Source organism: Lynx rufus, unplaced genomic scaffold, assembly GCF_022079265.1.
Source record: "Lynx rufus isolate CCGP_SWC_20201006 ecotype Redwood Valley unplaced genomic scaffold, mLynRuf1.p SCAF_9, whole genome shotgun sequence".
In the NCBI taxonomy this organism is placed as follows: Eukaryota; Metazoa; Chordata; class Mammalia; order Carnivora; family Felidae; genus Lynx; species Lynx rufus.
In genome coordinates this window covers 106075273-106191819 of record NW_025814897.1, presented here as the reverse complement: position 1 = coordinate 106191819, position 116547 = coordinate 106075273, and the positions used below count along the sequence as shown (strand labels likewise).

The following is a 116547-nucleotide window of genomic DNA, read 5'->3' as shown; positions in this document are numbered from 1 at the left end:
GCTAATCCTTGTGCTCTTCCTAATCTAACTGTGTGGCTCATTCCCACTTCGGGTCGTCTGCTCAGAAAGGATGCCACCGACTACTCTACCTGGAGATAGCCTCCCAGTGCCACTGGTTCTCTGTCCCCTCATCTTATCGATTTTTCTCCATAGCAGTTCTCTTGTTATACTTGAATTGGATGTCTGCCTATTCCCACCTTAGAATGGAAGCTCCCACTGTGTTCTCATAGCAGGTGCTCAGGACGAACTTCCCGAAGCAATGGCTGCCACCTGCCCTCCCCCTACTCGCTCTGATGCAGCTGGGGTGGCTGTCTTTGTGCCTTGTGCACACCAAACTCATTCCCACCTCAGAGACTTTGCACACACACACACACACACACACACACACACACACACACACCGGTGCCCCCCCCCCCCACGCGCACACGTGCTGCCCATGTGTCCGCATCACCCACACTGTTGCAAGGACAGCCATCTACCCCAGGGGCCCTCAAAGCCCCGGCCCCGCCTGCCTGGGCCAACCGCTACTCACAGGAGGAGCTCCAGTCCTCTCAGGGAATCCCACGACATTTCTGGCCACTGGACCGATGGGACTCTTGGGGGTCCTGCAGCCAGTGACCCTGCCCACGCTTCAGGGCCAGCCCTGCCCATGTGTGTGTTAGGCGGTCACTTGACTGCCTAATCCAGGGCCTCCACAAAGGAGCCCTTGTTTTGGCCCCTCCTCATAATCTGCACATTAGCAGCCGGCACAGCCTGGCCAGGGCCCCTCTAATTCCTTCCTGGGGGCTGTGGGGGCTGAGACCAGGGCTAGAATTTGGGGCAACTCCCTTCCACCATGGGCCCAATCCCGCCATTTTCTCTGGCCCCTCAAATCCAGAGACTGAACGATCTGCTTCTGACGGCTGAGGTCTTGCAGGGAGAGCTGTGGGGAGTGGGGCCGGGGCCCTGGTCCTCATCTCCGGTGCCAAGAGCTACACGAGAGACGGAGCCCCGGCCCAGGCCCTTCGAGGTTTGGGCAGCACGGAGGGCAGTGGAAAGAACACTGGACCATGGTCAGAAGTCCTGGCTTCCAGTCCTGGCTCTGCCACCCGTGTGGCTGACCCCAGTGGGCCTCTGCGTCTCCCTAGGCCTCAGTGTCCCTATCCAAAAAGGATGGCCTCGCTTTAGGCCTCATCACCTTTTTAAGAGTGACATTGGTCTCCCTATGCTGGTGAGGAGCTCTGATTGGCTGATGGTGACATCATAAGTTTTTCGGGCTGTGATTGGCTGGCAGAACCCAGTTAGTGGGTTGGTTCATAGCTACGGAAGAAGGCGGGGGTAGGAGGCTGCTGTGTGGGGGCTGGGCCTGGTGAAGGATGACGCAGCAGCCTCGGTGTTTTTGTTGCTGGCTTTTAGCCAGGCCACGCAAAATGGGGGTATGTACCCAGGTCCCCAAGGGCAGCTGGTTAACGTCTCAGCACCTGCTTCCAAACAGTTTAATACATCAGTCTATACGCAAGGGCCCTAAGCCCCTGGAAGTCATGGCTGTCCAGGACAGGCTCCTCTTGTGAAAGCTGGAAGCCCCAGGGGCTTTTGGTCTTCAGCGAGTGGCCATAGGAAGGGTCTGGAATGTATACGAAACATGCAGCTTCTCGGGATCTTGCTCCAGGGTCTGATTCTGCGACCGGGTTGGGGGTCGTGGGGGAGGGGCGGGCTGCATTTCTAACGAGCGCTGCTGGCCCACGTCTGAAGATCGCACTTTCGGAAGCCCTGATTTACAAAATGACCTCGAGCCTTAAAATCAATCCACGCCTTCCCTCCCTCCCCCCTCTCCTCCCTCCATCCCTTTCTCCCTCGTCTCTCTTTCCCTCTCTCTGACATACTCCTAAGTGTTCACAATGCTGAGATTGCAGGTGACTTTTGTGCGCACCACTTTCGCCTTTGTAATTCCCCGCCTACGGGGAAAACTTACCGTTTCACAACCACCTTGCGTATTTTTCTAATCACAGCAAACAACAAGGCCATTGCAGTTAGGAGGGGGGGGGGGTCTCTTCGAGGACGATTTGCTACATGATGCCTGTGCAGTGGGAAACATCTTTCCCATCGCTGTCCTTCCCTTGAGCCTCAGCGTCCTCGTCTGGAAAATGGGACAATAGCGCTACCTCAGCAATGAGAACGATGGGTGATGATGATTCAGTCAAACCAGTGGTTCTCGTGCCCGGCTGCCGGCCCCTGGTGCGTCCGCCCCCACCCCTGCAGATTCGGTTGGGTGGACGGGCCCCAGACCCTCATGTTTTCTCAAGTTCCTCAGGCAAGGCCAATGGACAACGTGGGTTGAGAATCACTGCTGGAAGGGTTAATTCCCTACCTTGCATTCCGTCTTCCCCCACCCAGAAATATCTACACTCCAGGGAGAGCTCTCCACTTAGCAGATGCTCAATATATTTTTAGTTAGAACTGAAACATGTGCCCAGCACCCGTCTGGCGCGGGCATGCTCACTTAACGTTAGCTGAAGGAGTGAATGAAACACCTCCCTTTTTGCGCGCTCAGGTTCCTGCCTCCCCTATAATGACCACTGGAGGGCGCCCCTGACTTGCTGGCTCCGGCCACGGAAGCCCCGTTGGCTGATGAGCGGTCTGTAGGGACCCTGGAGCTGGCCCTGGAGGCTCCTTCTTTTCCTTCACCCCGACCAGCAGCTGTAGAGCCATGAAAGAGAGTCGGAAGACACCGTGGCAACCGGAGCTCTCTCTCTCCCCTGAACTTCAGATTCCTTGCCGATATCCCAAAAGTCCTACCAGGACCAGCTGACAGTGCTGTGCCCCCCTCCTTCCCCTCCCAGACGCGCCAGGATATCCACAGACACACCCGGTGAGAAGCTGCTCCTGGCCCCAGCCCAGTGCTAAGACAGGTAGACCCTAGACATAAGTCGGGGTCTTTTCCAGTGGCTCCCAGCCATGAAAATGTCCCCAGCCTGCATCTCAGGCACACAGAGAGGCTACAGCAAGCACTGATCGACCCACGCTGTGCTTCGACAAAGGGCCCCAGGATTGACCCCTGCAAGGATGGAGTCCACCCCAGTCAGGGTCATCCTTTTCTGCTTTCTGTTCCACAAAGTAGTCCTCCAACAAACCATTTCTGATGCCGGAATTAAGCCTCATCCGATGCCTCCTGCGTCCAAAAATTCATAGTCAAATAAAAACGAAGGAAACTCTTCAATAACTTTAACACAAAATGGCAAGTCCTAGTATCTGTGTCAGGGACACAGAGGTCAGGGAAACTGTTACACAGAAGGGATCATTTCAGCCGGGTCCTGAGGCATGGGTAGGAATTCGCCGGAGCTGAGAAGGACGGAGGGGTATTACATATAAGGGAAAGTCCATGCAAAGTCACGGAGGCATTTCTGAGGGACAGTTCGGTAGGGTATTATTATCTACATTTTACAGAGGAGGACCCTGAAGCTCAAGGCCTGTTGTGTCCAAGGCCACACAGCTATAAAAGGCTAGGCTGGGGCTGAAATCTGGGTCTTTTCATTTTGAATCCTGTGGCTTTTTCATGACCCGCCATCACCTCTCTAGTGGATGTCAGTTTTAGGGGGTGGGGTGGGGGCAGAGGCTTACTCTTAGGGTAGTGGTCTCTGTTGGGGTTAAAGGGAGGTCCAGGGGGATAGGAGACGCACAGAAGAGACGCTGACCGCAGCAGAGCCATAGCTCTCGAGGCCACCAGCGGAGAGCCATCTCCGGAGGCAGACAAAGCAGAGCTGGGAAGATGGGGGGAGGTTCCGGGGACAGAATGCTATGGTCTTTTCATCTAGAATCACCATGGCAACAGGAGCATCACAGAGGGCCTGCCACTGTGCCCTTCCAGGCCTGCCCCAGCTGGGCAGGAAGCAGAGGACCCAGCTTGGCTGGGGGGCAGTGGGCAGGAGGCCCTGGGGTGGCCCAACCAGCCCTGGATGCTGCCTCCCGGCTCTGTGTAGGGTACTTGCCGGCCCACACCCCTCCCTTGGGCCAATCACAGAAAGAACAGGGCAGAAGCCAAGAGAGAAAAAGGAGGGGGCTGGGCATATCTGGTCAGAGGAGGGGAGGGACCCTACCAGCCTGGGGCCTGTAAGTAATACAGATAACAACATCTCTACACTGGGGCCAGCAGCCCCGATCCCTGAAGGGCTGGGTAGACTCAACACCCCAAGAGACGAACACATGAGCTCCGGCTCCTGTAGAAAGACAACGGGGACGGGGAGAGGCTGGGACACGCTGGGACACGCCGGGCCCAGCTTCACCAAGCCCAGTCCTGCCAATGACAATGGAATAGCATCGAATGGTCTGGAGCCAGCCCAGCCGGATACGAAAGGCAAGAGGATTCACCACAGCCTCTCGGAGAAGGCTGGGATCTCCGAGCGGCCCTGTCCCCATGGACTCTGCCCCACTGAGGCCAGCCAGGTGAGGCGCAGACCCCATCCACAACCCCCTTCCCCACCAGCTTAGAGCTGGGGCTAATGGGCAGGTGAGGAGGTGGGGGAGAACCCCAGGCCAGGCTTCTCCTGAAGAACCCCGCGGGGTTTAAGAAGACCTGGGTGCCGTCACACCTTCACTACATGCGAGTCAGTAGCCTCAGGTTTCCTGATCTTTGGAATGGGCACATTAACGGCTGTGAGAGAACACAAATGGCTGTTCATCCACCCGCTTACTTGGTGGACAAAGACACCGAGGCGTAGAGAAAGGAAGGGACTTACCTCAAGTCACAAAGAATTAGAGGCAGAGCTGGGAGGGTGTGAGGAGGCCACCTGTCCAGGTCAGAGCAGTGCGTCCCTTCACTGTTCCGGGACGTTCCTGCTGTTCAGCTCCCACGGGTGCGTGCTGAATGTCGGCTGTGCTTAGCCCCGTGCTGGGCATTGTGGGAGGGGAAGAGAAGAAGCTATGATTTCCCCGATATCTTGAGCGTTTACTGGGTGCCAGGCAGTGCACGGAGCGCTATTTCGAAATGGTTTCATCTCATCGTCAGAACTGGGGAACAGGAAGTGTTATCCACCTGTTACAGGTAGGTGTCAAGGCCCAGAGAGAAGCGAAGTACCTCGTCCGAGCCTCCACTCACGCCCGAGTCTCAAGGCCGTTGCAGACTGCCTCCTGGCCCTCGGTTACGGACCCCGGGTTGGTCGGCGGGTCAGGCTGCCTGGCAGCGGTGTCCTGGAGGGGACTCCTCTGCTCTGTGGGCGGCTGGACCAGGCGGCCAGATCAGGTGGGAGTCTGTGTGCCAGTTTCCAGGGCAGTCTTCTCCAGGAGGGGGCCAGGTGGGTGAAACAGACCCAAGGGCAGTGGGGAGGATGGCAGACGGGCGGGCCAGCTGAGGAGTAAGCCGTGTTGGTGGCTATCTGTTAGGTCGACGGGACCACCCAGCAAGCCGCCTCGAGTGGCCTTGAAGTGTCTCAGCCCCGGGTTGCCCGGACAACCACAGCTTCAACCCTTCTTCTCCACCGCGGCCTGGGGTTTCAGAGTTAGCAAATAAAAACAGAGGGCAGTCAGTTACATCTGAATTTCGGATAAACCTCAGTGGGTCCTACACTGCATAGGCCCCGGGGGGGGGGTGGGGGGAGGGCATCCAGAAGCAAGAGTCTTCTCTGTGTGGGCATCTCCGCTGCGGTGCACCTGCTTCATCTGCTGCTTGGGCTGCTCCAGAGGAGGTCGGGGGAAGTTTGCTGGGAATGCAGACTCTCAGGCCCCACCCTAGCCCGCTCGATCAGAATCTGCACTTTAACAAGATCCCCCGGGAGGTGTGTGTGCACCTGACAGTTGGACAGCCTTGTTTCACACAGCAACAGGAGCGATTTAAGTTTATTCTGGCACCGCATGTTTATTGTAGGCAGCTAGGAAAATGCAGCGCGGTGAAGAAAACCAACATCGCCGAAGATTATCATCTTGATGTATTTCCTTCCTGTCTTTTAACATCGAGGTAAAGTGCACATAAAGTCACGATTTTAACCGTTTTCCATGTACAATTAATTCAGTGGCTTTTACTTCATCCAACCATCGGCACTAATTCTAGAACATTTTCGTCACCCGGATGGAAACTCGGTCGGTACCTATTACGCGGTCACTCCCCATTCACCCCTTTCTCCCATCCCTGGTAACCATCAATCTACTTCTGTCTCGATGGCTTTGCCTTTTCTTGACATTTCATATAAATGGAATCAAAGAACGTTTGTCCTTTTATGTCTGGCTTCTTTCCCTTGGCCTAATGTTTTCAAGGTTCAGCCACATTATAGCACATGTTGGTGCTTTATTCCTTTCTGGGTTGAATAATATTCCACCGTATGGATATACCCCAGTTTGTTTATTCCTTCCTTGGTTGATGGACATCTGGATTGTTTCCATTTTTTTTTTATCTACTATGTATATTTATAGACATGTTTTTCTTTAAACGTTCAGTTCTTTGGGGTATATACCTAGGAGTGAAATTGTTGGATCACATGGTAATTCTCTGGCTAACTTCTCAAGGAGCTGCCTGTTTTCCACAGTGGTTGTACTATTATTCTACATTCTTACCAGCACTGCCTGACGGATTCCTGTTTCTCCATCTTGTTATTTTCCTGAAAAACAAACAAAACAAAACAAAAAAAACAAAAACAAAAACAAAACCATGCTATCTTAGTGGTGTCTCCTTGTGGTTTTGACTCGCATTTCCCTCATGACAAATGATGTTGAACCTCTCATGTGCCTATTGGTTATTTGCACGTCTTCATTGGAGAAATATCTATCCAAGTCCTTTGCCCATCTTTTAATTGGACTGTATTCCTATTGTTTGAGTTATAAGAGTTCTTTGTATATTCTGGATGCTAGACTCTTACAAGATATATATGATTCACAACTATTTTTCCCCATTCTTTGGTTTGTTTTTTCACCTTCTTGAGAATGTTCTTTGATGCACAAAAGGTTTTTTTGTTTGTTTGTTTGTTTGTTTGTTTTTAGGGGTGCCTGTGTGGCTCAATTGGTTAAGCGTCCCACTTCAGCTCAGGTTATGATCTCACAGTTCATGAGTTTGAGCCCCATGTCGGGCTCTGTGCTGATAGCTCAGAGCCTGGAGCCTGCTTCAGATTCTGTGTCTCCCTCTCTCTCTGCCCTTTCTCCACTCACGTCTGTCTCTGTTTCTCAAAAATAAACATTAAAAAAATTTTTAAAGTTTTTTTTGTTTTTTTGTTTTTTTTTTTTTACAAAGTTCAGTTCATTTTTTCTTTTGTTCTTTGTTCTTTTGGTGTCATATCTAAGAAATCGTTACCAAATCCAAGGTCATAAAAATTTACTGTTAAGTTTTCTAATGGTTCTGTAGCTCCAGGTCTTACACGTAGGTCTTTGACATATTTTGAGTAAATTTTTGTATGTGGTGAGAGGTAGGGGTGCAACTTCATTCTTTTTCCTTGTCTTTTTCTTTTTCTTTTCTTTCTCTTTTTCTTTTTCTTTTCTTTTCTTTCTTTCTTTTTTTTTTTTTTTGAGAGAGGGAGAGAGAGAGTGCAAGCCAGGGAGGGGAAAAAAAGAGAGGTAGACAGTGGATCCGAAGCAGGCTCTGTGCTGACGGCAACAGCTTGATGTGGGGTTCAAACCCACAAACCATGAGATCATGACCTGAATTGAAGTCAGACGCTTAACCTACTGAGCCTCCCAGGTGCCCTGTCTTTTTTTTTCCTTTTTAAGGAATCTCTACACCCAACGTGGGGCTCGAACTCAGACCCTGAGATCAAGAGTCACATGCTCTACCAACTGAGCCATCCAGGTCCCCCCCCCCACCGACTCTTTTCTTTTGCATGCAGATATCCAGTTGTCCAAGCACTATTATTTGAAAAGATTATTCTTTCCCCACTGAATGGTCTTGCCACTCTTGTTGAAAATCACTTGTCAATAGATGTGTGGGTTTACTTCTGGACTCCTGATTTTATTCCATTCGTCTGTATATCTTTATGCCAGTACCACACTGTTTTGGTTGTGTAGCTTTGTAGAAGTTTTGAAATTGGGAAGTGTGAGTTCTCCAATTTTGTTTTTCCATTTCAAGATTGTTTGGGCCATGTTAGATCCCTTAAAATTCCATATGAATTTGAGGATCAACTTGCTCATTTCTGCAAAAAAGACAGTTGGAATTTTGATGGAGATTGCGTTGAGTCTGTAGATCACTTTGCTTTCTTTACAATATTGTTTCTTTACAGTCCATGAACATAGGATGTCTTTTCATTTACTTAGATCTGTTTAAATTTCTTTCAACAATGTTTTGTAGTTTTCAGTGTACAAGTCTTGTACTCCTTTGTTAATCTTATTCCTAAATATTTTATTATTTTTTATAATATTATAAATGAAGTTTTCTTTTTTTTAATGTTTATTTTTGGGAGAGAGAGAGAGAGAGAGTGTGTGCGTGTGTGTGTGTGTGTGTGTGTGTGTGTGTGTGAGTGGGGGAGGGGCAGAGAGAGAGGGAGATACAGAATCCTAAGCAGGCTCCAGGCTCTGAGCTGTCAGCACAGAGCCTGATGCAGGGGGCTCATACTCACAAACCGTGAGATCATGAACTGAGCTGAAGTCGGACGCCTAACCGATTGAGCCACCCAGGCACCCCAGTGAAGTTGTTTTTCTAAATTTCTTTTCCAGATTGTTCATTGCTAGTATATAGAAATACAACTGATTTTTGCATATTGATCTGATATTCTGCAACTTTGCTGAATTCATTTATTAGCTATGATAGTGTCTGTGTGGATTCTTTAGGATTTTCTACATATAAGATTACACCATCTACAAATAGAGACAGTTTTACTACTTCTCTTCCAATTTGGATGCCTTTTATTTACTTTCTTCCCATGGCTAAAACTTCCAGTAAAATGTTGAATAGAAGTGGCAAGACCAGACATCCTCGTAGTGTTTCTGATCTTAGGAGGAAAGCGTTCAGTCTTTCACCATTGAGTATGATATTAACTGTGGATTTTCACAGATCTCCGTTATTGAGCTAAGAAAGTACCCTCTGAGTCCTAGTTTTATGAGTATTTTTATCATGAAAGGTGTTAGGTGCGTTTTTCCCCCCAAACTTTGTTTATTGTGGTAAAATGTAACACAACATAACATTTAAAATTTTACCCGTTTCTTTTTTTTTTTTAATATATGTATTTATTTTGATAGGGAGAGAGAGAATGCCAAACAGACTCCACAGTGTCAGCACAGAGCCCAATATGGGGCTTGAATTCACCAACCATGAGATCATGACCTGAGCTAAAATCAAGAGTCAGACGCTTACCTGACTGAGCCACCCAGTGGTCATTCCAACAAATGCCCTCCTTAATGCCCATCACCCATTTGGATCATCCCCCTACCCAACACCCCTCCAGCAACCCTGTTTGTTCTCTGTATTTAAGAGTCTCTTATGGTTTGCCTCCCTCTCTGTTCTTATGTTCTTCTTCCTTCCCTTCCCCTGTGTTCATCTGTTGTGTTTCTTAAATTCCACATATGAGTGAAATGATATATTTGTATTTCTCAGACTAACTTATTTCGCTTAGCATGATACAATCTAGTTCCATCCAGGTTGTTGCAAATGGCAAGATTTCATTCTTTTTGATTGCCAAATAATAGTCCATTGTGTATATATATACCATATCTTTTTTTTTTAATTTTTTTTTCAACGTTTATTTATTTTTGGGACAGAGAGAGACAGAGCATGAACGGGGAGGGGCAGAGAGAGAGAGAGACACACAGAATCGGAAACAGGCTCCAGGCTCTGAGCAGTCAGCACAGAGCCCAACGTGGGGCTCGAACTCACGGACCGCGAGATCATGACCTGGCTGAAGTCGGACGCTTAACCGACTGCGCCACCCAGGCGCCCCTATACCATATCTTTATCCATTCATCAGTCAATGGACATTGGGCTCTTTCCATACTTTGGCTATTGTCAGTAGTGCTGCTATAAATATTTGTGTGTAGGTGCCCCCTTTGAATCAGCATTTTTGTATCCTTTGGATAAATACCTGGTAGTGCAATGTCTGGTCTTAGGTTAGCTCTATTTTTAATTTTTTGAGGAACCTCCACACTGTTCTCCAGGGTGGCTGCACCAGTTTGCATTCCCACCAACAGTGCAAAAGGGTTTCCTTTTCTCTGCATCCTCACCAACATTTGTTGTCTCCTGAGTTGTTAATTTTAGCCATTCTGAGAGGCGGGAGGTGGTATCTCGTGGTTTTGATTTGTATTTCCTGAGGATGAGTGGTGTTGAGCATCTTTTTTGCATGTCTGTTCGCCATCTGGATGTCTTCTTTGGAAAAATGTCTGTTCATATCTTTTGACCATTTCTTCACTGGATCACTTATTTTTTGGGTATTGAGTTTGATAAGTTCTTTATAGATTTTGGATAATAACCCTTTGCCCAATATGTCATTTGCAAATATCTTCTCCCATTCTGTCAGTTGCCTTTTAGTTTTGTTGATTGTGCAGAAGCTTTTTATCTTGATGAGGTCCCAATAGTTCATTTCTAAGTATCTCATATAAGTGGAATCATACAGTATTTATCTTTTTGTGACTGGCTTATTTCACTTACCATAATATTTTCAAGGTTCATCAGTAAGGGTATTGGGTTTTATCAAATTATTTTTCTACATCCGTTGACATGGTCATGTGACTCTTTTCCTCTATTCCAACTTTTTTTTTTTTTTATTATTTATTTTTGGGACAGAGAGAGACAGAGCATGAACGGGGGAGGGGCAGAGAGAGAGGGAGACACAGAATCGGAAACAGGCTCCAGGCTCCGAGCCATCAGCCCAGAGCCCGACGCGGGGCTCGAACTCACGGACCGCGAGATCGCGACCTGGCTGAAGTCGGACGCTTAACCGACTGCGCCACCCAGGCGCCCCTCTTTTCCTCTATTCCATTAATATTGTGTATTGCATTGATAAGTGTTCATGAGTTGAACCACCTTTGCATTCTTGGGATAAATCCCACTTGCCCATACAGTATGATCATTTTAATTGCTGGATTCAAATGTCTCAGTATTTTGTTGATAATTTTTGCATCTATATTCATAAGGAATATTGGTCTATAGATATCTTTCCTTATAATTTCTTTGTCTGGCCTTAGTATCAAAGTAACACTGGCATCATGGAATGAATTAGGAAGCAGAGTCTATTTTTTGGGAAAGTTTGAGAAAGATTGGTATTCATTTTTCTTTAAATGTTTGAGAGAGTTTACCAGTGAAACAATCTGGTCCTAGCATTTTCTTTACTGGAAATTTTTTGTTTACTTTCACAGTCTCTTCTTATGGGTCTATTCAGGTTTCTATTTGTTCTCGAGTCAGTTTTAGTAGTTTGTGTCTTCTAGGAAATTTTCTTTTCATCTAGATTATCTGATTTTTTGATATACAATTATTCATCATATTATCTTACAATCCTTTTTTATCTATAAAGTTGATAGCAATGTCTCTACTTTCATTCCTGATTTTAGTGATTTGAATCTTTTATCTCTATTTTTTGTCATTCTAACTAAAAATTCATCAATTTTGTTAACTCCTTTCAAAGAAGCAACTTTTGTTTTTATTGATTCTCTTTGTTGTTTTTCAATTCTGTATTTCCTTTATTTCCACTCCAATCTTTATTTCCTTCCTTCTGCTGACTTTGGGTTTAGTTTGGTTTTTTTCTAAGTTCCTTAAGTTGAGGTTTAGGGTGGGACTTGAGTGAGGTTGAGTTATGAGGTTGGAGACTCTGTAAATATCTTGCTACCAAAGGGAGCACCAGTCTGAGAATACAGTTAAACCAGGAAGAGGACAAGAGAGACATTGGATCTTGAGGACAGTGCTTGAGCCCCTGAAACAGTCCATGTCTAAAGCAAGTCCTACTTCTGGACATTCAGTTACATATTCAATACATTTTCTTTGGGCCCATTTAAAAGAAGTTGGAAGTTTAGTTATCGATTTGAGATCTTTCTTGTGTTTAATATAGGTATTTTCTGTTTAATATAGGTATTTACAGCTATAAACTTACCACTAAGAACTGCTTCTATTACTTTCCATAAGTTTTGATATGCTGTTTTTATTTTCATTCATCTCATCTAATTTCCCTTGTGATTTCTTTTTATGCCATTGGGCATGTAAAAGTATTATTGTATTTTCACATATCGCATTTATTAATTTCTGGTTTCATGTCATTGTGGTCAGAGAAAATACTTCAAATGCATTCAGTAGTTTTAAATGTATTGAGACTTGTTTTGTGGTGTAAACATGGTTTATCCTGAAGGATGTTCCATGCTTACTTGAGAAGAATGTATATTCTGCTGTTGTTGGGTGGAGTTAGGTCTAGTTGGTTTATAGTGTTGTTCAATGCTTCTATTTCTTTGTTTGTCTTTTGTGTAGTAGTTCTATCCATTACTGAAAATGGAATATTGGAGGGGCACCTGGATGGCTCAGTTGATTAAGTGTCCGACTTTGGCTCAGGTCATGATCTCATGATCGGTAAGTTCGAGCCCTGCATTGTGCTCTCTGCTGTCAGTGAGGAGCCTCCTTCAGATCCTCTGCCCCTTTCCTGCTTGTGCTCTCTCTCTCTCTCTCAAAAGTAAATAAACATTAAAAAAAAAAAAAAGGAAATGGAGTATTGGAGTCCTTATTATTATTGTAATGTTTATATCTCTCTTAAGTATATGTTTATTATTGTTATATCTTCTTGATGGATTGAGCTTGTTATCATTATATAATACCTCTCTTTTAATAATTTATAGTTATAGATTAAAAAATATAAATAATTTATAAAGTCTTTTTTAATAATTTTTGCCTTAAAGCCTATTTTTAAAATAGTAGTACAGCCATTTCATCTCTCTTTTTGTTAATTTTTGGCATGGATTATCTTTTCCATCCTTTCACTTTTAACCTATTTGAGTTTTTGAGCCAAAGAAAGACTCTTGTGACAGCATATAATTGCATTATGTGTTTTTTTAATCCATTCCATTAACCTCTGTCTTTTACTTAGAGAATTTAATCTATTTATATTTAATGCAATTACTAATAAGAACTTACTTCTGCCACTTTGTTTGCTATATGTCTTATATCTTGTTGTTTCTCAATTCCTCCTTCTTTTGTGCTAGACGTTTTCTTTTTTTTTTTTAATGTTTATTTATTTTTGACAGAAAGAGAGACAGAGCATGAGTGGGGGAGGGGCAGAGAGAGAGGGAGACACAGAATTGGAAGCAGGCTCCAGGCTCCGAGCTGTCAGCAGAGAGCCCAACGTGGGGCTTGAACTCACAGACCGCGAGATCATGACCTGAGCCCAAGTCGGACACTCAACTGACTGAGCCGCCCAGGTGCCCTGGTGTTAGATGTTTTCTAATGTAACATTTTGATTCCCTTGTTGTTTCTGTTACCAGATATATTTTATTTTCTTAGTTGTTGACCTGCAGATTACAATTAACATCTTAATTTATAACAATCTAGTTCAAATTAATACCAATTTAGTTTTGATAGTACAAAAAAATTTTGTTCTTCTATAGCTCCATTCCCTGTCCTTTATGTTGTTAGCATCACAAATTACATCTTTATACATTGGTATCCATCAGCATAGATTTATAATTATTACAGTTGTCCTTTAAATTATATAAGAAAAAAAGAAGAGTTACATTAAAAGAATTCATCATTGCTGACTTTTATATTTACTTATATCAGTGTTCATTTCTTCATATGGATTTGAGTTACTGTCTACTATCCTTTCATATCAGCCTGAAGGACTCTCTTTAACATTTCTTGTAAAGAAAATCTACTAGTGACAAATTCTCCTAATTTTTGTTATTCTGGAAATGTCTTGATTTATCTTTAATTCCTGAAGGATAGTTTTGCCAGATAAAAATTCCTTGCTGCCTTTTCCTTCCCTCTCAGAACTTCAAATATATTATCCTACTTCCTTATGGCCCCCAAAGTTTCTGATGAGAAATCAGCTGGAGAATCTGAGTTTCTCTTGTATGTGATTAGTCACTTTTCTCGCTCTAAAGATTCTCTTTTTGGTTTTGGCCTTCTACAGTTTGATTATGTCCTGGTGTGGATCTCTTTGAGTTTATCTTACTTGAAGTTAATTAAGCTTCCTGGATGTGTAGATTAAGTCTTGCTTCAAATTTAGAAGTTTTTAGCCATTATATCTTTCTTATTTTTCCCCTGCCCCTTCTTCTGGGATTTCCACTATGCATTTGTTAGTATGCATGATGTTGTCTCATACATCTCTTTGGTTCTGTTTCTTTCTTTTCATGTTTTTTTTTCCTTTCTGTTCCACAGCCTGGGTAATCTCAATTGATTTATCTTCAAGTAGACTGACTCTTTCTTCTGCTTGCTCAAATCTGTTGTTGAATAACTCTAGTCAATTTTTCATTTCAGCTAATTCTCTTTAAATCCAGAATTTGTTTCTGTATTATAGCTTTTGTTTCCTTATTGATATTTTCTGACTGGTGAGATAAATAATTATCATGTTTTCCTTTAGTTCTTTACACATGGTTTCCTTTATATCTTTGAGTATATTTTAAATAGTTGATTTAAAGTCCTTGTCTTCTATATCCAATATCTGTGCTTCCTCAAGGACATCCCCCCCCCCGCCATGTATAAGCCATGCTCCCTTTGCATGCATCATATTTTTTTTTCTAAACTGGATATTTTGAGTATTATAATGAAACAACTCTGGGAATAGGATTTCCTACGATGCTAAGACTTGTTGCTGCTTGTGATAGAAATTGTTGTTTATTAGTTTAGTGACTTTTCAGGAACTAACTTTGGAAAGTCTATTTTTTGTTGTCCATGGCCACCAAAGTCTCTGTGTCATTAGCTTAGTGGTCAGTTAGTCATTTGACAGAGATTTCCTTAAATGCCTAGAACAGCAACAACAAAACCTCCCAGTCTTTGCAGATGAGCACTGTATGTAGATTGGGAAATGCCTTCAACAATCTGTCATGCAATTTACAACTCTACTTTGGCCCTCATTTCCTGCTTGCAGAGAATCTGGTGATCAGCAAAAGGTAAGATCTTAGGGCCTTGTCAGGGCTTTTCTGAGCATGTACCTAGCCCTGAGCATGCATATGGACCTCTATTCCCAGGAATATGTAGGAGCTTTTTGTTTTTGTGTTTTTGTTTTGAGAGACAGAGAGAGAGAGAGCATGTACATGAGCAGGGGAAAGGAGCGGAGGAGCAGAGGGGGAGAGAGAGAGGGAGAGAGAGAGAGAGAGAGAGAGAGAGAGAGAGAGAGAGAGAGAGAGAATCTTAAGCAGGCTCCACGCTCAGTGTGGAGCCTGACATGGGGCTTCATCCCACAACTCTGGGAACATGACCTGAACTGAAATCAAGAGTCAGACACTCAACTGACTGAGCCACCCAGGTGCCGCTGTAGGAGCTTTTCAAAGTCCTATTCCCTAAATCATTTTATCCTCCAGCCTTTCTTCCTAAGCTTTTTTATTTGCTTGTTGTTTTCTCCAAATGCGATCGTTTGTCCCAGTTGGCAGCAGCCAGTCGCATGGCCTTTATATATTTTCAACAAATGCCCCCTCGGTTCTGGGAGAGTTCTGAATTAGGCAAAATAAAGGCAAGCCCTTTGAGCCAGACATGCAGAGAGCCACCAGACAGGTCAAAACAAACAGCCCCAATACTTTCTGTAGCAGGTCTGTTCTGCTTCCTCTAATACTAGGAACTCACACCAGGAATATTGTCTTCAAGGTTACTGTCTTCAAGAGGCTGCCACAGAGCTGGCGAGCGGGGGATGGCCAAAGTAAGTGAAATTATCATGAAGTTTTCTTGGTGAAATTCAGCTGTTTCTTTCTTGTTTTTTTTTTTTTAAATGTTTATTTATTTATTTTGAGGCAGAGGAAGCAGGGGGAGGAACAGAGAGAGAGAGGGAGAGAGAGAATCCCAAGCAAGCTCTGCACAGTCAGCAGAGCCTGACATGGGACTTGATGTCATGAACGGTGAGAGCATGACCCGAGCTGAAATCAAGAGTTGGATGCTTAATCAACTGAGCCACCCCGGCGCCCCTGTTGTTTGTTTCTTGATAAGTGTTCACCTGGTTGCTCTACACTTTGAGCTGTTTCCAGAGTTCTGGTAAAACTGATTTTGATAGTTTTGCCAGTTTGTTAGCTGCTTTTGTGAAGTGATGGACTCTAGGAGTTCCCTACATCCCCAGTTAGGTTTTTTTTTAGTGTAGAATTTTTATGTGAAAATAATTACCTTGTATATAAAAATCTGCATACTGATTTTTTCACTTGATGTTATACCATGAAATTTTCTATTTACTTGTATTATTCTTCATATAGATATCCACCTTAGTAGTTCATTCGGCAAATGTTTATTGGGTACCATTTACCTGGTGGTCACTCTTCCAGGGACTGAGTATACAGTGGTGAGTGAAACAAGGCCCTGTCCTCACACAGCTTACATTGGAGTGGGGAGTGAAGTAAGTGACATATAAATACTCATTCACTGTTGTTGCTCTTTAAAGTTCTATTATAAGAACAGAACTACGATAGGATGAAAACTGCCCCCCACCCCACCCTGCCGCCCCGCCAAAGACATCAGGTCCTAGTCCCGGAAACCTGTGGATGTTACCTTATTGAAAACAGGATCCTTGCAGCTGTGATTAAGTTAAGGATCTTGAAGTGTGTGGATATTATCCTGGATTATCAGGGTGGGCCCCAAGGTCAATCACATGCCTCTTTATAAGAGAGAGGAAGAGGAGATTTGACATGGACGGAAGAGGAAAAGCAAAGTGATCATTGGAAGCAGAAATTGGAGTGAAACTAAGGAATGCCAGCAGTTGCCCAGAGCTGGAAGAAGCAAGGAACAGAAGTCTCCCCTATACCCTTGAGAGGGGACACGGACCTACCAACATCTTGGTTTGGGCACAGTGATAGTCATTTTGGACTTTGGGCATCCAGAATGGTGTGCAATAAATTTCTGTTGCGAAAAGCCATCTAGTTTGTGTTAATTTGTTTCAGTTACCATAGCAAACTAATACAAATTTTGGAATCGAGTAGTATGCTGCTGTAGCAAACACCTAAAAATGTGAAGATAGATTTGGAATGGGTAATGGGTAGAAGCTGGAAGAATTTCGAGAAGCACTGTTAGAAGCACTTGTCCGTGATAAACTTGGATTTTAGCTGAGGTGATTCCCAAGCAAAATGTTAAAGATATGGCCTGGTTTTTTCTTGCTGATTATCATAAAATGAGAGAGGAAAAAGATATCTCAGGGAAAGAACTGTTACATCAAAAGGAACCAGCACATGATGATGGGGGAAATTTGCAACCTTTCCAAACTGTGAAATATACTAAAATTAGGCGATTTACTGTTAGAACAATGTGCTCTAGGGAGAAGACCATGGGTGTGGTTGAACAGCTTTTTGCTAGTCTTGAGGATATTAAGTGTATGACTCATAGATCCATTCAACCATCTCAGCAGAAGCCAGGAATAGAGATAGAATTATCCAGGAGAGATCTGTGGAGGGCTGTCTGTAATGATGTGAATCTCTGTGACATACACAGGAGACCCACAAGATTTCTGAGAGTTATACCAGCAGAAACGCTGCCATCTTAGATGGAAAGGGACAGAGACGGAATGGAATGAAGGAAGGCTATTGGACCCCCACGATTCTAGAGGCAGGAAATACGCTTATAAAATGACTCAGCTTCACACATGTGCCTACTGTTAGGAAAAAGGAAGAATGACAAAAGGGATTAACCTCAAGCCCAGAGGGCAGAGCCTTGGACCTGGAAGTCAGAACCACAGATGTGGAGGCAGGAACTGTGGGTGATAGAGGATTAGTCCTACACCTTGAAAACTAGAGGAATTTGTCCTGCTGGATTTTGAAATTACCTGGGACCAGTCCCTTTCTCTCTTCCATTTTCTCCCTTTTGGAGTAAAGATGTGTGTAACTGTTATACTATGCCCATTCCATCATATTAGGGGAACAGATTACTTGTTACTAGTTTCACAGTTTTAGAAATGGAGAAGAATTTTTTTCCCCCCAGGATGGACTCTATCCAATCTTACAAACCTAGTTTAGATGAATTTTGGGGGTTTCAGCTGATTATATTTAGATGAGATTTTGGGCTTGAGTTGATATTATAATGGGTTAAGACTTTTGGAGATGTTGGGATAGGGTGAATGTATTTTGTGTGTGTGACAGACTGATGGCAGACTGCAGAAAACTGGGGGGGGGGGAGGGAAGCCCTCCCCCCCCAACATATCAGAGTCTAACCCCTGAAACCAATATATTGTGCCTTACATAAAAACAGGATCTTTGCAAATGTGATTAAGTTAAGCATTTTGACATGTGGAGATTATCCTGGATCATCCAGGGGGCTCTAAATGCAACCACGAGTGTCCTTATGAGGGGGAGCCAGAGTGACATTTGTCACAAATGAAAGAGGAGAAGGCAATGTGAAGATAATGGAGAAGTGGTGTGGCTACAAGCCAAGGAATACTAGCTACCTCCAGACCCCGGAAGAGGCAAGGAACAAACTCTCCCCTAGAGCCTCCAGAGGGAGTAGAGACCAACTGACATCTTCACTGAGGCCCGGTGATCCTGGTTTTGGACTTCCGGCCTCCAGAATGGTGGAAAAATAAATTTCTGTTGTTTTAAGCCTCCTGGTTTGTGGTAACTGGATACAGTTGCTATAGGAACTGTAAACGAATAACACGATGCATTTATCTAGCCCCTGCTCATTGGACACTTGGATTGCTATTATGAACAGTCTTGCACACGTTTCCTGGTGCGAATGGGCTAGAATTGTTGTAGCACATATACCTGGGAGTGGAATTGCTTGGTCACGGCACACACAAATGTTCAGTTCTAGAAGATAATGTCAAATTGCTCACCGAAACAGTTATCAATTTACACTCATACCAATGCTATAGTTGTTGTGGATGGATGTGCGTTTTGTTCATCGCTTGGTATTATCCAATTTCTTAATTTTTGCCAATCCTAGTGAACGTAAGATGCTCTCTCCCTGTGGTTTTATTTTAATTTCTCTGATAACCAACGTGATTAGGTTTGAGTATCTTTTCAAACCCTTATTGGCCATTTGTAATGTTTCTTCTCTTAAATGCTCATTCATATCTTTTGCCCATTTTTCTAATTATTTTATATATATTTTTTAATTGACTTGAGAGTTCCTGTTCCTTTTATATTCTAGATACTACAACTTTGTTGGTTATGGCTCCTCTTTTTATTTTTTATTATCACTATTTTTAATGTTTTTATTTTTGAGAGAGAGAGTGCAAACAGGGGCGGAGCAGAGAGAGAGGGAGACACAGAATCTGAAGCTGGCTCCAGGCTCTGAGCTGTCAGCACGGAGCCCGACACAGGGCTCGAACTCACAAACTGTGAGATCCTGACCTGAGCTGAAGTTGGACACTCAACCGACGGAGCCTCCCAGGTGCCCCATGGCTCATCTTTTTATTTACTTTATGGTGTCAGTTGATGAAAAGAAGTTCTCAGTTTTAATGTAGTTGGATTTATCAGTCTTCCTTCATGGTTAGCGCTTTTTATGTTTTATGTTTTTTTTTTTAATTAAAAAATTTTTTTAATGTTTGTTTATTTTTGAGAGAGAAAGAGACAGAGCATGAGCAGGGAAGGGGCAGAGAGAGTGGGAGAGACAGAATCCGAAGCAGGCTCCAGGCTCTGAGCTATCAGCACAGAGCCTGATATGGGGCTTGAACCCATGAACTGCAAGATCATGACCTGAGCCGAAGTCGGACGTTCAACTGACTGAGCCACCCAAGCGCCCCTATTTTTTTTTAGAATCCTTCCTTTCGTGGGGCACCTGGCTGGCTCTATCAGTAGAGTATATGACTCTTGATTTTGGGGTTGTGGATTCGAACCTCACATGTTGGGTGTAGAAATTACTTAAAAATCTTTCCTTTCTCTGAAGTAAAAAAGATATTCTCCTACAATTTTTTCTAAGAGTTTTTCTTTCCATATGTAATCAAGCTGGAATTAATTTTTCCGCATAGTGTGAGATAGGGTTCCAATTATCTTATCCACATAGACTCGATCAGTTGTTCCTACATGATGTATTTGATGGTCCCTTCCTTTCCCCACTGATCAGCAAGGCTATATCTGAACCTCAGAGCTCCAGATATGTGTTGGTCTTTTTCTGGTTTCGATTTCATCAGTCTATATATGTTCATTCTTGAGCTAATATCATACTGTTTTTAGTACTAGAGTTTTATAAGTCCTGATAGCTGGGGAGTAAGGAAGTGCCTCATTCTTCAGGGATGTCTTAGATATTTTTACTCTTCTATATAAATTTTAAAATCAGCATGCCATATTTAAGAAAAACGCTGTTGGAACTTTTATTACAATTGCATCGAATACGTAGATCGAGTTCGAGAAAATTGGCATTTTGGCGAAATACCTAGTTTTAGGATTTGTATCATTTTTTTTTTTTAATTTTTTTTTTCAACGTTTATTTATTTTTGCGACAGAGAGAGACAGAGCATGAACGGGGGAGGGGCAGAGAGAGAGGGAGACACAGAATCGGAAACAGGCTCCAGGCTCTGAGCCATCCGCCCAGAGCCCGACGCGGGGCTCGAACTCACGGACCGCGAGATCGTGACCTGGCTGAAGTCGGACGCCTAACCGACTGCGCCACCCAGGCGCCCCAGGATTTGTATCATTTTGATATTTTTATTATTGGAATAATTTAGATTATATAATAATACTGTAATTATTATAATTTTATAATTTGTATCCAAAATTAAAATTTCCTCTATAATAAGTCTTGCAAGTGTTTTGTTAGATTTATGATAGGTTCTTATCGTTTATTGCTATAATAAATAATGTATTTTTAAAATTCTATTTTTCCAACTTCTACCAGTGTACAGAAATGTGAATAATTTTTATATTGATATTATAGCCAACCTTTTTGCCAAGCTCTCTTTTTATAATAATAGATACAGATAATAGATAATAATAGGACTCTACAGAGTCCCTTGGGTTTTGTTTTTTTTTTTTTTCCAAGATTTTATTTAAATTCAAGTTAGTTGGGGCACCTGGGTGGCTCAGTCGGTTAAGCGGCCGACTTCAGCTCAGGTCATGATCTCGCGGTCTGTGAGTTCAAGCCCCGCGTCGGGCTCTGTGCTGACAGCTCAGAGCCTGGAGCCTGTTTCAGATTCTGTGTCTCCCTCTCTCTGACCCTCCCCTGTTCATGCTCTGTCTCTCTCTGTCTCAAAAATAAATAAACGTTAAAAAATAAAAATAAAAAAAAGATTAATCGACTGTAAAAAAAAAATTCAAGTTAGTTAGCGGATAGTGTAGTATTGGTTTCAGGAGTAGAATTCAGTGATTCATCACTTATGTATAACACCCAGTGCTCATCACAAGTGCCCTCTTTATTTAAAAAAATTTTTTTTAACGTTTTATTTATTTTTGAGATAGAGACAGAATACGAGTTGGGGAGAGGCAGAGAGAGCAGGAGACAGAATCCACAAAGCAGGCTCTAGGCTCTGAGCTGTCAGCACAGATCCCAATGCAGGGCTTGAACTCACAAACTGTGAGATCATGACCTGAGCCAAAGTCGGATGCTTAACTGACTGAGCCACCCAGGCACCCCGCAAGTGCCCTCTTTAAAGCCTATCATCCATTTACCCCATCTCCCCCCAACCTCCCCTCCAGCTTGTTCTCTATAGTTAAACCTTTGAATTTGACATGTAGACAATCATTTAGGAAAAAGAAGAGTTCTGATTTTTCTTTTCCAATATTTGTGTCTTAAATTTCTTTTTCTAGTCTTATTGCATACAATCACCAATATAGTATAGAATAGAAGCAATGATAGCAGCCATGCCTGTCTCACTCCTGATTTTAAAAGATTGTTTCTAGAATTTCAGCATTAAGAATATTTGCCAAAAAAAAGAAAAAAAGAAAGAATGATATTGGCTGTGGGGTTTTGGTAGATACTCTTCATCAATTTAATAAAGTTCCCTCTCATTCCCAGGTTTCCAAATACTTTTTAAAATAAATTGTTTTGTCCACTGATATCTTCTCAGCACCCAACACAGATGCTCATTGCATGTTGCTTGAATGAATGCATGAATGAATGAATGAACATGTTTACTGGACTCCTATTTCTTTTCTTTTTTTTTTTCTTATTGATTTTTGTGAATTCTTTATATATTAAAGATGTCAACACTTTGCCACTTGCTGGGAATATTTTCCCTAGGCCTTTTGCCTTTTAATTTTGGTTATTTTTTGGTGAAAAGAGGAAGATGGAGAAGTTTTAAATTTTAATGTAAACAGATCTATTGATTTTTTCCTTTTGAGGTCTCTTCAAATGCATCTAAGTTTAGAAAGCCTTTACCTCTCAGGATATTTGATAAGTTCATTTCTATTTTCTATGCACACTGCTGTTAATTTAATCTTCCCATAGCAGGGCTCTGATCACGTCACTCCCCTGCTCAAAAATGTTTAACTGTCTCCTTGGAGCCTTTAGAGTAAAGTCCAAACTCTTTAACTTGGCCTCTAACACTTTTCGTGATTCATTCCGAGACTGCCTGTGCAGTCTTTTCTCTAGTGTCCCCCAAATCAGCTTGAGCTCCAGCCAAAGGGAAGAGTTGGCTTCTCTCTGTGTGCCCTGCTCTGTCCCACCTCCAAGGCTTTGTTCCTGGCGTTCCTTGGCATAGAATGCCATCCTCCATTTTGTATATTTAAATCCTGCTTGTTCTTCAAGCCCTCTTTTCTCAAAAAAAGCCTCACCTTACCCTTTGAGAGGATAAATGGTAGAGGGATGAGAACATGAGCTTTTGGAGTTAGACAATGTGGATTAAAATCCTAATTCCTTCACTTGTTCCTGTTGCCCAATCTTTTCGCCTAGTCTCCATTCCTCCATCATTAAAATGGGAACAGAAAGCAATGAAGGACCACATCGGGTGGTCTGAGGATGAACCCAATCGATCAAATGTAAAGATGCTGACACAAGGCGCCTGGCTGGCTCAGTCGGAGAAGCATGCAAATGTTGATCTCAAGGTCTTGAGTTTGAGCCCGCACGTTGAGTGCAGAGATTACTTAAACAAATAAATAAACTTAAAAAAAAAAAAAAAAAAAGAGTCCCTGCCTCATCCCACCATTTTGGAAGGGAGTGAGGTGGGGCCAACCCACCCCCTCTAGCCACATCTGCCTCTGAAAGTTTGGCTGGTTCTCAAATTCCATTAGGTGGCCGAGAACTTTCCTGCTCAGGTGCTGGGAGTGGCCAAACAGGTTCCACCTCCAGGAATCTAACCCAGGCCTCCAGGCACCTCGGTGGGACTCCCACACCCATCTGGGCTCAAAGGAATCCCCTCCCTCCTTTCTTCAAGTGAGCTCCAAAGGTTTTATTGCTGGGAAATATTTAAGTCTCCAAAGGGGTCCACTGGAACGTCCTGTTCCTTGTCATCAGCACCCACAATATGATGGCGAGGCAAGTAGAGCAAAGGTAACCTTTTCAATTTCAAAGTGAGCAAACTGAGGCTCAAACTATCTTCCATATAGTTGGGTCTAGGACTTGTGTGTCTTGTCAGCCTGCTTCAAGGGGCTCTGGGAGGCCTGAGCAGCTGTGTTGGGGAATCTGGGAGACCTCTGGCCCCAGGGTGGGAGAAGGTGCAGGAATTCTGGCTACCAGAGCCTCCAGCCTTTGTCTGCAGTGGGTTAATGCTCTCAGAGGCTGGCAGCAAGCCTAGCGTCTGTGTGTTCTCTTTGTGAACCTTCAGTACCCCACTTGCGTAGGTTATCCTGTCTTTTTTATTTTTAATGTTTATTTATTTTTGAGAAAGAGAGAGAGACAGAACGCTAGTGGGGGAGGGACAGAGAGAGGGTGACACAGAGTCCAAAGCAGGCTTCAGGCTCTGAGCCATCAGCACAGAGCCTGATGCGGGGCTTGAACTCATGAGCGGTGAGACCATGACCTGAGCCAAAGTCAGACGCTTAACCGACTAAGCCACCCAGATGCCCCTTGTTTGTGTCCTTTAAGGAAGAGGAAGGATGACGATTCAGTGGCGGGGGGGGGGGGGTGTCTCTGGGGCTGGAGATGAGGGTGGGAACATGAAAATAATGAGAAGACTGAGCTTAGGTTCTGGAGCCCTGGGTTCTAGCTCTACACGTAGCACGCTGCATCACCTGGGATGGTCTACTCTCTCTGGACCCCAATTGTTCTATCTGTAAAATGGGGATAGTAGCAGATGGACCCATCTCTGTGGTGGAATCTTCGCAATCTCAAAGTGCTGTCCTTCGCAATCTCAAAGTTCTCAAAGTGCTGTCCTGGGCCTTGGCCCCTCCCCGAGCCCAGACTGTCTCCAGGGCCTGACCTCACCAGGTTGGCCTCACCAAATCTCTGACACCATTTGGCTGCCTCCACCCTCTGCTCTGTCCTCCTCTCGGGGGCCTGAGGCTCATTCCATCTCCCCACCGCACTGGGGCTGGCCAGCCAGTGGTCTTGGTCGGGTCTGGGCAGGGCGTTGGGGGAGGGGGGGGGCGCTCCAGACTCATATTTGACCTCTTGAGCCTCTCTCTCTCTCTCCCTGGAGCCAGCATCCTCTCCCCGCCCCTCTTGAAATCTGAGCTCAGGGACCCAGGGAGGACTGTAGCTGCAAAACATTCCATCCAGTTGTCCAAACACTCAGCACAGCTGGCCGAGGGAGGGGCGGCCAGGGCCGTGCTCTCAGGGAGCCCTCGGGCTGTTGTTTTCCTGGGAATGGTGGAGTCCTCCCAAGGAGGGCCAGCCCTGGATGCCCCGAGGGGGTTCACGGGGCGAGGATAAACGTAGAGCTCCCAACACGCACACTCAAGGGCTTGCCCCAGGCCTCGCTTCCCAGTGCCCGGCTCCTGGTGGGGAAGATCCAGGTCCGCCTGGCCAGGTGCTGCGGGTGGCCTTGTGAGCATCCTCGTGATGGGGCCCAGGGCTCCTTGCGGGGGAAGGGCAGCGGGGATGATGAGATAGCAAGCCCGGGAAGTGACTTCGGGGAGCAGCTTTTACTGGCAAGCAGTCCCCGGCTGCCTCTTGGCTCTGACTCACCAGTGACCCTGGACGAGCCTCCAAGTCAGTTTCCTCATCTGCAACAGCGAGGCCTGGGCCTCTTCTGGCTCCGATTTTTTTCTAAGTCACAGCCAAGGACAAGGCCCTTAAAGCTCCCCATGAAGTCCCAGCTATGCCTAAATGTCCAGAAGGTAGCAGTTTTTTCTCTACAGCCCCCAAAGCGACTCTGACTCCGTTTCCTCCCTGAGGGGCTGGCTGGTGCTTAGCAGCGAGGGACTATCTCTTATACACTTTGTCACCAGCCGGACTGAGCTCCTTTCCCTCCTGCCATGTTGGGGTGATGGAGAGACCCTCCCCCCCCTCCCGCCTTTCCACACTTCCTGTTTTCCATTAATTGTTTCCAGGTGGGCCCAGAGGTTGCCCTGCAGAGGAAGGTGGGGGCACGAGAGAATTTAGCAGGGGATCCGTGAGGAGCAAAAACAGGAAGGGGGTGGGAGCAGGCCATGGAAAATTCACTGCCAGGAAAGGCAAGGCCAGCATCTGGTTTGCATTAGGCTGAGAGCATCCAAGCCCAAAGCCTGAGTAGGAGATATTGTTATCCGCGGGGCAGGGCTGGGGGGTGGGGGGTGTGACTGCTAGTCAGGAACTGGCCGCTTCTCCCCCACAGGGAACTCAGAGGCTGACAGGAAAGAAGAGGGAAGGTGAGGGAGAAAGGAGTAGAGAGAAATGAAACTCTCATTTCAAGGGGTGGCAGACCCTTCACAGATGTTACCTTCTGTGATGTTCACGACCTCACCGGGGACAATCGTGCCCGTTTCACAGATGAGGAAACTGAGTCCCAGAGAGGTGAGGTGATTTGCCCCAAGGCCACAGAGCCAAGGAACCGCAGAAGCAGGATTAGATTTCAAGCCAAATGAGACAGGGTGAAACACACAAACTATCTTGGGTAGACTGAGGCTGACCATGTCCCGGACAAGGGGGTCCTGAGGATTTGGTGGTGAGTGCGGGCCAGCCTCTGCCCCCGGGGTCACTCATTTCTCGTGGGGGTGTCCGACCGTTCCAATCGTCATGACACAAGGTGGACATCTGTCTGAGGGCTCCCCCCCTCCCATGCCACAGGGGAAGGCTTGCTGGCAGAGGGGGTATTCGCAAAAGAGATTTATCAGCAGGGGTAGGATGTGCTGTAGGGGACATTGTGTGAGGAAAGCGGAGGTGTAGGGCATGTCTGGGGCAGTAGCAGCTGGCCTGGTGTGCCTTAGAGGGTGAGATTCCATATTACAGTTGGGGAAACCGAGGCACAGAAAGTAACATGCCCAAAGGTTTATAGTCTAGAAGTGGGGTGTGAATCCGGCCTGACACCGGACCTGTGTTCCTCACTGCTACACTGAGGTGTCCATGCACGCCAGTGGTTGATATCGAGGGGATATCGAGGCCAGGGATGGGGGGTGGGGCAGGTGGAGGTTCTTGCCCAAAGCCACACAACCGACTGGTGATAGAGCCTGGGCTGGACGGGTTCTTTCCAACTCAGCAACCTGGCCAAGGAGGGGACAGACAGCTCCGTCTTCGGGCCGAGTGAAAGCCTGGGGCCTTGGGCATGTAAAGGAAAGTTCCCACGACCCCTTAGGGTGTCTTACCTTTCCTGGCCCAGAGCCCGGGAAGGAGGGCCCCAGAGCCGTCTGCTGCCCGCCGAGCCACGGGAGTTAATAATTACGGGGTTTCAGGAGATACAGGCCTGCTGGGAGGGGCCTCCCTCCTGGGCTGCTGCTTCTCAGAGATAGCAAAGGTTAGCGTGAGGCTCAGCCCAGGGGTGGGGGAGAAGGGCTTCTGCTGCTCGCCTGCTTGGCAGTCTCCGGAGGGACCTTCAGGCTGGCCCTGGCAATGGATGCCCCCAAGGAGCACACCAGGTGTCCTGCCCGAGGGACATGCCCCGTGTTCCTGGCAATGAGCTCGGGGGCTGTCCGCTACGCTCCATCGGTTCTGGGACCTGCCCTTGACGGGAACTTGGGAGAGGAGCCTTGGGACCCAGACAGGTGAGATAGTGACCTTGATCATAGAGGGGAGGAGAGGAGGATTCTTGCCACTCCGCAGGGGCACTGGGGAGGAGGGGGTGAGAGGCCAGGCTCCTGATGGGGGGGGAGGGGGGACTGGCGTGGAACCATGAGGGATTTCATGAGCCTCCTACAAGGTCAGTTGCCAAGGGGTGACCCTGATTCTCTAACTTGGTGGCTGTACAGACACAGAATCTGAGGCTCAGAGAGGGCAAGGCACATCTCCTGGGTCACACAGTGAGCTGAGGAGAGACCTAAGTTCAGAATCAGGGCCTGGGTCATCCAGGCCGGCAGTTTCCTGCTCATCTGTTTCCAGCCAAGGGTCTGTGGTCAGGGCTGTCAGGGGGGGATGGGGATGGCAGGGAGGAGGGTGGGGAAGGGCAGTGTCTTAAAGGTAGAGGACACACCTTTCACTTCTCCCTCCCCTCCAGCTGGCCAGGCCTCTCCTAGGCTCCCTGTTTGTTGTCTGACTGCACGTAGCTGCAGCCTCTAGTGAGTTCTCTGGCTTCTGGGCTGCCCTTCCAGAAAACTGGTGTAAGGGGTCTCAGCCCCATCACCCCTGGCTGTGTGATATCAAATAGGTTCCCGAACTTCTCTGAGCCTATCCTTTGCAGCTGAGGAGCAGAGCTCAATGGGTGGTGGGAGGAGCTAGTGAGACCCGGAATCCACTGGATGACCACTGGATGTATAGATGACGTGATGTTTTTTGGTAGTACTTGGGTGTCCGTGCTCCCAGAGTGGCGATCCCACATCTGTCCTTGGAGGCTTCGCTTAAGGGCCTCCACAGCCCACTAGCCATCCCCCCTCCTGCTAAGGACTCTTCCTCTGGGCTGACACCCTCTCCATGCCTTATCTCCCACCAGTCTGGGTTACCCTGGCTTGGACCAGGTCTTATCTCCTGCCCAGGCTTATGAAGTCTTGGAGGGTAAAGGCCCTGTCCTGAGCTCTATTTGTGTCTTTTCCTCCTTCCTCTAAATAACGAACAGAGCACGTGTCGGGAAGACCACTGTTGCTCAACGCTTATTTGGTATAGAATTCAAGTCAACAAACATGATGACATCTGCTTTGGGCCAGACTCTGGGATGGGCTGGGGTAGGTGGAGAAACACTGCACCGAGAAGGACCTGGTCCCTGCCCTTGAGAAACCACAGTCGGGGAAACAATTGCCCCACAGAGTGAAGGGCGTTGGAGGCCTGGGTAGAATGATTCTGGTAGGTCAGAAGGGATGTCACAGTGGCCTGCACAGGTTGTGCACTGCACAAGGTGCCAGCCAAGGGAGTGAGTGAGCAAGGCATGAAATCTAGCCTGCCCTCCACTCGCCAAGTCCTGTACCTTGGCATGGGCTGTGCCCACCTGGAAAAGCAGTACTGTTTTCTATTTTTGACAAGGACACCATGCACTTAGCAAGGTGTGCCCTGGGCAAGCCGTGACCCTGGAAGTGGAAGTCCTTGTGAGTATGTCTCCCACCCCCCTTCTCCCTCCCATATCGGAGCCCCAGGATAATAGAGCATGCGTCTGCAATTTTCCTTTGGATCCCTAGCCCTTGTATGGTCCACAGTTTGCGTTCCGAAGGGGTACATGAACGAATGAACAAATGGATGAATGAAAGAAATGTGTGTCCCCAAATGAAGACCTGACAAATTCAAGCCTGGGGTTTCAGCTCTGTGGGCTCGGAAGAGTAGTGCCCTGAGTTCTGGTAGCTTCTGGAAGGGAAGCACCTCCTTCCTCCTGGCCTCCCAGGCCTCCCTAGACATGGAGGGTGGAAGCTACCGTCCCTGGCGGGAGATTAGAGCTATATTCTCATTGGATCCAGCCCCGGGCTGAAGTCGAGGCCAGTGATCAGGACGGGTGACAGAGGGACGGAGGGACTCAGGAACAGGAAGACCAGTGGTCTGGGATGCAGAAAAAGGTTTTGCAGAGGACGTGAGACCAGACGGGTGTGCTTGGTGGGGGTGCATTCCCCTTAACTACAGACGCTGGGGAAAGGCAGGGAAGCGACGGGCAGTGAACCCGCTGTTCCGAACAAGACGGAAAGGCCCCTTTGCGGGGCTGGCGGGGGGTGCCCGGGGTTGAAGACTCGGGCCGAAGGTGGGTCCTCCCTTGGGAAAAGCGGATAGGCACTCAGAGTAAACCCGAGGAAACTTGTTTTGGGGGCCTGGCCCCTTTCCCACCACGCAGGAGCAGGCACAGAGCGGGGAGCCCAAGGAAGGAGAGCCCCGGGGGAGGGGGGGCGGGGTGTGGGCGTGGGAGGGTGTCAGCAGGCTCTCGGTGACAGGTCGCCAAGCTTCTTGATGCAGCGGTGGCCCAGGGCTCGGGCCTCCCTGCGCCGGGGCCGCGGGGGGCCTAGAGACGAGTCGGCCGCGGGCTGCGGAGCGCGGCGCGAGGCGCAGGACGCCGACACCGGGCTCCTCCCCCCCCCCCGGCTCCCGCGGGCGCACCGTCCCGGGGCGCGCGGCCGGCGGAGGGGCGGGGCCGGGCACGTGTCCTCGGGCCACCCCCTCGGCCACGTGACCCGCGGAGGGCAGGGGCGGGCCGGGCCGGGGGGCCGCGCGGCCGGCGGGGCTGCGGGAGGGACTGACAGGCGGCGGGCGGGGACGCGGCGCCGGGCGGCGCAGGGAGCTCGCGGCGGCGCCGGGATGTGGAGCGGGTAGGTCCGCGCGCGCTCGCCGCACCGCGCCGGCTCGGGCCGCGGCAGCCCCCCGGGGGTTCGGGGTCCCTGCCGCGTGTGCCCCCTGCCCGCGGCGGAGGGGCCCCCTGTGGCCCGAGGACGGGCGAGCCAACTCGGGGCGGAGGTGGAAGGACACCCGGCGGGGGGCGGTCGGGGGTCTCCGGGAGGGTGGGGACTGTGAAGGGTGGGCGGCAGACCTTCCCCGGCGGGACGGCGCCAATTCCTAGCTCCTCTGGAGCGCCAGTGAGGAGGGAGGCAGCGGGGGGTGCAAGCCAGAGTAAGTCTGGGGGGCGCGCCTGGAGGAGGGGGCCCCCAAGCCTGGATGAACCTTTGGAAAGCAGTGCAGTGGGGGAAAGGGGGCCGGGTCTCTGCCAAGGTCGCTAGTAAGTTGATGGAGCTCCGTCTGGGGCTGCTGGCTCCGGCCTGGCTCGGAGGTGTGGGGTGGGACCTCCCTGTGGGCTGAAGGAGGGCGGCACAGCCGTGGGGCCCGGCTTCGTGGCCCCAGTCCCCGTGACTGTTTATTGGCTGTCAGGGGTGATCCCAGTCTCTGGCCCACCTGGCGTGGGACCCCTGCCCTGGCCGTGCAGAAAGACTGTGGTCTTGTCAGGAACTTGGGCAAACACTTCCTCTTCCCCATAGCCTGGAAAGGCAGGTCCTGGAAGAGATGTGGCCAGAGTGGGGTGGGTTGTATTCCTGTCAAGAACTGGGCCAACTGGGTGGTCCCAGGACAGGGCCCCTTCCCAGCCACAGCTGGGGAGTGAGGGAAGCCTCTCGGGAGACTGGCAGGTTGGAGAGGTTTCTAATGTGGGCTGGGTCCACTTTACTCGAGGCGCCCAGTAAAGCTGGAGCTGAGATGCTAGGGAGTTGTGGGGCTTTGTCCCCAGCAGGGGGTGCTGAGAGAAAGGGCTCCTGGTAGGGGTGAGGTGTGGAGAAGGGTGAGCCTCTTAAAGGGCGAAAGTTGAAGCGGAGCCTGTGTGTTCTTTGGAAACGTAATCACCACACCATGACCACTACCACCCCCACCCCGCCCAAGAAGAGTGAGTTTCCGGAAAAAGTGGTTAATGTGGAACCTGGTGAGATTAGCGCAATCCTTGCCTGAGGTTAACTGTGTTTAAGGGGCAGCCTAGTCTGGAAGAAGCTTGTGACCCCACGTGTTGGGGCCACCCCAGGCAAAACACAGTCGCTGAGTTGCTGTGTGATCTTGAGCATATGGCCTCACTTCTCTGGGTCTCTGGATGAAATGAGCAGGTGATCCAGGCGTGGTCCAGGCCCAGAGTGCCCTTCCCTGGAGGCATCCAGGCCAGGGCCAGACGGACAGGGCTGGGAGCCGTCAACAGATAGACGCTCTCTTTAAAGACAAAGTCAAAAAGACTCCAGGTATTGGAGAAGACCCCTAGTCCGGCCTCCCTGCCATATTTCCAAGAGCCTTCTGGATGAACCAGGCTGCCAAGCTGACCTCCCCACGCCGTGATCCTCAATATAGCTCACCTTTTGCATGTACGTTTGGACCCCTAGGGCCTCAGGTACAGAGCACCTAGCAGGTGCTTTATAAATGCAGATGGAAAGCATAGAGGGCAGAAGGAGGAGCTGGACCTGGAAATGAGAGGCAGAGTTTTGGGGTTCCCCTGAGCACTGCATTTTTCTGGACCCCCCTCCCCCGACTTGGATATTGGAGGCAGGGGCTGAAGAAGGATCAGGGGCCAAGCTGCCAGCACCCACTGGGGGTCTGGTGTCCTGGAAACTCATCCAGACCCCAGCAGGAGCTGGAAGGGACCCTGCTTGGGGTCACACTTGCCCACGTAAGTCTAACTGAGCTGCTTGGGCTTGTGGCCTCCAGTGGCTCATGACAGTCTGGGTAGGTATATATTTGGGTCCTCATTCTAGAGTATGAGTCGGGGATCAGGAGTCAGCGGCCCTGGCTAAGCTGTCAATGCCCCTGGGGTTTCGTTTTCTCATCGGTAGGTGAGGAATAGCAGCTGTTGATGGCTGGGTCCTGGTGCCAGTTCGCCCCTTGGCCCCGGACCCAGGGCTGCTCTCCTAGGGTGGGTGGCAGGGGCAGGACTCTGCAGGAGCTCAGGCAGGCCCTCTTCCTGGGGACTCCGTGAGCAGGAGCCCTGAACTCTGGACCCAGAGGCAGCTCCCCCATAACTGGGATACTTCCCTCCCCATTTCCCACAGTTTCCCACGTCCACAGTCTTGGTGGCCAAGCCTGCTCTGAGGCGATGAGGACAGCATCTTGGGTATATCTGCGGCTGACATGGTGCTGGGCACTTGGGGCTCGGTCAGCAAAGACCAGGAATTGAGTTCTGGGCTAGTTTTCTGCCGCTAAGCGGCCACATGCCATTGGTCTAGCCCCCTGGTCTCAGTTTCCCTATCTGACAGATGGGGCCAATCATACTTCTCTCTAGGGAGGGCCAGTCTCTGACTGACCCCTCAGGAATGAAACAAGCCCCCCCCAACCTCCCAGGGATGGAGGACTGTGTCCTAGCAGACAGGACCCTGGGTGGGGGGGCGCTCCAGGGCTGCACATAGGCTGTGTGGCCTTGAGCAGGTCACTTAACTGCTCTGGGTGTTGATTACCCTACGGGGCTTGGATCTGTGAGCCCCTGCCGGTTGGGCCGAGGTCACAGGGGTCTACAGGCTCAGACTTCCTCCGAAGTATGAAGCCTGGGGGCTTCAGGAGCAGGAGGGCGGGCCTCCTTCCTGGGAAGCAGTCATTCACCTTTCCCAGCTGCTTCTTCTGGGGAAGCTCTCCTGGATCTAACTAACCCCGCCCCCCCCACCAGCCCCTGCCCCCTCAACCGGTGGAGCTATATTTCCTGCACTTGTGTGGAGCTCAGACCCTCATGAGAATCCTGCTTGTCCTAAACTCTCCCCAGATCTGCCCAGGATTTGTGCCCAATAGGGTGGTGGAGGAGGGGGAGCAAAATGAGTTAGAATGTGGTCCGAAGGGGGCTCCGTGTGCAGTCATGCAGATTGGGTGGATCGGGGCTGGTGGGGTGCCTAGCACACGATGGGCGCTCACTATATATCTATTGGACTTTCAAGGTCATAGGGCGTCAGATTCTTCTAGGACTAAGCAGGAGGATGTGAGGCATGTGCTGTGTGCCCCCTTGCTCGGCGCCCACCCTCCCAGGCCTTGTGTTGGCTCCCAGTGGAGACACGGGGCTGGATTTCCTGTCTGGGCTGGGACCGGGTTGGCAGCCCTGGGGCTGTGGCGGGGAACGGTTTGCTTGGTCTGGTCCACCGGGTTCAGGTGTCCAACCTCCCTGCTTTCCATCCCGAGGCTGTTGGTGACCTCCGCCCTCCCGCTCTGTTTCCCCCTTGCACCTTCTCTCCCCGTCCCCCACCCCACGCTGGGGTCCCACTCTGTTTGCAGGCCTGGCCTCCTGTTCCTATGTATGAAATATATGACACCCTTGTCCTATTCTTCTGGAACCATCCCTTCTCAACCCTGGCAGTGGCTGCTCCTCAGACCTCCAGGCTGGCTCTCTGGCCTTAGGCACGGCAGTTTTGTTTTGTTTTTTTCCCCTGTCTCTCTCTCCAGCCCCAGGTCGTGCCACAGTCCCCCCAGCCCTGAGTCTTTTGTGTCTGTGCGGCCTGTGCACAGCCCCCTCCCGGCCCACAGACTTCCTCAAACCCCATCTGCATCCCGCCCCACTTCTCCAAAACCACCATTCATCTTTCCTCCCGTCTGGATTTTTCCGGCTGACGCGTCACATGATGCGATAGAGCTGGGACTCTGGGTTCAGTTCCCACCCTGTCACTTTTTGGCTGTCTGTTCCGGTCAGGTCGCCACCCCTCTCTGAACATCACGTGCCTCATCGTCCAAAGCGGGCTAGGGAGAGCATCTCCCTGCCGCGGCATCGTGAGGTTGGGACTCGAACACGGCTTGACGGTTTGGAGCTGTAGGCTTAGCCCCTCTCTGTCAGCTCAGCCTGGCCGGGCTTGCTGGCCAGTCGGGGAGCCTCTGCAGGAAGGCTTTCCTGGGACCCCCCGCGGCCCCCAGACCGGAGTCACCTGGCTGTCAGCCTCGGTGCCCTCAGGGCTTATGGGAACACCTGTGGGTGCATGAGCACGAGTCTCAACTGGGCCCCTGTGCCGTGGCACCACCCTGTAGACCGGATCAGCCGAAGCCGCCCTGTTGGCCCCCGGGCAGAGGCTAGCGGTCCCATTGTGTCCCGGTGGTCCCAGCTCTGCTCCCTCCAATTCCAGAGCCTCCCTAATAACCAGCTCCTTCCAGCTTCTTTAATGAACCTGTCATGCCCATCAGCACAGGGATCTTTAATTCAAAGAGGTGACCTGGGCCCTGGTCAGTGGACAGGGAGAGACCGCGGGGCAGAAAGACCTCATGGCAGGCCGGTTGGGCTGGAGATGGGAAGAGGTATGCAGGATCCTCGCTGGGCCCTCCTGGCCCCTGGGAGTGACCTCTGCACAGGCCCTCCTGGTCCAGTGGGGGTTTCCGGGTGACTGAAGACCATAGAATCCAGGGGACCTGGTTCTCATTTTGCCATTTTTTGTGGATGGAGACAAAGCCATGCTGGCTGGCCTAGGGCAGGATTGGCGGGGGTGAGGATTGCATTACTGCACCCCCACCCCCTTGTGTGTTTCCTGGGGAAGTGACCCAGTGGGGCCTTTCCTGTATAAACTGTCGTGGGCTCCGGGCAGTGGAGCCGGTTCAGGATGGAGGGTGTTGGATGCTCCCACTTTCCTCTGACCTTGACTCTTACTATCTCCTGCCTCTAACCCCTTCCCAGGGTCCCCTGCAGCATATTGTGGATGCTGGACTCTGTTTCTGCGGGGAATGGGGACTGAAAAGGTTCCAACAGAGGGCCGTGGACCAGGGCTGAGGGGCGGGGAGGGGGTGCGGTGTGATAGCCCATGCCTGTCCAAGGAGTGCAGGTGGTCCCGTTGAGGTTTGCCAGCCTTTGGTTTGGGATGCTGAAGTGTGTGAAGCTGGGGCTGGACCTGTGGGGCCTAGGGCCCCTCCTGAAATTTCTGAGTCGCCTCACAGCCTAGAAGTGTGAGGGGAGGGCCTACAGATTCAAGCATCCCTTCCAGTACCGAGGTGGGGGGGAGGTGTCTTTCCTGAACCCTTGGCCCCGGCATTGGGTGGTTCGTGACTACGGGGTAGACGTGTTCTTCATATGCTTTCAGCCATTAGGATTTTTTGAGTTGGGCTTTTTCACTGGGGAAGCGGGGGGGCAGGGAGGATGGGAGATGGGTAGTGGGGAGGCCACTGTTGCCTCTGGCTGCAAAAGAGGGCCCCCATCCTTCCCGGCAGGGGGCTAAAGTGAGAGCCTATTGGGAAACTAAGGGGGGGCAGTCCAGCCATAACCCCAGCCCATGCCCTTGGGACCAGCAGGAGAGTTAGTGTCTTTCACTCGGGCCCGGGGCCCAGACCCCACTGGTGGCCCTCGTGGGAGGGGCTGGAGGTCTTTTTCTCCTCGGCGGGGACATGGCTGATGTGTGGGGTGGTCCTTGCAGAGGGAAAGGCACTGGGGCTGGCTGTCTGAAACCTGGAATCCTGCCTGGGTCACCCCCACCCTTGGCCCACAGTTCTCGCCCATCCTGTTGAAATGTGCAGTCCTCGAGTTGGGGTCTGCCACCCGCCCCCCCACCCCCAAGCCTGAGTGACTATGGCCATCCTCTCTCACCTGAAGAAATGGCACTGGGCCCGGGGCCTCCAGACTCTCAGCGGGAAGGACCTCCCTGAGGCCTGCGGTTTCAGCCGCGGGACCCAGAGCCCGGGCAGGCACAGTAGGGGTATCTGCCAAATGTGGCCACAGACGGCACGGTCTTTACATGGTGCTTCTCCAGTGACTCTAGGTCGTTACCCCTGTCCCACAGGTGGGAAGCAGCTTCAGAGAACTTTGGTGACATTCGCAGGGGCTGGCGCGTACCCCAGCTCAGAGCCTGGCATGGACCCTGGCTTTGCCCTCCTGGGAGGCAGTGTCTGGGCCTGAGCAGAGGCTGAGAAGTTGGTCAGGCCGGAATTGGGTCAGATTTCCCTGCTGCGGCAAGGAGTCGTCTCCTGAGTCCACCCGGGGCCTTGTAGACCTTGACCCTGAGGCTGATGCAGTGATTTCATACTCACCCCCCACCCCCACCCACCCGGTGGGGGCTTCAGGCCAAAGACCTGGCTGCCCATCCTGCACAGCCACCCACCAGCTGTGTGAACCCGGGCAAGTTCTGCACTTCTGTAGACTCTGTCCCTCATCTGTGGGATGGGGACAGTCCCAGAAATGCTCCTGAGAGCCCTAAATGAGAGGGCATGGGCAGAGTATCCCAGCATCTGGCATGGTGGGAGTCCCCTGGGTGCGGACCCCAGCCCAGGGCCGCCATAGTGCTGCCATAGCCCCTCCTCGAGCCTCAGGGACCCCTTGCCAACGAGACTCTCCCCCACCCCCAAGGGTATTAGGAAAGATCTTTGGCATAAACGCTGTTGATGGAGTGACAGATGTGTTTTCCCACTTCATCTATCAGTCCCCGGTCCCTGCCAGGCAGGACTCAGCCAAGGAACCATGAGGCCACACTCTGGGCCAGTTCCAAAGCCTAGGGCAGGCCAAACTAGGTGCCTGGACAGGGCCACGTGAAGGGCTGGGAATGGGCTCATTGCGGGGGTCCCTGGGTCCCCAGCCCCTTTGTGTTACCTGGGAGGGGCACCGACGTTCAGGGGCTGCTTGGTGACCGTGCCGGGGTCCAGATGACAGGGAGGAGCAGCTGATCCCCAGTCTTGCCTTTCACACTTTCCCCTCAGCAATCCTGAGTCTCACGACCCCTTGGCCTCGTCTTTCCTCCCTCCTGTGTGGGCCCCGCTGAGCCCCCTCCCCTCCACTTCCCCACTGTTATCAGTGGCCTGGCCCAGCCACTCACCCTCAGCCCAGCCACCGAGGCTCAGAAGCTGCTGGCTCAGGAGCTGCCAGCTTTTGCTGACTGAGCGAGTCCAGAGGTGCTGTCTTGGCACAAACCAGTGCCGGCCGGCCCTCTCCCTTCCTGCCTCCCTCCCTCCCCAGGGTCTGTTGCAAAGTGAGGGGTGTGGATGGACAGTGGGGGGTGGGGGACAGAGGCTGATGGCCCCCTCACTACCTCTAGGGTCGTCAACTTCAGGGAGAGAAGGATCCTGAGGCCCAGAGAAGGGTGTTTGCCTGAGCTCACAAGGCAGACCAGCGGAGAGAGCCCAGACTGCTCCCCACAGGGAGCAGGAAGGCAGTCCGCCTGGCCTGGGCTATTTGGCAGAACTTTCCTACCTCAGCAATGCCTGCCCTGGCTGGGTCCTTCCTCTCCCCGCCACCCTAAATGGGGTATAATTTGCATAAAATTTGCATTACCGATAGCCAAGAAGGCGGTTCCCATTTAAGTGCCTCCTGGGTGCCAAGGTTTTATGCAGGTCACATCCATCCAGTGACCCTGGAGGTAGGGCCATTGGGATCCTCCCCACTTTGTAGAAGCGGAAACTCAGATTCTCAGCACTGATGCATTTCCAGTCTTCTGCTGGACAGATAAACTGAGCACCTACTGTGTGCCAAGCTCAGCCCTAGGCCCTGAGCTGGAGAGGGTGGTTGACAAAGGTGAGTGAGTCGTGGCTTTGCCCCCAGGTGACCTCGTGTTTGGTCCTTCTGCCCTTGACAGCCTCACGGGTTGAGTCCCTATTTTACAGAGTAGGCCGGGAGTGGCAGGTGTACTGTCCAGGGTTGGTGCCTGGGCTCAGCTCTGGATCTCAGGACCCCACCCTGTATTTGCTGTTTGCCTCGCAGCCAGCCCCACCCAGACGAGGGCCACCCGCCGCCCCTTGAGGCTGTCCCCGTCCCCTGGAAGAGCGTGGGCCCCTGCAAAAGCCACAGGACGGAGTCCCCAAGAGGCCTGGCGGAGACCCCTGGAGGGGAGGAGGCCCAAGGTGAGGAGGGCCCTGCGGCCGCCCCGCTGGACGTGCTCCGCCTGCGAAGCTCTTCCATGGAGATCCGCGAGAAGGGCTCAGAGTTCCTGAAGGAGGAGCTTCACAAAGCCCAGAAGGTGGGGGCTCAGAGGGCAGCGGGAGGGGCTGCGGGGACAAGGGGCCCGTCTGGAGGAGCTGTGGGCTCTCCCTGGGCACCCAGAGAGATCGTGCACCTGCCAGGGCCGGCTGCACGGAGGCCTGTGCTGGGCGTGAGGGAGGCACAGAAGAGAGTTCTGCTTGTGACTTTTGAAGGACTTCTAGAAGTCTTGACTTCTCTGAAAGCCTGTCCTAAGCTCTAATAGACTGGCAGGTGGGGCTTCAACATGCCACAGGCTAAATGGAAAAGGCATCATAAACCGTAGGACAACAGAGGAAGGGCGGTCGGGGCCCAGAGGCCCACGTAAGATGGCCCTGGCAATAGAGCCTGATCGGGGCGGGTGGGGGGAAGCGGGGTGCCCGGTCCCATCCATGCCAGGCCTGGGGCCCCCATGGGGCTCACAGCCACCCACCTGGAACCCCTCCCCCTCCCCAGGAGCTGAAGCTGAAGGACGAGGAGTGTGAGCGGCTGTCCAGGGTGCGGGAGCAGCTGGAACGGGAGCTGGAGGAGCTGACAGCCAGCCTGTTTGAGGTGTGGTGGCCGGCTTGGCGGGGGCGGGGGGTGGTTGCAGGTTGGGGAACGCGGCTACTAAGTGTCCGCAGTCCCCTCTGCACTCACACGGAGCCTGCCTTCTTCCCAGGAAGCCCACAAGATGGTGCGAGCAGCCAACATGAAGCAGGCAGCGTCGGAAAAGCAGCTGAAGGAGGCGCGGGGCAAGGTGAGGGCCCCGCGTGCTTCGAGCCACACCCAGAGCTCCCGCCCTGCCCCGCCAGCCCCCAAGAGCGCTGGGCTTTCGCCACCCGGTGGGACCCCGGCGTGTTCTCGTGGGTGGCGGGGACGGTTAGACCACGGCCCAGGACGTCGAGGCAGAGGTGTCTGAGACGACACAGCTCCCCGGGGACCCCAGCAGCGTTCGCACTGCACCAGAGACCTTTGCGGGGCCTCACCAGGGCAGGGAGGATCCCGTGGGCAGTGTAATTTCTCCTGCCTCCTTCCATAAGCCCTTTACAAAGCAGAAACCCCAGGCTGGCTGTGGGAGCCTGGGCCGGTAGCTTCCTCTCTTGGAGTCTATTTGCACATCTGTAAAATGCGAGGGCTGTGTGGTTCCTGGCTCCTGAGGGCCCCTCAGTGGGAAGCCCGGCCAGCTCCCAGACAGGTGCACGTCACAGAGCCCTGACGTACAGCGTGACCTCAGGCAGGCCGCATTTCCTCTCTGAGCCTCAGTTTCCTTAGCTGTGAAATGGGTGTGTCAGTCCCCCCTTCAAAGGCCATTCCAAGGGTAACAGCAGGGGTCGGGTACTAGTCACTGCCGGGACAGGCTGTCCTGAGCCGGGGCGGCAGGCAGGGGCAGCCTGGGCAGCGTTAGCCCTGGACTAAGGTTGACATCCACCTCACCCCGGCCAGATCGACATGCTGCAGGCAGAGGTGACAGCCTTGAAGACACTGGTCCTCACGTCCACACCGGCCTCTCCCAACCGTGAGCTCCACCCACAGCTGCTGAGCCCCACCAAGGCCGGGCCCCGCAAGGGCCACTTGCGCCATAAGAGCACCAGCAGCACCCTCTGCCCCGCCGTGTGCCCCGCTGCCGGACATACCCTCACCCCGGACAAGGAGGGCAAAGAGGTGAGGGGCGGCGGGCGGGCGGTGGTGGACGCGGGACAGGGAGACAGTGCCCAAAGTCCCCCAGGCAGTGGGGCCCAGTGGAGAGGCCTGACCCCTCACAGTGTGACCTGGAGCCTGGCCTGCCCTCTCTGGGCCTCTGTGTCCTCTGGGAGGGCTGGGCAGGTTTCTGTGATAGGAGGTTTGGGCCTCGGCCTCTGGGTGTACCACGTGGGGGGCCTGATAGGCCCTCCAAGCCCCTCTAAGCAGGAGGTGATGTTCTGTGCGCCTGAGGCTGGCCTTGGCCTGAGGGCCTGCCTTGGCTGGGGGGATGGGGGAGTTCTGCTTGGAGACACAAGGAGGCCTCGGCCTAAGGAGGCCGCTGCTGGGCCTCTGGGGACAGGCTGCTTGGACCCTGGGCGCCCACAGCCCTGACGCCCAAGACCGTCTTGGGACATCCCTGGACTCGAGGGTCCTCGACACCTTCTGGCTCCGGTGCCTAGACAAGCATAGCATTTGGGAGCTGTCTCCCTCCCCGCCCGGGTGGCTGGGTGCATGGGCTGCTTGGTCCAGGCTGGGCAGCGGCCACAGGTCCTTTGGCGAGTGAGGTCACCTGCCAGAGCCTCAGTTTCCTCACAAAAGTAGGGCCTCCTGGGGCTATGGGGCGCTGACGAGACCTGGATGTCAGGAGCTCGGCTCAGGGCTGCACCCGGCGAGCCCTACAAGGGCTGTCGTGGGATTCTGTCTCCTGTGGTCTTTGACACCAAGGCAGCCCCCAGCCCGCTCCTGCCCTATGTCTCTGGGGCCTCCAGGGGGGAGCTGCGGGCCAGGCCTCTCCCCCTCCCCCCACTTCCGAGCTCTCAGCTTCCGACGGAACACTAACATCTCCTTCCCCCCGTCTGTCTCTGTGCACCTGTCTGTCTGTCCGTCCGTCTGCCCTGCCCACCCAGCCCGGGCTGGCCCCCCTCCTCTCCCTGCTTCTCTGCGTGGTCCCCAGCAAGGCTGTTCACCTCACCTACGAGCCGGCTTGGCAGCTCCTACCTGGGGAGCCGCCCACGGCCCCCACCTCCACCTCCGCTACCTCTCTCTCCTTTTCCCGACAGGTAATGGCCGCAGAGAGGGGCCGCCCCTCCGTCCCCCACCCCCAGCCTCACTCACACTGCACGTGCCCCAGGGCGGCCAGCGGGTCGCCTCTCCAGAGCAGGCGGCCCGCGTGTGTTCCCTCCGTGTGCCTGTGTCTGTGTGTGCCGTGGTACCTGTGTGTACGGGGAGGGGGGCGGGGGTCCCGCGGGGCCACTTTTCAACTTCTCCCCCTCCAGGAGGCAGTGAGGGTCTTCAGGAAGGGGCCCTGGACCCACGTAGAGGCAGGAAGCTAAAAGCACACTTGGATGTGCAAGTTTGAGTTCTGAGGTCTTTGGGGCGAAAGGAAGGAGGCCGTCCTTCCTCGGGACTCAGCTTCCCTCCCTGGCCACTGGGGACAGACTCGCCGGCAGGCTGGGGCCCGTCCCGCAACGTCCCCGCCTCCCCATCGCTGTGGGCTCTGCCCATCCCGACCATGCTGCCTCTCCCCCCCACCCAGCGCCTTGACCGCTGCGCCCCGCTCACCCTCCCCCACAGGTGGACACGACCCTGTTCGCAGAGTTCCAGGCCTGGAGGGAATCCCCCACCCTGGACAAGTCCTGCCCCTTCCTTGAAAGGGTGTACCGGGAGGACGTGGGCCCCTGCCTCGACTTCACCATGCAGGAGGTGAGGCAGGGCAGAGGGCGGCCGACCCGGGGCCCAGCGCCTCAGCCAGAGCTCAGCCCCTCACTGCTCCACCTGCTGCCCCGCTTTGTTGCAGCTCTCGGCGCTGGTACGGGCCGCCGTGGAGGACAACACGCTCACCATCGAGCCCGTGGCTTCGCAGACGCCGCCCACGGCGAAGGTGGCCGCGGTGGAGTGTGGCAGCACCAAGTACGTTCAGCGCCCTTCCCCCTTCCTTGCGCACTTGAGAGAGCCACACCTAGCCTTGAGCTCTGCCGAGGGGGTGGCCAGGGATTGAGCCTCAGGCCTGCCTGCGGAGGGTCCGGGTGTGGGACCCGAGAGGAGCAGGGGCGGCGGGGGGGGGGGGGGGGGCTAGAGTGCAAAAGCACGGTGGCTGCCATCACCACCCCCCTCTCCCCCCGGCCCTGTGCGGGGAGGAATCTTTGGCAGAAGTTGCTGCCTTTAGTCACGGACCCCCAGGCCATCCAGGGGGGTCTGGGAGCTGGAGTTTCCCTCTTCCCAGCCTGACAGACATGCCTCTCCCACCCCCAACTCTCTCTCCCACAATGGGCTCTGGGCCCCGACTGACATGTAAGTGAAGTCATTTGTTGGCTCCCCTTCTGCTAATAAATAACCAAACAGCCCTCATGTCTCGGCTTTCCTGCTACTCAGCTGGCATCGAGCAGGGCTCGCAGCAGACCAAAATAGCCTTGGTAGAGCAAGGGGCAGAGACAGGGAGCATTTTCCCTTGGCAGCCCAGGATTTGACCTGCCAGGGAGGCCCCTTGGGGAGAGTCTTGTCACTCATGGGAATATTTGAGCCATTTTGAAGGATGAGTGGCAGTTTGCCAAGTAGGGATGTGCCTTGCAGGCAGAGGGGACATGAGTGAAGGTGTGAGAGGCCACGGTATGAATGGAAGCATCACTGGGTTTGCAGAGCGGTGGCGTGGGTAGGGAGATGGGGCTGAGGCCACACAGGAGGGCCAGAGTGTAAAGGGCCTTGAATGAAGTTTGGGCTTTGACCCACTAGGCCAGCATTTCACAAGCTCATCAGTAGATGTACCCTGAAAAGAGGGTTGCCAAGTGCAATCAGAGTCACAGAGAATCTGGAGGCAGCAAAGGCACTGATAAGTCCCGCACCCCAGGAGCCTACTTAACCTTCCTCTGCTCTGGATTCTCCATAACGGTTTCCTGGGCAGTAGCAAAGCAGCGGGGGAAAGATGATGGGCTACATACGGGCTTTTGGAGGAGCCCCTGGCTGTAACATGGAGCTGAGAGGATCCAGGCCAAAGGCCCCTTGCGTGGCCTACCCTGGGGACTTGGTGACAGAGTGGAGGAGAGAGAAGACTCTTGCTTAGCTGGGGAAGGCATCACTGAGTCTGAGGGCCCCGATAAAGTAGGCGGACTGCAGAGAGTGGGGCTTTGGTACACCCGGCATGAGGTTGACTGAACTCTCCTGCCCAACAGTGGCGAGGTGAGGGCTTTAGGGGTGGGATCCAGCTTAGTTCCGAGATCTATCCCAGGGACTTCTAGGGCTGCCCCTTCCTTGGCCTGGCCCTGGGCTCCTTGGGAAGCTGGGGTCGAGGGAGGGGCTGCCAGGTCCCACCCCCCGTGTCTGTTTGCCTCTCCCTCCCTCTGTGCATCTTTCTGGCTGCTGCGTCCTGCCTGCGTGAGCTGGGTGGGCGAGCCTCAGCCAGCCTCCAAGGCCCCCTCTGCTTTCCTCTAGTACCTGTGCCCTGAGCGGGCTGGCTCGTGCCTGTCGCCACCGAATCCGGCTTGGGGACTCAGAGAATCACTATTACATCTCACCGTCCTCCCGGGCCAGGGTAAGTCATCCAATGGGAGTGTCACTTGGCTTCTCAGGGGCACATTGGGCTGGGGCTCCGGGCTCCAGGCCTGGGAGCACCGCCTTGATCTGCAGAGCAGGGCACAGGCTCAGAGAGGTACAGAGACTGACTGGGGCCACACAGCCGAGCCTGGTGAATTAGTTTGTCATTACCGCAAAACAAATGACCATAAACTTAGTGGCTTAAAACAACACCTGTTTATCATCACGGTCTCCCTGGGGCAGGAGTCAGCCCAGTTTAGCTGGATCTTCTGCTCAGGGTGTCAGAGGCTCCAGTCAAGGGGTAGGCTGGCTGCTTCCTTCCTGGGGATAGTGGTCCTCTTCTGAGCTCCCATGGCCATCGGCAAGACTCAGTTCCTAGGGGTGAAGGACTGAGGGACCTGGGTGCTGGCCGAAACCTAACCATGGGAGTGACATTAGAGTTCAGGTTAAAGTTCCAGGCTCCTGACTCCCAGCTCAGGCTCTGGCCCCAGGCTCTTGAGAACGTTCTGAGGCACGTCTGTTACTCGAGCCTGACTGTCAGTGGCAGGTGCCACGAGGGCTCCAGGAATCCTAGCTTCCGTCCTCACATGCCAAGTGGCCCAGGCTGCGTCAGTGGACCTCACTGAGCTGGGGGCAGGGGTCGGGTGGTCCTCGTTCCTCTGTCCCCTCACAGACTGTGAACAGGACTGTAAGGAGCCAAAGAGAATGTGTGAGAAGGTTCTGAAGCTTGGTACAAAGGTGACACAGTGTGGGTGGGTCCTCCTTTAGGAACCATCTCCTGCCCTCAACCTACTAGAGGCTCCTCACAGGGATCAGAGTGGACAGATGGCCCCACTGCTGGGCAGCTTGTCTGGTTACGACAGCTCCCGCAGGGCGTCCAATGTGTTGTCCTGGCCACCCCCACGGCAGTGAGCTGAGCCCCCATTTGCATATGGGGAGTCTATGCCTTAGGAGGGGGTATAGCCTAGACCCGGAGGCTCCCCATGCTGAACCCAGTCCCCCTTCGCTGCAGCCTCCGCCCCACGCATCTGTGCCCAGAGCCCTGTCCGGTGGCATTTTCCTGATCCCCTCCAGGGCTCACCAGAAGGATCTGCGCCAGACATTCCGTGCCTGGCAAAACTACCTCTAGAACCGTGTTTCTTCCAGGCCTGCTATGTCTCTGCGTTGGGCAGAGCTGGGATGGGAGACGAGAAGGCTGTGAAGTTTCAGGATGTGGTCCCCACACTCCGAAGAGACCAAGGAGTGTGGAATCCACAGGGGGAAGAGATTTGTGTCCCCAAAGTGCAGCCCTGGGGAGAGAACCTCCCTGCTCGGTGCCACACCTCATTCACCAGCCTCCTGTGGGGGCCCGCTGGCCACTGGGAAACACCACGGCCTGGCCCACAAGCTTCTCCTGCACCGACCTCTGCCCTGACCCCCCTGCGCCTGCTTCGTCCTGCTGGCCAGGATTCCTACGTGGTTGAGGGCCCAGGGGTGTTGTCCCCTCCCTGCAACTCTGGACCCTGTGGGTTCCCACACGCTTGACGTCCCTGCCCCCGGGCGCCGGACATTCAGTACAGGCTGCCGTGGGCACAGCTGCCAGCTACCCTCTGCCCTTTCTTAGGCTGAGTTCCCTAGAAGCTGAGCCCCGGACGAAGATTTTATGCTATTCTTAGGAGGCGTGAATGTGGGATAGGGTGGGCAGAGGAGTGTCCGGCCTCAGCTGGAGTCTGGCTGCAATCTGATCCGTGGGGGCCCTGGAGCCCAGAGTGGGTTCCACCCTGAGGCAAGGGGGCTGACCTTTTATACACCGCGTGCGGGCCAGTCACTGGCTGTGGCATGCAGGGGACGGGGGGACGGAGGGGCACCTAGGAGCCATTAGTGGACGACCCTCTCAGTAGTGGGGAGAGGGGGTCCCAGTCTGGGGAAGGGGCCTGGGCAGGGTACCAGCAGCACCCTCTCTGCGGTATGTGAGTCTTCGTGGAAGGGCCAACTTGGGGTCCGCGGTGCCCAGCACAGGGCCCGGCATGGAGCAGGCCTCAGGCCAAGCTGGGGGCTTCAGGCCTAGGGATCCAGGGCAGCCCCGGTGAGCAGCTCCGGATCCCCCTGTCCCGCCTGGCATTACCAAGAGCACTGGGCCAAAGCCTGGCTGGCTGGGGCCTCCAGCGCCCAGAGCAGGCAGGCCTGCCTGGGGACGAGTGTGGTTTCTAGGGCGAGCCACCTGGTTTCGTCTTCCAGCTCAGCCACTGACTGTTTCGTGGCCTCTGTAATTGCTGTCCGGTGGCTTCATTCTTGGAGTCTCTGCTTTCCTCCTGGGTCAACTGGGAATGATAAGCATGTCTGCCTCACTCGGATACGCGTACCGGGTTAAACGTTAGCTGCTGCTATTGTTCTTCCCGGGAGCAGGACTAATACCACTGTTGGCAATTAAATTTGAGAGCCCGGTCCTGTGCCACTCAGGGAGCATTCATTATCTAGCTTTGATGGGACGTGGGATTTGTGGCTCGGGTCTCCGACCTGCCCTGGCTCTTGGGGGGACCCTCAGCGTGAGGGCTGGCAGGTCACAGCCTCTTCACTTGTGTCCACAGATCACCGCAGTGTGCAACTTCCTCACCTACATCCGCTACATCCAGCAAGGCCTGGTGCGGCAGGAAGGTGAGCGCCCCCTGGTGGCTGGCGAGGGCGGCGCCTGGGAGGGATGGGGGCAGCGAGAGGGTGGGCCAGCATCTGAGGGGTCGACAGGCTGGGCTTTGCCCTGACAGAGGGGAGGACCCTGCCAGGGTCTGCCGGGTCCGGCTGCCTTCTCCCACCCAGCAACCTCTCCCAGGCCCCGGGGCTCCCTGTTACCGGCCTGGCATCAGAAACCTTGCACGATGGGGTGTCCCTTGTGAATCTCCTCCCCACTGGGGGTAACCTCCTCACGGCCGGTCGTTTGACACTGAACGCTGCCTCCCACTTCACTCTTGCCAGGGCTGGTCCTGCATCCACCTGTTATCCCCTTCAGCCCTATTCTGCAAGGTCTAGCTTCCCGCCCCTCCTCCAAACTCGGTTCCCTGCTGCCCAGTCCGTTTGGAGTCTGAGCCTGTCCTCCCCAGCTTGGGGGTCAAGGCCTTGGAGGGGATCTTGGGCTGAATCCATGGCTCTGCTGACTGCTCGGGGTCTCTGAGACCCCAAGGATACGGGTTGGAAATCACCACCAAATGTGTGGCAGCGTGTTTGTGTGGGTGGGTGTCAGGCCGTAGGGGTGGTGTCACCTCTCCCACTGGTACGGTGCAGAGTGGGTTCAGCCCTCAACAGTTTGCAAGGCCACAGCGTGGCGCTTGTAAGAGGTCCAGCCACTTACTGAGGTTATCTGTCCTGGGGAACCGGGAGCCCTAGGGTACCTGTCAGCTGCCCTGCCCAAAGCTAGGGGACGGGGGCTGGACCATCTGCCTGAGGTGACCCTGTCACTGAGCCGTCCACCTTCTCTCTGCCTGCAGCGGAGCCGATGTTCTGGGAGATCACAAGGCTTCGGAAGGAGATGTCGCTGGCCAAGCTCGGCTTCTTTCCCCAGGAGGCCTAGGGCATGGCCGAGCCTGGAGGGGGGCTCTGAGCCACAGCCAACACCTGCCCCGGCACAGACAGACAGGAAGACAGGGTCCTGGCGCCAGCCCTGAGCCAGAAGCCGAGCAGATGGACAGATGGCCAGGCCATGGAGGCCTTGCTGAGCCGGTACCAAATCTTCATCCCGGGAAAGACAGGACCTCATGAGCTGACCCTTCGCCCTTCCCCAGTGGCCCTACAGCCACCAGGAGACTTTCAAGAAGGCACCAAAGACCAAGGAGCTTGGACCCACACTCAGGGGCTCAGCACCCCCCTTGCAGTCCTGGGAGCTGCTGCTTGCAGTCACCTTGTTGCTGTGATGTCCTCAGAAAGGGCTCACACTGGGTGGCCTGACCTCCAGGGTATCTCCCACCTCAGTTCCCAAGCCCTGGGCCACCAGCACCCCCGTGTGGCCATCCCTCCCCCATTCCCGTGGGGGCAGTGCAGCCACAAGGGGCTGTCAAGGACTTGCACACCATCTGCTTGAGAACTACCCCAAACTGTTCTTCAGATGGATCAGGGCCCCTCCTCCCACCCTCGCACTTGACCTTCCCCCCCTCCTCCATCTGAGCCTTGTGCTCCTGGAGGCCCTGCCCCCACCACTGGAAGGATTAGGATACTTTGCTCCCGAAGTAAAATACAGACAGGGCCTCAGGACACCGTGTCTGTGTTCAGCTGTGGGTGGCCGTTCAGACAGTGGGGGCTGAGGTCGCCAAGCCCTGTACACAGGACCGGGGGAGGGTGGGCAGGACGCAGGCCCCTCCTCGCCCCTCACAGCCCACTCAGGACTGGGGTCCAACCTGGACACATCCCTCACCGTGGCCGATTTCCTCCTTTGAATGGAATGTAACACGATCTCTATTTAATAAAGGAAGGCTTTGTTGGTAGAGGCTGGGCAGCCACGCGCCTTCACTCCTCCGCCCTGGGGCTCAGGCCAAGGCTTGGGCATCTGAAGGAATGAAACCAAATCCTTCCCTAGCCCGCCCTCGTGCTTGGGATTAGGCCCAAATCCTGAAGGGATTGCTGTAGGGAGTACCACTCGAGTCTTCTCCAGCGGGTCCAGTCCGTGGGGCTGTGGGTTAGCAGGGCCGTTCCCCACCTCCTCTCCCCTGCGGGGTGGCCTCCTGTGCGGAGAGTGGAGCCGTCTCAGGGGCACCTTGGGCAGATCCCCCTCTGGTATCCCTGCCTATTTTATTATTTTTTTAAATGTTTATTTAGTTTTGAGAGACGGAGAGAGATAGACCATGAGCGGGGGAGGAGCAGAGAGAGAGGGACACAGAGTCCGAAGCAGGCTCCAGGCTCCAGGCTCCAGGCTCCAGGCTCTGAGCTGTCAGCACAGAACCCGATGCAGGGCTCGGACCCACGAGCCGTGAGCTCATGACCTGAGCCAAAGTCTGATGCTCAACCCACTGAGCCACCCAGGCTCCCCCTCCCTGCCTCTTTCTAATGGAAGGTTGGAGTTCACAGTCAAAACCTCAGGGCTGCTGGGTGTGAGTGCAGGACAGTGGTGCGGAGATCGATTGGTGATGTCTGCAGGCAGCGAAGGCAGGCAGGGATGTGACGGCTGTGGCCTTGCCAGCCACTCCCGCTCTTAGGTGGTTTCTTCGCAAGGAAAAGTAGTCACAGGGTGGGCCTGGAGAGGTGTCTTGTGATTCCACATCCCCTCCCCACCTGTAGCGGTGTGGGTCCAGGCCAGTGGGGGAGGGGGAGGGGCATAGCAGCCTCGGAAATCCGTGTGTGCTGGGGCTGGTGATACCTTGAAGGGGCCCCGATTAGCCTGAGGCCTCAGGGCCTCTCAGCTAGTAGATCGGGACTCTGTCAAGGCCACCCAACCCTGTCACCCTGTCCAGCCGCCAGCCTGGTCCCTCTTGACCTCCAGCCTCGCAGATTTCCTCCCATCCGTGCCCCCAGCTTCCATGGCCCCGGACAAGCCACACCCAGGGCCAAGGAGACACCGGACAACATTTCAGAGCCCTGGCAGCGGGTCCCACACCCCAGACTTGCTCTGCCTGGCCCTGTGATAGGATTTCCTGTCAGGCCTAGAGGGTTGTGGTGGGCAACGAGACGTGTGAGGGACCAAGGGACACGCAGTCTGGCCTCAGTATCTCGCAACAGTAGCTGATACTAACACATTTAACCCTCAGGGCTGTCCTGGGAGGTACCGTTTCCCCATTTTGCAGATAAAGCCTCTGAGGCACTGAGAGTTCACCCAGGAAACGGTGGCCCTAGATAGGAATGGATGAGACCAGCTCCAGAGCCGGCATCCTTTTTTTTTTTTCTTTTCTTTTAATATTTATTTTTGGGAGAGCGCCAGTGGGGGAGGGACCGAGAGAGGAGGACGGAGCATCCGAAGCGCGCCCTACGCTGACAGGCAGACAGCGTTTATGGGGCTGAAACTCACGAGCCACGAGAGAGATCATGACCCGAGCCGAAGTCGGACGCTCAACCCACTGCGCCACCCGGGTGCCCCAGAGCCAGGATCATTTTCCTAGACACCTGCCTTGTGCCTGGCGCTGGATTAGGCCTATTCTCCAGAGACGGAGAAACCGAGTGTCAGGCAGTGACAGAAGCGCATTTCCATCTAAGTTGGCTTCCCACGTTTTCCCCTGCTTACAGCCGCCCCCACCCCAGCTCTTCAGGCTTCTGGGGGTGCGCAGGGGCTCTCCGGAGGGGGCTCACGGCTTTGGCTCTTGGAGTCGGGAGAGGATTAACCGACATCGGCCGTACGGGAGTTGTGCCTCTTAAGTGAATTTTCTTTTTTTTTTCTTTTTTTTTTAATTTTTTTTTTTCAACGTTTATTTATTTTTGGGACAGAGAGAGACAGAGCATGAACGGGGGAGGGGCAGAGAGAGAGGGAGACACAGAATCGGAAACAGGCTCCAGGCTCTGAGCCATCAGCCCAGAGCCCGACGCGGGGCTCGAACTCACGGAGCGCGAGATCGTGACCTGGCTGAAGTCGGACGCTTAACCGACTGCGCCACCCAGGCGCCCCGTAAGTGAATTTTCTAGATAACTCACTCGGGCCTCTCTAAGTGCTCCTGGTACATGTGGCCACCTCTTAAAAGCTAGCTCCAACCATAGCCATTGAGCCTGAGCCCAGCCACACGCTGGCCTTACGCACTGCTCTGCTGTGTCACAGTCTGCAATCTGCCAAGCCTGCCCTCATGTAATGCTGCCAGGATTGCGTACCTGGGCGATGGGCTCCTCTCTGGGCCTCAGTCTTCTCATCTGTGAGTTGGGAGGATGGGACTAAATGACCTTCGCAGCTCCCCCATCCCTTTCTTGTGTCTTTTATGGTGGCAAAAAACACATACGATTTACTATTCTCTTTACCCACCCATCCCTTGAGGGGCATCTGGGTTGTTTCCACCCGTTAGCTACCGTGAATAATGCTGCGATGAATAGGAGAGCGCACTTATCTCTTTGAGACCTTGCTTTCGATTCCTTTGGCCATTTATACAGAGAGGCGGGACTGCTGGGCGATATGTGGTAGTCCTGTCTTCAATTTGTTGACTTGTGTCTTCTACACCGTCTTCCGCAGTAGCTTTGCCTTTTTACCATCTTGCCGGCAGCGTGGCGGGGGGGGGGGGTTCCCAATTTCTCCACACCCTTGCCAACGCTTGCTACGTCGGTGTTTTTGGATAATGGCCACCCTCATGGCTGTGAGGTGATAGCTCACTGCGGTTGTGATTCCTAGCGCTCTGATGATCCGTGGTGTTGAGCATCTTTTCATACGCTCGTCAGCCACTTCTATGCGCCGCCTTCTTACTCAGGGACCTTCGGAGGAGCCTGTGCTATAGCGACGCCGTCAGGGACAGACTTTCGTGGCTGGTGGGGCCACAGCTCGTACGTGATTCTGGGGCCCTGGCCCCCTCAGACTGCACCCTTCGCCGAAGAGTTGTGTCCTGGGCCTGGTCCCCAAGCCCACGGTGTGGTGAACTTTAACTCAAAGCCAAGTTGCAAAGCTCTGACCTGTGTCTGCCGCCGAGCACGTGCCTGGGCCTGGTGACTCCTCTTGCCGGTAGGCCCAGAGCTTTTGGGGGTAAATTTGCCCGCTGGCCTGCCCGAGTCTCACTGGGCTCTAGGACAGTGGCTGGTGGTTCCACAGTGGGCGGAGACGCGAGTGTGTCCCACGAGAGGCCCGTGTGCCAGCTCGTGGCCAGGAGAGGCCCCGCAGGGGCCGGGACAGGGGCCAGCCAGTGGTTCGAGGGGCTCCCCTCCAACCTCAAGCACGAGCACAAAAACCCTCCCCCCAAAATGCTGCAGCTGGCCAGACCCTCCCTTGTCTTTCAGCTAGTTCTCCCCTCCCCCTGCCTAAACCCAGGGCCTGGCAGTGGCCCAATGGCAGCTCAGGAACGCCAAGTGGAGCCTCTCCCTTTCCAAGTGGTCTGAGAGGCTTCGAGATGCCCTGACATGGAGGGTGTGGGGATTGGGATAATGGAGTCTCAAGCTCTCCCAGACCCCCTGATTTTAGGAGCGTTGCACAGTCCCCTGGGTGGAAGCCTGGAGTGGTCAAGCCACCGATGGAAGCCTCGAGGCCTGCAGGGAAATCACACGTGGGAAGCTGTTGGCTGGGTTATGAGGGAGAGACCCCCAGTTCAGGCCTTAGGGGACCACAGCCACAGGGGGCAGGGGAGCTCCACGACCTTTCTCTCCTTGCTGGGAGAAAGTGGTTGGAAGGGTGGCACCGCCCCGAGCCCTGTCTTTGCTTTACCTCCTGGGGACCCTGTGCAGGCCTTCATCGTCCTCACCTCTCTGGGGGCAGCTGGGGCAAGGGGAGGTTCTGACCCACTCCAGTCCCCCAGCTGCCTTGCACATGGCTGAGACCAGGGGGGTGGGGGAAGGGGTCAGCATTAGGGGAACATGGAAGGCTGCTAAAGATGGGGTGGGGGGGGCATGCCCCTGGGGGAGGGGCTGGATTTGGGTGCTGGAGCTTCAGGTCCCCTAAGAGCCTGCCTCGGCTATCTTGGTGCTTCTGTACAAACCTGGTAGGGTTCTGCTGTCACCTCCCACCTCAGCCGCCAGCCACACACCTCTATCCACCCGGCCCCCAACACGCACGCATGCTCAGGGAGGCGGTTCAAGGAGGAGTCGGTGCTCAGGCCATCCAGGGCCATAGTGACCGCAAGGCCTAACCGGTTGTCCTGGCAACCGAATAGAGGTCTGGTGGTACCAAGGAGAACCCAGAAGCCCCTTCAGCCTTTCTTGGCAGCCTGGCCTCCTGCCCCACAAATTCCAGCTATCATGATATCCTACAAACTGTGAAGCCAAGATAAAAAGTTAGTGTATCAGGGGCACCCAGGCGGCTCAGCCGTGCGACTTCAGCTGGGGGCATGATCTCACGGTTCGTGGGTTCGAGCCCCGAGTCAGGCTCTGTGCTGACAGCTCAGAGCCTGGAGCCTGCTTCGAATTCTGTGCCTCCCTCTCTCTCTGCCCCTCTCCCACTCACACTGTGTGTGTGTGTCTCTCTCTCTCTCAAAACATAAATAAACATTAAAAAAATAAAGTTACAGGAGAAATACCCTCAGTGTTCTCAAAGTGCATTCTCTGAGCCAGCACATCAGCATCACCACCCTTGGAACCCGTTCCAAATGCAGTTCTCTGCCTTCAAACCTGCCCTGCCGAATCCCACTCTGCGGGGGAGTCCAGCCGGCCTGTCATGACAAGCTCTCCCATGATTCTGATGCGGTCAAGTTTGATACCCGCTACCCTGCCACATAACCTCAGCCTGATTTCATTTCACGTTGAGTGTGAACGCTTCGCTTTTAGGAACAGGTGTCTTTATCTCAAAAAAAAAAAAAAAACCCTACGAAGTAATTTGGGGAGCCCCCTACACCCTCAAAAGGATTTGAATTTATTTAAGCCAAAAGTGGGGGAAGGGGGCTGTAACAGGCAAGCCATCCAGCAGAGCACCCGTGAATGCCAGCGCCCCGCCCCCGACTCCGGTGCCCCCTTCTCCCCTTCCATGCCACCGGCCACTCTTCGGGATCCCAACCCTGCAGTTCCAACGGCCCCCGCAGACGGCCCCCGCGTGGGGCGGGTTGGCCCGGCCACGATCCTCAGCCCCGACGGCGGCCTCGTCGCCCCGCCGCTGGGGCGCCCCGATTGGTGGAAAGCTGTTTACAGTCGCCTCGAGGTAGCGTCCCCACCTCTGTGCGCTCAGGATTTAACGTTCCAGGACGCGTGGCTCGAAACCCCGTGTGCGCAGACTGTCGTTCCAAGCCCCGCCGGCGCAGACCTGGGCCCCGAGGGCACGCGCGGCGCCGGCCGAGGGTGTAAAGTCCCCGTCCCTCTCCCGTGTCCCCCGCCCCGCCCGCGGGGCCGGGAGCGGACGACACCCCCGGCAGCGCCGGGCGTGGTGGCCGCGGCCCCCGCGGGCGGGGCGGGCGGGCCCCCCCAGACACCGCCCCCGCCGGCCCGGAGAGCCGCGCAGCCAATGGGGGCCGAGGCGCTGCGCGGGGATTGGAGCGGGCGCGGGGCGGGCCGGCGGGGCCGAGCGAGGGGAGGAGGCGAGGCGAGCGCTGTCAGCGCGGTTATAAGGGAGGGAAAAGTTCCCTGCGCCGGGAGCCGGGCAGGCGCACGCTCGTACGGCGGCCGCAGCGGCAGGGCGGGGCCGCGGAGGAGCGGGTGGCAGCGGAGGACGCCCCCGGGGACGCGACTCGCTCCCCTCGGGGTCTCTGTCGGACCTCGGAAAGGTACCGGCAGGGGGCGGGGGGGCCGAGGGCTTTTGCACGGGGCCATGGGCGACGTCGGGGAGCCCGGCCGGGGGCCCGCGCAGCCGGGGGCGCCGCTGCCCACCTTCCGCTGGGAGCAGATCCGCCCGCACAACCTCCCGGGCGACAAGTGGCTGGTCATCGAGCGTCGCGTCTACGACATCAGCCGCTGGGCACAACGGCACCCGGGGGGCAGCCGCCTCATTGGCCACCACGGCGCTGAGGACGCCACGGTAAGGAAGCCCACCGCTGGCCGGGTTGGAGCCTGGAGCTCGCTGGGGCCTGGTCGTGGGCACTGCGATCCGCTCTGCTTGCACGATCTGGCATCCTTTCTACTCTTCGCTGACCCTTGATACTCTTCGCTGACCCAGAATTGGGATGGACAAGCCAGGGCCTGATGTGGGCTGAGGAGGCCACGTCCCTGCGCGGAGGACCTGCACACCCGGCCATGGACGGGGTGGGGGCTGGGCTGGAGCGGGTCTGTAGGGGGAGTGAGGGGCTCTCAGAGGTGGGTGTGCCATGGCCGACTAGCCGGCCCGAAGTGTGAGCCCTCCCTGCTGCTCTGAGCTTCTCTCTGTTCTGGGTCCCCCAGGCCAGGTTGCTTCTGCCGAGTGCCAGGGGTAGGGTGGGGTCCCCAGGGGACTGGCAAGGCTGTGCCACCAGAGGCTGGGGGCTGGGCAGTAAAGCTTGGGCAGTGCCCAGAGGTCTGTGGCTTTCCCAAGAGCTGCTGTAAACTGCTTTGAGGGGCAGTGACTCACCTCTCCTGGGCTGGCAGCTGCACGTGGGAGAACTTTGCCAGCCAGGCTGGGTGGGCCTCCTCGGGAAGCACAGTCACCCCAGGAATAGACTGACCCTTGGGAACCCCGACTTCCCTTTCCCAGCCCATGTCTAGACATGTCTTGCCAAGGAGGGTTGTGACCCGGTCCAGTGGGAGCATCTGGCCGGAGCCCAGTGGTAGAGCAGCCTGTTCGGGGAGCCTCCTCACCAGCCCCTTCCCGTGGTCCAGCAGTCCCTCGTCTGGAGAGACCACGATGCTCTGCCTTGACCGTCGAACATTCGAGATGGGCCACACCGGCCGGGTACCAGGAATCTTCAAGATTCCAGGAGACAAATCCCTACGTGGCAGAACTTTCGGCAGCAGAAGAGCGTGTCCTGTCCCGGGAGGTCCTGTTTACCAGGACTGCCAGGTTGGACAGTCTCCAGAGACTCTAAGGGAAAGGTCCCTCTTCCCCACTTCCCCCCTAAGAAGCCAAGGGTTTAGAGGCAGAAGCCTCCTGAAAGGCTAGACACTGACAGACTTGTCCACGGGCCGGGTGGTGGCCATGGAGTTGAAGACGACTATGGGCCAACAAGTGGGTGGCCACGCACAGGCCTGTATGTGCGTGAGCGCTGCACGCATTCGTGTGCACGGTTGGACGCGCATGCATTTCTGCCGGGGTATGGGACGGTTGGGGTGCCGCTGCCCCTCCCCCTCAGCTGGCTGTGCCCTCGCCACCCCTGAGGGATCCTATGGCTGCGTGCTCGGGCCTATTTCAACCTCGGAGCTGAAGGGCAGAATGGAGGCAGGCGAGAGGAAAGGCTGACGGAGGGCATTTCTCAATGCTCTTTCCTGCCTGGTGCCCAGGCCGGTGCTGGGGGGCCTCTCACAGGGAAACCCCATCAGACGCTTATCTCTTGACCCTGAGACCTCCGTCTGGCAGGTTTCTCACTGATTCATCACCAGTAAGGTCTGTTGCCCATTTCCAGAGAAGCAGTCTGTGTGCTCCCTGGGGCTCGGTCCTGGCTCTGCCAGTGGAGACTCTGTGTGACCTTGAACCAGGCGTCACTCCTCTGAGCCTCAGTTTCCTCGTCTGTAAAGAGGGGAGAGCTGGGCCAGACAGTGAGCCAGCTGTGGGCAGGACCCTGCCTTTTCAACTTTGTGGCCCCAGGCCTGCCCATGGAGTAGTCCTTCCTGGTCGGTATACGTTGCTGGCTGATAAGTGTGAGCATGTCCTGCAAACAGATGGACAGATTATAGACCGGCCCACTGCTGTGTGTGGTCAGGCCCAGCCCCCAGGCGCCCATTCCAGGCCGTGGAGCGCAGGTAGGGGTGGGGCAGCTGTCATGCCGGGGCTGTGTTCCTGAGGCCATCTCTCACTAGCCCCAGCCGCCCATCAGCTGTTCTCATGTCCAGGCAACAGAAGCCTTCCTGCCAGGAAATTCCCAGAGTTCCTGTGCCATGAAGTCAGCCTGTGGCCATCCTGGGATACAAAACTAGGTACCCTGGGGAGAGTGCTCTGGGCCCCGAGCCAGGTTTCTCTAAGAGTCATAGGCGGCTTGAGACTAGTGGAGGCAGCCAGGGAGGGGCGAGGCCTGGCTGTTGCTGACCAGAAGTATACCAGGGCTGGGTACTGAGTGCTTGCTCTGTGCCAGACTCCAAGTTTAGCACTTGACTTATGGATGCTCTCTTTTAATCCCCAGGATACCCCTAGGAGGCAGGTACTGTTACTGGTTTTTCCCACTTTACGGATGGGACAACTGAGGCTCAAAAAAGCAGAGTGACTTGAAATTGAGTGGTGGGTCTGAGATTTGAATCCATAGCCCATCTTCTTAACCCCACGCTACCCTGTGACTTCACCGGCTTTTCCGTTCATTCATTCTGCAATTATTGGATCAGTAAACCCAGTAGCAGATATTCAGCGAGCAGGTCCTAGCCACCAAACTCTGCTCTAACCTCTGAAGATCCAGCTGCGAACAAAACATCTCAAGGAGGAAGTTAGAGCAAAAGCTCAGAAGTGGGACGGTACTCAAGGAACAGTGAGGGTATGGTGTGGCTGGGAGGGGGCAGGCAGCGAGGTCCAGAGGTGACAGGAGTTGGCTGGGCCTCTGTGTCCTTGGAAGCGGGACTTTGGTTTATTCTAAGGGGATCTTTGGAGGGCAGAGCAGGGAAGCCAGGGGAATCTGATATACATTTAAAAGGATCCCTAGGGAAGACAGAGCCTTCCTGGAGAAAGGCAGGAGGCTAAGGGAAGAGACGGTGGGATGATTCTCCCAGGTAAGGTCACTCAGAAGAGGTGGCCATTCACCTGGGCTCCGAAACGCAGGCATGGCCAGGGCAGAAGGCAAGAGCGGCTATCGTGTGGCATTCAGACAACAACCGATTGAAAGAAAGCGGGTGTGAGTGCTCGCCCATTTTGCAGATGAGGAGACAGGCTGAATATGGGTGATGCAAAGGGACCTTCTTGGGGCCCTCAAAGGGCAGGGCATCAGGTCCTTGGGCTCGGAGGGTGGGACTTGTGTCTGGGTAGCAGCTGGGGGGAAGTGAGGCATATCCCAGGCCTCAGAGTGAGGGCGGGGCCTCAGAGAGGGGCTGGCCATGAACCCAGTTGACCTGGCCCCAGAGCCCACGCTCAGGCTTCCTCCCATCTCGCTGGCTGCCTTGGAAACCCTGCTGCCTGATGGCCACTCCCCATGAAGTGTGACCTCTCCGGGCTCCGTAGGTGGTTTCTGTAATGTCCCCACCCACTCAGGCCCCTTCCCAGGGTAGTCACAGTGCCCAGCTCCCCCCCTGGGGGAGTGCTGGGCAGGAACACGGTACAGAGGTGGGCCGGGCACCCTGGCAGTCCTGCTTTTCCTCCCCAGGGCACCCAAGCAGAAAACAGCTAGGGAGAACCAGGGCTTGAGGGAACTGGAGAGTGGTAGTGGAGAAAGTGTCAGTGGGTATGGCCCCTTTGGGGTCGCTGACTCGGGAAGTCAAGGGTGCTGGGAGGAGGAGCCCTACTGTGTGTGCTGGCCTGTCACCAGCCACACCAGGGGTGGCTTCCCAGGAGGGTCTGTCCTTGAGTTGCCCCCGCCCGCGTGGGTGCGAGTTGGACGCGTCGCGTTCAGAGCTGTGCCTCAGTGTCCTCGTCTGCAAAACGATGCACTGATAGTGCTTCTCCACTGGCTCTGATGAGGAATGATGTGGGGAGGGGATGGTAAAGAGCATGAGTGCTGGGCACGAGGGTCTCCTGCATCTTCCACCTGCGAGAGGGAGGGGCGGCGGGATTCCTGGGGTGTCCCTTGACGCTTACCCCCCTACTCCCCATCCTCACAACCCACCGCTGCCTCCTCCACAAAGGCTTAAGGAGGCAGCAAGGACAGACCCAGACCTCCTGAGCGCCCCCCCCCACCCCCACACCCCCGCCCACAGCCCCGCTCCATTCCCTTCTTGAGCTGGAACATTCCCGATTCTTTGGGGGAGTGACCAGAAATGTTCCCCATCCCGTGTGTCTGTTCCCCAGCCTCAGGCTGGCCAGGGCCCGACCGGCAGGGTGGACTCCACTCTCCTCCCTCACGCCTACAGGCCCACCCTCCAAGGCCACTAAGTCTGAGTGGACTTGGGACAAGGGCGCATCAGGCCAGCGGGGCCTCGGCCAGAGCTGGACGCCGGGCCCTTCTAAGTGCACTTTTACCTCCACTGACTCAGTCCTCCCCGCAGCCTCACGAGATGGGCACGGGCGGTTTCTGATTTACTAACGCGAAAATACTGAGTGGAGGAGAGAGTGCGATCTTGTCTGTGGCTCATAAGTAGCTGTTCAGGTTCCGTTCTCAGCAGGCTGGCGCTGAGCCCCCCACTCCCGCCCCTCAACTGGCTGCTATTCGGGGCTTGTGTCGGGCTATGGGGGCAGGGCGGGAGCCACTGTGAATTTTCCAGGGACCGAGGTGGGGCTGGCAGGGCGTGGACATCACAGAGCTGTTTGGGTTCGCATCCCGACTCTGTCATGACAAGCTCTGACCTGGGCAGATGCCCCTGCCACTTCGAGCCTCTGTTCCAGCAAACTGGTTCATATCCTTGCCTTGTTGGCTGTGGATGGTTGGCTCGTGTCCACTCACTCACACTTGCTATCCAGCCCCTGCCCTGCCAGGCTCTGAGGACGCTCCTGTGACCGTAGCCTGTCACCGCCACCAGTGGGTTCACCCAGCTCTCTTCCCAGACCCCGTGAGAGACCCCGAGTGCCACCTTCCACTTGTTAGGTGGGGAAGGATCATAGGGAGGATGTTTCCAGGTGCACCAGGGGTAGGTGGGGGTGGGGCCTCCTGCAGTGCCCCAAGAAATGCCAGGACCACCCTCCTGTCCCCCACAGTCCAGTCGCTAAACAGCCAGGTCCCTGGCTGTGTGGGATGATGACCAGCTTCATGGTGAGGCCCCCCACTACAGCCTTCCCCCCCCCCCCCCACACAGGAGACCCACTGCCTCCTCTCTGGCCCAGGAGCGGCCACAAGCCCAGTTCTGTAGTCAGACTGGGTTCTGATCCACTCGCCATCAAATGGAGCTGTGTGCTCTTTGTAAGTGGCTTAACCTCTCTGAGTCTTCTGCCCAGGCCCCGGGTCCTTAAGCAGTAGCCCAGAGAGGATCCGGTCCGTTGGTCCCAGCAAGTATTCATTCCAGCAAGAGCTGATTTGCTGGTGCATCAGGTTTGGGTCTGAGGCCGGCGACCCACCTTGTTGGTGCCGAGAACGCGATAGGGTCAGTGGTGCCCACCAGCCCCGGGAGCCCACCTGCTTTCCAAGGACCCGCCACAGCCCTGCCCATCTCCTCCCATCAGCCGGAGCCTGGTCTGCGAGCTCTGGGGTTTTCTCGCCAGCCCTTCCGGGGCTCACACCTCCCCTTGCCACACCAGGAGATAGACCTGGCCGGAGGGCCCTCGGGTGGCCCTGTCCATCAGCGCTTCTCCAGGCCTGGCCTGGGTGAATCAGGACCCAGGTAGAAGCATCCAGGAAGTTGGCCCTGGACCCCCCCGGGGATCTGCTGGGCGCTAGGGTGGTCCCAGAAGACACAGAGGGAAGAAGGGCTGGGAGAGAAGGACTGGAAGAGGAAGGAAGAAATCCTGGGGCCGTGGCCACAGTAGGCACGCGTGGGCCCCATGTGCCACGAGGGAGTTTCAGCGGAAACTCACCAGCGCCTGCTCATCAGCCTTAAAAAGGAAGGAAATTCTGACACCTGCTACAATAGGGGTGAGGCTCGAAGACGTTATGCTGAGTGACATGTTAGTCTGGCATAAAAAAGGACAAATCTGTTTGATTCCTCTTATCAGGGGTCCCTCCAGTGGTCCAATTCGTAGAGACAGCAGAGTGAGTGGTGGCTAACAGGGGCTGGGGTGGGGGTGGGGGGTTGGTGTTTCGTGAAGACAAGAGTTTTAGTTGGGGAAGGTAAGAAAGTGCTAGAAGTGGACGGTGGTGATGGATGGCCAGTAATGTGAGCACACTCAGTGCCGTGTGTGCACTGCACACTTAAAAAGGGTGAAAGCGGTGAATTAAGGGGTAAAAAAAAAAAAAAAAAAGTTACTGCTCTGAAGTCCAGAGCAAGAAAGGCCCCGGAGTCTTGCCCTCTTTTGTCTAGTCCCAAGCTGGAGGGTCGACTCGCTCAAGGTCGCAGCGAGTGGGGTCAGCCCAGCCAGCCCCAGAGCGGCCTTCCCTCCTAGCTCCCCAGGAGCCTGGGGTACCCCCCACCCCGTCAGCAGCTTCCTGGGGTGGAGGCCAGCCTCCCCCACACTTTCTCACTCCCAAATGTCCTGCCCCTCCATCAAGGTCATCCCGGAGAGGCGGGGAGATCAGTAGTACACAGCCCCCTCCCCTCTTAGGAGCTCAGGGAGGGAGTCTAGGTTGTTCCAGAAACAGCACCCTCCCAGCCCCCAGCTCTCTGGGCTGCCCTGGGCCAGCAAGAGAGCAGACAACAGGAAAGGGGACCGCTCAGGTGGATCCTGCAGGTGGTGCCTCTGCGTGGGGGGTGGGGGGTGGGGGCCCGGAGGGGCCTAAAGTGCTTCCTCCTCCCAGGACTGTGGGGAAGTCCCGGTAGTGAGTGTAGGGGCCCAGCCTCTGGTAGGCTCCCTAGCAAGAGAACGATGGGAGGCCCCTGTTGTCAGCCTTTGTCCTTTGGTCACACGCAGTCACCTTCCCAAGGTCCAGGGGACACCCACCCCGTGGTGTTTCTACCGGATTAGAGAGACTGAGGGAGCCCGGCTGGGCAATCCGAGTTGGCTCACGCTCCAGTGCTGCCTGGGCCACTTCCTAACTGGTCCCTGACCCCAGCGCTTTGTCTTTCTCGACTTTCCAACCCCTGTTGCATTGCACCCCATCCCCACCCCCAGCTGTTCCAGAGAATCACAGGAATGTTCCATATTTATTTGATTTTTTTTTTTTTTTTTTTGTAAAACCCATCGTTTCCACGTCTGCTTTTAAAATCAAATGAGTTGAACCGTGTATCTTCCTTGCAAACCTGAGAACCCAGTCTGTGTGGCCCTGGACTGATTTTTGGAGAAGGGTGCCCTGTGCTGGGGGAAGCAGCTGGGGCCTGGGGCACCCAGGGCCTGAGGAGGACCTGGCAGGGTATCCAGGGCCTGGGGAGAACCCAGCAGGGCATTCAGTGCCCGGGGAGGACCCGGCAGGGCACCCAGGGCCCGGGCAGGACCAGGAAGGGCACCCAGGGCCTGGTCAGGACCCGGCAGGGCACCCAGGGCCCAGGGAGGACCCGGCAAGGCACCCAGGGCCCGGGGAGGACCCGGCAGGGCATCCAGGGCCTGGGCAGGACCAGGCGGGCACCCAGGGCCTAGGGAGGACCAGGAAGGGCTAATGGGCAAGGCTGACCCATTTGGCCCTCTTTTTATGACCCCTGAACAACCAGCTGCTTCTCCATCTGTCTGCTCTGCCTTCTACCCCGTCTCTATCTGCCCCTCTGTCCACCTGACTGTCTGCTTTCCTTCAGGATGCCTTCCACGCCTTCCACCAGGACCTCAATTTCGTGCGCAAGTTCCTGCAGCCCCTGCTGATTGGAGAGCTGGCCCCGGAGGAGCCCAGCCAGGATGGACCCCAGAATGTGAGCGGGGCCCCGGTGGAGGCTAAGCCCCCAGTGCGGGGGCCTGGAGGGGTGGGGAGCATCGCCAGTAGCAATGCCATCCACATTACTCCAGGGGGGACCCGGGTCCTGGGCTGGGTTTGCCTTCCCTTCCCGGGCAGCAGCCGAAGGTAGAGCTGTAGGAGGCCCGCAGGAGCCCAAGGCCCAGGTCTGGCTGGGCCGGCATTTGCCATGTTCCATTTCCCTTCTTGCTGAAGGCTAGCCCCTTCCTGCTCTGGGTCCAGCATCCCCATCGACACTGAGGGTTTTGAAGCACTGGGCTCTAAGGGTTTTCCCAGCTCTGCCTTTCTCTGCTTCTTGTGTGCCCACGCCTCTGGCGGGGTGAGCCCCGGCCACCAGCCGGCTCCCCAGCTCAGATCCCACGCCGGAGCTCTCGCCCCTCCATCTCTTGGGCTGTACCCCTTGGGCCTGACACTGGGAGTGGCTGCAGCGTGGGTCGCTGTTGGGGGCTCCCGGGGACAACCCCGGGGGAGGCGGGGAGGGGAGGGCCGCTTCCATAGCTGACCAGCCATTCGGCCGTGGCAGGCCCAGCTGGTTGAGGACTTCCGAGCCCTGCGCCAGGCAGCTGAGGACATGAAGTTGTTTGAGGCCAAGCCCGCCTTCTTCGCTCTCTTGCTGGGCCACATCCTGGCCATGGAGGTGCTCGCCTGGCTCACCATCTACCTCCTCGGCCCGGGCTGGGTGCCCAGCACCCTCGCCGCCCTTGTCCTGGCCACCTCCCAGGTGACTCCAGCATTCTTTTGCCGCCACCCGAACTGCCCAGTAGACGTGGGGCCCGGCCCGTGGGGACACTCTGGACATACCTGCTGAGTGAATGAATGACCGGCCAGAGGCCCCATGACGGCTGTATCTGTAGGTCAAGCTGCATTTTAAATGAGCCGTGGAAGCTCAGGGCGGGGAACCAGAAGTCTCCATGACAGACTGGCAAGCCCGTAGACCTCCCGAGACTCAGTTGCCCTCATCTGTTAAAAGAGGGAGTTGGCCCACAGGGTCTTAAGATGTAGCATGAGCGGCGGCCGCGTCCTGTGAGCGGGGAGGGCACCCTGGGGCCCCTTCCCACCGGCTCCTGACCCTGCTCCCCTCCCCAGGCTCAGTGTTGGTGTCTGCAGCATGACCTGGGCCATACCTCCGTCTTCCGGAAGTCCCAGTGGAACCACCTGGCCCAGCAGTTTGTGATGGGACAGCTGAAGGTGAGGGTGGGGGTGGGTGGTAGGCAGCCGTGGGGCTGAGCTGGGGGTGCCCCGCCGGGTCCACCCACGCGGTCAGGCACCTGGCCCCCGCCCTCAGAGCCCCCCTTGTCCCCTGCAGGGCTTCTCTGCCCACTGGTGGAACTTCCGCCATTTCCAGCACCACGCCAAGCCCAACATCTTCCACAAAGACCCGGATGTGACCGTAGCGCCCGTCTTCCTCCTGGGGGAGTCGTCGGTCGAGGTGTGTGGGAAGGATGTGGACTCACTCGTCTGGGCCTTAGGCAGGGAGGCGGAGAGGTCACAGGCAGGCGGCAGGGGACCCTGGCCACAGCCCTCCGTCGTCAGAGCCTCCATTTTCCCATCTGCGGTAGCCACTGAGTCACTGTGACCGAGCCCCCCACTGTCACTCCACGCTGAGTCCCTACCCAAAGGGCACCCCTTCCCCACCTCCCAGCCTGCCGGGGGTGAAGGGCCCACCTGCTAGAACCCAGGGTTGCCCTTGCCCCCTGACCCCAGCCCTGGCTGTCTCCTCTGCAGTACGGCAGGAAGAAGCGCAGATACTTGCCCTACAACCATCAGCATCTGTACTTTTTCCTGAGTGAGTGTCCCTCGGTCCTCCTGGAGGTGGGGGCACAGCCGGGGGGCCAGGACCTGTCTGCCCCTGCCTGCTTCCACCCCCTCCCGGACCAGGGGCGGACCTGTTAAAACCCCCTCATTATGGCACCGGCACACCTCTCCCAGCCCTGCTGGCCCCAGCCTGCAGCCTGGGCCCACTCTACCCGGCCCTGCCCCGGGGTTTTCAGGATTCCTTCCTGCACGCACGCCAGAGTGGCCTGGAGCCCTAGGGCCCCGGGGGGTTGGCGGGGTGGCCAGGATGAAGATTTAAGGGGACGTGGGAGGCTGGCCTCCTCAGGAGGAACACGGAGGCGGTGGGGCGAGGGCCGGCCCGGGGAGGCTCGGAGGCCAAGGGAAGATGGGTGGCCGAGGCCACGTGGGTGACGCAGCGTCAGCCGGCTGGATGGGACCGGCACCAGGCCCCACGGGCATTCCCGGGATGTCAGCGCCGACCCGCTCCCTGACTCCCTCGGCCTGGCCTGCCTGGCACCCCTGCCCTGCTCCTGAGCCCTCCTGTGCCCCTCGCAGTCGGCCCGCCGCTGCTCACCCTGGTGAACTTTGAAGTGGAGAATCTGGCGTACATGCTGGTGTGCATGCGGTGGATGGTGAGTGGGGGCTCTGCGCAGGCCCCCCAGGGGATGCAGTTGTGGTGGCGGGACGTGGGGCACAAGGGGGCGGCCCCGTCCGCGAATGCAGACGGGTGCACACGCGTGTGCGCGCGCGTGCCGCTGTGATGTGTGTGTACTTGTGCGGGTGTGCGCGAGGCGCGCGGTGCTCTCCCGGTCGGGGTGCCCTCCCTGGGGGTGGGGGTCCCCTGGGCCGGCTCTGCCAGGCACTTGCCCCCAGGGAGGGGTTCCCCCATGAGGCCTCCATGAGGCCAGCAGGCCATGAGGCCAGCAGGGCAAGGATCCCGTCCCTTTATGTAGCTGAGAAGACAGAAGCCCAGAGAGGGGTAGTGACCCGTCCGGGGCTCCGAGGCACATCAGGCAGAAGGGGTGGATGACCCCAGGTCCCTTTCCCGGCTGCCTCGGGGGCCTCTGCCCTCCTCCACCCTCCTCTGCAGGACTTGCTCTGGGCTGCCAGCTTCTACTCCCGCTTCTTCCTGTGCTACATCCCCTTCTACGGCGTTCCTGGGGCGCTGCTCCTCTTCGTCGCTGTCAGGTATGGCCAGATTCGGGATGGCAGGGAGGTGGGGAGGCCACACACAGGCAGCAGGGGACCCTGACCACAGCCCTCCAGTGTCAGAGCCTCCATTTCCCCATCTGCAGGATGGGGACAGCAGTGCAGCCTCCCTGGGTTGTTGGGAAACACGAGTGACAGGACCCCGGGGACAGTGGGTCTGCAGGAAGTGGCCTGGCTTATAAGCAGCCCCATGGATGTCCGCCCTCATGAGCAGGGCTGCTCCGAGCTCCGCCTGGCAATGGACCCGGCTTTGCTCAGCCTCTTTAAACACCACTGGGAAAGGGGTCCCGTGATCCCATGGTGCAGACGAGGAAGCCAAGGCCCGGGTCCGGTGCAAGGGGTGAGCTGGACATGGGCAGTGCCTGGGCTCCCCTCACAGGGTCCTGGAGAGCCACTGGTTCGTGTGGATCACGCAGATGAACCACATCCCCAAGGAGATCGGCCATGAGAAGCACCGGGACTGGGCCAGCTCTCAGGTGGGCAGCAGGGGTGGGCCCGGGCAGGGACCCAGTGAGGGGGATGGGGGCCCCCATGCCCGCCTCTCTCACCGGTGCCCCGCCCGCTTCCGCCAGCTGGCAGCCACCTGCAATGTGGAGCCCTCGCTCTTCATCGACTGGTTCAGCGGGCACCTCAACTTCCAGATCGAGCACCAGTGAGTGTGGGGTGGGAGTGAGTCCTGAGCCCAGGAGCTGATGAGGGGCCCCTGTGTCTAGTCTTTCCCCAGGGAGGCCAGGACATAAGCCCTGGACTCCCTGGAGGCTGGGGAGAGGTGGTGAACGGGGGTGGGGCCTGGGTGGCGATGGGTGGGGTGGGGGCCCCCTCCGTCACCCGTCACCCCAGGTGCCAGCACACGCTCTCCCCACCAGCCTCTTCCCCACGATGCCAAGGCACAACTACCGTAGGGTGGCCCCGCTGGTCAAGGCGCTGTGTGCCAAGCACGGCCTCAGCTACGAGGTGAAGCCCTTTCTCACCGCCCTGGTGGACATCGTTGGGTAAGGATCCCCCGCTCGGCGCCCCTTCCTGGGCACCTGGCTCTCTGAGCCCGAGAGCTGGCATCCAAGGCCTGTCTGATCCACCTTTCGGTCCTCAGCCTGTGCCTGCCCTCCCTTCCCAGGGCTCTTTCACACTGCCGGGGTTTAGGGCAGCCTCTGCCATGGGCCCAGACCCTGTCCTGAGGGCTATAGATAACATCAGTGAGCAAAACAGGCCGAGATCCCTGCCTAGCAGATCTGGAAACCAGTTAAACTAAGTAAATTACAGAAACTGTGGGAAGAGAAGGTATGCTTTGGCGAAATGGAACCAGAAAACCTAAGAGTAGGAGCAGGAGAGGGGACTTGTGAGTTTTAGTAGGGTGGCAGGGTAGGTGGAGTCGAGAAGGTCACATGTAAGCAGAGACAGGGAGGGGGGCAGAGGGTTGGCAGTGGTGACATCGGGGGGAAGAGCATCTGGGGCACGGGAACAGCAGTGCAAAGGCCGTGAGGCAGGCGTGTGCTGGTGTGAGTGGAGGAGGGACACGCGGGACCTGGATGCCCTGACCGGGAGTGCACCGATGGGGCTCGATTTGAAGCAAGAAGCAATGCAGGGGTCCCTGTAGCCGTCTGGGTGAGGGACAATGGAGGTGGCCTTGGCAGTGGGGAGCAGAGGTCAGATTCCCCCCGCCAGAGCTCTTCCACCTCTGCGCTCTGCACATGCTGTTCCCTTTGCTTGCAGGCCCTTCCTTCTATGCTGGGGTTTGAACTCTTGCTGCTTCCCCTTCATGACCCTTCCAAGCCCCGTCGTCCGAGCCCCTGCCACTGGGCAGGGTCCCATTAGAAGAGCTGGCTCAGGGGCTCCTGGCGAGTGGTTGATATTTCTGGCTCCTCTGCCTGTCATCGGGCTCCTGGTGGGCAGCCTCCGTGCCTTACACACGGGCTCCAGGGTCGCAGGGCCTCGCAGAAGGAGACCAAAGAGAGAGGGACAGGCCCGTGCTGGCTGCTGCCCGGCCTTGGTCTCCCCTGACCCGAGGTCTAGATTCTACTCCAGCTGATGAGAGTGTAGCCCCCTCCCCGAGTCTCCCCTTCTGCTCCCCCACCCCAGCTGCCTGGCCCAGGGGAATGGGACGCGCGGAGGACTGTCTTGGGGGAGGGGTGAGAGAAGACACCCACCCCACCTCTGCCTCCTAGGTCCCTGAAGAAGTCTGGCGACATCTGGCTGGAAGCCTACCTCCACCAGTGAAGGCGGCACCCAGGGCCCCAGCGACCACCAAGCCGGCCCAGGCAGGCTTGACTACTCCGCCCCACCCCCACCCCCACCCCACCCCCCACCTGGCCTAGGGGGCCCTGCCCACCCTTCTGGATCTGCTGTCCTCACCTCACCACCCCCCTCACCTGTCTGCTTGGCAGCCCTAAGGCCGTGGCTCTTGGCCAAACAGGACCAGGGCTAGGGGGATAGTACATAAAGCCACACAGCATGGCATGTTTTCCTAGAGCAAAAATTTAGGAAAAACGGTTATTTTTATATAAAAACAAACACAGAAAAACGGTGGAGTATTGAATCTGCAAGAATCTTGGAGCTGGACTTCCTGAGAGGAGTTTAGGCCACTTGGGCCATCAGGGTGCTGGGGGGGCAGGGGGTCAGGGGGAGAGACTGGTGGCCCTGGGTCGGGAAGCTGGCAGCTGGCCCAGGCTCGGGTCTCTGTGAGGGTCCCTCCCTTCCTGTCCTTTCACCCACTCACCAGCAACCTGCGGCCGTCACGTTGGGTTCACTCGCTTTGCTCCTCTGCAAGGTGGGACAGGAGCCGGTCCGGCAGACCAGGGCTCGGGCCACGTCTGCAGGCGCCCCCCTCCCACCCAGCACAGGAAGGGGAAGCCAGGATGTCCCCCCGCCCTGCACTGGCCTCCCGAAGCTTCTGTGGGGAGAAGCTTCCTAGGGCCACCTGCCCATCTTAGCATTTGCACCCAGCATCATGCTGGCGGGGGTGCAGCTTGACTGTGTTCAGTGGCCCACAGGAGGGGACCCTGGGTTTCTCCCATGCCTTCCTGGGACCCGGTGCTCGCCTGCTGGAAGCAGCTTAAAGAAAACAAAGTGCTGAGCTAGGTTTTCTCTGAGGCCTTTTCTGGAGTGGGAACGGGGAGTTCTCCCCACCAGCCACAGGATTGCCCCTCGCTTTGTCAAGGCCCCCATGGCCCTGGACTGGGTTCTCTTCCGGGAGGTGGAAGGGGCACACGTGCTGGGGGTCTCATCCAGTCCTTTCCCAGGACCGCCCGGCCCCACCCTGATCCACACCCCATGCGGTTCCCACCCTCCTCTCCTCCGGAGTCCCGTAAACCAGGGGACTAGTCCCACCTCTGCCTGGACTCAGAGCTGCGTGACCTTGTGGAAGTTATTCAACCTCTCTGAGCGGTAGTATGATCCCCGAGGGTGACGGAAGGTAAAAGGGATGCTGTATGGAAGGCTCTTTGCATAGGGCTTGGCAACAGGCCTCTGAAATGTAAAAAGTTTTATGCACAAAGCCCTACACCCTGGGGCCCCACCTGCCCTGACCTGGGACAAGCCCGTGGCTGTCTGAGCGGTGCCATGTGGGCCCCGGGATGGCATTCCCTCCATCTCCTGTACAATCGCGGCTTTCCTGCAGTGGCTCGGAGGGACAGACCTGAGGGCAGCAGGCCCCACCGGGGGAAAGGCTGAGCCTGCGACGCCATCTAGGGGCATCCAGAGTATCTGCACCATTGTGGGGCAGGCCACGCTCCATGCTGCCCCTGGTGGTGGCCGTGGGGAGTGCTCTCCGCCTGCAAATGGGTGGTTGCCTAAGGACCTCCTCCTCCAAGGACGCTTTGGGAAGACGCCTGGCCTCAAGTAGCCACCGATCTCTCCTTATTGCCTGAAATCCTTCACTGGCGGGTCATCCTTATCCTTGTTCCACTCTGTCCCCCATGCTAGAACCTCTGGGGATAGGTCATCACCCCTCTCCTGGGCTGAGCTCCCCCTTATCAGATGTCTTATGCAGTCATGGAACAAAAACCTAGGGAGCGTGGGCTAGGTTTGTAAAAGGAAGGAAGGAAGGAAGGGCCTTGGCAGAGCCTCCAAGAAACCCCGTATCCCTGCTTTACCATCTGCCTACATCTGCACAGCCTGGGCAGATGGCGGAAAAGGAGATTCACAAGTACCAGCCCTGCCTGTGATGTTGGGAATGGCTGGTCCCAGTTATGAACGGACTCCTTTGGGACAGGACAGGTCACTGTCTTTCACTGGGCTTTCCCACACTCCCCTTCCCTTGACACGTCCTAGAGCACCTGGCCGCCTCTTCTGCTGGGTCCTTTCCAAGCTCTCAGGACCTGTCACTAATTCTCCTGGGTACTGGCCCTTGAATTTGGAAGAAAGAACTAAATGCCTTCAAAATACAAAGAAACACATTTATAATGGCAGAGGACCATAGAGACGTGGCCTTCAAATGCTAACATGCTAGGTGGCCCCTTGTGTGTATGCTTGGGCCAGTCTGGTTAGAAATGTCAGATGCGGCCAAGAGAGCTCCGGATCTCCAGACCTCTCCGGGCCTCAGTTTCTTATCTAAAAAAAAAAAAAATTTTTTTTGTTTAATGTTTGTTTATTTTTGAGAGAGGCAGGGGAGGGGCAGAGAGAGAGAGAGAGAGAGAGAGAGAGACAGAATCCGAAGCAGGCTCCAGGCTCTGAGCTGTCAGCACAGAGCCTGATGTGGGGCTTGAACTCACGAACTGCAAGATCGTGACCTGAACTTGACGCTTAACTGGGATGCTTAACTGACTGAGCCACCCAGGCACCCCAGGGGCTTCAGTTTCTTCGCAAGTGGTTGTGGGCACTCCTGGGGTCCACAGCCTATCATTTCCGCGTGTCAGCTGTCAGAGCAAGGATTCTTTGAGAAGTTATGTCCTGTCCAGAGGGGCACACCTCTCTGGGGATGGTGCGGCTGGGACAGCTGAGGAGTCCTGATTGGTCCAAAGCACCGTGTCTCATGAGCAGTGGCCGATGGCTCCCAAGGGCCATCCGGGCCCAGGGCTGCCACCTCTGCCCTGCCCCTTGTCACCAAAGGCCTCCTCTCTCCTCCCAGTGGGCCAAGAGGGTTTCTGAGGGTCCCACGAGAGGCCTAAGGAACTTGTCAGGGCACTGACCACCTCTGGGGCTCGAGGAGCACGCACAGGCCCGGCTGCTCTGCTGACCCTTCCTCCGGGGCCTGGCACCCTGCACGTGCCCGGGCCACCCAGCAAACTGATACTTTTCACCAGGGTGGCCACCTTGCTGGGAGTGTGCTCTCCTCTCCGCAAGGACTCGGCCTGCTGTCCCCCCTAGACAGCTGCCTGGCCTCTCGGGAGTGGACTGGCATTTGACGTGTGTGTGTCGGGGGAGTGGGGAGGTGCCTTGTTCTGGGAGACAGCCTTTCCCTCAAGGAAGCGAAGCAGATGCCCAGGCAGAGTGCTGGGCAAGGAGCAGGGACCCAGCTGTTGCCACCAAGTGGCCTCAGGCCAGGCCCTTCCCTTCCCGTCCCAGCCTCACCTGTGAATGGAAGCTTCCAGTCTTATCATCACTCAGGGCCTTGAATGTGAGGGTGTCATGACTTTGGCAGGGGGTGGGGATCCGACCCCCATGATTCTCTCTGCCAGGTCCGGGGACAGGAGAAGCAATTAGGCAGAGAGCAGGTATGGGCGTCCCCAGCTTCCCGCCCCAAGGGTAATGCTTCAGGTCAAGGACGGTGTGGTGGGAAGGAGTCACAGAGAAGATCCACATGCCCACTGACCTGAGCCGAGGTTTAGCGGGTGCCCTCATAGCCCCAGCGTCCACCTAGCCCATCAGCCGCCCCCCACTCCCACCCCACCACCACTCTCCCCTTCCCCAGGAGCCAGGCTGTCACAGGTGATGAACGCTGGGCTTCCAGCCGGTGGGGTGGTAGGGCCACCTGGGACACAGGGGACCACACCCAGCCTAGGCAGGAGGTGGAACACAGGCCCAGGTGAGAGGGATGGGAAGTGTGTTCCTCAAGGTCTTTCAGCCTCAAGAGCCTCTAAAGGGTCTCCCAGAAGGGCCAGGGCAAGGGCTCGCAGGTCAGATCACTGTAGCCCGGTGCCTTCAATAGACAAATGTGGCCCAGAGAATAGGGGCAAAGGACTCCCCCAAGGCCACTCGGTGGGTCTCTGCCTCCTGGCTCAGGCCTCCTTCTGCAATCTGGGTCCTACTGCAGTGTCCCTGCACCCACTCGGGACATACACACACCCCACTCGGGACACCTGGCTGTCACTGCTGGCTATACTGAAGTCATGGGGAAAGCAAGAGGGGGACGAGGGTCTACTCTGGAGCCCTCCCCAGCCCTGCTAGGAGATGCAAGGCTAAATGGGGAGCCCCCTGAGGTGCTGGCTGTGCTGAACTTCCTGGCCCTTTCCTGGCACACCTGGCTTGACCTGCCAACTGAGCCCACCCAGAAGCGGGGGAGCAGAGCAGCATGGGAGGCAAACTGAGCAAGGGCCCCTGGCACATCCCTTTGGACTTTTCCCAGGCGTGGGACTCAGTCTCTGCCATTGCCTCTGAGCTGGTGGCCCTGGACTGAGATGGCATGGCTGTCTCCCCAGGTTGTGGGGACCCAATGAGCCACGGCACGGGCCACAAGACGGAAGCGTAGGTCTCCAGGACTTTCCAAAGCCCCTTCTGAGAGTTTCTCTGCCCCCGGGGCTCTGTGCACCGACCAGGAAATGGGGAGAAGGGAGTCTGGCAGAAGCCAGTTGACTGGTGAGGTTGTGGGCAGACAGCTGGTCTGAGGATAAACTGGGGACAGAGATGGGGATGGCAGGAAGGTGACCTCGGGCAGCTCCTCCTTGCTGCCCTCCAGAGACCTTCCAGAAAGCCTCCTGTGGCTCCGGTGGCCACGTCTGGAGTTGGGTTTGTGTGAATGCACTTAAGGGGAGGGGAGAGAAGTTCTCTCCAGAACAGAGGCAGCAGGGGGAGGAGGTGGGGTGACTGCAGTTGGGGAGGGGACAGGGAAAAGGCCGCCTGTGTCAGCAGGAGCCTCCTCCCTGGTGCCCCGGACCCTGATTGCAAAGCCCCTTCCTCCAATCCCGACACCCTGCCCAGCATTAACACTCATAAAGTCATCCGCTGATCAAGAAAGTGAGAATAAAATTACTTTTATTTCCAAAAAATGTAGGGGGAGCAGGGAAACAACATGGTAAAAATTAAGATCAGTTCCCTATGGGTCCATTCTGTCTCTGGGGGAGGGACAGCTCCTTGGGCCTCGCGTTCTCAGTGGGGGGGGGCCTCGGGCCCACGCTGCCATGGCAAGCCGGAGGTTTGTCACACTAGAGGCTGGTCCCCCCCTGGCTGGCCAGAGCTGGGGGACTACAGCCTTCCCCCAAAGGCCCCCACTTTGAGCTTGCTTCCGCTCCCCTCCCCTGACGCTAAATATTGGTTAGTGGGTTAGATTTCCGAATGCCCCAGGCCGGAGGCCTCCTCCCTCTCACTTCCCATCCCCTCGGCCACCTGGCCTCCAGCCCCAAACGCCTAGTTGCAGTGTTTACTCGGCCCTCATTAGACCTCCCTCCCAGTCCCCCCCGCACCCCCCCCCCGCCCCCGCCCAGCTGCTCAGGGTCACCTCCTCCGGGACTGCCTCCCTCTGTGCCCCCACTGCCCCCTCGACGACAGCAGCGGCCCCAGCAGCCCCCCGCAGTCAGGGCCACCGTGGGCTGAGTGAGTGAGCCTGGCTCAGCCGACTGCGGGGCCTGGGGAGGCGGTGAGGGGCAGGTGGTAAAAGTTGTCACAAGGCCCAGCCCTGCTGCCACCCGCCTGTCAGAATGTACCGTATAACAAAAGGTTAAAAACACCAGAAGATGGGAGAGTGGAAGACAGTGTGAGCATGTCCACACTGGCAGCCCCAACTCGGGGGAGGGGCTGCGTGAGGCACCCCCTCGGGCGCCCTCCTGCAGCCGGAAAGGCCCGAGGCCACTTGGCCAAGCGGAGAGACTGGCTGGAGCTGCCTGGCAGGTGAGGGAGCACTTTGGAGAAGGGGTCAATAGCTCCAGAATCTTAGGTCTCCCAGCCCGAAGAGGGTGGGCGGGGCGCAAGGCTGATGCTCCTGGGACCTGACAGGACCTGCCTGACCTGGCCACGGGCGGGCCTCCCCTGAGCCCACCTTCAGGACCGCCCCCTGGGACCCGAGGTCACAGGCCGTGCGGCTGGGAAGACATCGGGTGGAACAGCACAAGCCCTGGGTCAGAGGGCACCGGAGGGGCGAGGACACTTCCCGGGGCCCCGGGGGGTCTGAGCTGGCTGCGCTGCTCAGACAAAGGCAGTCGAGAGGCGGGCCAGGACTCTAGACATCCGGAGAGAGGTGGCACCGGCAGGGAGGCCCCGAGCACCGGTGGTCCCAGCGTGGGCTGGGCGGGAGACGGGAACGAGGAGGACACAGGCTCCCTGACACCGGCTGACACAGGCGGCGGGGCCTGCAGGGCCGGGGAGAGCATCGCGCCCAGCGAGGACCCCGCCTCACGGACCCCAAGAGCATCTGAGGCAGAAAAGGAGGCGTGAGGCCCAGAGGCCAGGCAGCAAGGCTGGGGGGGCGGGTGTGTCGCGGGCCTCATCTGTGGACCTCTGGCCCGACAGAAGTTTAGGGGCAGGAGGTGGGGGCTGGGACGGAGCACCTCTCTCTGCTCCTGGGGTTGGGGGCGGGGAGGAGAGGGGGAGGGGCCGCCTGACAAGAGGGCAGCCCCATGAGGGCGAGAAGCGAAGGGAAGGAGGAGAGGGAAAACGAGAGGAAGACCAAAAATGGGGTCTGTGGGCCAGCGTGTACCCTGGCCTCGCGGACACCCCTCGGAACAAAAGCCCACCCCCCCACCCCGTGGCCAGCACTCCCACCTGCTCCCCCTTCCCCGTGGGCGCCCCCAAAGGCTTCATTTGTGGAGGTACGCGTCCAGCCACAGCTGCCCGGACTTCTTCAGGGACCTGGGAGGAGGAGGGGACAGTCAGGGCCCAGGAGGGGCGGGGTCCCCCACCCCTACCACCCCCCCCCAACCTAGGAAGGACAAAGGGAAGGTCCTCAGCCAGCCCAGAGAGAAGCCAGGCCATCCCTAGTAAGGGAGGTGGCCTGGTGGGGACGCCCGCTTTGGCAGGGCGCGGCCCCCTTGCTGTTGTCAGTCCCCAGCTGTCAACAGCTGGTCTCGGCCCTGGGCCCCAGCACCCGTGGCCTCCCCCCTTACCTGATGATGTCCTGCAGGGCCCTCAGCAGTGGCTTCTCCTGGTACTTAATGCCGTGCTTGGCGCACAGAGACTTCACCAGCGGGGCCACCTTGTGGAAGTTGTGCCGGGGCATGGTGGGGAAGAGGCTGGGGGGAGCAGGGCCAGGGTGAGGGCTCTCCCGCTGTGCCCCCAGAGGAGCCGGCACTTGGGCGGTGGGGCCCAGCTGGGCCTCAGCTCCCCTGTCAGCAAAGGGATCGATCCCCCTGCCCTGTAGGCTTACAGGATCGAGGGAGGCCGCCGGTACAAGCTCTCGAATCACAAAGCTTGGGCCACACGTGAGGGGTGGCCGTCCCCGGTGCAGAGTGAGCCCCTCCCTGACCTCAGCTGCAGAGCTCGGTGCTCTGGAGGGAGCCTGGCCAGGGTGAGGGAGAGAGGTCGCCCCGAGGTGCTGCCCGAGCCCGAATGGGGCTGGTGGCCTCCTCCCTGTGCCACCCACCTTCCCCGCCGGCCCGCCTGCCCGCCCTCGCTCACTGGTGCTCGATCTGGAAGTTGAGGTGCCCGCTGAACCAGTCATTGAACAAGGACTGTTCCACGTTGCAGGTGGCAGCCAGCTGCAGAGGGGAGGGGGCGAGAGGCCAGGATCGGAAGGGAGAATGAGGGCTTCACCTCCTTCCCCCCGAGGCCCACCCCTCCCTCTCGCACGGCCCTGCCTAGAGACCTCAGCCCTCCCAGTGGGAGGCCACAGGCAGCCCCAGGGAGGTCCCACCGGGCGCACGGGGCAGCCAAGTTCTGGAGGCCGGGAAATGGACCCGCACACGCCGTGGGGCCCCGGTGACCAGCTCCGCTGCCCTCACCTGGCTGCTGAACCAGTCACGGTAAGGCTCGCAGTCGATCTCCATGACGATGTGGTTCATCTGCGTGACCCACACAAACCAGTGGCTCTCCAGGAACCTGGAAGACAGTCCGGCTCAGCGCAGGAGCCACGGAGTCTTGCTGCCCGTGGGGCCCTGCTGCTGCCCGTGGGGCCCAGCCATGGCAGGAACAGAGCCTCTCCCCTAGCCCGGGGCAGGGGCGGGGGCAGGGGTGAGCCACGGCCCTTGCCGAGGCGCCACGTCGTGGGGCCCAGGGCAGGAAGTGGGGAGCTCTGAGCCCTTCCGCACGGGGCCCCCCCGTGTCAAAGCCCTGTCAAGGCCAAGCTCAGGTACCTGATGAAGTTGAGGAAAAGGACGGCCCCCAGGATGCCATAGAAAGGGCTGTAGGTGAGCAAGAAGCGAGCGTAATAGCTGACGGCCCAGGCCAAGTCCTGCACAGAGAACGAGATTAGATGTGGGACAGCCGTCCTCCCGGGCGCCGCATCCTGACCACACGTGTGCCCACAGCCCCTCACGCGCCGCACTAGGCAAAGGTGGCCTCAGGACGTGGGGCACCAGGCCCGCGGAGGATGCGATGCTTGCTCGCACAGGGCTGGTGGCCGTCTTTGTTTCCGGGGAAATGCTGAATGTGTGTGTAGCAGGAGTGGCCTGGGTGCTTTGCTTCAGGGAAAGAAACAGGGCGGGGTGCAGGAGACGCCAGCCAAGGAACAGCCCCTTTCTGGTCCCGGGGATTCTGAAGGTGCATATAATGCCCCCCACAGCTGCCCTTCAGCCGTGTCCTCCCATTGGGACCCGGGATCTCCTTCCTTGCAGGACAAAGGCCAGCGACACCATCCGTCCTCCACGTAAAGGCCCTCCCAGCAGCCTCTGACTCTGCTGGTCCTCTCCACACACTTGATTCTCCTCCTGTCCCCTCTCCCGGCCTGCCCCTCGCCAAGGTGACAACAGCATCGCAAGCTTGCTTGTCTTCTCTCACTGGGCAAGTGCCTCCCTCAGCTGTCCCCACTGCTCTGCCCTCCACGGCAGCCCCACGGGTAGGCGCTCTGTGGAACGGGTCCTTCTCTCTCCACTGCCTCGCTGCAACCCGACCCGAGTCCGCATGCCTCCCATCGGTCTCCTGCTTCTCCTCGTGCACCGTGGCAACCAGAGCCACCTTCTCAGCCCCGAGCAGAACCTGTCTCTCCCGCAGAGCTCTGCGGCATCAGGGACCACTCTGTCTCCAGCCGCCCTGACCCAGCTTATTCCCGCCCCAGGGCCTTTGCACTGTTTGCTCTCCCCCATCACTTTTCCTCTCCAGAGACTCAGCGCGGCCTCTAAGTGGGGCTAACTGTGTGAGTCCCATCTCCACCATTGGTTCTGTATAGCTGTGGGTGACTCGTCCAGCTGTGCCTCTGTGTCCTCATCTGCGGGACAGGGAGAGAACCTCCCACCGAGGTTGGACGTGGGTTGACCACGTATTACAACGGTAAGTGAAGCCTGCAAGTATAAGCTCTGAACGACTCCAATCCAGTCCCCGCACACTGTCACCACGGAGATCTTCCTAACACGCAACTTGGATCATGACACTGCCACCCCCAAAACCACCACTCGCCCCGTCCCCCACTAGATAAAGGATAAACCCTAGCCTCTGGGTAGGGCGCATGGGCCCTTCACATGCCTGCCCACCGACCTGGCCTCCTCATGCAGCCAGTCTCTCGACCTGGCCCAGGGTCCGTGTCCAGGCTGCACCCACCTGGAGGCTCCTTCTCCCCCTGTCTGCTTGGCCAACTCATCCTATGTCTGACTATTGTTGTTGTCGTTGTAATGTTTATTTTTGAGAGAGACAGAGTGCAAGCAGGGCGGGGGCAGAGAGAGAGGGAGACACAGAATCTGAAGCAGGCTCCGGGCTCTGAGCTGTCAGCCCAGAGCCCGACGCGGGACTCGAACTCACAAACCGCCAGATCATGACTTGAGCTGAAGCCAAATGCTCAACCGACTGAGCCACCCAGTCCGGCTAGGCTCCTCCTTGAATGCCTCCTATCAGAGGCTGAGTTGGGTGCTAGGAGCAAAAGGAGGTCCTTCACGAGCCCCGCATCTGGATGGAAGGTGACAGAAGCATGGGGAGCACTGGGTGGGGTCCTGACACGATCCTCGGATTTAGGAAAGGCCTTCCTTAGGAGGCAGGTGCCTGAGCTGGGCTGGGACAAACCAGAGGGCAGCCAAGCAAAGAACTGTAGGAGACATTCGCAGAAAGACGACAATACGAAAAAAAGCCCAGACAGGAGAGATGGTGGGGTGCGCGGGGGTGGGGAGGTGAGCGGGGGGCAGGGGCTGGGTTTATATGCAGATCTTACGTCCCATGTGCTACAGCCCAAGTGCTCGCGGTGGGGGCGGGAGACAACACCAGGTCCCGTCTCCCTTGGGACACTGACTTCTACCTCTCGGGCAACAGAAAACTCTTGAGAGGTTTACACATCGGAAGAACACAGTCCCATTTGAATCTTAAAATAGATCCCTGCCAACTGGAGATGGAGGGATTAGGTTATTTCGGTAGCTGAGACAGGAAATGATGGAGACTCGAAGCAGGGCCCCCAGTCCCAAGGAGGAGATACAGATTCCAGAACGATTTAGGAGGTGGAGGCAGGTGCATCTGAGGACTGGTTGGTCGTGAGGAATCCCGGCTGGTCCCTGCACTGGTGCCATCGGCTGAGCAGGAAAGTCAGAGGGGAGCAGCTGGGAGGCCAGGTGGGCACGACCTTGGGATCCAGCGAGGGGTCTTGAAGGCGGTGGGAGAAGCGAGCATTCCGGGTTCTGCTCCAACTTTTCCATCACGTTCATTTTCATCTCTTGTGTGTGTTCGTGGTACAGTAGAAAGTACGTGTATATTGGGGCTGCCTGGGCAGCTCAGTCTGTTAAGCGTCCGACTTCGGCTCAGGTCATGATCTCGCGGTTTGTGGGTCCGAGCCCCGCGTGGGGCTCTGTGCTGACAGCTCGGAGCCTGGGGCCTGCTTCGGAGTCTGCGTCTCCCTCTCCCTCGGCCCCTCCCCGACTAGCGCGTTGTCTGTCTCTCAAAAATGAATAAACACTTTTTAAAAATTAAAAAAAAAAAAAAGTACATGCATATGAATGAGGTGCGTGCTTCTTTCTTTTTGTGCAGAGGGACACATGACCACAGGACCACTGGTGTCAGGGGCAGGGAAGCACGGGGAGGAGAACCAGCAGAGGTAGGACGCGGACGCGGACGGAGAGAATCTCAGGAGAGAGTGGCTCGTGGCGTCGGACCCAGAACCTCCAGGATATGGTGACGGGCAACATTGCTGGAGAGTAAACACCTCTCTCCTTGAAGCTCTGACTGACAGTGTCTCAAGCCCTCCCCTCCAGGCCAGGATTTCTCATCCTCTACACGACCGACCGCCTTTGGGGCTCTCTACCGCGGGGGCCTGTCCCGTGCGTGACAGGACATTTAGCAGCGTCCCCGGCTAGGTGCCCACCAGATGCCAGTTGCACTGTCTCCCCTGAGTTGTGACCACCAAAAATGTCTCCAGATATTGCCAGCTGGCCCAGCAGAACCGCTCCTGCGGCGGACCACTGCCCCAAGCCACCGCCCCAAGCCCCTGCAGGACACAAGTCTGTTCCATGCCCTGTGCAGTCATGGACCCCAGGCGTGGCCCTGGATCTCGACTGCCCTGAATCCCCAGCACCGGACCTGACCGCAGTCAGCTCCTGTTTTGTAGAAGGAGCCCGAGGCTGGAGGCCGGTCCCTCTCACCCAGCTTGAACCCGACTCCCCAGCAGGGGCAAGGGCAGGGCCCTGAGGGGTCCTATCATATTCCCCTGGTTCTGCCACCTGATCCCATTGAGGTACGTAGCCTCATTTCCTTTCCTGTTGTCCTTATCAAGTACTTTGTCCCTTGGGGAACAAGGACGGTTAAAAAAAAAAAAAAAAAAAGGAAATACTCAGGCAGGAGTCATCTGCCATGAAAGCTGGTTAAAATACCCCCAGTAGCTGGGGTGCCTGGGTGGCTCAGTTGGTTAAGTGTCTGACTCTTGATTTCAACTCAGGTCATGATCTCATGGTTGGTGAGTTCAGGCCCCGCATCGGGCTCTGTGCTGACAGCATGGAGCCTGCTTGGGATTCTCTCTCTCTCTCTCTCTCTCTCTGTCCCTCCCCTGCCCCTCTCTCAAAATAAACAAATAGACTTAAAAAAAAAATACCTCCAGCAGCACTGCGAAACCCCACACAGCAGGGCTCAAGTTCCTTTTCAGCTGTGTGATCCCTTCCAGAGCCCGGGGTCCCCAGGGGAAACAGCAGTTTCCGCAGGCGGGAGGTGTGGGTTCAAATTCCCACGGTTTAACTGACCCAGGAACTCCAATCCTCCAGCCTGTGCCATTTAACTCATAAACCAGGGTAAAACAACATAATGTAGGTGGCCGCACTGAACTGTTCCTGGAACACGGTAAGTACTGATGAAACGCTCGCTTCCGGAAAAATATCATGTCCCAGAAGCGGGTGGTACAGGTTCTGCCAACACAGGGCTGGCAGAGACTTCCAGAATCTACTGCCTCCCGGACCACCCCAACGCCTCCTGGGTCCCAGCCCTGGACCTTAGCAGAATCAACAGGCATGGCCCCTGTCCCACAATTTCAACGAGAGAGGTTAAGGCAAAGTACTCGGAAGCCGTTCAAATGCTATAGAAACAGGAGGTAGTATTTGAGAGAGACTGGGGGCTGATGTAAGGGGAGAGCACAGGGCCTGGGTTCTAGTGCCAGACCCTCCCTCCCACCCCCCGCTTCGTGTCACCCTGGGCAAGTCCCAAACTCTCAGAGTCTCAATATTCTCATTTATGAAACTGGGTTTAAAAAAAAAAAAAAAAAAAGACCAGCAATACCTACGTGCGCCTCCACTTGGCCTCCAGGGCAGGGGCCCCCTCCCAGTCCCAGGGAGCCATACTCTGCCACAGTCAAGGCTCTGCCAGTGGGGATGGCTCCATCTGGGTCATTCTATCAACCTTGTACATAGAATCATGCCTGCACGTCTACGTAAAGCCAACGGCCGGGGCGTGGGCCGCGCTGGACGGCTCTCTCTGGACGCAGAATCTGGAGATTCTGCCAAGCCCGATGTGACAGGCTGGATTGTGTCCCCCTAAAATGCGTACGTTGAAACCCTGCTCCCAGGGCCTCCCGTGAGCTTGTCTGGAGCTAGGGTCGCTGCAAATGCCATCAGCTAAGCTGGGGTCCACAGGGTGGGCCCTCATTCACTGTGACCGGCGTTCTTCGCCAAGGGGAATCTGGACACAGATACAGGTGCATACAGGGAAGACGATGAGAGACACCCACAGGGGACCCGGCTGTCCACAGGCCAAGGAGACTGGCCGGGACCAGGTCCTAACAGCCCTCGGAAGGATCTACATCCCCAACACCCCACCTCTGGCTGCTAGCCCCCAGAACTGCGAGAGCGACCCCTCTGTGGTGGGACACAGCTGCCACTCAGTCTGTGCTCCTTTCTTGCGCGGCCGTAGCAACGGGATGCACCTGTCATCTGAGCCAGCGCCCGGCGGCTCTCCGTTCACCACGCGGAGCATGGTGTGCCCTGGCTCACGGGGTCTCGGGGCTGCACGGGAGGCAGTGGCCGGAGCGGTGGACAGGTGGCCCGAGTCTGGCTCTCATCACGTCGCCTTTGGGAACTTTCCGAGGGAGCTCTGCAAAGGCGGTGGCCTCCCACTGCCCCCACTGTGTGTGTGTGTGTGTGTGTGTGTGTGTGTGTGTGTGTAGGGGGGAAATGTGTGAGGCTGGGGCACTGTGGTCTCCTCGGTTCCTGGGAGCCTCAAAGGAGGTCCTTTCCTGAGAGTGACAAGACAGCCCCCCCTCCCGAGGGGGGACAGGGCAGGCCCCTGGGCCCGCCTGCCCCTGTGTGCCCCCCACACCCTTGGCCAGCTGTACCCCTTGACTCACCACCCAGTCTCTGCGTGCGATCATGGTCATGATGATCTGGTACTGGAAGTACACAGGGATGAGCAGTGGTGGCCCGACTGCGGGGAGAACAGAGGTGCTCAGAGCCTGGACGGTCCGGGGGCGGGAGTCGGGCCGAACCCTGAATGGGGGGCCCAGCCCTGCAGCTCACAGGCAGAGGTGGCGACCTGTGCCCGAGGAGCAGAGGTGGAGCAGACGCCCCCCACCCCCACCCCACCCTCCCCTCCGTCTGGGACGCCCCCCCCCCCCCAGCCGAGTGCGGGACCCTGGGTCTGTGCCCCATCTGTATCACGGGCCAGGTGCCATCTGCTGGGGATGCCGTTTACTGCCGGGGCCCCTCCTGCTCTAACAGGCTTGGGGGCGATTTCTGGGTCCGAAGGGGTGTCAGGCGAGAGCGGATAGATGGCCCTTGTGGGGTGTGGTTGTGGGGTGCGCCCCGGCACTCACTCAGGAAGAAGTACTCGTGCTGGTGATTGTAAGGTAGGTATTTCAGCTTCTTCTTGCCGTACTGAGGGGAGCGGAGAGAGCATGAGCACCCATCACCCCCAGGCTCCGGCCGCCCGTGCCCCCCCCCACCACTGCTCGGCGGCCACCGCCCCTCTCCTGTCAGTCTGCACCCTGGGCCCCCAAAGCTGAGCCCCTCTGGCCCTCGGGGCTCCTGGCTGCCCCGGCGAACAGTGGCCACCGTTTCCTCGGGTTCGCCCGGGCTGAGGGTGCCTACCCCAAGCTTCACCCCCTGCAGGCCTGAGCTCACCCACGCCTCTGCCAGCCCAGGAGGCTGGTGCTTCTGAGCACCTGGGTCAAATCATTGCCCAAGGCCACACGGAAAATGGGCCCAGCTGGGATCTGGCCCAAGAAAGCTGACTCGGAGCCCACATGGCAAGCCCTAAACAAATGTTTGTGGAGTGAGTGCGCAACTGAATGACTCACATGGGGACCCACAGAGGGAGCTCCTTGGACAGCCTCCACCCCTTTGAGGGTGAGAAAAGCTCTCGGGGCATCCCGGGGAGCTCCCCAGAGCCCGCCGCAGCCGGGAGAACCCAGGTAAGGGCCAGGGGGATTGTTAACAGTCACCGGGGTGGAAGCAGCTCCTTCCCTGGAGCCTCCTGCAATTTTCAAAAGCTAATCACTTTCCCCAGGAGGATGCTTTTCTGTTCAGGGTGCCGGCAGGCCAGGGAGGCCACGCCTAGCCACCTGGTCCCAGCCAGGGCACCCTGACACCCAGACGCTCCGAACGAGGAGGGCCACGCTGGGGCCTGGGCACATAGCTGCTTCGGCCGTGCTGAGCACGAGCCGGTAGGGGAGCCACTGCCCCACAGGGTCCCTGGAGCCCTTAAATTCTAGGGTCCAGTCCTCTGGAGACCAGCCCACCTCGCTCCTTGGGGACTGAGACCATAAGGTGATGCTCAGAGAGTGGCCCCCTGATCCTGGTGCCGATGCTGAAGGGCCACACAGGGAGGCCGGGCTTAGACCTGCACAGATCACTTAGTCTCTCTGAGCCCTGTTCGGCACCCAAATCACTGTTCGTTAAGAGGAGCCAATGAGAACATGGGCATAAATGCCAGGTGCTGGCCCCTGGGACACTGCCCCTCACCCACCCTTCCCTGGATCCATCCACCTTCAGAGCAAGGCGATCATTCCTATTTACTGCAGTCAGGAGAGGAGAGCACATTACAGATGGCGAGACCCTGGATATTGGCCACCCAATGCCCCCATCCCCAGGTGAGAGAGAGGGAAGTGACCATCAGACTCACAGGCAGGGCCCATGACTCTTGAAAAAAGGGGCCCTGGTGGGAAGGAAGCCCAGACTGTCCCCAGGACGGGCGTCTTGGCACCAGGGGCCCTGGTCATGACACATCTGGCTGAAGCACCACTAGAAGTGACCCCTTTGTTCCGTGTGGCCTCCTGTGCCTTGGCAAGGGTCTCGCTCATCCCCAGAAAGTGTGGCCATTTACACGAGGACGGTCACTAAGGCCAGGGCTGCGGCTGGCCTCGGAGAGGTCCCAGCCAAGGAAGCTTCAGAGGCAGCCTTCGAAGGTTCCTCAGCGGCCAGTTGACGGGTGGGGGGAGAGTGCTGTGGTCCAGGGTTCCAGGGAGCCTACAGAGGGGCCGTTGGATCCTGCTCTAACCTCCTTCTAGAAGCCAGGAAATGGTCCCACAGGCCCAGCCTGAGTCTGCAGGCTTCTCGGCCCTGGACAGGGGCCCTTCCGATCACATCTCGGCCCCACAGGCCATCCCAGGAGGTGGCCCCAGGCCCAGAGGACCCTCTTGGGCTAGTTAGACTCCACTCGGGAAGTGACCCTTAAGGAAGGCCAGCCAGGTGGGTAGACCAGAAGGTCCCCATAGAAGGACTTAGGGGTGGCACCAGGGAATTCAGCTGACGTTGCGTTTCTGTAGCAAGCCACTGTTTTCATCGCTTTCTGGTGGCCTCTGGGGAGTGACAGAGATCACATGGGCTGCCGCTCCCCCAGCTCCCACTGAGTCCCGTGGGTGCCCCGCCCCCATGCTGCAGACTGTCCCGCAGGCGCTGCTGGGTCCCTGGCCCCCTGCCCGGCTGTCCCTTGGGCAGCGGTGGGCCTCCCTGTCAGACCCTGGGTCCCCAGGCTTAGGGAAGCAGGGGCTCGGGATTCGGAAACAATTCAGTATTTGAGCAAATTGCTTCACACACACCCTCCCCTGCCCTGTCATGAGCTTTGGGCTCCTCACTCATCGAGGGGGGGTCTGATGGGCACATCCCAGGGCTGTTGAGGGACCAGCACATGAAGCGGATATGATGGGACTTCAGGACCGCGAATGGAACCATGAACTGTCGTCACAGCTACACGTGTGGCGTGCGGTGACACAACAAAACGTCACCGCACATCGCTGCACGTTCCCATCTCGGTGACCTCAGCTGGAGCAGGGGCAGGACTGTCTGGCAGGGTAAGGCTGGCCCTCTGACAACCAGAGTGCACGCCCGGTCTGGCGATGTGTGCCTGACTTGCGGGCTCAGCTCATTGCCAGCATCTAGCCGTGCAGGGCACCAGGCTCAGGGGAGGCAGGCAGAGGGCGTCAGAACGTACGAAGCTGAGAGGAGGTGCCTGCTCCCTGCATCTCAACTCATCAGAGAGCGGGGGTGGCCCCACAAGCTCATTTCCTAATGTCCAGCAGGTGGTACCTTGGGCAGGTTCTGGCAGGACCCAGGAGCGCTGGCCTGGGGGCAGGACAGCCTGGGTTTGGATGCTGCTGCTGCCTTTTCTAGCTACAACCTCGAGCGAGTCATTTCAGGTCTCTTGGCCTTAGCTCTTCCATCCGTGAAATGGGCACGATGAGGGCTCCTGCCTCGTGGCTAAGCAAAGATTAAGCGATATGTCGCATGCCGTGTTCGGCCGATGCTAGGCGCACGACTCAGTCAGAGTCTGCTCTCCGCAACCCCCCCCATAGTGGGTGCGGGGCCTGGAGGACCCCCACACCTCCTCTCCTCCAGGAGAGTCCTTGTCACACGGAGGGAGAAAGCTCAGGTGGCAGGGCTGTCATAAGTGAGACGCAGAGAAGACAGAGGGTGCTTTCACTCAGGCCAGGTGGCCTCCTGTGGTCTACAGGACAAAACGGTGGCACGCACAGGGCTCCCTTTGACACATTCCGGAGCTAAGGCTCCTAGGGGACAAAAGCAGGGGCGGGGGGAGCCCTGCCGGCTCTGGTGGCCTGGCTTCCCGGAGGTCCCTACCGCTTTGCCCAGGCTGGGCTCACCGTCCGGTGCCCAGCCCCTCCGCAGACCATGGGCCAGGCTTGGCTTACAGGCTGAGTGCATGCCAGGGGCGTGTGCGGGGGACTTTTCAGCTTTGGAACAAGATGTCTGAGGAACAACAAGGGCCTTCCTTGTCTGTTCAGGGTTGGGGGAGGGGAGCTGTCGCCAAGCCCAGTCCCCGCCTCTGGGAACCTGCAAACTCACAGAGAGAAATGAGCTACGTGGCCACGCCGGGCATGCACAGCAGGGCAAGACCCCAGTCCGTGGGCCCCGAGAGGAGGGCCGTGGTTGTTCCAAGGGAGGGCTGGTCACTCGGCCCGTTCACAAAGGTCTCCCTGGAGGGGCAGGTGCAGACAGGCGGCAGGGCAGGGAGAGCATCCCCGTCCCAGATGGGCGGAAAAGGAGGATGTCGGGTGGGGAGGCACACTCATGGCTTCTGAAAGCCCTCTTACAGCGCCACCGGGATAATGGCCTCACCGTTCCCCTCGGGATGCGACAGATAGATAAATGGCTGAGCGAAGGCTGCCCCTGACATCACCGCTATTTAACTCTGTTCTGGAAGTTCCAGTAATGTCAGAAAACCCAAACCAGAAACAAGAGTGTGGAGCTGTTAGAAAGAGTAAATCTTCATTATTTTCAAGGATAGAATTGTCTACCCAGGAAACTCAGAACAATCAGCTGAAATAACTCAAATCACAAAGAGGCCTGAGGGGGGCGCCACGGTGGCTCAGTCAGTTATGCGTCCGACATTTGATTTCGGCTCAGGTCGTGATCTCACGGTTTGTGGGATCCAACCCCCCCCCCCCCCCCGCCGCCGACGCCGCGTTGGGGTCTGCGGACGACGGCGCAGAGTCCGCTCGGGATTCTCTCTCCCTCTCTCTCTGCCCTTCCCCTGTTCTCTCTCTCAAAATAAAGAAATAAACATTTTTTAAAAAGCCAAAAAAAAAAAAAAAAAACCCCAAAAACCCCAAAGATGACTGAGTGGACAACCAGCTGGACCTAAGATGACAATCAAATATCAACAGCTTCCCTGAACCCTGGCGAAACCCCAATAACAAAAATGGAAAATATCCAGCATGAAATTGAACAAGAACCACCCATGAGACGTATAAAGAAAAGTCTACGAGGGGGCGCCTGGGTGGCGCAGTCGGTTAAGCGTCCGACTTCAGCCAGGTCACGATCTCGCGGTCCGTGAGTTCGAGCCCCGCGTCAGGCTCTGGGCTGATGGCTCAGAGCCTGGAGCCTGTTTCCGATTCTGTGTCTCCCTCTCTCTCTGACCCTCCCCCGTTCATGCTTTGTCTCTCTCTGTCCCAAAAATAAATAAACGTTGAAAAAAAAAAAATTTAAGAAAAGTCTACGAGAAATAAAAAGAGGCTTGAGCAGTTGGAGAAAGACGCCTTACTTCTGGATGGAAAGATCGAGTACGAGGACGTCCATTCTTCCCAGGAACGGAACGTCAGTCCGCTAACGAGCTTACGGTAAGTTATTAAGGGCCTAGGGTGGATGGAGGGCCGCCCAAGTCGTGCAGACGGTGTCCTGCCTGAGGCCAGACAGCCCAGCCCAGGCGCAGGGCTTGGGGGAGCCCCCCTTACCCCGCTCCGTCGTCGCCACATGGGAAGGGCCTTGCGCGCTGACAGGGGTGGTGCTAGAAAAAACTGGCTGACTCCAGACAACTGCGGAGGGAGGACGTCAGCCATACCCACAGTCTCTTCGGCCAAAGTTAAATAATTCAAAGTGAAGCCCTAAGACGTTGAAAATAATATGTACGAAGAACTTTCTTGGGGTGCCTGCCCGGCTCAGTCGGTAAAGTGTGCGACTCTTGATTTTGAGGTTGTGAGTTCAAACCCCACATGGGGTGTAGAGATTACTTAAAATCTTTTTTTTTTTTTTTTAAGAACTTTCTAAGCATAAAAGAAATGAAAGGAATCTGCAGGAGGGGAAGAAATGAATACATCTTGGTACATAAAACGAACAAAATCCTCCTGAAAGTCATAAAGAAGACCAGAAGGCAGATAACTAAGAGGCCCACCCTGCTCACCTTTCTGCGCGCCGGGCAGCCCTTTGGAGCTGGTCTGTTTATCGGGGCCTGGAGATAAGAGCCCCGGCCTCCTTGCTCTGGAGGCCAGAGGCTTTCTCAAGATCCCAAGGCCTGGGGGCGCCTGGGTGGCTCAGTGGATTAAGCTTCTGACTCGATTTTTGGCTCTGGTCATGATCTCACGGTTTGTGAGGTCGTGAGTTCTCAGAGCCTGCTTGGGATTCTCTCTCTGCCCCTCCCCCACTTCCTCTCTCTCAAAATAAAGGAATAAACGTTTAAAAAAAAAAAAAAAAGGCCCTGAGACCTGGCCATCTGGGGCCAGGTGGCTGGCCCTGGGGTGTGTGGGGTGTGTGGTATGTGGGCCCGGCCTGAGACAATGTCATCAGACCCATGGTCACCAGGGTCCCTTCCAGGGCAGCAGGGTCCTGTGGACACCGGGGCACGGCTGGGTCAGGAACCCAGCAGACATCTGGCCTTTCCCTCGACACGTGGGTCAAAGCAGAGGATTTCCACAGAGCCCCCGTGGCCCCGGCTGTGGTCTCTCAAATGCTACCGGCCATCCGATAACCAGATCCCCGAACCTTCCCTCCCCAGCACCTGCCCCAAAGCTGGCGTTCCAGAAGTGTCTACGGAGACGAGATGTTGAAAGAGGTTTCCCTGGCCACCACACGGAGAGGAAAGAAGGCTTCCTGCCAGCAGAGCTGGTGAGACTGGATTTGTGTTGTTAGGGACACAGAGAGCATCTGGCAGGACAGCCGACGACTCTACAACATGAAGCCTCAGGGAGAAAGGGAAGCCTTTGTCCTCACTCATCAAGGCCCCAAGTTCGTCGGCCCCGCTATCCGGACACCTCACATCAAAGCTAGCAAACTGTTTCCTAGAAGAAACAGGGCAAGCTTGTGCTTCGGCAGAGAATATAATCCCTGCCTGGCCAGAGAGGCTCCTCTCTTCCAAAGCACTGAATTTTGGCTAATTTCCTCTGCATTGACCATGCCACGGAAAACCCATGTTTCTGCTCAGATGTTCTCTTGGGTGGAACTGAAATGGGAAAGACAGGGTGAGAGCCAGAACTGGAGGAACAGGCTCTCTCCCTTCCTTGCTCCAAGGCTTGGATGCCAATATCGTCGGGAACACCGCAGCACCGCTGGGAATCCCAGGCCCCTCTCCTTCCTTGATGCGCCTCTCTTGACAAATGCTTACGGAGTCCCTACTCTGTGTACGGCAGCGTGACGCTTACGAGCTGTACAAGAGCAACGAAAAAATCTCCTAAACTCATCTCACCACCATAATTACAAACAGCAAAGCATACGTAGATTTTTTTTTTGGTAAATTAAACCCTAGAGAAGAGAAGTTGAGAATTAGTAATGTATTTTCCTGTCTTATAAAATAGCATGGGTTATGTTATGGTATAGAAATACACCAGAGCACTGGCCAGACCCCGGCGAAGGCTGATGCACTTGGGACTCCCAGAAAGGGGTCCATGTTTGGTAAGGTGGCAAGGGGCAGGATAGAATGTCTAAGGTTGTTTACTTTGTCGTTTTTTTTTTTTTAAGCTTCTTTCTTTCTTTCTTTCTTTCTTTCTTTCTTTCTTATTATTTTAAACGTTTATTTATTTTTGAGAGAAAGAGACAGAGACAGAGAGACAGAGTGTGAGCAGGGGAGGGGCAGAGAGAGAGGGAGACACAGAATCCAAAGCAGGCTCCAGGCTCCGAGCTGTCAGCACAGAGCCCGACACGGGGCTCAAACCCACGAACTGTGAGATCATGACCTGAGCCGAAGTTGGATGTTTAACAGGCCGAGCCACCCAGGCACCCCTAAAGTTTATTTTTGAGAGTGAAAGAACAAGAGAGAGAGAGAGAGAGAGGGAACGCATGCCAGCGAGTACGAGTTGGGGAGGGGCAGAGGGAAAGAGGGAGAGAGAATCCCAAGCAGGCTCTACACTGTCAGCGCGGAGCCCAACTTGGGGCTCGATCCTATGACTATGAGATCAAGATCTGAGCCGATATCAAGAGTCAGACACTTAATCGACCGAGCCACCCAGGGGCCCCAAGAATGTCTAAGTTTTAATCTTGGTTTCTAAAAAAGAAATCTGGAAGAATTTATATGCTATGTTGTCATTAGTGGTCACCCTCAGGGGTATGATCTTTGGGGCAAAGGGGGACAATGGAGGTAACAGGAGATTCGCTTTGTCATTTGGTGTATTTCTGTACTACTTAAATGCTTGTAATGGGTAAGTTCTAGATTTATAATGAAAAAAAGGAACGAATATAAAAATAAGGCAGTGTGGTAGCGTGGAAGGGAAAGGACCTGGCTGTCAGATCTGGGGCCTCGTCCCAGACTAGCCACTAACCCATGTGATCCTGAACACACCCCCTCCTTCCGCTGAGCCTCACTTTGTCACCTATGGTGAAGCAGGTTGGCCAAGGTCCCTCCCAGCATCGAGGACTGACTCTCCAAATAAGACTTCCCTGAGCTGATCTTGGGGGACCGCGCCTGAGCCCTGGGACTGTGCCTCCCTGCGAAACCGGAATCAGGTTTCCCTTGCCCCCAGGAAGAAACAAGCCAGGAAGCATTCTCCCCCAGCCCACAGGAGGGAGAGAGGCCTCTAACACCGATAAGGAGCTGATCCGTTATTTGTACGTGAGGCCACACCACAGAAATTCCAGCTTGAGTGATTCAGGAAAGGTTTCCACGTACGCATTAGATGCAGATGCGTTTGGATGACTATTCAACCCGCAGGATTCCTTCCCTGGTTCCCCCTCGGGCCAAACACTTCCCACGTCAACACTGACCCTTCATCGTACCTCAATGGGCTGCCATTCGCCCAGGACGAACACATGCAGCATGTTCACATCCGGATCCTTGTGGAAGATGTTGGGCTTGGCGTGATGCTGGAAGTGACGATGGTTCCACCAGTTGGCGGAGGCACCCTGTGGGGGAAGACGGGGTGAGTGGCACAGTTGTCTGGCGGGGGCCGGGGGGGAACCAGTTCTTAGGACCGCCAGTGCTCAGGGCTGACTTCACCATCATACACGGGGCCTTGGGCACCCCCCGCCCCCCAAACATCAGAATGCAGTCCTGCCAGTACTAAGTCCAGAGCGCTGGGCAGCCCCAGAGGCCAGGACTTCTGGGTGGAGCCAAGCCATGCCACCCCTCCAGGCCCGTCTTCCCATCGCCTTCAGCGATGGCGGGCAAGGACAGCTAGTGCTAGGCGGGCGCCTTGGCAGGTGTGGGGTGGCCTCTGGACTCTACCAGCACCAGGTGTGAGCCTCCCCCCCCCCCGCATCCTCTGTATGTCCCCCACATGCCACGTTCTACAAGGAGAAACACTTCTGTTTCAGGAGACGGTAAGAAGTGGTCTCTACTCTTTGGCCCGGGATCCCACTCCGAGGCAGGTACCCAAGAGAAATGAAAACACGGCCACACAAAATTGGACACTGATGTTCCCGTTATTCAAAAGAACCCAAAAGTGGAAACAACCCAATGTCCGTCAGCCTGATGGCTGGATAAATAAAACGTGGTTGATCCGCATGATGGGATACCGTTTGGCCACGCCATAAAAAGGTGTGAGGCACGGATATCTGCTGCAACGCGGGGGAACCTTGAGAACGTCATGGTAAGTGGGTGAAGGCAGACACAAAGGACCACGTACGTGATTCCATTTATATGAAATGTCTGGAATAGAGAATCTAGACATGGAAGGAGCCGTGGTCGCCTAGGGCTGGGGTTGGGGATCGGGGGGAGGGATGAGGGGGTTGGGAGGGGGGTGGCCATGAGCTTTGAGGTTTCTTTTGGGAGTGATGAAGATGTTCCCCCAAACGACGGTTGCATAAATCTGAGCACATACCATAAGCCGTTGACAAGAGGCAACCCGACAGCCGGATAGGCTGCTGTACCGAGGGGTGAGGTCACACCCGGGAGGCCAGAAGGAGGATTTAAGAAATGACCCCTAACAGGAACAGGTAATAGCTTCCCAGTTCTAATATGTAAATATAAAACCATGATTCTAGGAGACAAGAAGCATTATGTAAGGATGTCCTGCAAGGTCAGAAAGTTCTGGCTCACCAACTCCAGCTCTTGCCACACTTTGGAGACATGCCCATCCCCCAAAGTTGCCCTGTGGCCCACAAAAGGAAATTAAGGCCTTCCTGATGATTGTCTCTTTACTGGTGAACTACTGCTGGATCAATCAACTCTTTGGCCAAGGGTCCGGCCATCTGCAAAAAGGCCTCATTGCTAAAACAAATATTTTACTTGGAAGATACTTTTGGCACACACACGACCTCTGGACACTAAGAGTCATGGGCTGGCACAGCCACCTGCAGCTGTAGCCTTTGTGGAGACCTGTGAGCAGGTGAGTCTCAAAACCCATCAGAGCCAAAAAAAAAAAAAAAAAAAAAAAAAGACAGTGAGTGAGAGTTCAGAGGACTGGGAAATCAGATAATCAGATGACACATTCGCCCTTCCAGCCAGAAGGAAGGAACCCAACTCCTGGGGAAGGTCATATGGAAAAGTCTCTGGCACAAAGAAATTGAGGAGCAAGCCATGATGTTTAGGATACACCAACCCAGCGATGTTTGTTGAATGAATAAGTGAAAGAAAGAAGGCTGAACTGTGAAACCGCCCCCCCTCCCCCGCCACCGCCACCGGGGATGACTCAGTGACCGACTGCCCGAGAGCTATCTCACTCTCTGGGCAGATCAGAGACAAAATCTTGTTTGATCTTGCTGTTTCCCTGCTGTGATTCTTTTCCATTCTTCACTAGGCAGAGCGATCCAGAGGCAAGCCCCTGACTAGGGAAGGAGAGGAAGGCACCCTAGCACACTGAGATGGGGCCCAGGAAGAGAAGCAAACCTGCAGGAGGAGGGGACTGGCTCGCTCTGCAGGCTGGGCAGGAGGGGGCTTGGCAGAGTGAGTGACAGGTGCTTTCCAGACAGAGGGAGGAGGCTGGGGGCAGGCCTTGAGGGTCGGGGAAGGGGTGGTGTGGACTGCTCCAGAAGCCAAAAGCCCTTTGGTTGAGTCGGAGACCCAGGATCGCGGCCAGTAATCCCGGGGTCGAGCTATATCAGAGCCTGAGGGAAAAGGAAAAACGTGTACCCCTGGCTGTAATGAAGCAAGCAAATGCATCAACAAGAGTTTCTGAATCTACTTTTGGTTTGCCTCGCTTTTCTTCTTTTTTTTTTTCATTTTTAATTTTTTTAATTTATTATTATTTTTTTAATGTTTATTATTTTTGAGAAGGAGAGAGACCAGAGAGCAAGCAGGGAAGGGGCAGAGAGAGAAGGAGACACAGAATCGGAAGCAGGCTCCAGGCTCTGAGCTCTCAGCATAGAGCATGGTGCGGGGCTCGAACTCACAGACCGCGAGATCATGACATGAGCTGTAGTCGGCCACCCAACCGACTGAGCCACCCAGGCGCCCCTTTATTTTTCATTTTTTTAAATGTTGATTTAGTTTTGAGAGAGAGAGACAGGGAGACAGAGCACGAGCAGGGGAGGGGCAGAGAGAGAGGGAGACACAGAACTTGAAGCAGGCCCCGGGCTCCGAGCCATCAGCACAGAGCCCGACGCGGGGCTCGAACTCATGGACCGCGAGATCATGACCTGAGCCAAAATCAAGAGTCAGATGCTTAGCCGACTTGAGCCACCGGGGTGCCGCCCCAGATCTTTCCTCCCTTTTGTCTCAGGTTCCAATATGGCTCAGCACAGCCACGGGCAAGTTTTTTGCATTAATTTTGTTTTTTTAAAAAACATATTCAAATGTCGATTACTGAGTCTTTTGGTGTCCCCCGAAATTGTGTGCACGAGGCAAGTGCCTCCCTCACCTTAACCCTAGTCCTGGTGGCCCGAGATGATGTACTGAAAAGGCTGCCGGTTTTCTGGTTTCCATCTCCAGATGCAGAGTACCGATTAAAGGGTTTTAAACAGGGGCGCTTGGGTGGCTCAGTCGGTTGAGTGTCTGACTTCAGCTCAGCTCATGATCTAACGGTCCGTGAGTTCGAGCCCCGTGTTGGGCTCTGTGCCAACAGCTCAGAGCCCAGAGCCTGCTTCGGATTCTGTCTCTCCCTCTCTGCCCATCCCCGACTCACGCTCTGTCACTCAAAAATAAACATTATAAAAAAAAAATTTTTTTTTAAATAACAAATAAAGGGTTTTCAACAGAGGCGTGATGGCTCAGAACTCTTGTCCACTGGAAGTGACAGGGCTGAAGGAGAGGGGGCCCTCGGGATGTGGGGAGCTCACACTGGAATCCTGGAGCACAGCAGGGTGCCAGTAAGGATCAGGTCCCAACTCCTCGAGGCTCCCGGCCCGCCGTTCTCCGTCCTCACCGGCTTGTGCTAAAACATCCAAGTTGGCAGGGCACTTGGGGACCTCCCTGCAGCCAGCCCCCTTTTTTCCCAGCAAAGGGACCAGACGAACAGGCGGGCCTACAAGACTTGTCTGCCGCCGTGTGACTACAGGGTGCCCGAGCGATTTCAGGCAAGCCGTTACCCTCCTGGCTCCAGAGCACCCCAGGGTGAACTGCATGCCTGTGCCACTAGCCTAGACACAGCCGGAAGGACACGGTTAGCGGAGGGCTGGCGAGGCACGAGCGGAACCCATGTCCCCGACCTCTGCCCATTGTGCCAGGGTTCTGATTTCATGAACTCATGTCCTCTGTCCTGGCCTCGTCTTCCATCTGACATAAGAGCGAGGCTCCAGGGCCCTTCAAAGACATCAGGCAGGAAAGGCCTTCCCTCCCGGCTCCCACCCGGCGTCTGGAAACAGGACACGGCGGCCCGGCCCATCTTTGTTAAGCGTGTGGGGCTGACAGCGGTTGGGAGTGAAATGTTACTTTCCAATACGGAGGAGGGTTTTGTCCAGCAAGAAAGAGTATAAAACAAAACAAAGCGCTTCACTATACGCACCCTCTCCCTTCACCCCTGAATGTTTGGAAAGAAACCAGGTTCTCAGGCCCCTTTAGGCTCAGGGCGAGGCAAACTGCTGCGGAACTCGTTACTAGTTCATTGCCAGTTCACCCCCAACCAGACCCGCAGCCGACAAGCCAAGGGCTCCGCGTAGCCTGAGTTGCAGGGACACATGCTTAATCCACACATGTAGCTCTTCCCACGCCAGGGTGAGGAGGGATGGAATTGTTTAGGACACAGCCTTTCTTAGGGAGCAGCTGGGGGCTGCTGGGGAAGGGCTGAGTGGGGGATGATCTGTTTCAGAATGAGTTGGCGAGGACTTATTTCCAAAACCAAGGACATACGGCTAACAAATGAGCACAAGGTCACGGGCAAGGCCAGCCTGTCCTCTTCTCAACTTGCCTTACTGTAAAGCTTTGTGGGGACACCCCCTCATCTGCAAGGAGGTGAGAAAGGAGGACCTATTTATTCATGAGCTTTAAACAGCACTGGCCCGGGGCGCCTGGGTGGCTCAGTGAGCTGGGCCTCCTACTTCGGCTCAGGTCATGATCTCGATGACTGTGGGTTCAAGCCCCACGTCGGGGCTGACAGCTCAGAGCCTGGAGCCTGCTTCGGACTCTGTCTCCCTCTCTCTCTGCCCCTCCCCTGCTCATGCTCTGTCTCTCTCCAAAGTAAATAAACATTAAAAAAAATTTTTTTAATAAAAAATAAACAGCACTGGCCCTTGGGCTCAGCTGATCATCACGCTATTTGATGTCCCTTATCTAAAGACTTCTATGACAATATCTCCCTTTGAGATTAAAAGGCATTTACTAGATAAGGCTTTAGATAAGGAGTAAACAATATAATCAATTGAGTCAATATACAAAAGCAGGATACACCTGCCCTCTGGGGTTTTTGTTTGGTTTTTTTTTTGCTGGTTTTGTGGGTCTAATTTAATATGGAGACAGGGCTCGGAAGGTCAGAGAAATGCAGGATGTGCTCAGTCCCAGAGCCCAGAGCAGCCCGGTGGGAAGAGACTGCTCACAGGTGGCTCTGCCTCGTTACTCTGCGGCCACGGCCACCGATCCAAGAGGAGAGCTGGCTTCCACAAAGTGAGATGGTGCCGTGCCAACCGCTGACTGACGGGTGGACGCCCAGGGCTGCTGGTATTTACCTTTAAGTGGCCAATGATGAACTTGTGGACGAAGTGGTTCCATGTGGACTTCTTGTAGACTGACAGGTGGCCATAATCGTGTTGCAGCCATCCAGCTTGGGCCTGGGGAGACAGATGCTTTCACAGTGCCAGCTTTCACCCGTAACCGGCCTCTGTGAGCTGGAGGCGGGGGAGGGGGGCGGTTGGGGCGGGGGCTTCCGGTGACCGGTGAGGGTGTCACACTTCACCTGAGAGGTAGCAAGGACAAAGGCCGTGATGACGGTTGGAATCCAGCCATTGCCAAAGTAAAAGATGGTGAACCAGGCGATGCTCTCCATGGCAATGATGTGGGCCAGGAGGAGGAGGAAGAACAGGTGGTTGCTCTTAAACAGGTTCATATCCTCAGCGGTCTTCCTCAGGGCCCGGAAGTCCTCTGTGATCTGGGACTGTTGAGCAAGAGCACAGGGAAGGTGTCGGCCACCTGGCTGCTCTGGAGGGGACCGACGTCCTCTGTCCCAGAGAAGCCGTGGCCAGAGAGGCCGATCCACAAGCCTGCGACCCCAGGGAGCCCGGCCACCGTGCACCGCATCAGCGGCCTCCACGGCACCCGCCTGGGCCTCCGCAGCCCTGGGGACCGCACCGTGTGGCCACAGCCAGTCGAGTAGCGGAGAAAGGACTCGACTCAAAAGCCTGCCTTGTACACACCGTGTTCACAGTGACATTATTCACAAGGCCAAAGGCAGAAGCAACCCAGACCTCCATCAGTGGAGAATGTGGTGCATCCACACAGTGGAATATCACTCAGCCTCAAAAAGGAAGGAGAATCTGACACCTGCTGCCGCACGGATGAACCCTGAAGACATCGTGCTCTGTGATATTAAGCCAGACGCCAACGGACAAATATTGTATGATTCCACTCAACTGAGTTACCTGGAGCGGGCATATCACAGACAGAATGTAGAATGGTGTTGACCGCGGCTGGCGGGAGGGAGACCGGGGAGTTCATGTCTAACGGGGACAGTAGCAGTTTGGGGTGGGGAAAAAGTTCTGGACGTGGGTGGTGGTAAAGTTTGCATGACAAAGTTTGAATGCACTCAAAGCCACTGAAGTGTGCATCTAAAAACGGTTAAAATGGTAAAGTTGATGCTATGGATATGTATATATTACCACACACACACACACACACAGGCACATGCAAGCTTGCATTTCCCACTCCCCGACACTGCCCTGACTTGTTCTGGGCACTCTGTCGAGTCTTGAGGGGATTGCGGTGGGGGAGACAAAGCAGACAGCTCAGGGAGGCAGGACACCTGATGGGCACTGGGGATGGGGGCCCCAGAGACCAGGGAGGAGTTGGGGGGGGGCTCTGGGGAAACGAACTTGACTGGGAGACAGAAGGGGGCTGGGAGGCAGGGGTAGGGCAGGCAGGGAAGGAGAGAGGGTGCTTTGAAAGGGTAGATGGGGCGGGGCGTGCATGGAGAAAGCCAGGTTTGGGAGCCTGGGTGATAAATGTCGAAGAATCTGCCAACCATTTAAGCAGCAGGGAGAGCAGGGAAACAAGGTGGGGGCCAGAGAAGCAAGGCCAGGAAGGAGGGAGCCCACAGGACACCGTGGAGAGGAGAGAAGCCACCAGCCTGCGGTGCGGGGGGGAGGGGGAAGGAAGGAGCCCCAGGTCAGCTCCAGGGAGGGGTGAAGACAATCTCCCCGCTCAGACCTCGAGGGAAAGGGGAGAGTAGGGGCAGAGCGGTGGAGATCCAGGGCAGAAGGGAGGTTGACCTTAGGAGGGCACAAGGAATGGCCTGTATTTCCCAGGGAAGGAGAGAGAAAATGGTGTGTGGGGGGGGGGGGAGGGTGGAAGGGGGGTTCAGGGGCTGGACAAGAAGGAAGGACCCTGTGCCAGCCTAGCTCAACTGAGACCCTGGAGGTGAAGAGGTGGGGAATGGATTACTCGAAGGTAGGGGGCCAGCCCAGGCTGGCAGCGAGAGGAGAGGGCTCACTGCAGAGCCTCTGGGTGCTCTCTGACCCCAGATATTGGGCAGTGGCTCTTCTGGACTGACATAAAGCTCCCTTGGCCCACCCCGGCACTCTCTGTCTTGGGGCGAGCCCCTCCCCCTCTCCCCACACACCCTCCCTTCCTTTCTTGGTCTGGGCACACTCACATTCTTGCCATGGTCCTGGCCGGGCTCTTCCGGGGCCAGCTCTCCGATCAGCAGAGGTTTCATGAACTTGTGCACAAAATCGAGGTCACGGTGGAAGGCTCGGAAGGCATCCTGGGGAGCAGGAAAGCAGGTGGTGAGTGGGGGCCTCAACCCAGGGAAGGCAGGGCTCACCAGCACCAGCTCTCTGTGTCCCCACTTAGCCATTGATTGAGGCCTCCCGGGACCCAGCCCTAAATGTTCTCTCCAGCCTCATCTTGGTAGATCCCTCTGTGCCCAGCTGCACCGGCGGCATGCCTGGGTCGCCACCCTGAGCTCACCAAGGGTGCATGCGGACATTCAGGATGCCGCCGAGTGAGTCAGAAAAATGCGCCCCTCCAGGGAGAGGCACTGTGCCGGCACAGAGCTGGGCAGAGCCCAGGAAGGATGAGATTCTCCGTAGAATCCCTCCAAGGGGTGCCTGGACCACCCACCAGGCTGTGCACCTGGCTAGCCGCCAACAGCACCGGGCTGGAGCCTGCTACGACACAGAAAACGTGCTTAGGAGATCACGTCAAACCAAAAACAATTACAGAACTAGGTAAAAACCATTTCTGAAAAGAAAAAAAAGTTTTCGTAATTTGAAAACGTATGAAAATAACTACTGAAATTATGAAAAAAAAAAAAACCTTGGAGAAGCCTTACACTATTACGTGTTAAGTTTATTTCGTTACTTTTCCAACTTTCTCTAACACAGATACATTGCCTTTAAAATAAAAAAATAATATTGTAATATCATATCATCATATTATGGTAATTCTGATTATAAAGTAACAGCATGCCTAATTTGGGCAAATTTAAGGAATGTACAGAAGAATAAAGAGAAAAATAAATACCACCCAGATGGTGAGCACCATTGTTAATATTTTAGTTTATTTTCTCCAGGTTTTTTTCTGTTATGTCCATTGCTTTTTTTTTTTTAATTTCTTAATGTTTATTTTTTGAGAGAGAGTCAGAGCACGAGTGGAAAAGAGGCAGAGAGAGAGGGAGACACAGAATCCGAAGCAGGCTCCAGGCTCTGAGCTGTCAGCACAGAGCCCGACGCGGGGCTTGAAACCACGAATCATGAGATCATGACCTAAGCCAAAGTTGGACGCTTAACCGACTGAGCCACCCAGGCGCCCCTCTGTTACGTACATTATTATCTAAGCCACCTCATAACAGATGCAGCAGTTCCATTAGAGGTGAGCTGGCATCAGGTCCCCCTCGTGGGCTACAACATGCTGTCCCAGTGGTCAACAACATTTACCCTGCAGTGAACCAAACTGAGACATTGCAGGGCAGGGGACTAGAATGACGCCATGAGAAATCATCAGAAATGTCACCGTAGTGGAGAAAAAAGTGTGCGTGTGCGTGTTGGGAGGTGGGTGTTTCGATTTTTAAAAAACCGACAAAGATAAGACAAAAAGATATAAAAACAGCAATGCTTGGGGCGCCTGGGTGGCTCAGTCGGCTGAGCGTCCGACTTCAGCTCAGGTCATGATCTCACGGTCCGTGAGTTCGAGCCCCGTGTCGGGCTCTGTGCCGACAGCTCGCGGCCCGGAGCCTGCTTCGGATTCTGTGTCTCCCTCTCTCTCCGCTCCTCCCCTGCTCACACTCTGTCTCTCTCTCAAAAATAAAGATTAAAGAAATTTTTTTTAATGAAGAAACATTTATTTTTAAAAAGCAAAAACATAAAAACAGCAATGCTTGATTTGAAAGGCTCATATTTGCCGGGGGGGGGGGGGGAGAAAAAAAAAACCTCAACCGTTTTCCAAGACATTTTGGGAGTTGAATGAGAAAATTTGAATATGGGCCAGACATCTGATCACATTAAGGAGTTATTAGTTTTCTTAATAGGAGCAAAAACATTGTGATTATTCTTAGGGGGAGGTGGTGAAGAATCTAGGGCCGAGGTTGCAAAGAAAATCGCACGCAAAGTGGCAAAACGTTGCGATCTTGGTTGAGGAAATACAGGTATTCACAACAGCAATCGCCAGGCCTCTCCCGCTCCCTCACTGCATCCCTGGCGTCAAGTCTTTTTGCCCAGTCTTTATTCCATTTGTATCTAGAACAGACTTACAAAGCCACACTTTGTGCAGTTTTGGAGGAAAAAAAAAAAATGTCCATGCCCCACTAGCTGAACAGAAAGGGCTCAGATCAACTATATTTTCAGAGCAGAGATGTGATGCTGGTCTGGGCCCCGGGCAGGAGGGGAGGGGGCCTGGGGGTCGGCGCTGACCAGCTCCGCCACTCTGGGCCAGCCTCAGCGCCCTCTGAGAAGTGAGGACCTTCCCAGCGCCAAGTTCGAGGCCCCCCCGGGGAAAGGCCGGCCGGGAGCTTTGAAGGCAGGGCCCGGGCATCGGCGGTGCCGTGGAGGCAACGCTGCCCTCCGGTGAGAGCCTACAGAAGCCTCTTCATTGGCCGTCCTCACATCAGACCTCGGCTTCCGAGAAATGACAGGAAGTCCTTGGTGAGGCAGTTTCCCGAGGGCCAGCTGCTCTCTACTCCTCGCTGGGAGGTGAAGCTCAAGTCTGCAAGTAGATCTGACAGCTTTCTGAGCAGGCCTGGGGGGGACCACCCACGAACCCACCAAGCTCGTGCCCATGCCGGGGTCTCTGCATGGCTCTTCCTTCTGTCTGGAGCCCTGCTCCCATAGTGTCCCCCGGCTGGCTTTTCCCGACCACCCTCCAGTCCCACCCTTTCTCTGGGCCTCGCCCTGTTTTGCGGTCTTCCTCACAGTTGTCGAATTCACAAGCCATTGTATGTACTCACTTCCTTCTCGCTGGTCTCTCCCACAAGGATATGCGCTCCACAAGGGAAGGACCCCAACTGTCTGGTTCACTTCGAGCAACCCCGGTGCCTAGGAGGGGCTCGCAAGTGAATGCGAGGGCCCAGGATCCCCCAGCTGTGCTCTCTCTGACCCGCGGAAGCCTTTCCACTCTGCAATCACGTTCAGACTCTTCTCGGTCCGTTTGGTGCAACTTTGCTCGTGCTTCTAAGACCCCAGAACACTTCACCTTCTCCAGCACCCGTGCTGGTGACTGTGGAACCACCCCACACTGACACAGCCACTGAGTCACAGGCTTTGTGTACGTAAGGCAGTAATCTTTATCAAACTCTGAGGCAGGCCCTATTTAATTTTGTTAGGTTTAAAAAAAATTTTTAAGATGTTTATTTCTGAGAGAGAGAGAGAGAGAGAGAGCAAGCAGGGGAGGGGCAGAGAGAGAGGGAGACACAGAATCGGAAGCAGGCTCCATTCAGGCTCTGAGCTGTCAGCACAGAGCCCGATGCGGGGCTCGAACTCACGAACCGCGAGATCCTGACCTGAGTCGGTTAAGTCGGATGCTTAACTGACTGACCCAGGCACCCCAAGCAGGTCCTATTTTATTTTTAAAAAAAAAAATTTTTTTTTTCAACGTTTATTTATTTTTGGGACAGAGAGAGACAGAGCATGAACGGGGGAGGGGCAGAGAGAGAGGGAGACACAGAATCGGAAACAGGCTCCAGGCTCTGAGCCATCAGCCCAGAGCCCGACGCGGGGCTCGAACTCACGGACCGCGAGATCGTGACCTGGCTGAAGTCGGACGCTTAACCGACTGCGCCACCCAGGCGCCCCAGTATTTTAGAGACAAGAGGCTGGGGGAGGTGAAACTGCTAGCCCACCGTCACATTCCAGGTGTGCCTACTTCTAGAGTTTTCCAATGTTAGTACACAGGCGTCAGTCCAAACGAGCTTTCTCCTCCCTGAGAGTTGAGCACTTTTTTGGGCCTCCCCACTTCGGAGCGTGGAGTGTCGCGGGCAGGCCTCACGCACTTACAGAAAGTTCTCAGGAGCTGTTTGGTTACAGAAGGGTCTGGCTGGTGTAAGGTGGGTCCCCAGGCAGGGCAAGACAGGGCAATGCAAACGTTGACTTGGAACCAGAATCTACCCTAGCCCAACAGGAAGGGAGGCCAAAGGCTTTCCAGGAAGGGCTGGGACAGGGGCAAAGAGAAGGGAGTGGGGACAGGTTGGGAGCAGACTGGAACTGTCCCCAGGAGGGCAGGTGTGTGTAGTGGGGGGTGGGGAGGGCAGGCCGCAGGAAGAAGCACCAAAGATTCCCAAATGGAAGACACGCACGCCACATTTCCTGCTTCTGCCACCAACCCAGGGCCAACGCCAGCCAACCTCTGCATGAAGACACCTTCCCTGGCCCGGCCCCAGGGTCTTCTGACCACACCAACGGTTGGGTGCCGTGATCTGTTTCCAGCTATGTCCCCTTCTCAGCAGAGCAAAGCTAGTCTCCGGTCCGGCTTTGGACATCTGGGGCCTTAACCTGAGACCGGGAAAGTACAGGAGCAGCAAAATCAGGGCATTCCAGGTTTTCCAGGTTGCAGGGACTCTGGAGAACAAGAGGGGTTAAAGAGGGAGAAGCAGAGGAGGGACCCTGAGTTCCCGGCCAGAGACGGGGTCGCTGACTTCCTGTGCACAGCAGAGGCCCTGGGCCAAGGGAAAGGGGACCGTCGAGGGGAGTGCGCCAGCTGATGTCTGGCCCATGCAACGCCCCCCCGGGGGTGGGAAGGGTGCAGTCGCACAGGAAGCAGGTGCCTGCAAAAGGCAACAGATTCTCACGGATGCTAAGACGTGGGAGGTTGCTGAGTTGGGGACGGTACCCTCCCCGAGACCGCAGTCAGCGGGAACGGGACTGCTCGGTCCCGATCCAGCTCTAGGAGGTACAGCTGCCCTCCAGTCACAACCAGAAGGCGGATTTCACATGCAGTAAATGCCTCTTCCTTTGGTAAAAATGGGGTCACTGAAGTCTCTCTTCTTCACACTCCGTTTCCTATTTCCTGAACCCCCTTGCCATGTGTGCTGGGGACATGCACGTGCCCACCTGCGCGCGGGAGGCCAAGGGACACACAGTAAGTACAGTACCGATCCCTCACACTCAGAGCGCGTCCTCAAGTTCAAGGGGTGACCTCACGCACAGCCCATTTGAGCCTGGCAATGACCTCCCATTTCACAGACCTAGAACGCAAAGTGCACAGCAAGTGCCTTGCCGCGGGATTCACAAAGCTGGGGTACGATTCTAGGTCCTCTGCCTCTCAAAACCGTGGCCCCCCTGCCCTATCTACAGGAGGTCAGAGATTTGTTCCATTTTCAGTGTGGTGCCTTTTCAGAACAGCGTAGGAGCAGGTTCACAGATGGAACCAATCCTGACCTCTTCCCGCCTTCCCTCGGTTCTAAGAGGGGACCTATGCAGACAGGGCAGGAGAAGTTGGAGACAAGGCAGGAGCAGGGGGCAGAAATGAGGGAGCTGGTGCCTAGAAGGAGGGGGCTTGAGGAAGGAGTGAAGCAAACCCAATAGATGCGGTCACTGTCTGAATTATTCATCTTTTTTTTTTTTTAAGTGTATTGATTTTGAGAGAGACAGTGAAGGAGAGAAAGCACATGCGAGCAGGGGAGGGGCAGAGAGAGAGGGAGACACAGAACTTGAAGCAGGCCCCTTGCTATGAACACAGAGCCCGACCAACGCGGGGCTCGATTCCGTGAACCACGCGCTCATGACCTGAGCCCAAACCAAGGGCCGGACGCGTCACCAACTGAGCCACCCAGGCGTCCCTGCATTATCCATCTTTATGCCCAGGGCCCAGCCCAAAGCCACAGAGACAGTGAATACGTGTGTCAGATGAATCGTAGTTGAAAAGCCCCAAGTCAGGAAAGTTCGGAGGGCCAGAGGAAGAAAGAATAGGAAGGGAGGGTGGATGGGAGAAGGGGAGGTGGGAAGATTCAGAAACCCTCGGCTTAGGGCTGAGCCCTGCCACTTGAGCAAAATTTTAAACTTGAGCGAGGTCTTTAAACCCGAGAGCAATGAGAGATACCTGTGGGGCTGAGCTAACACGCGGGCGTGTGCCCTGTGAGTTGCAAAAATCAAGTTCAGGCAACGCCAAGTGCTAACTTCTGCAGAAGTGCCAAATGACAACGGTCCTTGGCTCAGTTGTCCTTTCGAGGAACAAAGAGGTGTTCCTGACTTCTGAGGCCTTTTCTCCAGGAGCAGGAAAATCCCTTCTTGAGGCCCCGAATGGTCTCAAGAATGGCTTCCTTGACTTCTGACCTCTTGGGAGGATGTTCCTGCCTTGCGATGGGCTCAAAACAGTGCACTGCAGTGCTCCCGGGGCGGGGGGGGGGGGGGGGGGGGGCAGTCCCTGTCTGCTGCCCAGTCCCTCCCCAAGCTTGCATGGCCCAGACACTCTGTCTCTCCCCAAGTTCTGAGGAAGAGGTCCATGCTCTGAGGGGCAAAGCTACCTGCTGAACAGCTTAAAACCAAGGAACTCTTGGGGCGCCTGGGTGGCGCAGTCGGTTAAGCGTCCGACTTCAGCCAGGTCACGAACTCGCGGTCCGTGAGTTCGAGCCCCGCGTCAGGCTCTGGGCTGATGGCTCAGAGCCTGGAGCCTGTTTCCGATTCTGTGTCTCCCTCTCTCTCTGCCCCTCCCCCGTTCATGCTCTGTATCTCTCTGTCCCAAAAATAAATAAACGTTGAAAAAAAAATTAAAAAAAAAAAAAAAAAAAAAAACCAAGGAACTCTTGATTCCTAACCTATTCCTGCCTCTCCGAGTCCTCTTATACACGCCCTGCTTCCTGTGGCCTTTTCCCATCCTGGTCCCAGACAGCAGAGAGAGAGAGAGGGAGAATCCAGTCTTTCACTCCACTGTTAACTCAACCACACCACCAGTTAGGGCATGCCGCTCCATAAAAGCCTCATCGTAGAAGGTAGTAAGCTTTGGGGGAAAGGGTTGTATATATGCATTGCTACTCCGATAAAAGCTGGCATAGATTCAAACTTCTTTCCTCCCAATTCCTTGTTGCTTACTTTTTAAAAATTTTATTTTAGAGAGAGAGGGAGAGAGAAAGAGCACAAGCAGGGGAGAGGGGCAGAGAGAGAGGAGGGAGAGAGAATCTCAAGCAGGCTCCACACTCGGCGTGGAGCCTAACTCGGGGCTCTGATCCCACGACCCTGGGATTATTTTGGCTCACACCTGAGCCAAATTCAAGAGTCAGATGCTCAACCAACTGAGCCACCCAGGCGCTGCCACTGCCCCCCCCCACCCCCGCCGCCTTGTTGCTCATTTTACACAATCTTCGTTTTTCTCCAACTTGTCTGATAACGCTTTGTCCGTGGCATTTTCCTAGCGTTTACAGCTTACGAAGTGCTTTGCCACACAATACATTATTTTTCCACATAAGAAAATATGTTTGATAGTGGAAAGACCCCAACCCGGAGTCAGGTCTTTTACTTGAGTCGCCCTTACCCAACTTCCCCCAACAGTTTTTGGGAAGTCCCCAAGCCGTAACGCAGATGGTCTGAAAACCTCATGTCCACTAAGTTATGATTCGCATTACAGCCCCCGGGGCACTGTTCTCCAGCAAGTGAGACCGGATGGGCCCCAGAGCTGTCGGCATCTTCTCCTGTGGGCCCTCCTGGGGATCTCGCATATGCCTGGACCCTGCTCATCAAAGCAGCAAGCCATTAACAGCCGGAGATTATAGCTGCCTGGTCTGGCCTCCTTGGCTAGGCCTGTCCCAAGGAGCCTTGAAAGAGGCAGGGAGATCAAAAGTTGCACCGCCAGGGGCCCATACTGCTAGGACAGCAAAAGCCCCGGACAGCAAACGTCCAGCTGCAATGATCTACGTATCCCTCCCATGGCTTCTCCCCTCTTCACCCTGCCCAAGTAGCTTTCAGCTCATTGCCACCAAGAGAGGCTTTCTTCCCTCCTTGACTCTCTCTTCGCTTCCCTCTCTCCCATCTGAGTCCACTGGGCTCCAGTTGCACCTTAAAGAAATGCAAGCATTTCAGACTGGGGGCGGGGGTGTGACGGGAGGGGGCTGGGAGGTGCCCCAGGGGCAGAGCCACACCTTTGGTGTGGGTAAGATGGGCAGCTGTGGCTCCTGCCGAGGCCCCATCGCCCCAATACCTTTCGGTGTGCAGATGAGGAAAGGGCATTCCTGGCAGGATTGAGAAACAGAGGACCATTGAGTAGTTGAGGAGCCCGCGAGTAACCTTGGTGCAGCTGGGACCTGTAGCCAAGCCAGCCTAGTGCTGCTGAATCCACGCAGCTCAAGGCCCCTCTCGACCTGGGCTTTGCAAACGCTCCTTCCAGTTCCCCACCCCGGGGCCCAAGAACCGACCCCCCGGTGGTCCTTGAGGGCTTGGGAACAGGAGGTCCCGGGCGGTCCCTTCGTGGCAGCCACTGTGGACCTTCTTAGACAAGGATTCCAGCAGGAGCAAGCCAGGCCTGGACGAGCTTTTTCCTTCCCCGCCCCCTTGTCTGGCTGGAGAGTGAGGGACGCGCGCTGAGTCCCACAACTGGCCCCTCTCCCGCTCGGTTCCGCGGTGCCCCTGAGCCGCCATCTTCCACGCTGGGGGTGCCACCCCCCCTAAAGCCCGATTGCCCCCTTTGGAGAGTCCCTAGTTCCGTGTGAACCCGGGGGAAGGAGCGGACGCGTGGGTCCCAGCGCGCGCAGTAGACCCCGCACGCTTCTCCACCGCCCGGATCTCCACGGCGGCGCTGCCTCCCGCGCCGCAAAATCCGACCCCCGTGGCCGGGTGGCCCGGGCCGTCCTAAAGGATGAGGACTGGGGGGCGGAGGACGAGCGCAGGAGGCACACTTTTCCTTTCCTCCCCGACGCCCCAGGCTCCATTCAGCGCTGGAGGTCTCGTCTGCAGCCCTGGGACTCCTGGCTCCCGACTCCCGCCTGCAACAGAGAAAGGTGGCGGGGGAGCCCCCAGGGCCTTACCGTCGCATCTTCCCCGGCGTAGTGCCCGATGACCCGCTGGCCCCCCGGGTGCCGGCTGGACCATTTGGTGATGTTGTAGACCTTGCGGTCGATGACGAGCCACTTGTCCGTGCGCAGGTTGTGCTTCTGAATCTCCTCCCAGCTGAAGGTGGGCATCGGCGCCTCGCGCTCGGTGGCCCCCTCGCCCTGGTTCCCCCCTTTCCCCATGCTGCCTGCCGCCCGGGACGCCCCGTGCACTGCGGCCTCCTACGCCGGCGGCCCGAGTGTGCGGCCCGGGCCCTCCTCGGTTTCGGCTTTTGTCTTCTCCTACTCCTCCCGCCGCGCCCCCTCCCCCCGGCCTCCTCGCCCGCGCTCGGGAGTATCCCTGCCTTCCCTCCCGAGTCTCTCCGGCTTCCCAGGGCCCTCAATCGGGCCCTTCCCTCCGCCCCTCCCTCCGCCCGCCAGCCCGCGGTGGACTTTCGCCTGCAGTAAAAACTCCCGGGGAGCTCAGGACCCCGATGCCTCCTCCGCCCGCCCCTCCGGCTCCCCCCGCCCGCGGCTCCGCATCCTCCCGCGTTCTCCGCCGCCCGGGTTTCCACAGTGATCAGCAGAGCGCTTGCACCAATCCGGGCGCGTCGCCCCGCCTGCCATTGGCCCAGGAGGATCTTTCGAAGGCCAGCGGGCTGGAGCGGCGGTCCCCGGCTCCCCCCGCCCGCCCGCAGGCTCGCGCAGAGTGGAGCCCTGCGGCGAGGCCGCTACGTGTCCTCCCTCCCTCCACCACCTCCTCTCCCCCGCCGCCCCCCCCCCACTCCAGCCCCGGGGCGCGGGAGGAGATCCCAGACGAGCCGCGCGGCGGCGCGGGGGTGGCTGCAGGGTCCCGCGCGCCCCCGGGCGCGCGCCCCGCTCCGGGGCTTTGCACCTGATGCCGGCCCACTCCCGCAGCGGCGGGGCCAGGTGACGCCCTTCCCCCCGCGCGCTGGAATCGGGACTCCGGTGTCTCCCGCCTTCCACGCTGGCGCCGTCCTGCAGCCTCCCTGGAGCCGGCCTCGGCGTCGCCCAGGGCGGAACCCTGGTAATACGGAGATCTCAGAAAAGAATTGCGGGACCTCCGCCCTGCCTCTTTGTGCGAGGCGCCCGTGGTGGTGGCGGGGGAGCGAGGGGCGCGACGGTGATCCGGACGGTCCTGGCCCTGGACTCTGGAAGCGCACGGTCTTTGGGAGACGGAACCGGCGTGCCGCACAGGACCACACACGACTCACACTGGACAGTAGTGTCGCACACAGACTCCAGGAAATAAAGATGGAGACATCTAAAGGCTAGGTGGGGGGGCAGGCCCCCAGACTCCAGCTGGATCGGTGTCCAAAGCGAAAGGTCTCGCCTGGAACCCAGGATCCTGAAGGTGGACTGAGGATAAGTGGGATGTCAGGAAAACCGGGGGTGGGGTTGAGGACAGCCTTGGGAATCAGGAGTAAATGAGGGGCCCTCATATTTCAATGGGATGGTTTCCAGGTCCCTGAGCGCTGGCATGCTCTCCTGATTAGGGTGTCTCACCCCCAACCCTGCGAGGTGAACATGTAGCAAAACTGACTCCATCTGGAATTCACTTTGCCCTGGACACTTCTCCCTCGCTTGTTAATCCACACGAGACCTGTCTGGCACTGTGAGCCCTTGGGACATCTGTTGACCTGAGGGTTTTGATAGGAGTACTGAATTAAGACAGAACACGTTGCACAAAATACAGAACGTTCTTGCCTGTCACTCCATAAGCACACGATAAGCTTATAATAATCAATTGTTTAAAGTTTCTGAGGGAGGGGCGCCTGGGTGGTTCAGTCGGTTAAGCAGGTTAAGCATTGGACTTCAGCTCAGGTCATGATCTCAGGGTTCATGGCTTCGAGCCCTCCCCCTGCATCGAACTCTGTGCTGATAGCTCAGAGCCTGGGGCCTGCTTCGGATTCTGTGTCTCCCTCTCCCTCTGCCTCTCCCCGGCTCATGCTCTGTCTTTCTCTCTCTCTCTCAAAAAGAAATTAAAGTTTCTTAGGGAAATTGAAGAAGCTGGGCTATGTTGTTGTTGTTGTTTTTTTTTTTATGTTTATTTATTTTGAGAGAGAGAGAGCATGAGCAGGGGAGGGGCAGAGAAACAGGGAGACACAGAATCCAAAGCAGACTCCAGGCTCTGTGCTAACAGCACATGCAGGGCTCAAACCCACAAACCTGAGAGATCACGATCCAAGCCGAAGTGGGATGTTTGACTGAGCCACCCAGGTGCCCCCAACCTGGCCTATGTTAAAGACTTCTGATGGACTGCTTAAGTGCCGGGGGCAACTGTAGCTCGTTTCTTCTTTTCTGCTTCCCACCCCCTCGAAAAACTCCTGATGGCACTGGGGTAGGAAGATGGCCTTTCAGGACATTCGTTCATCATTTTCTCCGTTAGCTGGTATTCTTCAATAAAGTTGCTTTTCTTGCCCCGACACCTTGTCTCTTGACTTACTGGCCCGTGGCGAGACAAACAGATGGGGCACGGGTTCCATGACAAACGGGACCCATCTTGTTACAGCTAATACGGTGTGGAGAGACTGAGGTTTAAGAAAGATGAAATGCTTACAGCTAGCAAGTGACACAGCCGGGCGCCTTCCGGACATCACCCTGCCTCTCTCTAATGAGGTCAGTGGAAAGGAGCCATTGTGGAAACTTTGCTGGAGAGCAAGCCGATGCAGGGTGGGGGTCGCGGGGTAGGAAGATCACTCTAGCCAGCACGTGGGGGGCGGGGTAGTGGAGGCCACACAGGGTCCCCTCCGGGCCATGGCCACAGTGGTCAGCCTCCTCTGTGTCCTGCTGGTATCAGTCCTGAGCGTCCTTCATGCATGTCATAAGCCCCGACAGGAAGAGAATGAAGCCTCTCCGGCTTTAAAGCGTGGCAACCGACATCCACAACCAAAAAGCCTGGCTCGCAGGATAAGAGAGGATGACGCAGGCACCCAGGGAGAGTACACAGGCTTTCATGTCCGTTAAAGGTGCACTGAAACAGCAAACAAGGCTGTGATTTTTTTTCCAAAGGGGGATTAACACAATACATCGATAACCGTAATGAAAAATTTTTTAAAGGTCATGGGGTTCAGAAGAAGGAGTGATCGCTCATCTGAAAGGGAGAGCCGGGAATTATCTCGGGGAGGAGCCTCGAAGGCTGAGAACAGGGCCGCAAGAGAAGCCACCAAGGTCTAAAAGGCAGTGAGCACAGCTGAGGATGGGCTCGAAGCGGGGGAGGCCAGCCAGGGGGTGGGGCGGAGGGGAGCACTCCAGGAGAGAGTGGAGGAGGGGCTGAAGTGAGAGGGAACTTCAGAAGGCTGGAGCCCATGGCCAATGCTGCCTTGCCCCCCATCTGCCCTTCTCCTGCTCTGTTATTTATTGCCGTCGCTACTCGAAGGAGCTGGTGAGTCTGCTCCTTTAGAGAAAACCTCACAGTACCCAGCTGACCCCAGAGTCACTCAGGAAAAGGGGTGAACTCAGAGCCGGTCTCGCGGTTCCCATGGTTTCCCCCTGCCCCACAGAATCCCTCCTCCCGAGCACTGCAGCATCCCCGGGGATCTTGCCAGGACCTCATCGTGATCATCGCACTTTATCAGAAACAAAAGAGAAGAGCCTGGGTGGCTTGGAGCCCAGGTCCTCCCCACCAGCCAACTGGGTGAAAGGCTGGGCAGAGTGGGGTGGGGGTGGGGGCTAGGAGACAGGGCCTGGGGGCTGGAGCCTGTACAGTCAGACCCCACCGAACAGCTGAGGGGGCCTTTCGGTCTGTGCTCACAGGGGTTCTCTGATGTCTGCTGGTGGACGGACGGGGTCACCCAACGCCCTGCAGGGAACAGCCCTGGGGGTGAGGAGAGGGAATAGGGTTCTGACACAGAGTCCCCCTCCCCACCCCACCCCCCACCCCCAGACGGTGGGCAGAGGACCAGTGGCCGAAGCTGCGTGCTCCTTCTGGCCCCTTCTGGCTCCTCCTTTCCTTGGTTGACAAAAGTGGCCAAGGCACCACTAATCTTTAAGAGATCTCTGCCGACGAGGACATGGGCACTCAGGGAGATGACAGGTCTGGCCCCTCGACCAGCAGATAGTAGACTGGGTCCTAGAATGCCAACCCCGGATCCTGCTCCCATGAAACCTTCTAGAACGCTCTCTGAAAGGTCACCAGCCAGTCCAATCACCCTTCTCAGACCTTTCAGAAGCTTCTGGCAGGCTGGCCTCCTCTCCTCTTGCCATGCCCTGCTCCCTTGGTTCTATGACAATACACTATCCAATTCTACTGTTGGACCACCCTCCCCCCGCCTTCTTTTTAATGTTTATTTTTGAAAGAGAGCACACAAGCAGGGGAGGAGCAGAGGGAGAGGGAGAGGGAGAGAATCCGAAGCAGGCTTCGTACTGTCAGCACAGAGTCCGACACGGGGCTCGAACCCACGAACTGTGAGATCATGACTTGAGCCGAAGTCAGATGCTTAACCGACGGAGCCACCCAGGCGCCCCAAGGACCACCCCTTTTTTGGTCTCAATTTCTGTCTCTTCCTCCTCCTGCCCCCTAAATGTTGTTGGCCCTTGGCTCACTCAATATTTTCTCCTTCAGGGGCCAAATTTGGGATGTGACCACACGAGGGATGATTCTGGGTCTCAAATCGACACCCACTTAACTTCCTACACAGGCAAAGCCGAATGTCCCACTAGCCCGACAGACTCACCATAACCTCCTGAGTCAAGAAATCGGTCTTAGCAGATGTGTCGCTTGGATCCAGCCAGGTCTCATCTTCACTGCTTTTTTTTTTTTTTTTAATTTTTTTTTAACGTTTATTCATTTTTTGAGAGACAGAGAGTGAGCAGCGGGGGAGGAGAGAGAGAGAGAGATATATACAGAATCCGAAGCAGGCTCCGGGCTCTGAGCTGTCAGCACACAGCCCAACGCGGGGCTCAAACCCACGAACTGCGAGATCGTGACCTGAGCTGAAGTCAGACACTCAACCGACTGAGCCCCCCCAAGGTGCCCTCAAAATAAATAAACTTAAAAAAAAAAAAAAAAAAGCTCTTGAAGACATGGGCTTTGTCTGTAGCTCCAACCCAAATGGCTAAAAAAAAGTCTAGGAGAGGATCCTGGGAGGATATTCCCTTCTTTTTGTGCAAATCACGGTAGCAATGTCCCCTGTGGTTCTGATCACAAAGCCAACTAATGACTAAGGAGACGAGTGTTGTTAGTACAGAAGGGTGCCCCTCATTAGCCAGTGGCGTGGAAGGAGAAATGGTGGGGGTAAGCTGAGGGAGGTCAGACTTGTTCCCGAAGTCCTCGAATGCCAAACTAAGCAATGCCACAAGGATATCTATAAAAAGATGGCTTACTTTACGCAGTGGGAAACCAGGGTAAGAATGAATGGGTGATGCCCGCTCTAGAACCCAGGCTGGGAGGCGGGTGTCGACCTCATCTCCGAATCTCACATCAATTAAGATCATCGTGCACTTTTACACTGTGTCCCTCGGTGTCTCTATCAGGGAAAGACAGTGGCCCGATGGGCCGCGAGCCAGACCCCGGAGACTTACTGATATGACAGGGCCCGGATTTCAGTCCCGGCTCCGGCCCCTACAATAGCTGTCAGGATTATAAGGATACAAATCAGACAACTACAACAAAACCTGAAAACCACTGGGCCGTTTATTCAAGTAATATACCGAACACAAGGGATTTATTCTCACGATTGTTGTTATCCTCTCAGAAGGACCAGGTTTTGGGTGCCACTGTTTGTGTCTCTGGCTACCAGTGCTGATAATTAACATTTCTCGAGCATTTACTATGCACTCAACACTGTGTTAACTCCTTTACATCCCTTATCTCTTTTAATTTTCATAACAACCCTATGAGCACTGCTGGAGACACTAAGGCTCAGAGAGGCTAAGTAGCTTGTTCAGGGTCCCCCAGCTCATAAGAAGAGATGGAATTCGTCTGGCTCTGTGGCCCTTGCCCTCTCCACCCAATCACACGGCCTCGATGAGAGTAGGTGTCCAGATGGCAGAGGGTAAAACTTAAAACCATCGACTCATTCATGCAACAGCTCAAGAAATTCTTGAGCGCCCACTCATGCCCAGGCTCAGAGCGAGCAAGGCAAGCGACGTCAGGGGGTCGAGAAGTCCTCCACCGGAAGGAGAAACGGCGCTGGAGACCTTAGGATCTGCTTCCGAGTTAGTAAGTTCAAGTGCATTTGCTCAATTCATAATGTCATACGATTTAAGCGCTGAAAGGACCTCATTTTACCAACGAGACGGCTAAGGCCCAGAAAGGACAAAAGGCTCGACCACGGCCAGGGAGCAAATCAGTGGCCCAACAGGGACTAGAAGTTCTGGCTTTCTGACTCAAAGGTCAGTGCCTTTTGGGTATGACCTCATTATTGGTCATTATTGGTAACGGCCAAGACATACACATGTGGCAAGTCCCGATTCCCCTCCCCAAATCAGACACATGCCTTAGAGCGTGATGCTTATGGAATGTAAGAGCTCTGAAGAGTGTCTGAAGCTGGACCCCAAAGGCTCTTTCTGTCCTCACCTGTTGCTGCCTCTCGGTTCTGTCTCCTCACCTGGCACAGACCTAGGGTCCAAGTCACCAATCAGTTTGGGGTGGGGAACTTGTGGGGCCTCAGCCGACTGGTCTCCAGTCCCCATCCCCGGCCTCTGACTCATTGTGCCTCTTATTCCAGCACACAAACATCAGGTGATTTTCAGGAGGGAGCATGCAGAGACCTTACTGTCTCCATTTTACAGTTGAATAAATTGAAGCTCAGTGAGGTTAAGTGACTAGAATATTTGGGATTCGACTCCCAGGGCTAATTCCAAAGTACAAATGCTTTCCAAACCCGCATTACTTCAGGCAGCACGTTTAACCCCTTTGATCCTCGGTTTTCCCCAAAAAAGATACACACGTACCCCGCTGCCCTCAAAAGGCTGTTGTGACAATCACTTGATGTGATGGATAGAAAAGCACGTTGGGGGCGCCTGGGGGGGGGTTCAGTCGGTTCAGCAGCCGACTCTGGATTTCGGCTCAGGTCACGATCCCACGGTTCTCGAGTTTGAGCCCCGAGTGGAGCTCCACACGGATAGCGGCAGAGCCTGCTTGGGATGCTCTGTCTCCCCTCTCTCTTTGCCCCTCTCCCATGCGCGCGCGCACATGCGCGCACGCTCTCTCTCTCTCTCTCTCTCAAAATAAATAAATAAACTTAAAAAAAAGCGCTTTGAAATTGTTATAGATATGGGTGAACCAATGCAGGTGCACATCTATATAGATAGAGATAAAGCCTCCTTATACCAGGGGGCCTTCAGGTGGCAGCAGAGTTGGGCAGAAATGCTGCCACCATGCTTCAGTGGCTTCAGTGGCTCCCCACCCACGTTCACTGTCAGGCAGGAAGGACGTCCTGGGACATCAGCTTGTGCATGACCCACCTGGATAGGCTCAGCACGGGCGAGGGAGCACACTGCCAGGAAAGGCAGCTGAGGGGGGTGCCTACGAGCAGAGCTGAAACACGGGAAGAGTGCAGCCACGAGGGCTCAGGCAGAGCCCCGTTTGGGGTCCGTGGCCCCAGGTGGAGGCCAAGGTGGGACAAGGTCACGGGGATGCCGTCACGTGGCGAGGAGGGGAGCCTCGCCACGATCTGTTCTCATCTTCGAGACCGAGAAGCTGAGGCCCAGAGATCGGCTTGTCCAAAATCAACCAGCGGTTAGGAAATCTGCGGGGTTCCTGTTTCTAATAAGGGTCGCCGGAGCACCAGGTTCCACGCTCAGTGAAATTCACTGAAAATCATGGACAAAATGTGTGAGGCGTCACTAAAATGCAGCAGCCACTGATTGGCTCCGCTGGCCAAAGGCAGGTCAATCCGTGGATGACCCATCCCTGGGCTGACGGTGCAGCATCTCTCACGCTGAGTCACGACCACGGGGAGGTGACACCTTACCCTGGCGTCACCTTTTGATGTCCCCAGCCTCTCTATCTGGAGGCCAAGTAAGGCAGGGGACAACCAGACGGCCGGCGTGCTGTAGTAAGAACACCAAATGGGGGCAGAATAGACCCAGGTTCGTTGCCCCCACTTTGCCCCTCTCGGCTCTCTCTCTCCTTCGTTATCAAGAAGACGGTTTTGAGTAGATAATCTCTGAATTCTCTCTAAATCATAGAACCTGGGATTCTGCTTTCTCCGCAAGCAGTGAGTTGCTTCAAGTTCAAGGGCCCACATCCCCTTGTCGCAAGGTAGCTGAGCAGTGGGGACAGTATGAGCAGGGGCCGGCCCGTCGTTGGAGCTGGCTGCTGGGTGGGACCTCTGCCAGGTTTCTGAGTCAGCTGGGAGCCCTGTCTGGACAGGTTCCGGCCGACTGGCCCACACTCTGGGCCTATGTGCCCCTAGCAGAGGTCGACCCTGGAGCAAAAGAGGTGGCTGGTCCCACCTCTCCTCACCTCCTGCCCTGGGCCACGACACTGCTTGTGGCTCGGAAAAAGGCTTCCTCATCCTTGTTCCTGCTGCTCGAAGCTGCCAATTTCAGGCCTACATCCTCTCATGCCCTGGAAGAGATCCCACGTCAGCCGGCTCAGCTCTCCCTCTAATTGCCCCTAGAGAGAACTTTCTCTTCCCCCTCCCAGGCACTGCCCGAGTTTAGCCATCGTTGTCTTTCTGCTGGGGTTCTGCAGCTCCTACCGGACCTTAGGATTCGGGTTTTGAGTCGCCTCCACTGTGGCCGGTGGGGTGTCCTGCCTTGTGGCCCCGTCACCGAGCTGAGAAGCCAGGCCCTCCCCAGCATGAAAAGCGTGGAGGTAGTGGAAAGCCACGCCTTTGGGCTAGAAGGGCCACCGTTCACTTTCCTGCTCGGCCTCTCAGTTGCTTGCTGCGTGCCCTTGGACATGTCATTTCTTTTCTGTTTTTTTTCCATTTATAGGCATGGTGATGGCTTTTATAATGTGTCACCTTAGCTAAGCCGAACTGCATTTCTCAGCGCTCCCTTCTCTCTAGGGTCCTGGGTTAGCACTGGCCACAGGGGAGATGTGTGCAAGATTTGGAAGGTCCAAGTAAAAATGCAGCTGTTCTGTTCCACTCCGAAGGCGATGGAGGGCAGTCCTGCCAGCACGGGAGCTCTGGCCCCTCATTCCCTACGGTTCACAGAGGTTCTCCTGCTCTGATCGAACCCTGCCAGACACTCTGGGACAGACACCCTCCCCGGCACTGGAGACAGGGAAATAAACAAACCATCCTCCTTCTGGCTCTTAGATTTCCCGTCGGTACAAGGGGGAGGAAGGGTAATGAAATGAAGAGAGAGTCCCAACTTCTCTGTCAAATGTCTGACCGGACAGGCCCCCAGTGGAAGGCACACGGAACCACCTGTTTGTTGCAAACCCTACGGGTTTAGGGACCCCTGCCCCTGGGATGCGCTTAGTGAGTCGAGGCGCCCCACCAGAAGCCAGGCTTTGGTGACCTTGAGGTATGTCTGCTCAGGGCTGAAAACAGAGACCTTTGGGCTCTGTTGGCCCAGCCAAACAGCCACGTTATTTTTCTTTAATCCTTAGGTCAAAGACCTTCCACGCCGTGTGTGGGAGGCAGGAGGAACACAGCCTCTGTACCTTCCTTGTCAAACTACTGGTGGCGAAGCACCAGCCTTAAAAACAAAACGAAACAAAACAAAAAACTCCCATTCATCACAGATCGACACTTTCATAAAATACAATAAAAAGGAATCATTAGAAAAATTAAAGCACAAAAAACTAACATAATAACCAAGGCCAGATTTTTTATTCGTAGAGTTAGTAGATATAAAACGTCTCCACGGGGGCACCCAGGCGGCTCAGCCGGTTGAACGTCTGACTTCGGCTCATGTCATGATCTCATAGTTCGTGAGTTCGAGCCCCGCCTGCGGTTCTCTGCGGTCAGCCCAGAGCCCCATTCCGATTCTCTGTCCATGCCCCCCTCTCTGCCCCTCCCCCAATCATGCTGTTTCTCTCTCTCTCAAGAATAAACATTAAAAAAAAAAGTTAAAGAAAGAAACAAATTTCTCCACGAAGCCACTATACATATTTCTAAATGCTTACTCTCAATTCCTACGCTTAACTTCTGTGCCCCACGGGTAGCAAATAGGTTCCAACATGGGGATGTCACTTCGAGGAGGTCTGTCACGCCTGAGACCAGGGGCGTCCCGCACCACTGCTCAGACTCCTTGCTCTTTTGGTCCAGAACAAAACAAACCGTCCTGGGAACCACTCACGCTGTGACCTTGCTTCCAGCCCCGCCCTCTCCGGGTCCTGGTGTCTCATCTGTAAAACGGGGTGCCGTTGGAACCGTAAGGTGCCGCCTGTCAGCGAGGGCATGCCGTGACCTCTCTGGTGTGTGGGCAAGGCCGGCTGGGCCTAAGCTGGATTCAGCTGCGGCCGCTGCTCTGCCATGTGGGCAAAGGGCTCTCATGGGAGCACATCTGGGGAGTTCTGAGGCAGACACAGAGCTGGGGAGACGCTGGCGTCTTGCTTCGCGTGGCTTCGGGCTTGTCTTCCTGAGATCTCTCCGAAACTAAGGGCACATGTGCCATTGGGCCCGGGACACAGCAGGACACGGAGAGAGGATGGGCACATCCAGCCTTTCTGAGACACAAAAGGGTTGCGGTGGGGAGGCGTGCAGGGAACCCCATGGGTTCAGCTCCTCGAGGCTTCTGCTGTCTGGGGAGTACGGGAAGACGGGAAGGTGACCTTGGGAAGCACACGGCGTCCTGTGGCATTGGCAGGGCAGGGGCGGGGAGCAAGGCCTGTTCTTCGAGGAAGCAAAAGTGGACATGTTGGTCAGACACGTAAGATGCCCCCCCTGAGGGCCCCGTAGGAACTGGGGAAGATTTCTGATTTCTGGCACGCACGCTCAGTGGGGCAGGATCACCCCCAACGGGGCCAAAATTGCTTCTTGGGAGGCGAAAAGAATCTCGCTCTTTCTATACATAAACACAGATATGCATCCAGTAGGTAAACAGCTATCTGTGGCATTCAACTTTTTTTTTTTAACGTTTATTTATTTTTGAGACACAGAGAGACAGAGCATGAACGGGGGAGGCACAGAGAGAGAGGGAGACACAGAATCGGAAGCAGGCTCCAGGCTCTGAGCCATCAGCCCAGAGCCCGATGCGGGGCTCGAACTCACGGACCGTGAGATCGTGACCTGAGCTGAAGTCGGAGGCTTAATCGACTGAGCCACCCAGGCGCCCCCGTGGCATTCAACTTTTAAGAGGGGTCATGATGGTGGAGGGTAGGTGTCTAAACTGGTTCGCAAGGGGGACAATAACGAAGAAAGGGTTTGGGCACATTCACTCACGGGGTCTGATGTCCTAGGTAGAAAGCTGCAGGGGCGCCCGGGTGGCTCAGTGGGTTGGACGTCCGACTTCGGCTCAGGTCATGATGTCACAGTCTGTGGGTTTGAGCCCTGTGTCGGGCTCTGTGCTGACAGCTCAGAGCCCGGAGCCTGCTTCAGATTCTGTGTCTCCCCCTCTCTCTGCCCTTTCCCTGATTCTGCTCTCTCTCTTTCTCTCAAAAATAAGTAAACAGTAAAAAAAATGCCCTAATGCCTCTCAAGCCAGACTACTGTGTCAGCCACCTCTGGTATTTTCCAGCCCCCGGGCTGCCCACTACTATTCTGTCCAAATGCCTCAGGAGTCACTCAAGGTCTAGCTGCTGGAGGGAGGGGGAGGGTGGAGGGTCACGATCCATACCAGCTCTGTGACCCTGGGCTTGCTCTTGCCCTCCCTGAGACTGTTATTTTAAAACCGGGAAAAGCATTCGTTTTCTGCCGCCTGTAGAGCTTTTCCGAGAAGATCAAATAAAGAA

At 55.7% G+C, this 116547-nt stretch overlaps 3 protein-coding genes across 8 annotated transcripts; 2 read left to right on the top strand and 1 right to left on the bottom strand.

Moving 5' to 3' along the window:
- Positions 1–26741: 26741 nt before the first annotated feature.
- RAB3IL1 (RAB3A interacting protein like 1) lies at positions 26742–47296 on the top strand. 5 transcript variants are annotated; one of them, XM_047071116.1, is made up of 11 exons: positions 26742–26961; positions 37404–37659; positions 38115–38210; positions 38320–38397; positions 39084–39302; positions 40229–40381; positions 40896–41024; positions 41119–41231; positions 42747–42846; positions 45416–45482; positions 46307–47296. In XM_047071116.1, the coding sequence occupies exons 1-11, from the start codon at positions 26810–26812 to the stop codon at positions 46387–46389; spliced, it is 1446 nt and encodes a 481-aa protein (XP_046927072.1). In that variant the 5' UTR covers positions 26742–26809; the 3' UTR covers positions 46390–47296. The 5 variants fall into 5 exon arrangements, with proteins under 5 accessions (XP_046927072.1, XP_046927075.1, XP_046927074.1 ...); XM_047071117.1 differs by lacking the exon at positions 26742–26961 and adding an exon at positions 29548–29625; XM_047071118.1 differs by lacking the exon at positions 40229–40381 and having other exon boundaries at positions 26745–26961.
- A 5657-nt stretch (positions 47297–52953) lies between these two features.
- FADS3 (fatty acid desaturase 3) lies at positions 52954–66500 on the top strand. Of its 2 annotated transcripts, XM_047071650.1 has the most exons (13): positions 52954–53355; positions 54004–54309; positions 60846–60956; positions 61521–61718; positions 62084–62185; positions 62304–62426; positions 62723–62783; positions 63329–63405; positions 63864–63961; positions 64362–64458; positions 64555–64634; positions 64849–64974; positions 66145–66500. In XM_047071650.1, the coding sequence occupies exons 1-13, from the start codon at positions 53149–53151 to the stop codon at positions 66194–66196; spliced, it is 1638 nt and encodes a 545-aa protein (XP_046927606.1). In that variant the 5' UTR covers positions 52954–53148; the 3' UTR covers positions 66197–66500. The 2 variants fall into 2 exon arrangements, with proteins under 2 accessions (XP_046927606.1, XP_046927607.1); XM_047071651.1 differs by lacking the exon at positions 54004–54309.
- Positions 66501–72864: 6364 nt separating this feature from the next.
- FADS2 (fatty acid desaturase 2) lies at positions 72865–104930 on the bottom strand. Its single transcript, XM_047071572.1, has 12 exons — positions 104724–104930; positions 95934–96044; positions 94023–94220; positions 93796–93897; positions 88537–88662; positions 80418–80478; positions 79953–80029; positions 74356–74453; positions 74005–74101; positions 73682–73761; positions 73171–73296; positions 72865–72916 (listed from the first exon to the last, which is right to left on the bottom strand). The coding sequence occupies exons 1-12, from the start codon at positions 104928–104930 to the stop codon at positions 72865–72867; spliced, it is 1335 nt and encodes a 444-aa protein (XP_046927528.1).
- Positions 104931–116547: the final 11617 nt, after the last annotated feature.

What these genes read in the sequence shown, in the direction of transcription:
- RAB3IL1 (XM_047071116.1), top strand. Translation starts at nt 26,810, where the DNA reads ATGGATGCCCCCAAGGAGCACACCAGGTGTCCTGCCCGAGGGACATGC. An exon ending in GAGCCTTGGGACCCAGACAG is followed by an intron (nt 26,962 to 37,403) that starts GTGAGATAGTGA and finishes TTTGCCTCGCAG; the next exon opens with CCAGCCCCACCCAGACGAGG. An exon ending in TGACAGCCAGCCTGTTTGAG is followed by an intron (nt 38,211 to 38,319) that starts GTGTGGTGGCCG and finishes CCTTCTTCCCAG; the next exon opens with GAAGCCCACAAGATGGTGCG.
- FADS3 (XM_047071650.1), top strand. Translation starts at nt 53,149, where the DNA reads ATGGGCGACGTCGGGGAGCCCGGCCGGGGGCCCGCGCAGCCGGGGGCG. An exon ending in CTCCTCTTCGTCGCTGTCAG is followed by an intron (nt 63,962 to 64,361) that starts GTATGGCCAGAT and finishes CTCCCCTCACAG; the next exon opens with GGTCCTGGAGAGCCACTGGT. An exon ending in GCCCTGGTGGACATCGTTGG is followed by an intron (nt 64,975 to 66,144) that starts GTAAGGATCCCC and finishes TCTGCCTCCTAG; the next exon opens with GTCCCTGAAGAAGTCTGGCG.
- FADS2 (XM_047071572.1), bottom strand. Translation starts at nt 104,930, where the DNA reads ATGGGGAAAGGGGGGAACCAGGGCGAGGGGGCCACCGAGCGCGAGGCG. An exon ending in GCCAGGACCATGGCAAGAAT is followed by an intron (nt 94,221 to 95,933) that starts GTGAGTGTGCCC and finishes CTTGCTCAACAG; the next exon opens with TCCCAGATCACAGAGGACTT. An exon ending in GCACGAGTACTTCTTCCTGA is followed by an intron (nt 80,030 to 80,417) that starts GTGAGTGCCGGG and finishes TTCTCCCCGCAG; the next exon opens with TCGGGCCACCACTGCTCATC.